Below are 135338 nucleotides of genomic sequence, written 5' to 3'. Positions count from 1 at the left end.
TAAACACATTACGCCAGCAATCAAGATATCTTACATAGTCAATTGCCTCATACTTTACAGATAAAACTCCTGCAGTTATCGAGAGTATGGCTCAAACTTTGCATTCAGCAGAAAAGCGACGGTGCTCGCCACTCTTCTCAAAGAAAGCTGTTCACAAAGTCTAAGGGTCTTGATGGTGTGCTTTAGACCTTTCCAGTTGTTAATTTTAGTCCAGCGTCAGCTCAAGATGATCTCTAGTATCCAACAACAATGAAGTCATCACACAGACTAAGCAGCCAGTCACATTGAGAAATTCTCAGAGGGGCAGACCAGGAGTTAAAAACCACTGGTGATCCTTTATAATCATTTTACAGAGTGTGAAATAAAGTTTTGGATATACACCTGGAATTAAGGTAAAAGGTAAAATATACAAATAGTTTTAAAAATTAAAAATTCACCGTAACGGAAATTTGATAAATATAAAATAGTTTTTTCAGGGCCAGAGAGATTGTTCAACAATGATTATGAACTTAGTATGGAATTAAAAACCTGTTACATTCTCATTCAACAAAGCATAACTTTTTCAAGGGTTCACATGAATTCAAGTGATCTCTCAGATTTCAGGGACTTCAATGGTGCACCCTGTGACAGAGCAGGGACTCACTAACAGCAATTTCTGCATTTCCACAGTTAACTGCACATAAGCAGACAATAGAACTTGCTATCAGTTTCATATGCGGCGAAAACCAGGGGATTGAGAAGCGTACAAAGACCAACAGAGGACAACTAAAAAAGAAATAAGGAGGGAGAAGATTAAATATGAGGGTAAACTAGCCAGTAATATAAAAGAAAATTGCAAGAGTTTTTTTAGATATATAAAGGGTAAGAGAGAGGCAAAAGTGGACATTGGGCCGCTGGAAAATGACGCTGGAGAAGTAGTCTTTGGGGAACGAAGAAATGGCAGAGGAACTGAATAGGTACTTTGTGTCAGTTTTCACGGTGGAAGACATGACTAACATCCCCAAAGTTCAAGAGAGTCGGGGGGCAGAGGTAAGTATGGTGGCCATTACCAAGGAGAAGGTGCTAGGAAAACTGAAAGGTCTGAAGGAGGATAAATCACCTGGAACAGATGGATTACACCCCAGAGTTCTGAAGGAGATAGCTGAAGAGATACTGGAGGTGTTAGTGGTGAACTTTCAGGAATCATTGGAGTCAGGGAGGGCCCCAGAGGACTGGGAAAACGCTAATGAAACCCCCCTGTTTAAGAAGGGACTGAGGCAAAAGACGGGAAATTACAGGCCAATTAGCCTGACCTCGGTCTTTGGTAAGATTTTAGAGTCCATTATTAAGGATGAGATTTCAGATTACTTGGAAGTGCATGGTAAAATCGGGCAAAGTCAGCATGGTTTCATCAAGGGGAGGTCACGTCTGACAAATCTGTTAGAATTCTTTGAGGAGGTAATGAGTAGGTTAGACAAAGGAGAGCCAATGGATGTTATCTAATTGGACTTCCAGAAGGCCTTTGACACAGTGCCGCACGGGAGGCTGCTCAGTAAGATAAGAGCCCATGGTGTTAGAGGCAAGGTACTAGCATGGATAGAAGATTGGCTGTCTGGCAGGAGGCAGAGAGTGGGGATAAGAGGGTCATTCTCAGGATGGCAGCTGGTGACTAGTGGAGTTCTGCAGGGGTCAGTGTTGGGACCACAATTTTTCACTTTATACATTAATGATCTAGATGAAGGAACTGAGGGCATCCTGGCTACGTTTGCAGATGATACAAAGATAGGTGGAGGGACAGGTAGTATTGAGGAGGTGGGGAGGCTGCAGAGGATTTGGACAGGTTAGGAGAATGGGCAAAGAAGTGGCAGATGGAATATAACGTGGGGCAGTGTGAGATCATGCACTTTGGTAAGAAGAATAGAGGCATAGACTATTTTCTAAATGGGGAGAGAATTCAGAAATCTGGAGTGCAAAGGGACTTGGGAGTCCTAGTCCAGGATTCTCTTAAAGTTAACTTGCAGGTTGAGTCAGTAGTTAGGAAGGCAAATGTAATGTTGGCATTTATTTCGAGAGGACTAGCATATAAAAGCAGGGATGCGCTGCTGAGGCTTTATAAGGCTCTGGTCAGACCACATTTAGAATATTGTGAGCAATTTTGGGCCCCGTATCTCAGGAAGGATGTGCTGGCCCTGGAGAGGGTCCAGAGGAGGTTCACTAGAATGATCCCAGGAATGAAAGACTTAACATATGAGGAATGTTTGAGGACTCTGGGTCTATACTCGATGGAGTTTAGAAGGATGAGGGGGGATCCGATCGAAACTGACAGAATACTGAAAGGCCTGGATAGAGTGGACATGGGGAAGATGTTTCCATTAGTAGGAGAGACTAGGTCCCGAGGGCACAGCCTCAGAGTAAAAGGAAGACCTTTTAGAACAGAGATGAGGAGAAACTTCTTTAGATTCTTAGGTGAATCTATGGAATTCATTGCCACAGAAGGCTGTGGAGGCCAGGTCACTGAGTGTATTTAAGACCGAGATAGATAGGTTCTCGATTGGTAAGGGGATCAAAGGTTATGGGGAGAAGGCGGGAAAATGGGGTTGAGAAACTTATCAGCCATGATTGAATGGTAGAGCAGACTCGATGGACCAAATAGCCTAATTTCTGTTCCTATGTCTTATGGTCTAAGAGATCAAACAGCATAAAGTTGGACATCCATGAAGTGCTTGGGCCATCAGCAGCAACAGAACTGAATACCACATAATCTGTAAACTCTCCTGGGATGGTATAACCCTCGCTCCTCCATCACCAACAAGTCGGATAACCAATCATGGTTTAATGAAGAGTGCAGAAGAGTATGCCAGGTACAGCAGCAACCATACCAGAAAAGAAGGTACCAACTTGGTGAAGCTGCAAGACAGAACTATGTGTATGCTAAACAGCAAAATCAACATGCCACAGACAGAGCTAAAAAATCTCACAACCAAGAATCAAGTCCACATGTGACTGCATGTCTATCAAGCAACCAACAAGAGGAGGCTGCTCCATTAATAACACCATCATCAACAATGGTATTGCCTAGCGCTTAAGGGTAAAACATAAAGCTTAAGAATTTGCAACCATCCTTCGCCAGAAGTGCAGTGTCCAATCTGTCTCTGTCACTGCCTAAGTCTGCATCATAAACACCAGTTTTCAGCCAATTTGATTAATTTTGCTAGCTCCAAACAAGGCCAAGTGAGGTGGACCAAAAGCAAATGACCCTGACACATCCTGGCTGTGCTGAAGATCTGCGCTCTAGGCCCTAACCAAGCTGTTCAAGTATAGCTGCAACACGAACACCTCCCCAACAAGGTGAAAAATCGCCTAGGCATGTCTTATCACACAATGCAGGATAAATTCAAACTTGCTAATTTATTGCCTAATAAATCTACTCCCAATTATAAGCAAAATTATGGAAGCAACCATTAATAATGCTATACAGCAACACTTACAATAGGCTGCCCATCACTCCTAAATTTGCATTTGCCATGGAGAATCAGCTCCAGAACTTATTACGGCCTTTGTCTAAACATGGACATAAGAGGGAAATTCCAGAAGTGAGGCAATAATCACCACTCTTGACATCAAGGCAGCATTTGAAGAACTGGGACACCCTGCTAAAACTGAAGTCAACTGGGATTGGGGAAAAATTCTCCAAGAATGGAGTCATACCTGGCACAAAAAAAGATGGTTGTGGTTGCTAGAGACCAATCATCTCAGCCCCAGGACATTGTTGCAGGAGTTTCACAGGGCATTGTCCCAAGCCCAACTTCCTTCAGCTGCTTCATTAATGGGATAGTCAATAATGAGGAGGACTGCAACAAATTACAGGAGGACATTAATAAACTTTCAGAATGGGCAAATAATTGGCAAAAGAAGTTCAACATAGATAAATGTGAGGTACTACATTTTGGAAGGAAGTCTAGGTTGGGTATAGGGATCTTGGAGTACAAATACACCAATCACTAAATGATGCGCCACAGGTTAAAAAGGCCATAAAAAAGCAAACCGAGCACTGAGTTTTATTTCTAGAAGGATAGAATTGAAAAGTAAAAAAGTTATGTGCAACATGTATTAAGCCTTGATTAAACCACAAAAGTAGGTCCATGGATTGGTGTGTTCATGGGAATGCTGTGGGGTTGGGGGGGAGCGGTGGAAAGGGGTGGTAGCCCACATTCTGTCCAGCTCCAGGAACACTCCTGGACCTGAAAAATAACTCTAACCTTTGACTTTTTATCCACTTACTCCTTCAACCAGGTTGAAGCAGAATTTCTACAGCACACACTGTGGAACTCAGTAAGCTAGTAAAATTGCATCTAGATTCCACATACAGAAGACCTCCAAACTGTATTGACTCAAGGGTCTAGCCTGATTTACGCTGGAGTCTGGGCCACCTAGCAGAAAGCTTCAAAACAAATAGAGCAAACCAAAAAAGTCATACTTATCAGGAAAGGTTGAACAAGCTCCTCAACCAGTTTTCTCTAAAACAGAGAAGACTAAAGGGTGACCTGATAAAAGGTCTTTAAGATTATGAAACAGTTTGATAGTCAGAGAAGATGTTTCCACTTTTGTGCGAGACCAGAGTTAGGGGCCATAAATATAAGATAGTTACCCCTAAATATGAGAAACTTCTTTAACCAGCAAGTGTTTAGAATATAGAACAATTTACCACAAGTAGTAGTTGAGGCAAACAGGACAGATGCATTTCAGAAGCTAGATAAGCACATGAGGGAGAAAAGAATAAGGATGTTTTAATGGTAATGGGGTTAAGAGGGGTGGGAAGAGGATCATGTGGAGCATAAGCACTGGCATGGGCCTATTGCCCAAATGGTCTGCTTCTGTGCCATTAATGCTTTGTAATACAAACAATGACAGAACAGGAATATGGCAGTATGTCAATCAATCATGTCGATTTTAGGTCTGATATATTCTGTTTACACTGGGGATAAGGGGGTAAATCCCAACCCAACATCTTCAACCAATTAATAAGGCTAGATTTGATCCAAGTCCCAAAATTGCGCACTAAACTACTGCAAGGTCAGTTCTTCCCTCTTTCCTTTTTGCTTTTACATCACTATTATAAATGTATGTAAAAATTTCAAGAACACATGCATGGCTTAAACAAAGAATGTACATAGGATCCTAGCAGATGGATCAAACAGGCATACTCAAACAAACAACAGAAGCACAAGATTAACAACATCAACTAAGCTCATTGGATAACTCTTGTAACAATTAAAACAATAGCATGCTTTACTGTTTTTTGATGTATGCCATCGTTTTCTGTATTTTAAAAAAAAATTAAATGACTTATTTGGTTTTGAAATACATAGAAATTACAACATGTACAAACAAGCCATTCAGCCCAACCAGTCCATGTTGGTTTACTCTCCATTTAATAGTCCTAATCACATTTACCCAATATGTTCCAATATCCTTTCAACCCAATTTCCTTCATCCATCCATCCATCCATCCAATCTTGAGTCTTAACATAATTTCTGCTTCATGCACTAACTGGAAGTGAATATCACAGCCTCAACTCTTTCTATAACAAGGATCTCCTGCTTTTCATTTTCAGTACTGCTGAGAAAAGAGACATGTCGAAGCTTTTCGTCTTGCACTCATCAGGATACTTTGTAAGAATATCAATATAAGGGGAAAACAACAATTTATACTGTGTGTGATGAGAGTGCTGATTGGTTGGCAAGTGGACTCTGGCAGAAGTGTTGCCATGGAGGATGCACCAGTGAAGGAGACTGACAGTCAACTGCCAAGCACTGTTTGAAATTTAAATCAGGCAGTTTAACCCTGACTGGTCATGTCATTAGGAATGGCATGCATTTTGTTGATATAGTCATGCTTGTTGAGGGTGATATTACCGTCCCTTTGTCAGGTTTACTGATGTGTATGTCCAGGTTGTTCTTGAGGCCTCGCACACTAATGTTGCATATGAAAAGTTAGACAATCGTTCGGAACCCACAATATTTCCAAACGAATCAATAATGCTAAAGTGAGACACAGTGCCATGATCAATGCGAGATGAGGCTGAATAGATTGGTAACTGAGTTACTAATTTACACTGTGCCCTACAATGCACTTGGTCTTAAGTGGAAGCGGAATTAATGATGCCACTGAACAAGTAACAAATCTCTCTGACCATATACTCTCAGAAAGCAGAGTCGTTCTTGCACATGATTTCAAGTTTGGTGTGCCTTCATCCCAAATTAAACAGGGAGAGGCATTTGCTGAGTTTGAACTCCTGTACTCCCAACTATTCCAGCACAAACTAGCATCCACTGAAGATAATGAATCCTTGAAAGCGCATCTAGCAGATCTAGTGCATGCATAATGTGGGATTCCGAACGACCTATCTGACTTTCACATTCAACACGAATGTCTTACAGCATTGTGAGGCCTTAAGACCAATCCAGACATACACACCAGTAAACCTGACAAAGGGACAGGAATAGTCAGCCTTAACAAACGTGACTCTATCAATAAAATGCGCACCATTCTTAGTGGCAGATCCAAATTCGTATCCATTGGACCTGCCGCTCAACATGACCAGTCTTGCACAAAGGTAAGCTAAAATAAAAACACTTGCTGGACTTGTGTAAGAGCAATGAGCTATGCATTGATATACGACAGGGTTCATCCTCACAGTTCACTATGTCTGCGTATGTACGGGCTGCCCAAGACACACCAAAGTGATGTTCCTTTAGGCACTATCTTATCTCTGACCAATTCTGCACAACATGAATTAGCCAAATGCTGGGCAAATTGTTACAACCAGTTTTGACCAAGTTTTCCACATACACGGCGAAGGACTCCTTCACATTTGCGAAGGTCGTACAGGACTTGCATTTGATAGCAATGCTGTGCTTTTTCTTATTCATTCATTCACAGGATGTGGGCTTCATTGGCTGGGCCAGCATTTATTGCCCATCCCTAGTTGCCCTTCAGAAGGTGATGGTGAGCTGCCTTCTTGAACTGCTGCAGTCTACGTGGCATAGGTAGACTCACAGTGCTGTTAGGAAGGAAATTCCAGGGTTTTTACCCAGCGACAGTGAAGGAATGGCGATATATTTCCAAGTCAGCATGGTGAGTGACTTGGTCCAGGTACTCATTTAACATTGCTGCCTATTCACCAATGTTCCACTTAAGGAAGCCATAGATATTAATGCTGCAGACTACATCATGGCAATCTAGACCCGCCACCACTGAATGAATCAGTATTCATTGAACTTATGAACTTGGCAACATGCGCAGTTTAGTTCAGTTTTCGTGATACCATATATGCCCAAACAGAAAGTTGCCATGGGATCCCTTCTAGGCCCTTGCAAACATCCTAGTTGGGTTCCATGAGAAACGTGTCTTCGATGGAATGACACTTAATCTGCTATCCCTCACATATTTCCAATATGTGGATAATACGTTTGCTACCTTCACTGGCCAATTACACATTGGGATTCTCTTAGTTATGCATTCTATAGGATTGTTTTTTATCAGAAACCTTGTGATTAGGGCCTGAGCCATTTGCTCACCATTTTATGTTTATTCGTTCATGGGATGTGGGTGTCTCTGGCCAGGCCAGCATTAATTACTCATCCCTAGTTGCCCTAGTTCAGAGGGCATTTAAGAGTCAACCATATTGCTGTGGGTCTGGAATCACACGCAAGCTTGATCCTGAAACACAGGACAATAAAGGCACTCTGCAGGGTATTGGCTACGCTGATCAGATCATTTCGCGCTGTATATCACGCAAACTCACAAACGGGCCAACGACCATCACTTTCGGCCCTGAAGTGTCCAATCCAGCTTAGATATGCTAGAAGAGCATGGTATCTCAAAAATTTGAGCAGCAGGTGAAGCTAGTTGTTTCACGCTGCTACTATGCAGTCGAAACACGAGTGGTATTCGCCGCTAACAGAATGTTGCCATCAAGCCAAAAAGACGTTCTGTCTATCACACAAATGAGTAATGTGGTGTATGAGTTTCAGTGCCAGTGTGCTAGGTATGTAGGCCATATGTCCCAAAGAATGGCGGATCATATCAAATAGCATGTCCCAGCTGCTGTTCGCAAAAGGCAAGGTACAGGGCAAGGTACTCAACCAGCCCCTGCCTATAAAACTCAAAACATTAGATGGGATTCCACAATTGGACAACATTTGCTAAATAATCCTCAGAGTGCTAAGAATTATGCTGACAACCAAATTAAGATTGTCAGTTGGGCTGGCAGTGTGCCGCATTTGCGTGTACTGAAAGCTATACATATTAATACACAGGTCCCTATTCTTTGCAGACAGAAAGAACACGTACACATATTGCGCCTAAACAAAATAATTGACAGCCATTCACTGACTCATTCCTCAAGGCAATGCCTTGACCAGAGTCAAGCCGCCTGGGTTAAATTTCAAATAATGCTTGGCAGTTAACTGTCAGTTACCATCACTGGTGTATTCTCCCTGGCAACGCCTCTACCAGAGTCCACTTGCCAACCAATCAGTACTCTCTTCACATACAGTATAAATTGTTGTTTTCCCCTTAGATTGGCATTCTTGCAAAGTGTGCTAATGAGTGCAAAGCCAAAAGCTTCAACATGTCTCTTTTTTCAGCAACACTCAAGTTCTGTACTTCCAAACGACTATTTTCATTTCCTTACACTCGTTCTTGTATTTATGGCTCCTAACTCTTAGCCTATCAACCACTGGAAACAATCTGCTTCTTCCTACCCTGAATCATCCATCTTTTTGTAATTTTAAACACTTCCGTCATATTATTGTATAATTTGTGTACTAATAAAAAAGGCCCAATTTTTCAAGCTTTTTTCCTAATTGTATTGTTTATCTTGTATTGTTTACAGTAAGTATACACAGTAGGTCCTGATAAATATTTTTGTTCATCCAGAAGTTTTACAGTTATGGACAAAGTTTTTTCTGTAATAGACTGGCTACAGTGACTCCTAGGAAGATTGTTAGTGCGTCTATTCAAATTTCTTTCTTGTTCTGGTTCATATAATAGACTAAAACACTGCTAGCAAAAATCAGTTCCAAATATGGTGCTTTCAGAAAATCTTGAATTCAAAAATAAATGAAAAAGTCCTTTGGCAAAAGCTTGAAGATGTGTGTAAGTTTATGGAGGCCAATAAAAGCAACCAAATTTCTAAAATAAACAAAGCCAGAATGAAAACAAAGGCTCAATTGTTTATGATACATTTTTATACTTGTCAAAAATACAACCCCATTTTAAAAATTCCTACAGGCATACAATTAGACTATATCCCAAATAGTTATAAAAAGACCTAATGCAATTTAACAATAACATTTCCAGAACATATGAAGGTCTGCTATTTTAAGTCACAAAATTAACAAAATAAGACTAAGGAAAGGAACTAAATTAACAATCCACTTGGCAGGGCAATTGACTGGAGGAGATTATGAATGGACTTGTATACAAGTAAGAATGAAGGCCACCGAACAAAACACTTGAGTATTGACCATAAAGCTGCTCCTAACATCCAACAAGCAGAAAGCTTTACAATTAAAAGTGAACAAGTTAGTTATAATACTTCAAATTCAACTTTCACATGTATCCTGATGATACCAGCTCTAGCTGATTACCACTTCCCTCACTCTGAAACAATCTTTGTGTTGTTAGGCTGCTGGTCCAACGTCAAGTATTGGTGAGTCAAAATTTCCTTCAACTGAACATTGGGAAAGTTGAAATCTGACTCCAATTTTGTCCCTGCTCACATTCTCAGGCTGAACACAAAGATGCAAAATCACAGTCAACCTTGAGCTGACCTTTAACCCCTCCATCATGCAGCTCGCTTGATTTGCACCCTTCCCCAAATATCCACTCCCTACACCACCAAACAGTGGCAGCAGTGTGTACCATCTACAAGATGCACTGCAGAAACTCACCAAGGCTCCTTAGGCAGCACCTTCCAAATCCACAACTGCTACCATCTAGAAGGACAAGGGCAGCAGGTACATGGGAACACCACCACCTGCAAGTTCTCCTCCAAGCCACTCACCATCCTGACTTGGAAATATATCGCTGTTCCTTCACTATCAGTGAGTCAAAATCCTGAAACTCCCTCCATAACAGCACTGTGGATGCACCTAAACCACATGGATTGCAGCAGTTCAAGAAGGCAGTTCACCACTATCTTCTCAAGCGCAATTAGGGATGGGCAATAATTGCTGGCCTCACCAGCGACACCCACAACTCGTAAATGAATAAATAAATACATGTCCATCACTGATACATCTTACTTCCATCATAATAATTTCCATCACAGCCCTTTCTGCATCCATATTACTGCTGAAACCCTAATGGCATGAATTTTGTGTTTCGTGAACGCACGTAAGATCGCGTGAAAAGACATCATCACACATGTGTGCAATATGGAGTTCGGCAGGCACGCACGGGAGTCAGGGCAGTGCCCACTGACAATTAAAGTGTCTACTGACTGCGATTTTACGTTGCCCATGTGATTTTTAGCTCTTCGCACGGGCAAAACGGGTGTGCAGATTTCACATTTTTATCATTTCCTCATCCATGGTGGGATAAAAGGCTGCAGCACTTTCTCGGTCATTGCCAGTCCTTTGCTGTGTGAGTACAGAGTTGCCCCAGAGTTTCTTGGCATCTCATTTGATAGTCAAGCGTGCCTTTCAGCATCTCAGGTCATCTTCCCTGGAAGGTTCCCCTGAGTATTGCAGCACAGTGAGCCTTCATTTTCAAGGCACTGCTCCTCTGCATCCCATCTAATGGGAATAGTGTATTCCACCAATGGAACCTCCTCTGAAGAGGAAGAGGGAGGCAGGAGGAAATGGAGGCCAGGTGGGTGTGGGCAGCATCCCAGAATCAGGCCTTTAAGAGGAGAGACAAGGGCTCAGTTGGCACAGGGCCAGCAGGGAGGTCAAGGCAGGAGGGCAAGCCGAAGGCGCCACTATGCAGTGTCTCGAGTATTCAGGCAGTGCTCCAACTATCTCCAGATGTCCGAGGTCTAATGTCACAAGGGACTTTCAAGGGACACAGTGAAAGCAATATGTCACATGATAGCTCTGGAAATCACCTCCAACTTCATGGGTGGACATATTATGCCGGTGGCTTTGAAGATCACAGTGACCCTCAACTTCTATGCCTCCGATTCTTTTCGGGGCTCAGTGGGGGGATCTGTGCGGCATTTCCCAATCAGTTGCACACAGTTGTATCAGGCTCATGACTGATGTTATCTCTGATGCTATCTTTAAACGTCCGCACGTTCATCCACTTCCAGGCAGATGAGGTGGGTCAGGCGGAGAGAGCACAAGACTTCACTATGATGGCTGGGTGTTATAGATTGCACTCACAAGGCCATCAAGGCACCAGCAGGTGAGCCTGGAGCTTTTGTCAACAGAAAGGGTCTCCACTCAATGAATGTTCAAATCGTCTGTGACCTCAAGACATAGATTCTCCAAGTTTGTGCCCATTACCACGGAAGCTTACACGATGCTTACATTTATGGCACTCACAGTTACCAAGGCTGTTCATGGCTCCTGCACAAGTGGACGGATGGCTCCTGGGTGAAAAGGGCAATCCCTTGAAGAAATGGCTGATGACCCCACTCCGTCACCCAAGAACTGAGGCCGAGGAGAGATACAACAGGATTCATGCCTCCACAAGGGCGGTGGTGAAGAGGACCATCGGGCTGCTGAAGATGCGCTTCAGATGCCTGAACCAGTCAGGGGGAGCATTACAGTATCCTCCAGGGCGTGTCTCCCTCATTGTCATCGCATGCTGCGCCATGCACAACCTGGCTCTGGCAAGGGGGGACCCACTGGCAGCTGAGGATAACGAGGCAGCTCCACAGGCCACGGAGGATGACTCAAGTGATGGCTCAGAGGAACAGCCTGAGGAGGCACAGGGTGAGGACAGGAACCCTCATGGAGGCAGGGACACCAGGGATGCTTTGATGCAGCGAACCTTCTGCTAGGCATCCAAGGCATTGAAGCCTCGTCAAGCCAATGGCGTTTTCTTTGCTAACAATCAATAAATGAGAACCCACCCCAGTATGCTAGCACCACACAACACCATGCTTTTACAAGCCTGTGCCGCATCTGGCACCTGTTCATATAGCTAACAGCCTATTTAAGTCAAATAAATGTTTATGGTATTTAACATAAACAACAAAGAATAAACAAAGTCTCCATCCCTAACACAAGAGTCAAAATAATTTACACAAAAAATGTCACCCTGTGACACGCCCCTGCTGCGCTCAAAGTGCCTTCAACTTGCATCTGCGGGTGCTGCGCCTTGGTGTCCCCGACTCTCCGACAGTGATATCAGAGGCAGCCTGCTGACTCTGGTATCCTGGTGGCCCTGATGACCTTGGCGGTTGTCCTCTGACGGCCGGAGCCTGAATAGGTTCCGCCTGAGAGAGTGCATCCAGCCCCATAGCTGGGCATCTTCAGTCATCACGGCATCATCAGATAGAGCGGCCACTGGCAGAGGGGTGGGGCTGGTGCCCTTGCCCAATGCAGCCTGAGAGAAGCCCATAGAGATGACAGGCAGCTCACTGCCAGCGTGAGGTACATTTGCACCTCCCTGCTCACCACTGATGGACAGAGACCTAGCAGGGAGACTAGGTGCCTCATCCACCTCTCACAATGGCAGTGACATCGAGGTCACTACCTGTGTGAGGGCTTGCAGGTCCGAGTGCAATACTAGGAACCCCTGAGTCTGCTCCTGAAACTGCCTTTCCATGGGAGTCTCTCAATGGAGGAGGCTGTGTGGCTGGTATTAAGGGCCAATGCAGAACTCATGCTCCGCATGGGCTCCTCCATGACGGAGACCATGGCACGCAGACCCTCATCCATCTCCTCCAGTTCTCCCTGCGCATCCCGCTGGACATCCAGCAAGCCACCTGATGGGCGACTCCAGAGGCTTATCATCTGCCTCGGACAGAGCATGGCCCTAGTCTCCAGCTGTGCTCCCACTGTCAGCTCCCTGGGACCTCTCCACCTCTGCTAGCTCCTCATGTGAGTATGATGTGCCCTCACCGCTGTGCATTACCCGTGGAGCCGAATACCTAATGCCCACCGATGTGAGTATCTGCACTGGTGCTTGGTTCAGAGAGAGTGTGTGACACTGGTGCAGGTGTGCTGTTTTCTTCAGAGCTCAATGGGGGGTCCTCAGAGTCATTGGTGGCTCCCGCTGATGCCACATCTACAGGAGGAAGGCAAAAGATCAGTACATTCAATCATCATAATCACTATGCGTGCTAGGCAGGCTGAGGAGACAGTGGAGACCTGCTGCGTGGTGCCATCTGCACTGGAGCTTCAATAGGCTCTCTGGCTACAACAGTTCAGTTTCTGATGAGAGGGGCCCTTTATGCTTCCAGTACCAACCGCACGCGCATCTGTTGCCTGCACTCTTACCTTCATCAGAGACCCTCGCCTCACTGTGACCGGAAGAGTGAGCTGGCCAGTGGCATTCAAGCTCAGCGCATCGCTCTCACACTTAGTGCAGAAGCACGGATTTGGCACTCCTCCACCGGTTCTGCGTTGCTCTGTGGCATTATGACAGGGAAAATAGCCTCATTATTGCTGCATCTCCCCAAAGGTCCTTTCCTGGTTCCCACTCGCCCTCCCACCTGGGCATTAGGCAGGCCATGGCACATCTCACTCTGCAATGCACTGAGGCCAGTTGTGCTGACATCCCAGCCTTGGCAGGGCAGGTTTAAGTGTCAGTTGGCATACACACCCTTAGACCCATGAACATTCCAAGAAACAGGCACCTGACTAAAGTTCTCCACACAGGTCCATGCCATTTCTGCACATACCCTTGCTGACCACAGCAGATTATTGAGTCTTTTGCAGAACTGAATCCACGTGTGGTGCACCATGTCATGCCCACTGACCTGGGCGGCAACCTCTGTCCAGGCCTTCTTGGTCAGGCATGGTGGCGTCCTCTTGCCATCCCTGGGCATTAAGATGCCTGGCACTGACCACTTCGAACAGCACTCCTAGTCACTCATCTGAGAAACAGGGGGCAGAGCGCCCGCCCAACTTGCCCTCCCGCCTTCCATGACCTCCAGGTGCTGAGGCCATGACTGCACTTCTTGAACAGCTTTCAGACAGCTCCCTCAGTCTCCCCCACAACTCCTGGCAGCCTTCAGGGAGCTTCCTCTTCCGTTTCTGAATACCCTGCCGGGTCCACATTGGACCCGGTACTGGATGCGTTTCCGCCGCCACGCACGGAAAATTCATCCGGCAGTCACGTTTTATGCTGGGCTGGACTTAATTGGCCACCCAGCACAAGATCGTGTTCACAGTGCAACCTTGGCCGGTAGCGGGTTTTACATCCGCTTCCAGCCATGCCAACTGCAGGTGCACCCTGAGGGTCAAATTCAGGCCGATGTGTATTCGTCACCTCTACATTCAATTTCACCAATAGTCTCCATGCTGACCTCCCATCTTTTATAAATTTCAACTTATCCAAAATTCAGCTGCTTTAAAATGGTTCATTTCAACTATTATGTACTTTTTAAAAAAATGGCGAATTTTATTTATTTCTGTATCAAGAAACATATTAGATTCTTTGTTCAATGATCTGGTTGCTCTGTTTGGCTTTCCTACCCACCCTTCCTTTCCAGACTGAGCTATGCTAGCTCCTTGACTCCCATTGCATTAAGGTTAAAATCCTCATCTGAAAAAGTTTCCAGCTCCTCACACCACCCTATTCTCTACCCTTTGGCCTCCTTTAAAATCTCGCAAAGTCCACCTTGTCAAACAAATTTTTGGTGGCCTCTACAAATTCTCGTACTATGATTTAGCATCCACTCTTTTACTCCTTCCGTCTACTTACTTTCTTCTTTTTCCCTCAATTAAAGCACTTTGCAATGTTCTTTTTTTAATTAAAATGGGTTTCTATTATTATTTGAACCCAAATGGCGGCCTTTTCTTGGAAAGCCAAATAGAGCAACCAGATCACTGAACTAAGAACTCTAAAATGTTTCTTGATACAGAAATAAATAAAATTCGCCATTAAGAAAAAGTACATAATAGTAGAGTTAGCAACCAAGTGACTGTGAAGACAAAAAAAAGGAAAAAAAATGACAAAAAGAGGTTAAATGAGACAAGTTCAAATATTTCATGGTTAAACTGCACTAAACAATACAGATAAACTGTTCTATAGTGATGCAAGGGAGAGACATATTTTCAGTGACTGCATATCATGAAGTTTGGGGAACTCAGGGTTTCCTGCATGGTGCTCTGAAGCATCTATAGTGTCCTGCTCACTCGCCCCTAATACTAATTAAGTTTAAACTTTTGGGAAAACTGAAGCCCTACCCACACCCACTCACTCCACAACAAACTCTATAACTTCATCCCAGTCTGCGTTTTACTCTCAAATCAGATAGTTTGAAGCCTCGGCATTCTATTCAAATCTGAGCTAAGCTTCCAACTCCACATTCTCTCCATCACGAAGACCCCGTATTGCTACCCTTGTAACACTGCCTGCCTCCATACCAAATTCAGTCTGCCCGTCTTAGAAGCCTTAAAATGGCTTTGTTACTTCCAGGATATAGTTGGAAAGTTTTTCTACCTTGTTGGATGTGAAATATCGCAGCTGTTCCAGGACAGCTCAGCTTAGGGCTTGGGAGAGGGGTTGTGGAGGTGATAATTCTGGTTAGGTCTTCAGCTCTACGACGAGAATGTTGTCACAGCCCAAAACTTTTTCTGTATCCAATATCTGCAGCTGCTTCTCAGTGTCAGGTGAAGTTAAATCGATTGATACAAAATAAAGTCAATGCAAATAACCCTGTACTGTAAAATATTAATCATGATTTTTTATTAACCACCAACTCTCATACAGATAGTGTTGATTTATTAAGCTGACAATCGGGCAAAGTTAGGGAACAAAGAATAGAAGTTAACTTACAAACAAGCATACAAATTAGGAGAAGTAGACCACTCGGCCCCTCAAGCCTGCTCTGCCATTCAATGAGATCATGGCTGATCTGATTGTGGCCTCAACTCCACATTCTGCCTACTCCCAATAACCTTTGACTCCCTTGCTGGTCAAGAATATATCTACCCCTGCCTTCAAAATGTTCAATGACCCCGCTTCCACCGGTCTCTGGAAAAGAGAGTTCTAAAGACTCGCAATCCTCAGAGAAAAATATTCTTCTCATGTCCATCTTAAATGGGAAATGCCTAATTTATAAATTGTGTCCCCTAGTTCTGATCTCTCCCACAAGGAGAAAACATCCTTTCAGCATCCTTAGGTCCCTTCAGGATCTTATATGCTTCAATAAGATCATCTCTCATTCTTCTAAACTCTAACGGATACAGGGCCAGCCTGTCTAACCTTTTCTCATAAGATAACCACTCCAACCCCCATCCCAGGTAACATCCAAGTGACCGTTGTCTGTACTGTTTCTAATGCATTTATATGTCCTATATCCTTTCTTAAATAAGGAGACCAAAATTGTACACTGTACTCCAAATGTGGTCTCACCAACACCCTGAACAACTGTAGCAAAACATCTCTACTTTTATATTCCATTCCCCTTGCAATAAACAACAAGATTCCATTAGCCTTCCTAATCACTTGCTGTACCTGCATAGTAACTTTTTGTGACTCATGTACCAGGGCACCCAGATCGCTCTATACCTCAGTGTTCTGCAATCTCTCTCCATTTAAATAATATGCTGTTTTTCTATTCTTCCTGCCAAAGTGGACAAGTTCACATTTTCTCACATTATCCTCCCATTTACCAATTTTTGCCCAATCACTTAAGTTATCTGTGTCCCTTTGCAGACTGTTTACGTCTCTTCACAACTTATTTTACTATTTAACTTATTTTACTATTTATCTTTGTCATCATCAAATTTAGCAACCATATGTTTGGTCCTTTCATTCAAATCGCTGATATAAATTGTATATAGTTGAGGCCCCAGCACTAATCCCTGTGGCATTCCACTCATCACATCCTGCCAACCCAAAAATGATGCATTGATGCCTACTCTCTGTTTCTTGTTAACTAACCAATCTCCATCCAAGCTAATATGTTACCCCCTTCACCATGAGCTCTTATTTTGAATAGTAAGCTTTGAAGAGGCATCTTGTCAAATGCCTTCTAGAAATCTAAGTACAGCACATCCACAGGTTCCTCTTTATCCATGTTGCTTGTTACTTTCTCAAAGAACTCCAATAAATTAGTCAAACATGATTTCCCTATGACAAAACCATGTTAATCCTACTTGACTACATTGAGATTTTCTAACTGCTCCACTATAATCTCCTTAATAATAGATTCCAGCAATTTCCCTCTAGTTTTCTTCTTTCAGTCTTCCCCCACTCCCATCCCCCGCCACTTTCTTGAACAGAGCAGTCACATTCGCTATTTTCCAATCTGATGGAACCTTTCCAGAATCTAGGGAATTTTGGAAAATTAAAACCATTGCATCCACTATCAAAGCAGTCACTCCTTTAAAGATGCTAGGATGAAGTCCAGCGGGGCCTGGGGACTTCTCATTCTATTATTTTTTTCAGTACCCTTTCCCTGGTGATTATAATTGTTTTAAGTTCCTTCCTTGATTTCACCTCCTAATTCCCAATTACTTCTGGGATGTTATTTTTATCCTCTGCAGTGAAGACACGCACAAATATCTGTTCAATTCATTCACCATTTCCTTATTTCCATTATTAGTTCCCCACTCTCACTGTCTAGAGGGCCAACGCTTATTTTACTTAATTGTTTCCTTTTCAAATACCTGTAGAAACTCTTACTATCTGTTTTGATATTTCTAGCTAGCTTTCTCTTGTACTCTAATTTCTCCCTCTTATTAATCTTACAGTCATTCTTTGCTGTTCTTCAGATTCTGTCCAATCTGCTACTCATCTTTGCAGAATTATAAGTTCTTCCTTTTAATTTGATACTATCTTTAACTTCATTAGTTATCTATGGATAGTGCTAAATAACATGCTAAATAATTTTATTATTAATGCAACTCACAAGTATACTCACAGATATTCTGCACTCGGATAAAATAACCAGTTGTCTTTCCATATAAATGAAACGTTGTTATCTCGAAAATCCCTAAAGTGAAAATAAATACAATAAAACATTACAGCCCAGACCAAACATCAGTACTGAATAAAAGCAGTTGAAGAGTTTACTAGCTTAATTTATTACATTTCTCAAATGCCCACAAATTTCAAAATTATCTTATCACAAAAGGTATTTTATTCCTTATAAAACATGCCTTACTGGGTTGCCCTGCACTCCACAGGCTTGAGCAATTCCACAGTATGTGCGTGACATCACTGCTAGGTTCTCCAGCGAGAAGCAGGTCTGACTGACAAGCTTGGCTTCCAGTCGGCTATGGAAGCCCTGAAGCACATCCCCACAAGCAGCCAAGCCTCAGGGGTCCAAGGTCTTAGTGCACAGGGTTGTGTTGTGGGGGTGGAGCCGGAATATTGGAGGGCTCTTGGGGAAGATTGGAAGAGTCAACAGCATTGCCCCTCCTAATTTTTTTCGTTGTGCGTGGCTTGTGTATTTCAAAGCACAATACCTTTAAATCCCACACATGCAGTATCTTGAAAGGTGACAATAAGCAAACAGCCTGTTGCTGCCAGGTTACTGCGCATCCATGCACATGCACAGCTTAGGCCGAATGTTGGTCAGTGGTGGGAGAGGGCTGTTTAGTCACAGGGAAGATTGGTCAGGCAGGCACGCTGGGTCAGCAGGTAAGGGGAAAGGCACTTACCTCCTGATCCAACAGTCGCTTGTTTCAGTTTAATAGACGGGTTTCCAGAGGCCCAGGAAATCTAGCTAGCCAGAATTAAAATTAAAATGGGGCACGCAGTCTCATTATAATGAGTAGAATTTCAAATTCAGTTTGAGGGCGAGCAATTCGGATCTCAAACCAGTGTCCTCAACTTAAATAAGGGCAATTACAGAGGTATGAAGAAAGAATTGTCTAAAGCAGGCTGGGAAAATAGACTAAGTGGAAAGTCAGTGGATGAGCAGTGACAGACATTTAAGCAGATGTTTCATAGCCCTCAGCAAAAATTTATTCCAGTCAAAAAGAAGGACTCGATGAGAAGGATGAACCACCCATGGTTAACAAAGGTGGTCAAGGAGAGTATCCAATCAAAAACTAAGGCATACAAAGCAGTGAAAATTGATGGTAGGCAAGAGGATTGGGAATTCTTTTTTTAGGAACCAGCAGTGGATGACTAAAAAGCTAATAAAGAGGGAGAAAATTGATTGTGAAAATAAATTGGCAAGAAATATAAAAGCAAAAAGCAAGAGCTTCTACGGGTATATAAAAAGAGAGTAGCCAAAGTGAGTGTGGGACCCTTGGAGGATGCGTCTGGAGAATTGATAATGGGGAACAAGGAAATGGCAGATAATTTAAACCAACATTTTGCATTGGTCTTCATGGTGGAGGACATTATAAACATTCCAAAGATATCAGATAAGCAAGGAGCTAATGGGAGGAAAGATCTTGTAACAGTCTCAATCACGAGGGACAAAGCATTTGACAAACTAATGGGACTAAAAGCAGACAAGTCACCAGGGCCTGATTGGCCTGCATCCAAGGTTTTCAAGGAAGTGGCTGCAGTGGAGGCATTGGTCGAAATATTCCAATACTCACTGGATTCAGGGCAGAAGATTGGAAAACTACTAATGTGACGTCCCTGTTCAAGAAGGGAGGGAGACAATAAAGGATAAACTATAGGCCAGTCAGCCTAACATCTGTCCTTGGGAATCTATCTATATTGCTTTGTCCAGCAGTTGTTGAACGTGAAATATTATTCAGGATTAATGTTTTCTAAACCATTTAATACCTTACATTGTTTGCTGGCAATAACAGTCTCTGTGCTTAAAAAATTGTTCATTGCGTGTAAAGGACTTTAGGATATCCTTATAAAATAAAGCACTTTATAAATACAAGTTCTTTCTTTTTCTCATTATATAGCTCTATGAGTAAATTGCCCAGAGCATGTTACACAGTAACTTAGTGCATATCCTCTAAGTATTCAGGGAACATTCATACTACTTTCATTTCAAGGCAAAGCGAATAAATATTTGAAACAGAGAAGGATACATGACTGTATTTTATGGTTCTATGGCTTGAAGGGACTGGCATAAAACAAAAGCAAAATACTGTGGATGCTGGAAATCTAAAATGAAAAGATAAAATGCTGAAAATAAACAGCAGGTCTAGCAGCATCTGTGAAGAGAGAAACAGAATTAACTTTTCAGCTCAATGACCCCTTGGGTTTCGCTTTGAAAGATCACCTATTATCAATATCCTGGGGGTTACCATTGACCAGAAACTCAATTTGAAGCAGCCATATAAAAACTGTGCCTACAACAGCAGGTCAGAGGCTAGGATACCTGCGGCAAGAAACTCACTTCTTGTCTCTCCAAAGCCTGTCCACAATTTACAAGGCACAAGTCAGGAGTTTGATGGAATACTCCCCACTTGTCTGGATGAGTGCAGTTCCAACAACACTCAAAAAGCTCAACATCATCTAGGACTAAGCAGACCTCTTGAATGGCACCCCATCCACCACCTTAAACATTCACTCCCTCCACCACAAAGGCACAGTAGCAGCAGTGTACCAACTACAAGATGCTCTGTAGGAGCTCACCAAGGCTCCTTCAACAGCACCTTCAAAACCTGTGACATCTACCACCTAAAAGGACAGGGGCAGCAGATGCATGAGAACACCACCACCTGCAACTTCCCCTCTGAGCCACACACGGTCCTGACTTGGAACTATATCGCCATTCCTTCACTGTCACTGGGTCAAAATCCTGGAACTCCCTTCATAACAGCACTGTGAATGTACCTACACAACATGTACTACAGCAGTTCAGAAAGAAGGTGGCTCACCTCTAACTTCTCAAAGGCAATTAGGGATGGGCAATTAATGCTGCCTAGCCAGCAAAGCCCACATCCCATGAAAGAATTTTTTAAAAATCCATGCTGGTACTTATGGTGCGCTTGAGCCTCCCTCCATCTTTTCTCATCTAAATCTATCATTGTAACCATCTATTTCCCTTCTCTCCCATATGCTGGTCTAGTTTCCTCTTAAATACAATTAAACTAGTCACTTCAACTACGCCCTGCACAGTCTGGCCAAGGCACGATACAACTGAAGTAGCTTTGGAGTAAACAACCACAACTTCCTACATGAACAGACTATTGCAAAGGCATTCAAGAACAGATACATCATGAGGTCTTATCTATGATGTGTACCTTTGAGGCAGACAAAATACGGTCCTGCAGTATTACAGCACCAATAAACACAGACTTGTTTCTTTACAGTTTTGCCTGCCAACCTTTGATTCCAATTTATCTGGACCAGATTCTTTCTCGCCCCATTGAAGTTGACTCTCCCCTAATTAATTATTTATAGTCTGGATTGGGTCTTATCCTTCTCCATAACCAATCTAAACTTTATAATCACTGCCCCCTTAATGTTCCCCTACTGGCACTTGATTAACTTGGCCCAACTCATTCCCGAGAACCAGGTCCAGCAACGCCATCTTTCTTATTGAACTGGAAACTTAATGCAGTGGAAAATTCTCCTGAACATACTCTGGGAACTCTTGTCTCTCTCTGCCCTTTACAGCCATTATTTGAATATAGACGGGGATGGTAGTAATGTCCACCATTATAACTAGTCTATAAGTCTTGCACTTCTCTGTAATTTCCTTGCAAATTAGTTCCTCTACATAGTCCCCACTAGTGAAAAACTGCAGATTAATCAGCATCTATGGAATAACATTCACCTGATCAAACATAAAAAGCAACACCCCAATTTTTGCCAGTTTTAATAAAAGGTCAAAGGCCTGAAACATTAACTCTCCTCACAGATGCTACCTGATCGGGGTATTTCCTACATTTTCTGTTTGTATGTAGAATAATTTACCTTGGTCACATTCTTAGAGGATGTCCTTTCTAATTCTGGTTAGAGCTGTTTATGACCTCTGGGAGGGACATAAATCTAACTGAAGAGACTCAAATGGAGTTGTGGGAAAGAAGGGCTCAGATGTGGGGGATAACAGCATGAGGGGGCGTGGTGGCATAATGGTAATGTACAGGACTAGTAACCCAGAGGCCCAGGCTTATACTATGGAGACATGGGTTCAAATTCCACTATGGTAGCTGGTGGAATTTAAATTTGGTTAATAAGTCTGGAACTATAAAGCTGGTCTCAGGAATTGTTGTTAAAAACCCCTCTGGGGTCGACATTAGGACCACTGTCTTGTCTTTGGAACTCTCCACCTAAAAAGGCAGTGGAAGCAGAGTCTTCCAATATTTTTAAGGCAGAGGTGAAAAGATTCTTGGTAAGGGTTGATAGGTTATTGGGGGTAGGCAGGATGCAGGTTTGAGGTTACTATCAGATCAGCCATGATCTTATTAAATGGCGAAGCAGGCTCGAGGGGCCGAATAGCATACTCCTGTTCCTTATTTATATGTCCATACAATTAAGGACTTAAGATGACAGTTTGGAGATGGGGCAGTGGTATGTAAAGACAAAGGTGAATGTCTGCAATTCCCCATATATTAATAAAAATAAAAACAAAAAAAGTGCGGATGCTGGAAATCCAAAACAAAAACAGAATTACCTGGAAAAACTCAGCAGGTCTGGCAGCATCGGCGGAGAAGAAAAGAGTTGACGTTACGAAGGGTCATGAGGACTCGAAACGTCAACTCTTTTCTTCCCCATATATTGTTGTGCCATCTTGGTTAAGGCATAAATTAACAACATTGCCCTCATGGGAGAGAGGAAAAGTTGGAAGTCAATGTTGTAGGGTGTTGGATACCGTTCAGTAGGTCTTAATGAAGCCTTTGCAGTCTTAAGTTGGTTAACTGTTTATATTTATTAACTACAAGAACTATGTACGTAAATATCGTAAAGAGTTCAAGCTAGGAGCTGTCTCCATGCTTGCTTGTGCACACAGCTCTGTCCAACACCAGACTGGTCCCTAGGTGTGGGTCATGTGTTCTTTTACACCACTGTGTGGGCAGTACTGTCCTCAGTCCCATGTTAACCCTATATGTGCCAGACCCAGATACTACACCTCTATCAAGTCTTTATTCAATGTATTTCAAGTTATTCTAGCTTACCCCATGTATTTACATCTCCCCCTTCAAGCCTCTGCGTTCATATGCTCAGGAGGTCTGGAGGACTTATAACCCTTCCATATCACATTCACATTCCTGTGGGAGGGGTGATAGGCTTTGTCATTACAGGTAAACTCTTTGATTTGGAGGATGTCCTGGCATCTGAGTATCTTCCTCGATGTCTCTCCACTATACTGTGTGAATGAACATTCTAGGGATGAGGAGAAGGCTCCTCCTGTACTCTCTCTCTCTCTCTCGAGGTCTGTAATCCAGATCTGGTCATCCTTTTAAGTACCTGGTGCGATACCTTTTGTTGTAGGCAGTAGCCTGCTTCTGCCTGTAGGACTGCTCTCTTGCTTGGATGCCCTGGTAATCCTTGGTTACCAACCCTGGTAGCCTTAGTTAAAAACCCTACCTATCAGGAGTTCAGATGGGGCCACGCTACATTGTAACGGGCCGGACCTGTAGGTTAGCAGTGCTGTGGAAAAGACCTCATTCTTCATTTTATAGTGCATACCTCTCTTTCAGCCTCCTCATTTGACTGTGGGTATCTCGGGCAGCGGGTACGGTGGTGGATGCTGAATGTGGTGGCAAAGTACTCATTTGAAAGTTATGGGCTATTATCAATTTTTTTTTTATTCATCTACGGGATGCGGGCTTTGCTGACTGGGCCAGCATTTATTGACCATCCCTAGTTGCCCTTGAGAAGGTGGTGGTGAGCTGCCTTCTTGAACAGCTGCAGTCCATGTGGTGTAGGTACACCCACAGTGCTGTTAGGAAGGAAGTTCCAGGATTTTGACCCAATGACATTGAAGGAATGGCGATACATTTCCAAGTCAGGATGGTGAGTGGCTTGAAGGGGAACTTCTGGGTGGTGGTGTTCCCATCTATCTGCTGCCCTTGTCCTTCTAGATGATGGTGGTCATGGGTTTGGAAAGTGCTATCAAAGGAGCCTTGGTGAATTCCTACAGTACTTCTTGTAGATGGTACACACTGCTGCTACTGCACGTCGGTGGTGGAGGGAGTGAAGGTTTGTGGATGTGGTGCCAATCAAGTGGGCTGCTTTGTCCTGAATGGTGTCAAGCCTCTTGAATGTTGTGGAAGCTGCACTCATCCAGGCAAGTGGGGAGTATTCCATCACACTCCTGACTTGTGCCTTGTAGATGGTGGACAGACTTTGGGTGGTCAGCAAGTGAGTTACTCGTCGCACGATTCCTAGCCTCTGACCTGGTAATCCCAGGTTCCTTTCGAGAAATGATCTCGTCCGGGATGCCATGGCTTGTGAACATCTCTTTCAGTGCCTTAATTACTGCCTCTGTGGTAGTCGAATATAGTTGCTTTGCATCTGGAAAAGTAATCCGCCACTATAAGGAATAATTTATTGTTGAAGACAAATTGGTCAATGCCCAGCCTCTCCCATGATCTGGTAGGGAACTGTGTGGGGATGAGGGGCTCTCTTTGGTCCTGCCTATGCAGTGCACACATTTAACAGCTTTCTATGATGTTCTCTATCGCCCTGGTAAAGCCTGGCCACCAGACAGCAGATTGGGCCCTTGCCTGCACTTGGTGATACCCAGGTTGCCCTGGTGGATTTTTTGAAGGGTCTCCAGCCGAAGGGAAACTGGATTACCAGCCGCTCATTGTAGACCAGGAGGTCATCTATGGCTGTGAAGTGTTCTTGTTGTTCAAGCCAAGCTATCATGGCACTACCACTTGGTATCTGTTGTGGCCACCCTTGTTGGCAGCAGTGACAGATGCAGGCACACTCCTCATCACGCATGTGTTCCTGGTGAATCTATTGGAGTTTACTTCTGGTTGCTGGCACATGTCTCCTTGTCAATTAGGAGTGCGATTCCAGCTCTTCGATGAAATTGACATCCTGTTTTCTTGGAAGGCCTATGTGGCCCTGGAAATTGTGTCTGCTGTTGCTTGGTTTTTAGCTTGGATGTGTACCATTTTGTAGGCAAATCTCATGAGATGCAGGTGGAATCTCTGGATTCTGGGAGGCATCTTTGCTTGCTCCTTTTCATCCAATAATGAGACTAGACATTCTGATCTGTTTTGATCGAGACCTTGAGGCCAATGATATGCTCTGAAAACTTCTCACATGCATGTGACGAAGCATCCACCGCTATGGTAGTTGGCAGGGATGGTCGTAGTGGACCAGAATGTCAGTGTCGAACAGCATCACCTTGATGCAAGTGAGTTCTTGCTCATGCTCTTGATGCGAATCCCAAAACTATGCCTGGTGTTTCCTAAGCAGATGTCTCAAAGGTTCTGTGACGTGCCAAATTTGGTAAAAGTTTTTCCAGCTGGTTCAACATACCCAAGAAATCGCTGGAGGTCCAAAATCAAGGATGGGTTGGGAACTCACTAATAGCTTTAGTAGTCTGTGGGTCCACCGTAATACCTTTACTGTTGACGATATGGCCCAGGAACCGAAATGATGGTTTGGAGATATCACATTTCTCAGCCAACATCAGCCCTGCTTCCTACAGGCACTCTAAGACTGCCGCAAGTCTCTTCTTATGTTCCTGCACCATTGTTCCGCGAACCAATGCATCACCCAAGTGGTAAATGATCCCTTTTGTGTCCTGCAAAATGGCCAAAACCGTATGTCGAAATATTTCTGGCATAGTGATTCCAAATGGCAGACGGTTAAAGCAGAATCTGCCACATTGGGTAACAAATGTGGTCAGCAGTCTGAACTCTTCATCAAGGAGAAGTTGCCAAAAACCTCTGTTAGCTTCCAGATTTGAAAATACCATGCTCTTCAAGAGTTTAGTCAGGCTTTCATCCACTGAGGATGAAATGGATGCATTTCTCTGGCTTTATTGGCCTGTGTCAGGTCGACACAAATACGGATAGACCAGTTCGGTTTTGGGACTGGAACCATCCTGGAACACCAGGCAGTTCAATGTGACTGGGAAAGCGACTCCCATGTTTGTCATCTCACCCAACTTGTTTCATGAGTGGGTGGGGAATCTTTCATGACGTGAACAGGCACACGGGTTTAGCATCCTCCTTAGTGTGATCTTGTATGCATTTTTCAATCACCCCAGCCCTGTAAAGAACTTCAGGAATTCTCTTTTATACTTGGAGTCAGGCCTTTGTTGGCTGACCTCGTCAATTTTTACGTAGATGGTTAAGTTCGACACAGGCTTTGTGGCTTGGTAGCAAACAATCCTGGTTGTGGACTGCGAATAGAGTTTCAGATTCTTTTGTCCTTGTACCTCAATGTCACCTGCAGGGTGCCTTTCACTGAAGCTTTGTGCCTCTGTGTCATGGGTGGCATCAGCCCTTGGGTCACCAGCCATGGTTCTCTGTCTAATAGGCCCGTAACACTGGCTCCCGTGTTCAATTTCAAGTTCGCGGGATAGCCATTAGCCGAACTTTTCAAACTCCAATATGAAAATCCAGAACTTTTGACCTCACTCAAGGAGCATGGTTTTGTGTCTTCTTGGTGTGCAGTCTCAACCTCTTGAATCATCTTTGGATCTTCCATGCATTTAGATGTTTTGGCATTGCAGTTTGCCAAAGTGTCCAATTCGTTTGCATTGAAAGCGCTGGACTGGAATTGCAGGACATTAATCTCGCCTGTTGGGGGCACTTTGCTCCACAGCACTGGCATGGTCACTTTACTAGTCGGTTAGGGTGTTGTTTCCCTTGGCCGAGAATGTCCCTGTTTCTATGCTATTTAACTAACTGGCCTGTGGTGTTTCCTTTGTACCACAGTTTACTTTCTGCTCTTACAATGGACCTGTGCTGCACATGGAGTACAGACTGCTTAACAACCTGGATAACTTTCTCGAGGGTTAGATTCCCCTTTGCTTGCAGCGTGTCTGAGAGTGTGTCTTCTGCTGCTCTTACAATTACTCCATCCCTGATAAGTTCAGATTTTAGGCCTCGTATTCACAGCCTTCAGCCATCCTGTACAGATCATTAATGAATGAGTCAACAGGTTCTCCTAGATGCTGGACAAGTTTATTAAATTTAGACCTTTCAAGGATTTTGTTACTTCTGGGTTAAACATTGAACGATTTTAGTACCTTCTCCAATTTAGCAGATGATTTGTTGATTCTTTGTCTAGCAATAATGTCATCTGCTATCAGATTTACTGAGTAAAGAGAGTGTGTTAACTTGCTTAGCTGCTGTCTTTTTATCGAGGCCTAAAACAACCATGTATCTAAGGAATCTTTTTCTCAAAATTCTCAATTATTTGATTGATCTGGGCCTTGGATAAATCCAAGCTGATTTGGTAAATTGGATTTTTAATCCATGGTTAATTCAGCCTTAAGAAGTTGCTGATATTCAAGGTGACACCGCTGTTCATTTGAAGCCAAAGGGTTCACCCAGACCTGCCAGCCCTGCTGGGATCCTGCTGCAATGGTGCTCATGCTCAGCTCTGAAAAAAAATTTAAACAGTAGCTGTTTGGATTGACTGGCTACAGGCTTTTCAGTTTCAGCGCTATGTTTTAGGGTTGCAAAACCATCAAATCTTGGCATTTGGTAGTCTTTAAAGCTGATTCTTTAGTCATGATTCTTCCGAATTAATTAATTAGTCAATCAATTAATGAATTTCCCCTTTCGGAGTGAGTTTGGGTGTCCAAGCACCAGCTTGAGAATTTGGGGTTTCTGATGGAGTTTATAAACAGCAATTTCTGACCATTGAACAATTTAAAGTTTCTCAGGGCTTGCTTTTTTGGAATTTGAAAGTTTTAGCTCACCCTTGCTAGGTCTGCTGACCCTGCACTCTGGGAACCGAAGTCGGAGCCCCTAGAAATCCCACAGAGTCTTCTGCTGCAGCGAAGAATTGCAAACTTCTGCCTTCAGCTTTCAAGCCTTTCTTTAGAGCTTTTCCCTGGCATTTTTCCTCTGCACATCTGCTTCTCGAGCTTTTCTTCAGGTCAGAATGCTTTCATCTTTCAGGATTTTAGTTTCTCTCTGCATTTTTTGAGAGGTTTTGGGTTTTCCCATTCACTGCCACTAGGTTGTAATTGTGTTGGATACCATTCAGTGGGTCTTAATGATGTCTTAAGTAGGTTAACTGTATGTATTTATTAACTACAAGAATTACGTACACATCTCCAGTAAAGGATTCAAACTAGAAGCTGTCTCCATGCTTGCTTGTGCACACGGTTCTGTCCAACACTAGATTGACTCCTAGGTGCAGGTCATGTGTTCATTTACATCACTATGCAGGCAGTACTGTACTCAGTCCCACATTAACCCTATATGTGCCAGACCCTAATACCACAGTCAAGTCAATCTATACCTCTGTAGTGGAGCAAGGAAAAGTAAATATTTATAAGCAAATTGTGCATATTTAAGTCCCACAAACCATAAATGAATTAAGTAATTCATCTATAGGTCAGGTGAGAAATAGAGTTAACGTTTCAGGTCAATGACTTTTTATCAGAACAGGGTGCTCTGATGAAAGATCATCAACCTCCGTTTCTCTCCACAGATGCTGCCTGATCTGCTTAGTATTTACAGCATTTTTAACTTTAATTCAAATTTCCAGCATCTGCAGATTTTTGCTTTTGTATAAGTAATTCATCTATTTTTGATACGGTTGTTTGAGGGAGGATTATTTACCAGAATACATGGTGGATTCCCTATTATTCTTCAATTTGTGCTTTGGGATCTAAATATCTACTGCATATAAAGCCCAGGAGTAGGTCATCTTTGCACTCTTATTGCAAGCAATATGCATTCTGAAAGGGATCTAAAGGCAAGGAAAGTAATGTTGAAAAATAAACTGTGAATTATCATGAGTGAGTTATTGTTTTTCTTCCCATATTGTGATGATCAATATCTCACCTACACTAATAAAGATTCACAAAGTACTGAATCATTAGATATAAAGCAAAGTTAAGACTCAGTATTATTCCAGGAAAATCCCCACATCAGGTGACAACTTTGCTGTGACTGAAAACAGTAAAATCGTCAGTAAGAATTTAAGATTGATGCTTCAGAGTTTTTATAATACATTTCCATGATACAAATGATGCAAAAGAAACAAACTTATCCTTATTATCCTTGATCAGAATTCACCTCCAAAAGGAAACCAGTATTTGACCAATGGGTGCGCATTTTGTGCAGCTACAAAATAATAGACATGATAAATAAAAGAGAATAAGACCATAAGAAGTAGGAGCAGAAGTAGGCAATTCGGCCCATCAAGACTGCTCCACCTTCAATGAGATTACAGCTGATTTGATAACCCTCAACTCCACTTTCTTGCCTTTTCCCCATAATCCTTGATTCCCTTACTGATTAAAAATCTGTCTATCTCAGCCTTGAATGTACTTAACGGCCCAGCCTCTACAGCCCTCTGTGGTAAAGAATTCCACAGATTGACTACCCTCTGAGAGAAGAAATCCCTCCTCATTTCTGTTTTAAATTGGCGCCCGCTTACTCTGAGATTATGCACTCTGGTAAGGAAAAGATGAGAGGAAGACTTTTCTTCAAAGTACTCCTCTTCATTTGAGAAAATTGGAAATCTCAAATACTTCTGAGATTGTAGTAAAGAAGAAAAAAATCAATTCAAACACGTATAAAGCCCTGGTTTGGCCTCAACTGAAGTATTGTGTCCAATTCTGAGCACCATACTTTAGGAAGAATGTGAAGGCATTACCGGGGTGCAGAAAAGGCACACAAGAATAGTTTCAGGGATGAGGAGTTTCAGCCACATGGACTAATTGGAGAAGTTGGGGCTGTTCTCCTTGGAAAAGAGAAAATTAAGGGGAGATTTGATAGGGCTTTTCAAAATTATGAGGGGTCTGGACAGACAATAGCAAGAAACTGTTCCTCTGGGCAGAACAATCAAGAGACAGCCAAAAGGCATTGATTTAAAGGCCCAGCATTGACACTGCGCACACTGACAATGTCCGCAAAGATTTCTGCCACCAAACCCTTTTGCGATTTTTCAGCTTGGGCTTCCAATCCCAGCTGAAGCATCAAAGGGTCAGCACAGACATCCACAGGGAAGACCATCAAGTGCAAGAAGAGACGAATGACGACAAGCCAAACCCCCTTTTCACAACAGTAGCAGCCATGTTCAGGTATGTACTTAAAGGGCTTTCAGTAAGTGGGTGGTCAAGTGCTAGCCGGGTCGGATTGGTGGGGGGTGGGGGGGCCAGTAGGTGTGGTGCTCAGTTCATTTTTGCTGGCTAATCACAGAGTTAAACCAGCTTTTAACCAGCGTAACATTTCCAGGTATGCAGGCAAGTCCCACACATCAGGCCCAACTCTCTGACACTGAACTCAGTGTTGGAGACTTTAGTGGAGGGTATCAGGCAACAGAAATCAGCCCATCTGATGGTTAAACTTCCCAGGCAATTTCCATGCATCGTCAGGATTTCTGTAGGGTCCTGACACCCATCTCTCAGCTTGCATCAAATCTCCAACAATCCAATACTGGAAGATTTGGGTCAAGGTGATTAGCAAAGGAAGCAACAGTGACATGAGAAGCTGAAAAATTCTCTACCAGTCATTAACACTACATTCAGAAAAAGGCTACTGTTATAACTCCTTTCTCTTGTAAAATGCTTGACAGTTTTACTTAAGCAGATGTGTTATGAAATTTATCTCATGTCCTTTACTCCCTGCCTTTCTGCCCATAAGAACATAAGAAATAGGACCAGGAGTAGATCACATGGTCCATAGAGCCTGATCCGCCCGCCATTCAATACGATCATGGTTGATTTTGGGTTTCAACTCTATTTTCCTGCTCGCTCCCCATATCCTGCAATTCCCTGAGACACCAAAAATCTGTCTGTCCCAGCCTTAAATATATTGAACTATGGAGCATCCACAAATCTTTGGGGTAGAGAATTCCAAAGATTCACAACTGCCCAGGTCTAACAATGAACAATGGCCATAGCCAAGTAATAAGCGTGTGACATAGATCTAAATTATAAGTTGGCAGATAGAATCAAAATGATTGTTCAGGATCATTGCTCTTTTAGTTTGCCCAGTTGTAACTTCTTTTAACTTATGAAAATACAATCTCACAATGTATACTTAAGCAATTTGGTCAAAACTGATGCTTGTAGCAGAATGATTGATTAATTGGCCTTAGATTTGTCTGGTGGATTCATCTCATCTAGAAGCAAGTGGTTTGAAACTGGCAACAAGGCATCCTTGCATCTTGATGCACAATGTATGTACAGGGAGAAAAATGTTTGAACAAGCTACGGAAATGAGTAAGGGGATTGTTTAAAATTAAGGGACTGAACAACAGTAAACTATATAAAATATGAACTAAACTCAATGTCGTCTTCACTATCAACTACAAGGCTGGTTTTAGTGTCATCTGCAAAGTTCCCGATCATGCCTCCCACATTTAACTCCAAATTATTAATATATACAACAGACAGTAAGAGCCACAACACTGAGCGCTGTGGAATGCCACTGGAAATTGTTTTCCATTCGCAAAAACATACATCAACCATTTACCCTTTGTTTCCTGTTGCTGAGCCCATTTTGGGTCCATCTCACTTTTCTGGCCAGCCTGCCACATGGGACTTTGTCAAATGCCTTACTAAAATCCATGTAGACAACATCCACTGCACTATCCTAATCAATCCTCCTTGTTACTAACTTAATCGAATTTTTTGAGGAAGTAAGACACAATATTCCCCTAACAAAACCATGTTTATGATCTCTGATCAATCCGTGCCTACGTGACAATTTGTCCTGTCTCTCAGAATTGTTTCCAATAATTTGCCCACCACCAAAGTCAGACTGACCAGCCTATAATTTTCTGGCCCATCCCTCGCACCCTTTATAAATAATGGCACAACATTCGCAGACCTCCAAACCTTTGGTACCTCACCTGTATCCAGTGAAGATTGGAAAATGATCTTCAGAGCATCCACTATTTCCTCCCTGGCTTCTTTTAACAGCCTGCAATACAATCCATCTGGCCCTGGTGATTTATCCATCTTCAAGGATGTCAGTCCCTCCAGTACTTCCTCTCTCATTATGCTTATTGTATCTAATATTTCACACTGCTCTTCTTTAACAAGAATGTCTGCATCATCATTTTCCTTAGTGAAAGCAGAGACAGAATACTCATTGAGAGCCCTGTCCACATTTTCAACATCGACACATAAGTTACCACATACTTCTCTGATAGGCCCTACCCTTTCCTTGGTTATTCTCTTGCTGTTAATATACTGGTAAAACATCTTTGGGTTTTCTTTGATTTTACATGCCAACATTTTTTTCGTATCTTCTCATTGCTTTCCTAATTTCCTTTTTTACTTCACCCCTTTATTCCTCCAGACTTTCTACAGTATTAGGCTTTTTGTGACTGTCATAAACTTTCTTTTTCTGCTTCATCTTACCCTGTATTCTTCTGGAAATCAGGGGGCTCTAGATTTGGCAGTACCATCCTTTTTCTTTGTGGGAATGTGTCTACACTGCGCCTGTAGAATCTCACTTTTGAATGTCTCTCACTAATTTGACACTATTTTCCCATCTAGTAGCTGTATCCAGCCCACTTTTGCCAAATGAGGCCTTATGGGTTGAGCTCAGAATTAAAAAAGGGGCAGCCACACTGCCAGTTCACCTCTCAGCTTTGTAAAATTTATCTTTCCCCAATTTAGAACTTTTACTCCTGTTCTATCTTTGTGCTTTGCCATTATGATGCTAAATCTAGCTCCAATATGGTCACTTTCTCCCACTGCCACTTCATCCACTTGTGCCCCTAATATTGGGCTAGTTTTGTACTTACTAAAAAAGTTCTCTCAAAAACAGCTCAAGAATTTTGTGTCCTCTGTGCCCTTCACACTGTTCATTTAGTATATGAATTCCTCCTCACAGCTGTAATTGATTCTTTCACCAATAATGCTACACCCCCATCTTTTTTTACCCCCCCCCCAACTATCCTGCCTGAAAACTCTATATCCAGGTGATAAGGCACCACAGTTCCATAAAAGTTAAGTTAATGGAAGTATTCATGCTGGATTCACACCTCAGGGCTTTAGAACACTCCATAATTTACAGAGTTAAATGGCTACTTTTGTAGACTACACAAAACTACTTCTAATCAACATAAATGATGTGATTTAAGGTTGTTTTCCAATCCACCATGTTTGGGCATAGAAATTATGCTACATCATCGGATGAAACAGAGTCAACGAGAATGAAGTAAACTGGATGGGTTGCATGACCTTTTCCTACAATGCACACAAAATGCGCATTATAGAAGTAGCTGTTAGAACACATCTAAACAGCCAGATTTTTTTAAAATCATGCTAAAAGAAACAACTTGTCAACCCTAATTTAGGAACATAGGGACAGGAGTAGGCCATTCAGCCCATCGAGCCTGCCACATCATTCAATTAGATCATGGTCATCTACCATGATCATCTACCTCAATACCACTTTCCCACGCTATCTCCATATCCCTTGATGTCATTAGTTACCAGAAATCTATCCATTTCTGTCTTGAACATGCTCAATGATTGAGCTTCCACAGCCCTCTGGGGTAGAGAATTCCAAAGATTCGCCAACCTCTGAGTGAAGAAATCCTTCTCAAATCTGTCTTAAATGGCCTACCCCTTATTCTGAACCTATGTCCCCCTGGTTCTCACCAGCCAGAGGAAGCGTCCTTCCTACTCTGTCATACACTGTAAGAATTTTGTAAGTTTCAGTGAGGTCACCTCTCATTCTTGGAAACTCTAGAGAATACCGGCCCAGTTCCCTCAATCTCTGAAGACAATCCCGCTATCCCAGGGATTAGTCCGGTGAACCTCGATTGCACTCACTCCATGGCAAGTATATCATTCCTTAGATAAAGGGGTGAAAACTGTGTACAATACTTGGTGCCATCTCACCAAGGGTTCGGTACAATTGCAGCAAGATATCTTTACTTCTGTACTCAAATCTCCTTGCGATACCATTTGCCTTTTTTATTGATGTTTCACCTGCATGCTAACTTTTAATGCCTCATGAGCAACATGTTTACGAAAAGTAAGTGGATATTAAAACCTACAATACAGTGAATGGTGTCAGGACATTGCCAGACATGGTGCCTCTGATCCCTTGGGGTACTTCAGTGAGGAGGTCCATGCTCTCCCCCGCCGTGGTGTTGAGGTCTTTGGAGTGCGGCGATTTGCTGCTGCTACTGCTGCTGCTGGCTTCGGTTGTGCCCGGCTCCACCAGGTCGGTGGCCGAGTCGTGGTTGTGCGAGCCCACCGGCATGGCCGGGTGGCAGGACAGGATGTTGATGTAGCAGCGGCACCGCTCCGGGCATAAGGCGTGCGGCCCCTCGACCGTCGGCTGCGTGTCGCTCGAGCCGTTGTGGTGCAGCACCACCATCGTCTTCCTGGCTGCCGAGCAGCGCCAAAGCAACAGGCACGAAGCCAGGGTCAAAACGCCAGAGCTGCTTGGTATCATCCTTCAGCCTCTTCTCATCGCTATGCTCCCGGTTGCCGGGCCCAGCCCCTATGTGAGGGGGGAGGGGCAAGCGGCTGCCTCTCTCTCTTATTATTAATAATAATATCCTTACGTTCCTCCTCCTCCCCCCCACCCACCACCGCCACCAGCAGACCGCAAAAGGGTAGATTTTATATTGAGATATATATTTATAGTGAAGGGATTCTGGCCTGGAAACCAGCCGTTGCCATGGTGAATAAGGGTCGCTCGCCCCTTCCCTCGTTCCCCCTCCTGCGCCTGCGCGCCTCCTTTGTTGGGGCGGCCCGTCGCTGGGATACAAGCGCTACGTCATCACAACAAAGAGAATGGCCCCGCCCACCTTCCAAACCAATGAGAATGGCGTCCCAGCCGCACGAGAAGCAAAGCTTCAAAACAAAAAAAACTGCGGATGCTGGACATCCAACACAAAAACAGAAATACCTGGAAAAACTCAGCAGGTCTGGCAGCATCGGCGGAGAAGAGCAAAGTTGACGTTTCGAGTCCTCATGACGTTCTGTTCCTTTGCTCTTCTCCGCCGATGCTGCCAGACCTGCTGAGTTTTTCCAGGCAGGCCACTCGACCCCTCCTTTCCCTGCCAGCTCACTCCAAAACAAACTCACCCATGCCCATTTTGCCTTTTCCCTCTCTCGCCCATACACCCCCCACCCTCCCGCCAGAGACCCTGCATTTTATTTTCCATTCAGCTAATTATTCAATTCCTTTTTCAAAGCCGCCGGTGAATTCGCCTCCACCACACAGTGCGTTCAAAAAGAAATATTTTCCTCATGTCGCCTTTAGCTCTCTTACTAATCACCTCAAATCTATATTCCAGATATGTCTCAATTCGGGACCGGGGGTGGTTGTCAGAATCAGAATGTATGGGTCAGGGTGGTTGGGCTGGAGTTTAACTGACACCTCTAACCAGGGGGAAATGGGTCGTGTAGCCATTCGTCAATGATTGGGTTGGAAAACTGGTCAATCGGCGCTCACTTAATCTCTGTCCATTTACCGATTTAATTTTAAATCTATATCGATAATTTGTCTTTCTCCTGATTGCATGCAACGCAATATCATTTAATTGATTTAAAATGCTCAACTTTATCCAACCATCCCCTTCCCACCCCGGTTAGAGGTGTCAGTTAAACTCCAGCCCAACCCCCTACCATAATTGCAGCCAGTCTCAGCTTGAAATGTGTACAAGCCAAGGCAGTCAGTGCCAGGGACCTATTCAACGCTTAGGGGTATCACAGATGCCATTGATCCCATCTCCCCACAGTAGATCCGCTTCCAGTAGGAGTCAATAGGATAGAGAATATTAGGGAATCTGGATGATTTTTATTCCAATCACTGACCTATGCATTCTAATTCTGACAGTGACCCACTGTTCTGATTTGGAATTATAGCTACCTCAGCAGAAGATAGAGAATGAACTTGGGACGTTGCCAGCCTATAGAATAGCTCCTTAAATATGAATACTCTTTTGTTTTAAATATACTTTATTCATAAAATATCTGGAAGAACGTTACAAAACATTTCAAAATCGTCATCACAAAAAGTGCAATCAGATTCAAATTTTACACATGGATCACAAGGTGCTTCAATACAATCAATGAATATTACAATCATTTCAATTTGGTCATTACAGACAATCAGACAGTGCAATGGTATTGGAGTTATCAACATACATCATGTTGCACTTTGAGGTGCTTTAATACAATTATAATACAATTAGTATTCAATGCATACATTCATTGTGAGCTGTACAGCCCGAGGGGTCTATAACTTTCCCAGCCCCTGGGTGCACTATGGCAGAAAGGTCTTAGACAATGACCTTTCCCCATTGTGCCTTTGCAGTAGCTGCCCCAAGCTTTACTGCATCCCTCAGCACGTAGTCCTGTACCTTGGAATGTGCCAGTCTGCAACACTTGGTCGGGAACAACTCTTTGCACTGGAAGACCAACAAGTTTCAGGCAGACCAAAGAGCATCTTTCACCAAGTTGATGATCCTCCAGCTGCAGCTGATGTTTATTTTGGTGTGTGTCCCTGGCCACAGCTCGTAGAGCACAGAGTCCTGTTTCACAGAACTGCTCAGGATGAACCTTGACAGAAACCACTGCACCTCTCTACCAACCTTCTTTGCAAAGGCATAATCTACAAGGAGGTGAACAATGGTCTCATCCCCACTACAGCCACCTCGAGGGCAACATGCAGAGGGAGTAAGATTCCTGGCGTGTTGGAAGGATCTGACGGGGAGGGCCTTTCTCACCACTAGCCAAGCTACATCTTGGTGCTTGTTGGAAAGTTCTGGTGATGAGGCATTCTGCCAAATGACTTTAACAGTCTGCTCAGGGAACCATCCCACAGGATCTACCCTCCCCTTTTCCCACAGGGCTTCTAAGACGTTACGTGCCGACCACTGTCTGATGGACTTGTGGTCAAAGATGTTGCTCTGCATAAATTTTTCCAGGAGGGTCAGGTGGTACGGCACAGTCCAACTGCTTGGAGCATTCCGTGGCAGCGTGGCCAGACCCATCTTTTGCAACACCGGGGACAGGTAGAACCTCAGCACATATTGACACTTGGGCCAAAATTTTTCCGTCAGCAAGTTGGGGGCGGGGCCCGCTCGCCAACATGAAAATGGCGCGGGATGATGTCGGGGGAATCCTGCGGACACAATCCATTCTCGACCTCCAGATAAAGCGAAAGATGGCTCGCGTGATATCAATACTCATTTTCCTCCCACACAACTGTTTCCTGTTTCATTTGCCAGGAGCCCCAGCGGGCTTCTGAAAAAACATGGAACCTCATCCACATGTATGTTTTAAAAAACTTTAATAAACTTTATGTGATATTTATTAACATGCCCCATCTCAAATGACATTGTCACATGAGGGGGACATGTTAATAATTTTTTTATTTTTCTATTTTTTAAGTTTATAACACTTTCAGTGCTCTCCCTGAGATAGCACTTAGTCTCAGGACGATGTGCACTCTTTTGCGCGCATGTGCGAAAGAGCGCACTTTGACAGTTGGGGAATCTGTCGTCCCCCCGCACAAGAAGTGCATAGCACTTGCCGTCGGGTGGTCCGCTGGGCAGGCCTTAATTGGTCCGCCTACTCAAAACGGTGGCAAGGCCCATTTCAGCGGCAGCAATCAGCTGACCGCCCACCGCTGAGCTGGTGGCAAAATTCTGCCCTTGGTGTTTGCATACTGAGGGTCTGCACACAGCTTGATGCAACCGCATACAAAAGTGGCCGTCAGGATGAGGGCGATGTTGGGCACGTTTTTCCACCCCTTATCTAGAAGCTTGTATATCGTGTCCCTGTGGACACGATCCATTCTCGACCTCCAGATAAAGCGAAAGATGGCTTGTGTGATATCAATACTCATTTTCCTCCCACACAACTGGTTCCTGTTTCATTTGCAATATTGCACCATAAGTGAAAGCTGTATGGGTAGGCACACATTACACCTAAGTAAACGGAACGATAGTTGGAATGGAACACAGTTACATATTCATTTTAATTCAGGAGCAAAATATTTAAAAATGAGAAACTCAATATTGTGCTTCTTCCTCGAACAGAGACCCGAACAATCCCCATCCACCACTACTCTCCTCCGTCTGGCTGAACTTGTTCTCACACTGAACAATTTCTCCTTCAACTCCTCTCACTTCCTCCAAATAAAAGGTGTGGCTATGGGTACCTGCATGGGCCCCAGCTATGCCTGTCTCTTTATGGGGTATGTGGAACATTCCTTGTTCCAGTCCTACTCCGGCCCCCTTTCACAACTCTTTCTCCGGTACATCAATGATTACTTCGGTGCTGCTTCATGCTCTCGTCAGAACTTGGAAAAATTTATTAATTTTGCTTCCAATCTCCATCCCTCCATCATCTTCACGTGGTCCATCTCTGACACTTCCCTTCCCTTCCTTGACCTCTCTGTCTCAATCTCTGGTGATAGACTGTCCACCAATATCCATTAGAAACCTACCGACTCCCGTAGGTACCTCGACTACAGCTCCTCACACCCCGCTTCCTGTAAGGACTCCATCCCATTCTCTCAGTTTCTTTGCCTCCGTCGCATCTGTTCAGATGATGCTACCTTCAAAAATAGTTCCTCTGACATGTCCTCCTTCTTCCTTAACCGAGGTTTTCCACCCACGGTCATTGACAGGGCCCTCAACCGTGTCTGGCCCATCTCCCGCACATCCACCCTCACGCCTTCTCCTCCCTTCCAGAAACATGATAGGATCCCCCCTGTCCTCACTTATCACCCCACCAGCCTCTGCATTCAAAGGATCATCCTCCGCCATTTCCGCCAACTCCAGCATGATGCCACCACCAAACACATCTTCCCTTCACCCCCCCCATCGGCATTCCGTAGGGATCGTTCACTCCGGGACACCCTGGTCCACTCCTCCATCACCCCCTACTCCTCAACCCCCTCCTATAGCACCACCCCATGCCCACGCAAAAGATGCAACACCTGCCCCTTCACTTCTTCTCTCCTCACCGTCCAAGGGCCCAAACACTCCTTTCAAGTGAAGCAGCATTTCACTTGCATTTCCCCCAACTTAGTCTACTGTATTCATTGCTCCCAATGTGGTCTCCTCTACATTGGAGAGACCAAACGTAAACTGGGCGACTGCTTTGCAGAACACCTGCGGTCTGTCCGCAAGAATGACCCAAACCTCCCTGTCGCTTGCCATTTTAACACTCCACCCTGCTCTCTTGCCCACATATCTGTCCTTGGCTTGCTGCATTGTTCCAGTGAAGCCCAATGCAAACTGGAGGAACAACACCTCATCTTCCGACTAGGCACTTTACAGCCTTCCGGACTGAATATTGAATTCAACAACTTTAGGTCTTGAGCTCCCTCCTCCATCCCCACCCCCTTTCTGTTTCCCCCTTCCTTTTGTTTTTTCCAACAAATTATATAGATTTTTCTTTTCCAACCTATTTCCATTATTTTTAAATATTTTTAAATCTTTTATGCTCCCCCCACCCCCACTAGAGCTATACCTTGAGCGCCCTACCATCCATTCTTAATTAGCACATTCGTTTAGATAATATCACCAACTTTAACACCTATGTGTTCTTTTGTTCTGTTGTTTGTGACATCTTTTGATGATCTGCTTATATTACTGCTTTTTTGTCCCTATAACCACACCAACCCCCTCCACTTCTCTCTCTATCCCCCCACCCAAACCACGCCACCCCCCCTCCCCCCCCCCCCCCCCCCCCCCCCGACACACCTTAAACCAGCTTATATTTCACCCCTTTCTCAGACTCACTCAAGTTCTGTCGAAGGGTCATGAGGACTCGAAACGTCAACTCTTTTCTTCTCCGCCGATGCTGCCAGACCAGCTGAGTTTTTCCAGGTAATTCTGTTTTTGTTTTGTAATGATTGAGCATTTCAAGAAACTTATTAAAACAGAAGGTTGAGGGTAACAAGTCGGCTTTAATTTTATTGAAGGATTCAGATGCACAAGTAGGTAAGTCTGACCTGAAAATGAAAGGAAATGCTCACAAATACATCTGGTACCTGACATTTTAAAGAATCAAAAATGAAGTTTTAGAATCTTAAAAAATGCTGTGCCACATGTCAGGATTGAACGCATCCATTCCTGTTTCTGTTCACATTGTTAGATATTTATGGTGCTCCAAATCGAATGCTATGCTCTCCTTGCATCATTTGTTTTTCAAGGGATGTGGATGTAGCTGGCTAGGCCAGCATATGTTACCCAATAATAATAATAATAATAATAATAGCCTGTGAGATGGTGGTGGTGAGACACCTCCCTGAACCTGCAGTCCATGTGGTGTAGGGACACCCAAGGTGCTACTAGGAATCGAGTTCCAGAATTTTGACCCAGGAACAGCGATATAGTTCCAAGTTAGCATTAATTATTAATCATTTATTTGGTAAACTGGCACCCTACATAGAGTAACTGAAATTCTGTGGTCTATAAAGAAGACAAGAGAAGGAAACACATCAAGGTGTATGAAATATTTAATGTTACGGGTCAGGTAAACTCAGGAATATTACTTCAAATTAAGTCAGGGGTGTTAGATCGGGCAATTATAATTAAAATTCATGGAAAATATATTTTAAGCAGATCAACTTCTTATGATATTGAAAATGGAAGTGCATTCATTGCCTGCTAAGTGGTCAGAACATTGATTTAACATTTTAATTACAAAATTGGCTAAGGGACACAAACAAGAGAACCGTGGCTGTTCAGACATGAGAAATCTGTACAGCAGTGTCCCCAGGAGTGGATATTAGAACCACAACTCTTTCTGATGCATATTGAATTTTGTGGTCAGAAATAGAGCAAAGGTGCTCACCACTGACCTCAAAGAGAGCAACCCACAAAGACCTAGCGACCCCTGTGGCTTGGACTTCCCTTTTCCTGATGAGGTTGTTTCTGGCACCAAGTGAAGGGAGTCACCGTGCATCCAGCAGCAGTAATTTCATCAAGCAGGGTAAGCAACCAATCACATTGATGTACTCTCCCAGGCGGCAAGTCAGGAAATTAAAAAACCCTGAATCTCTTCCAATTTAATCTTAAATTTTTACAGATAGCAAAATAAATTACTCCTTTCAGGGACAGTGAGGTTGTTAAGCAGTAATTATGAACTTAGTACGCAGTTAAAAACTCAGCTGCTCCTCATTCAACAAGGTGTAACTTTCTCAAGGATTTTTACAGCGATACTAAGAGTGTAAGAGTGTAAGTTCATCGATTTCCAATTGATTGCAGTCTTGGGGGAATCATCAACAGCACACTCTCTGCAGAAGTGTATAATCACTGCCAGCAACTTCTGGATTTCCATGTTTTAACTGCACATGTGTGGACTACAGCGTTGCTGTCAATTTCAGATGAGTAATGGCGGTGAATGTTGACAGCTTTACTACCACCACAAAATCTGGGTCACTAATGACCAGGACTTGGTTATAGGGGCAAAGAATGTAGTAAGCAATGAGGAGGATAGAAGCAAGCTTCAAAAGCAAATACAAAGACTGGTGAAATTGTCGGAAGCTTGACAGATGAAATTTAATGCAGAATAGAGGCAAGTGCTTCATTTTAGGAGGAAGAATGAGAAGAGACAACATAAACCAAAGTGTACAATTTTAAAGAAAATGAAAGAATAGAGAACTGGGATTGTATGTATACAAGCCGTTGAAGCTGGCAAGACAATCTTGGCTCAGTGGTAGTATTTTTATCTGAGTCAGAAAGTTGTGGATTCGAATCCCATTCTAGGGATTTGAGCATATAATCTAGGTTGACCCTTTAGTGCAGTACTGTGGGAGTGCCATTCTGTCAGAGGTGCTATTGGAAGAGATGTTAAATAAAAGCCCAGTTTGTTCTTTCAGATCAACATCAAAGATCCCACAGAAGGATTTGAAAGGAACCCAGGATGCTGGCCAATATTTATCCCTCAACCACTGTTACTAAATTCGGTTACCTAGCTAACATCTCATTGCTGTTTATGGTGTCTTGCTGTGTGAAAATTAGCTATTCTGTTTCCTAGGTTACAGCAGTAACTACAGTTCAATTAATTCATGCTTAATTGGCTGTGTTAGGGGGTAGAAAGTAAATGAGAATTTATGGTAAGGGAGAATTCATTATAAGGGAATGAATTACTTAAATTAGAATCTTTAGGCAGGCCAGCGCAAACCAGTAAATCAACAATTAAACAGTTAAACCAGATGAATCTTATACACTCTCAAACTTTGTACACCCTCAGGGTTTGCAATCACTAGCAAGGTCCTGGGAGTTAGAATGGAGACTTAGGTTGGAAAACAACCAAGATTGAGTGTGCTCTTCAACAGATAGGGAAAGATCAGATGGTCCCAGCTTAGATGGGAGGAAGGTCTCTGCCTGGGTGAAAATAGGGACATATGATGCATGTACCTGTTACCAGAGATGTCTGTTTAATGTAAACCTATATGTTGACGAGATCGGAATCTGGAAACTGTTCTTGTACGTGACCAATAATGTATAAGTATGTTGAACACTTGTAATTTAGCAGAGTACTGTCTCAAGCTGCATTGAGATGGTTCTCTCCTTGCAATTGCTCGAATAAATAATCATGACCTGTACCTGAGACTCCTGTGGTCTGTTTGTCAAAGTGACCACAGCAGTTGTAAAGTGTTTTGGGATCTCCTGAGGTTGTAAAATGTGCTATATGATTGCAAGTTATTTCTTTCTTAATTTCTGTTATACAACTCAAGTTCTTCTCCACATCATTTTTCTCCACTCACACAGTACCTTAGAATCATCCAATGTGATTGAAAGGCAAGCACTTGAAAATTTAACATTATTCAATAGCATTTACACCACTTATAACAGTTCTTCACATCATGATGCTGCCAAACGTGTTGTATGTTGTATGATCAGTAGGTCTCACAAAGAGGTTCTTAATCTTGTATGATCGAACATTAAGTGATAACACATAACTATGTACATACACATGAGCTAACCCCATACTTGCTTTTACACAGGTCTCTGTCCCATCCACAACACCCCTAGTCCCAGGTCATTTGTCTCTTTACATCACACTGTGGGCAGTACTGTTTCCCAGTTAAACGTTAACCCTTGATATGCCAGATACCCTTATACTACAAAGTGTACCTCATTTGCTATTCCCAATTATTAATAAGATAATTACTTTTCCATTTTATTATTACTTAATTTAGAGACTAGCTTTAATTATCAGTAACCAGTAAAGTCATAGCCTATATTAAAAATTACATGAATAATATTTACACATCTTGCCATCTATTAATTATTGGAAATATTCAGTGGTCTCAAGGCTCCAAAGGGTTTCTATCTGTAGGTAGTGATTCAAGACAAAGTTATGTGACTGATGAATTACAAAAGGATCACATCTTATGGTACAAGTCAGCTCCTAACTGAAAAGTTTCCAAACCCCCACCCACTGAACAAGTTTTCAAAGCCTGCCTGTCACGACTCCTTGGGGATAGTGTGCCACAGTGTCATGCCCCACTGCTTCTCAGAGCTGAGACAAATGTGAGAATTTTAATCGGACCACCAGATTGCCCCAATTCTACCTCACTGTTTAATTTAGGTTAAAAGAATACGAGCACCAGGTCTGTAAGACTAACAAGTAAATAATTGTTTATAAAACAAATTGTCTGTACCAGTGGCAAAAGAAATATGAACTGCTAACTTTTAACTCTATAACTCAAACCCTAACCCTTCTTAAACTCCTATACACAAACACACGGACACATATGACACACAAAACAAGGATTTTGAGGGTGAAATAAAACAGCTCAATAGCACCAATCCGGAGTTCAGGATTAGATGGGTTTTCTTTGATTGGTTTCTTCCAAATTCCGTACAGGTTGTTGTGGCTGACACGAGGTGGTTTCTCAGCACTTACAGTCTGTGGTTCTCTGGTTGAAATTTGCTTTTAATATCTCTACTGGTAATATTTTCCCTTTTCCTCCTGACAGGGGTTTCTCAAAGAAAATAGGATACAGTGATGTGAGAAATAGCCATTTAGTTACTATGGCCAGAATACTGGAGTCTTGCAAAAAACAGGAGAGAGAGAGGTTTCAGTTCTGAGAAGAGTGTCCTCTGCAGTCACCGTCGCTGTGAAGCAGTCTGGGAAGAGTGTCCTCTGCAGTCACCGTCGCCATGAAGCAGTCTGGGAAGAGTGTCCTCTGCAGTCACCGTCACTGTGAACCAGTCTGGGAAGAGGGTTGTAGATAGGACTTTAAACTAAATAGTTCAGGGGGAGGGTTCAGTTGCATGGAAATATAAAAAATCAAATTTTAAGGAGAGGATAAGAGTGCAGGTTAGTGACGCAGCTGATTGTTACGAAAAAGTGAAAGGAACGGACAGACTGTGTGAACGCCATGTTGCAGCAAAGAATCATATAAAAGGGAAAATTGACAACAGGCAAACTTAAAGGCTTTGTATCTGAATGTGTGTAGCATTTGGAATAAAACTAATGAGTTAACAGCTCAAATAGAGGTAAATAGGTATGATTTGGTGGCAATTACTGAGACGTGGTAACAGGGACAACAGGTTTGGGAGTTGAATATCCAAGGGTACTCGGTGTTTCGGAAGGATAGGCAGGAAGGAAAAGGAGGTGGTGTAGCTTTGTTAGTAAAGGAAGCGTGCTATAGTGAGGAATGATATAGGCACTGGAGAGCAAGACATAGAGTCAGTCTGGGTAGAAATAAGAAATAGCAAGGGAAAGAAGTCCCGGTTGGAGTAATCTATAGTTCCGCAGTAGGGCACAGTATAAACCAGGAAATACTGGGAGCATGTAAGAAAGGCACGGCAATAGTCATGGGTGATTTTACTACGCATATAGACCAGACTAATCAAATTGGCAAGGGTAGCCTTGAGGGAGAGTTCATAGAGTATATTAGAGATTGTTTCTTGGAGCAATATGCTGTGGAACCAACCAGGGAGCAGGTTATTCTGGATTTGGTTTTGTGTAACGAGATGGGATTAATTAATGATCTCAGAGTAAAAGATCCTCTAGGGAAGAGTGATCATAGCATGCTAGAATTTCAAGTTCAGTTTGAGAGTGAGAAACTTGAGTCCCACACTAGTGTTCTGGAGTTAAACAGAAGTAACTACATAGGCATGAGGGCAGATTTGGCCCTAGCAGACTGGGCAGGAAGACTACAAGGTAGGACAGTTGATGAACAATGGCAGACATTTAAGGAGAAATTAAATTCCTCCCAAGTAAAATATATCCCAAAGAGGAAGAAAGATGGTAAGAGGGGGAAAAAGCATCCATGGCTAAGCAAGGAAGTTAAAGATAACACACAGGCAAAAACTAAGGCATACCAAATTGCAAAGGTCAGAGGCAGGCTGGAAGATTGGGGAACTTTTAAAGATCAACAAAGGGTTACAAAACAAATAAAAAGAGCAAAGGTAAATTATGAGAGAAAACTAGTGCAAAATGTAAAAACTGATAGCAAAAGCTTCTACAAGTATATAAAAGGAAAGAGGGTAGCTGAAGTGAATGTTGGTCCCTTGGAGGATGAGACTGGGGAGTTAATAGTGGGGAACGCAGAAATGGCAGAGACGCTTAATCAATATTTTGCCTCAGTTTTCACTGTGGAAGACACTCATACCACCCCAATGGTAACAGGTAGTGCAGAGGGTATAGAGAAGGAGGAACTTCGAACAATCACCATCACTAGAGAAAAGTACTGTGCAAACTATTGGGATTAAAGGATGACAATTCCTCAAGACCTGATGGCCTACATCCCAGGGTCTTAAAGGAAGTGGCAGTGGAGATGTGGATGCATTGGCTATAATATTCCAAAATTCCCTGGATTCTGGAAAGGTTCCAGTGGATTGGAAAAATGCTAATATAATGCCCTTATTCAAAAAGTGGGGGAGGCAGAAAGGAGGAAACTGTAGACCACTTAGTTTAACATCTGTCATTGGGAAATTGTTGGAATCCATTATTAAGGAAGTAGTAATGGGGCATTTGGAAAGTCAAAATGCAATCCATCAGAGTCAGCATGGTTTTATGAAGAGTAAATCGTGTTTGACTAATTTGCTAGAGTTCTTTGAAGATGTGACAAGCAAAGTGGATAATAGGGATCCTGTAGATGTAGTATATCTGGACTTCCAGAAGGCCTTTGATAAGGTGGCGCACAAAAGATTAATACACAAGATCACAAGGAGTTAGGGGTAATATATTAGCTTGGATAGAGGATTGGCTAACCAACAGAAAACAGAGTCAGAAAAAATGTGTCTTTTTCTGGATGGCAAGCTGTAACTAGTGGGGTGCCATAGGGTTCGGTCCTTGGGCCCCAACTATCTATAATCTATGATAATGATTTGGATTCAGGGATAGAAGGTACTATAGCTAAATTTGCAGATGACACCAAAATAGGTGGGAAAGTAAGTTGCAATAAAGAAATAAGGAATTTATAAATGGATATGGACAGGTTAGGCGAATGGGCCAAAATTTGGCAGATGGAGTTTAATGTGGATAAGTGTGAGGTTATCCATTTTGGTCAGAAGAATAAAAAGGCGACTTAATATTTAAATGGAAAGAAACTTCAGAATGCTTCAGTGCAGAAGCATCTGGGTGTCCTCCTGCATGAATCGCTGAAAGCTAGTGTTCAAGCACAGCAGGTAATAAGGAAAGCAAACAGAATTTTGGCATTTATTGCTAAAGGAATAAAGTATAAAAATAGGGAAGTGTTGTTGCAACTGTACAAGGCATTGGTGAGACCGCACCTGGAGTACGGTGTACAGTTTTGGTCCCCTTACTTGAGGAAGGATGCAGTTGTATTGGAGGCAGTTCAGAGGAGATTCACTAGATTAATTCCAGAGATGTGGGTCTTGTCTTATGAGGAGAGTTTGAGCAGTTTAGGCCTATACTCGCTAGAGTTTAGATGGATGAGAGGAGATCTAGTTGAGGTATATAAGATGCTAAAGGGGATGGACAAAGTAGACATGGAGTGAATGCTTCCCCTTATGGGGCATTCTAGAATGAGAGGCTATACTTTTAGTCTAAGGAGTGGTAGATTTAAATCAGAGATGAGGAGGAATTACTTTTCTCAAAGGATCCTGAATCTGTGGAACTCACTGCCTCAGAGTGCAGTGGATGCCGAGACGCTGAATAAATTTAAGGAGGAGATAGACAGATTTTTAATTAGTAATGGGTTGAAATGGAAAGGGTGGGAAATTGGAGTTGAGGCCGAAATGAGATCAGCCATGATCAGCTCAAGGGGCTGAATTGCTTACTCCTGCTCTTAGTTCTTACGTTCTTATGTCTTTCCTCTTTTCAGGCTGGGAGCTGATCTATAGCACTATCCTCACACAAAACCTGGCCACTTGGTCCAGAGTCAATCAAAATGCCATCGCTAGGCAGTTCCCTCTTAAACCAGTCTCCTTTCCAGCACCATTCTGTCCAAACCTGGCACATACTGTTCCAGGAGATAGCAGCATTGTAGATTTTCTTCTTCCTGCTCCAGTGAACATCTCTTTTAAACTGCAGCCATGGTAGTTGTTAAAGCCATAGTCCAATCTTAAAGTCATAGTCCAAAGGAAAAAAATGTTCTTTACACTGCCCCACCCTGCCCTGCTCCGTCCACCATGCACCAATTTTATGGACAGCATTTTCTGACCCACCCATCACCACTAATAAATAAGATTTCAGTCCTCAATCGATTGCACTCCCCCCAAATCCTGCAAGACTGTCACCTCAACTCCTTCCAACCAACATTACAAGCTCAATCCCCCCAACACCCTGCCCAAACAAATATAAGCCCTCAAATTCCCAACTCTATATTCAAGTGTATAGGCTGCAATCACAATACCTTATGCACCACCTACCGTCTCACCACCCCATCCAGTCAACAATCAAGTTTTTGACTTTGAAACCATTCTCCATTTTGTGCTCAGTGTCCTCACCACCAATGAAGAAATGACTCCCAACTCCGCTCCCTCCCCTTCCTGAGCTGGTTTCTGGGTGTCAACCTTCCCATTGATAGGTTTCAACCTTATTGCCCCCCACCCACTGAGCAGCTTCTGCACCCACAAATCATTCACCCCAACACTTTGAACAAGATTTTGACCCACAATCCTACCCTCTGCCACTGAACAAGATTTGTGGCATCAGCCCTCTCAAAATCTTCCTCCCCCAATACAACACCTCCCTCACCCCCAGCCCTCCAGACCCAAAATATTCTGACCATCACAATTTTTTTGGCCCTCAGCTTCCTCCAACAGAGACGGATTTTGTCACAGACTGACTTCTAAACCACTAAACAAGTTTTCAGCCCCCAGCCTCTCATCCCCCCTGACCCTGACTGAGCAAACTATCAAGGTGGACATAAAAGATTCTAATGGCACTATTTGAAGAAGAGCAAGCCAAAATTATCCCCCAAGCAATATCACTAGTTCAAAGCATTGATCATTTATCTCATTTCTGGTTTGATGATTTTGCTCGCATGCACATTTTCTGTTGCATTTGTGTAATAAACAATAGTGAATACACTTTAGAAGTATTCAATTGGTTGTGAATTGTTTTAGAACTTACTGAGATGATGAAAGATGCTATATGAAAGCAAGTTGTTTCTTTCTTTGTGAGGGAGGTGGTCCAAGGAGAATGGGAGCCAACCTACCATTGATCGCTTTAAAAGATCCCTCCCATCCCTTCCTCCCCTCTCTCCCTATCAATTTTGATACCTATTAATGCACAAAACATCTGATGTCTGTGCTGTAAGTAGTTTGATTCCCGTACCTAAATATAAGTTTGTCAGTTTCTCTGTTCATTGAATCAATTAAGTCCAAATAAACATAATGGGCAGAATTTTTCGCTGAGCAGGAGGACGTGCGCCAGACCCACTTGAGTGTAAAATGACGTGCGATGATGTCAGGCGAGCGTCCCAACATCATCATGCACTCATGCGACATTTCACACAGCGGGCACATGCAGGAGTCAGAGCCTCGCCAGCCATTAACAGGCCAGTTAAAGCCCTTGACAACCCAATTAATGGCGATTTAACATTACCTGTGCGATTTTTCGCTCATCACACGGGCAAAACGGGTAGGCGGGCAGGCCACAATTTGCAAAACCTCACCCACGGGCAGGATAAGAAGGGTCAGCAGCATTGTCAATGTGAGCAGTGAGGAGTTTTGGAGGTGCTGCTGGTGGCTTATCAGTTTACTTATCAGCTTAATCTCTGATCAGGGCTTTATTCTTAGCGTTTCCAGGCTTCATTTCTGGACTCATTGGTTTCTTCCAGGCCCCCTGAGGATTCGGACTGTGTGGACACTTCCAGGTATCAGACAGCCTTCCCTCACCCTGGCGATGGGGATTGTGGTCTCCGCTGGAGGCACCTCCTGTGAGGAGGAACAAAGGGGCAAAAGGGAGAGGAGGCCACATGTCCCTATGCAGCTTGCAGGGGAGGGACCTGTGGGAGGACAGGTGCAGACACAAGGGGCGCAGGGCCAGCAGGAAGCCCAAGGCGGATGGGGCCACAGAAGACACCACTGATGCCAGAGTTTACAAATGGAAACGCAGCTACCTCAACATGTCTGAGGTGCTATCCCGAAGGAGGCTTCGCCTCTCAAGGGAAACCATGATCTCCCTTTGTCAGATGATCAGGCCTGAGATCATCTCCGAATGTGTGGGTGGACACCCCATGCCAGTGGCTCTGAAGGTCACAGTGGCCCTCAACTTCTATGCCTCAGGCTCTTTCCAGGGGTCAGTGGGGGATCTGTGTGGAGTCTCCCAATCAGCTGTTTGCAGTTGTGTCAAGCTGGTGATGGAAGCTCTGTTCAGGCGGGTATTGATTTTCATTCATTTCCATATAGACAAGGCCAGCCAGGCTGAGTGAGCCAGAGACTTTGCAGCGATTGCTGGGTTCCCCCGCATCCAGGGTGCCATCGCCTGCACACGTGACCATTAAGGCGCCAGCAGGTCAGCCGGATGCCTTCGTCAACAGGAAGGGCTTCCACTCCATGAACGTGCAGATAGTGTGTGACCACAGGATGCAAATTTTGCAAGTCTGTGCAAGGTACCCAGGCAGCTCCCATGATGTCTACATACTCAGATACTCCCAGGTGCTGAGGCTCTTCAGTGCTCCAGCCAACTGGAAGGATGGCTTCTGGGTGACAAGGGCTATCCCTTGACAAGGTGGCTCACGATGCCTCTCCGCCACCCAAGAACAGAGGTGGAGGAGTGTTGCAGCAGGAGCCATGGCACCACAAGGGCAGTGGTAGAGAGAACCATAGATCTTCTTGAGATGAGCTTCTGATGCCTGGACCGTTCAGGGGAAATATTAGCCAGAGCGGATGTCACTGATCGTGGTTGCATGCTGTGCTCTCCACAATCTGACACTGGCAAAGGGGGACCCACTGGAGGAAGAGGATCTTGACGCCCTGCACAGGCCACAGAGGATGAATCCAGTAGTGAGTCAGAAGAGGAGTATGGTGAGGAGAACGCTGAGGGCATGGAGCCAAACCTCAGTAACCTCCAGGGAGGCAGGGACACCTGGGGTGCCTTGATCCAACACTCCTTCTGCTAGGCTGCCAAATAAGATCTACCACCTCATGCCAGGACTGCTGCCTCCATTTTGGATCACAGAAATGACCCTTTTCTTGGCCCCAAGATACACTCAGTGCTTGTGCAATAAAGTTTCGAGCCATCAACGTCCAACATTACATATTGGCATACCCTAGCCTACAAAATAAATGAAGAATACTGAGGCCAATAACAAAAATGCAAATGTAATTTTATGTTGGAAGTCACATAGTCTTAAATGAAGAAACACCGGTGTTGGTCGTCACACCATTAAAAAAAGAGAAACAAAATGGGGGAACAAAAGATCACCCATGACCAGACTCTCTTGTGCTTAAGGTGCTTTAAAATTACATTTACAGGTGCTACATCTAGGTTCTCCTCCTTCGTTGGCACTGGCATTGGAGGCAGCCTGCTGACTCTGCTGTCTTGTTGGCCTTGACAGTTGTCCTCTAGTCAGTGGAGCCCGTGCTGGCCCCACCTGGGAGGGAGCAGCCAGTGCTACGGCTGGCATCTACCCAGTTGCCACAATCTCATCGGATGCCATAGTGACTGACAGTGCAGCACAGGAGCTGCTGCTGTCATCCAGAGTGCCCTGAGAGGAGCCCACAGAGATGATAGGCAACTCATGTGCCAACGTGAGGTCACTGTGGACCTCCCTGCTCACCATTGATGGACAAGCACCTAACAGGGGTAGTGGGTGCCCTATGTATCTCACACATGGGCACCAGTTGAGTTCATTGCCTGTTTGAGGGCTGGCAGGTCTGAGTGCAGCCCCAGGAACCCCTGGTTCTGTTCCTGGAGTAGCCTCTCCATGAGAGTTGCCACCCTCTCCATGGAGGAGGCATTGCGCTTGGCCATGAGGGTCAATGCAGTGCTCACACTCTGCAGCGACTCCTCCACAACGGAGACCATGACATCCATACCCTCTTGGATCCCTACCAGGTCCTCCCACACAGTCTAACTAGTACAATGTAACTAGCAGAATGTAACTTGTCACTAGTAGAACAGATAAGGGAGAATCAGTGGATGTGGTATATTTGGATTTCAAGAAGGCTTTTGATAACGTCCCACATAAGAGGCTAATGGGCAAAATTTAAAGCAAATGGGATCAGGGATAATTTACTGGCATGGATTGAGAATTGGTTGATAGATCGGACAGCCTGGGCACCCTCTGCCTCTGCCTGCACCTCAAGTGCCCTCACCAATGTGCACCGAGATACTAGCTGCCAAACTAATGCCTGCCAAGGCACTGGCATCTGTGCTGATGCCTGGTTTAGAGAGTGGGTGTGGCACAGGTGCTTGGGAGCATGGTGATTCCCCAGTGTCAGGGGTGGCCCTTCAACGTCCAGAGAGCGAGTGCATGCTGGCGAACCTAAAAGGGAGAAGAAGGGCATGTCATTAGTTAAAGTCATTACACTGACAGTGTGCATGCCAGGCACCCTGGTGAGACAACAGAGATCTGGATCCTGGTGCCATCATCTTCCAATGATCAATGGGGAATCCAGGTTCAAGGCTCCCATCAATGAAGAGACTGCACTAGAATGGTTGCACAAGCCGAAATTCTCACCTCAGTGCACTGCATTCTTAACTTCATCTGACACCCCAGCCTCACCGTGGCCGGTTGTCCGAGGTGCATGGCGCCTCTCGAGCTCCAAGGCTTCCTGCTCATACTGGGAGTGGAAGAAGAGGCGTGGGGGTCCTCCGCCTGCCAATGACCTCTCAATATTGTTGTGGGATGTCTTCTCCTGAAAAGACAGAGGAGCATTGATTAGTCCACTCTCTACCTGCAGCGCCATTGCAGCCTGGCCAACCCCAGCTGAGGAACACCTTGCAGGGCACATCCAGGTCGTGGACCTCGAGCCGCAAGGCACTCAGTCAGAGCAGCCAGGGCTCAGCCCCTTGGCCAGCGCCGGTGTCATTGACAGCTGGCACTCAGACTCCAACACCGCTGAGCTGCACGGGGGGATAGCCAGCCCAAAACAATTCAACACACTGGCCCATGCCAACAAGATACTCACCCTTCCTGAGCTTAGCAGGTCATTGAAGCGCTTCCAGCACTGCACCCAGGTGCGCTGCACCACGTCGTGGCTGCTCACCTGGGCTGCCACCTCCTCCCATGCCCTCTTGGTGAGGTGTGGTGGCCTCCTTCTCCCATCTCTGGGGACAAGGGTGCCCCTTCTGGCAGCCACCAAGGCACTCGTCAGACAAACGGGGGCGGGGCCAAGTGCTCACCCAACCTGCTCTCCCGCCTGGCGTTTGCACTCAACTCCACCCTTGCAACGGGAGACAGATGTCTTTCCCTGGCAGCCTTTCTGGGACTGCCTGGGTCTTTTTTAAACAGGCTGCAGGGTTGCCATTGGACCCAGCGGCCAACAGGCCCCTGCCCCGACTTGGCCTTTCCCAGCCAGTGATGAGCTGTATTTCATACTGGGCAGACCTTAATTGGCCCACCAGCATGAAATCGGGCCCCGACCACAGGCGGCAGTCAGATTCGACAGCTGCCCCCGCCGAGCCCACCCAAAGAGGGCAAAATTCTGCCCGATATATTTGTGCATTAGACATAGAAAGAAATGGATAGCATTGCCCCATTAATCTTCACCGTTTCTTTTCAAATCCATTCTCTCTTTAACCTTGTAAAGAATAGCTTGTTAATTTTATTAACTGTTTCTCATGAATATTGTCACTGATAGTTAATTATCGCATGGCAAGTGTTATTGTGAACAATAACACCCAAGACCCCAGAAAAAAAAATTCAGCCCCTGCTCAAAACTCCTTTCCCTAGCTACCAACTCCATCCCTCTCCCTGCAACACTCTGATATTAAACCAGTTTGTTCGCAGCCTTGGTATTATATTCGACCCCAAGATCAGCTACTGACCACATATTCGCACCATCACTAAGATTGCCTATTTCTACCTCTGCGATATTGCCCAACTTCATCCTTGTCTCAACTCATCTACTGCTGAAACTGCCATTTGTGCTTTTGTTACCTTTTGACTTGACTTTTCCAACACACTCCTGGCTGGTCTCCCACATACTACCATCCATAAACTTGAGGCCATACAAAATTATACCCAAGCTAAGGCTTGCACTAAATCCCGTTCCCTTATGCCTGACCTACATTGGATCCCAGTCATGCAACATCTTGATTTTAAAATTCTCATCCCCTTGTTTTCAAATTGTTCCATGGCTCCACCGCTCCCTATCTCTGTAATCTCCTCCAGCCCCACATTCCTTTAAGATATCTATGATCATCTAATTCAGATCTCTTGAGCATGACCAATTTTAATCAATCCATCATTGGTGGTCATACCTTCAGTTGCCTAAGCCCTAAGTTCTGGAATTTCCTCCCTGCAGCACTCTCCCATCTATCTCACTTTCCTCCTTTAAGGCACGCAATAAAACCTGTCTCTTTGACCAAGCTTTTGGTCATCTCACCTAACATCTCCATATGTGGCTCAGTATCACATTTTGTTTTATAATGCCCCCCCGAGGTACCATGCCCCTAATTATAAAGCCCAGGATCCCATATGCTTTGTTAACCACTCTCAACCACCCCTGCCGCCTTCAAAGATTTGTACACATATATCCGTTTGCTCGTCACCCATTTTAGAATTGCACATTTTATTTTATATTTCCTTTTCCAATTCTATCTACCAAAATGAATCACTTCACACTTATAACATGATTTTTTTTTTTGAGGAGGTAACAAGGAGGGGGCCAATGAGGGTAGTGCATTTGATGTAGTCTATTTGGAATGCAGACGACACCACATTCATAGCTGGAACAAAGGAAGAGCTTGAGAATTCAGCAGTCAAAAGACATCGTGAGTCTTTGGGACTGAACATAAATGAGGCAAAGGCGGCTATGGCTTTAAATAGCAATGGAAATGTCAAGATTAGAAGCACCGAGGTAGATACAAATTCAAGTACAAAAACAGAATTACCTGGAAAAACTCAGCAGGTCTGGCAGCATCGGCGGAGAAAAAAAGAGTTGACGTTTTGAGTCCTCATGACCCTTCAGCAGACCCTGGATGTGACAGTAAAGTCTGAAGAAAGGGTGCGAGGAGGATAGCAGCTTTTGAAATGTGGATTTGGTGGAGGATGCTCAGAAGCAGCTAGATGGACAGAAAGACAAATGAGTGGATTAGATCAAAAGTAGAAGTTCGGGAATCAAAAGTGTTACTAAGTACAGTTAGAGGAAGATCCTGAGGGGTCTTGAAAGGGTCGATGTGAAGAGAGTGTTGATTCTTGTGGAAGAATCTTGTGGAAGAAGGGCCCACTGTTAATAATAAAGTGTCGCCCATTTAAGACAGAGATGAGGAGAATTTTTTTTCTCTAAGACAGTTGAGTCTTTGGAACTCTTCTTCAAAAGGCAGTGGTAGCAGAGACTTTGAATATTTTTAAGGCAGAGATAGATAGATTCTTGATAAGCAAAGGGATGAAAAGTTATGAGAGTAGGCAGGAATGTGGAGTTGAGGTTACAGTCAGATCAGCCATGATCTAATTTAATGGTGGAGCAGACTCGAAGGGCTGAGTGGCCTATTCCTGCCCCTAATTCGTATGTTTGATAGCCAAATATGGACACTGGGGATGAAAACCCAATAGCCTTGCCCTGGCAACAATTGAAGGACAAATTGAGGGTGAAGTGGATGAAGAAAAATTAGATGAATTGAGATGTGGACTGAGGAAGGCTTGAAGGAAGCCAGAAAAGGAGCAAGACAATGCCAACGGCGCACTAAGGCTATGGTGATAATGACAACAATGATGTGGATTCTCTTCCTCTCTCTCCATGTAGCATCCTTGTTGACTGAGGGTTGCTAAATATGGCGCAAGCCATAATATCACTATGGGACAAGACGAGGAGGTTACTTGCCACTTGGAGGATGCTCAGAATCAGCTAGATGGACAAAAACCTGGATGTTATCCAGGTCTTGCTGCATTTGGGCATGGACTGCTTCATTATCTGAGGAGTTGCGAATGGTGCTGAACATTATACAATCATCAGTGAACATCCCCATTTCTGATCTTATAATGGAAGGAAGATCATTAAAGAAGCAGCTGAAGATAGTTGGGCTGAGGACACTAACCTGAGGAACACCTGCAGTGAACCTGAGATGACTGACCTCCAACAATTACAACCATCTTCCTTATTGCTAGGTATGACACCAACCAGTGGAGAGTTTTCCCCCTTATCCCCATTGACTCCAGTTTTGCTAGGGCTGATTGATGCCACAGTCAGTCAAATGCAGCTTTGATGTCAAGGGCAGTCACTCTCATCTCACCTCTGGAGTTCAGCTCATTGAACCAAGGCTGTAATGAGATCAGGAGCTGGGTGGACTGATGGGGCTGTAATGCTTTTGGTGTCCAGGGTATACCTGGGTAATTTTCCACATTGCTGGGTAGATGCCAGTGTTGTAGCTGTACTGGAACAGCTTGGCTAGGGATGCGGCAAGTTCAGGAGCGCAGCAAGTTCTGGAACACAAGTCTTCAGCACTATTGCCGGAATATTGTCGGGACCCACATCCTTTGCAGTATCTAGTGCCTTTAGCCGTTTCTTGATATCACATGGAGTGAATCGAATTGACTGAAGTTTGGCATCTGTGATGCAGGGGACCTCCGGAGGCCAAGATGGTTCATCCACTTGACCTTTCTGGCTGAAGATTGTAGCAAATGCTTCAGCCTTATCTCTTGCACTGATGTGCTGGGCTCTCCCATCATTGAGGATGGGGATATTTGAGGACCCTCCTTCTCCAGTGAGTTGTTTAATTGTCTACCACCATTCACGGCTGGATGTGGCAGGACTGCAGAGCTTAGATCTGATCCATTTGTTGTGGAATCGCTAAGCTCTGTCTGTCACTTGTGTGGTGTCTGGGACATGATCTGTAAGATGTGATTCCATGAGTCTGACTATGTCAGGCTGTTGCTTGACTAGCCTGTGAGACAGCTCTCCCAATTTTGGCACAAGCCCCCTGAGGGCTTTGCAGGTCTGGGTTTACCATTGTCATTTCCAGTGACTCGGTCGATGTCAGGTGGTCTGTCCAGTTGTGTTCCCTGTTATTGACTTTTTAGCGGATTGATGCAACTGAGTGGCTTGCTAGGCCAGAGGGCATTTGAGAGTCAACCACATTGCTGTGGATCTGGAGTCACATGGAAGCCAGACCAGGCGAGGACAGCAGATTTCTTTCCTAATGGACATTAGTGAACCAGATGGGTTTTTATGACAATCATTTCTTGGTCATCATTAGACTTTTAATTCCAGATTTTTATTGAATTCAAATTCCACCACCTGCCGTGGTGGGATTCAAACCTGGATCCCCAGAGTATTACCCTGGGTCTCTGGATTAGCAGTCCAGTGAAAATACCACTATGCCACCAGTAGGAAAAAGTTTGGATCTTTTGTTGACTATGAAACAGGGAATATTTGCATTTTGCAATTGCAATCTTACTAAGTATTATACCAGTAAACTACATGGCTGGCCATAGTCATGTGACTACCATGGAGCAAGCACTGTAGGCTACCATTTCTAACCAATTCAGTCAAGACTCTCACTGTGACACACTGATGAAGACTAAAGGCAAAATACTGCAGATGCTGGAAATCTGAAATAAAAACCGAAAATGCTTGTAAAACTCAAAAGGTCTGGCAACATCTGTGGAGAGAGAAAGAGTTCATGTTTCGAATCCATATGACTCTTCTTCAGAGCTAAAGAGGACAGTCAACACTTGAAGACTTCTGTCCTTATACATAAAAGTTATTTTGTTCGGAACTGAGAATGCTGAGGGGAGACATAATTGGTGTATAAAATTGAGGGGATAGGAAGGCCCTATTCCATTTGGTTGAGGGGCCCATAAGCCTGGTACATAGATTTAGAGTAAGACGTAGGAAGATTTAAAGGTCACGCCTATCGCCCTCTGGTGGCTGGGAGCCTCTGGGCCATTTTGTCTCATTGTATTGTACTATCGTTTTGGTGACTGCATTTGAGTTCGATGATTTTACCTCAACGATATTGGTATTCTGATCCTGCATATGTGCCAATCTGAAAGTAAACAGCCTACTGGGAGAGTAATTTTTCCTCTTTATAGTCGTTAATCGCTGGAGTTCTCTACTCTAGGGAGCAGTGAAGGCTGCAGCGTTGCATTCAAGGGTGGAGTGGCCAGATTATTGAACTGTAGGGATATGGGGAACAGGCGGAAAAAATGGAACTCAGACCAAGATCAGATCAGCCATGTTCTTATGGGGTGGCAGCACAGGCTCAAGGAGGTCATACAAGCCAATTCTGCTCGTTGTCCAGAAACTGTCTTTTCTATTTCCAAATGTTCCTGCTTTTTGCTTCTTAATTGTTGTTCGGAAACGTAACTATCTAAATGCATTGCCATTGGGCTGAACGTTAGCTATAGGAACACACCAAGCAAAGTGCTAAACGTCCGCACTCTTGGGCCGCTTCAAATAATTGCAAGCGGAAAATGGAACTGGTGGAAATGAGAGCAGGCGTAAAGATCACGTTTCCGCAGTGGGTGGGACACAGTAAAACGGGGAACGTCAGTACGTAGGCGAAGGGTGGCATAAAGGCATGCGATAAAGAGGAACAGGGTGTAAGAGCTGTTTGCGCTGCCCCACGGAAGGTAGTCGAAGGAAAGGATCGGCGAAGGATGTGGTTTCGGGCCGTGAGCTGAATTGGATAGAGGCTGAGAACACGCCCCTTATTGATTTGATACGAAGCTGTCTTCAGATTCGATTCGAACGCGGACATCCGCCGGGGAACATTCCAGCGCGCGTGCCAGTGCCTCAGTGCGCAAGTCCGCCAGCTGGTGGGGAGGGGAAAACCGACGCAAACCCGACGCAAACCCCCCCCGTCTCGCGCCTGTGCACCGCCCGGGAGACTCTCGAACCACCTCCCGCTGATTGGCCGGCCCATCGAAAGATTGCTGAAGGCGACAAGCCGGTTGGTTGAGGTCGGTTGGGACGATGCTGCGGGCGGCGCTGGCGCATGCGCGGCAAAGTGGGAGCCTGTGGTCCAGGCGATCAGCGGTGGTACCAGCTTGTGAGAGCGGCCATCTGTTATCGCACTTGTTTTCCGGGTAAGTGTCATGATATCTTTCCATGTTGACCACTTCGACAGTAACACATAATCATCAGACTCAAGTTTATTTTAAGCCTCTGATTTCCCCCTTGCTTCACTTCTAGTAAAGGAGTAAATTATGGGGTTTTACTTGTTTTTGTGGGCTGGATTGGCAAAACTTGCATGGACTGTAATTTGAATGAATGCCTGGTATGTAGTTTCATACAAAATATTTACAATACAGGTACAGACCAATCTGCCCAACTCGATCAGATAGGCATCTACTCATCCTTCGTCTAACCTCATCAGCAACCCCTTTCATTATTCCTCATTTTGCTTTCTCCTTATCTGTGTTATTTATCTCAAATGCATGAAATATTTAAATATTCTTGTGGTAGTGAGTGCTATCTTCTCCCCACTCTCTCTAAGGAAGATTCTCCTGGCTTCCCTATTGGATTTATTGGTGACTATCTTCTGCTTTAACTTCCTTGAATTCTAGAGTTATGACTTTCAACCCAGCTGCATTGGCCTCCACTTGCCATTATTTGCTGCTTGTGATTGTGCAGTTAGAATCTTTTGAAGTCTGATTAGATTGGAAATATGTTTCTTCCCAGTAGAAAAATGAGGTCTGTGATTTATACTGCCAGGAAAAGGGAGCTAGCTCATGAGCATCAGTCTCCTGGAATCTAATATAAATGTGTACCAGTGGGCTGCAGTTTCTGGCAGAGTATGCAGCTCTTTTAGGCCAGCCAGAAGTTGTTCCCTTACCAGGAGGATAACTGTGACTTTAAGTAGCCATTTAGCGTTTTATAAACTTTCTCTCTCTCTCTCTGAGTGGTTTGTGCAGTCTCTAGTGTTGTCATGAAGTGAATTTGCTACAGAAGAAACTAAACTTAACATTAGATGAATTGAGATAATCAAAAATTAATATATACAATGAAACTTCTTAATTTCTTCAGTAAAATTTTGAAACAATTGTTTTATATATGCATGTTGAAATTGTTAGAGTCATGTAACACTTGAAGTACACTTCTTCATAGCTTTATTTATTCCTGTATTTATTATCAGGTGTATTGGAAGTAGGAATATAGCAACAATGCCAGAAATCAACATGGACAATCTGGATGAAAAGCAGGTCCAGCTATTGGCTGAAATGTGCATCCTGATTGATGAAAATGATAAAAGAATTGGGGCAGACACTAAGAAAAATTGCCACCTTAACCAGAACATCAATAAAGGTAAATGAAGTATTTCCAGTTCCATTTTGCATTTCAGGTGTCAGGTTTCAGTTTTAACATAAATTTTAATAAGGTTACTAAGTGATGGTTAATCTCTCCATGTCTTGCCATTTCCTGGACCTCCAGGGAAGGGCAACGACTAGTGCAGCCTGGAAGCTATTTTGCTCATGAAATGCCTGCCCACCCAGGCCCTCTCTATCATGAAGATTGTGTTGTGTATCTTGCTCTTATAACCATAACTGTTAAGTCAATATTTTAATAGTAGGCTATTTTTCCGTAAGAGAAAATGGATCTCTTATTGAGTTCTCTGGAGAATGGGAGACTAGATGGAAACCGTGTGGAGGAAAAACACTGACATAGACTTGCTGGTCTTGATGGTCATTTTTTTATCATTCCATTCTGTATTTTGGTAACATTTTGGCTTTTTAAGTCTTTAGCACTCTTGCAAAATAACAAGTTGTTTGTTTATGAAATATATTCACAATGAGTGCTTATTCTTTCTAAGAGTGGATGTGGATGAAGAACAAAGTATTGTGTCCCACCCCAGGAAGGTGGTTGTGAGATGATGAGAATAAAGCCCTGGCATCTATCACCACTCCTTTAGTGAATTAAGACCATAAGATGTAGGAGCAGAAGTAGGCCATTCGGGCCCATCAAGTCTCCACCATTCAATGAGGTCATGGTTGATCTTATAATCCTTAACTCCACTTTCCTGCCTTTTCCCCATAATCTTTGATTCCCTTAATGATTAAAAATCTGTCTATCTCAGCCTTGAATATACGTAATGACCCAGCCTCTACAGCCTTCTGTGGTAAAGAATTACCCTCTGAGAGAAGAAATTCCTCCTCATCTGTCTTAAATGGGCGATCCCTTACTCTGTGATTATGCCCTCTGGTCCTAAACTCTCCCACAAGGGGAAACAACCTCTCAGCATCAACTCTGTCAAGCCCCCTAAGAATCTTATATGTTTCAATAAGGTCACCTCTCATTCTTCTAAACTCCAATGAGTACAGGCTCAATCTACTCAACCTATCATTATAAGAAAATCCCTCCATACCCAGAATCAACTTAATGAACCTTCTCTGGACTGCCTACAATGCCATTATGTCTTTCCTTTAGATAAGGGGACCAAAACTGTTCACAGTATTCTAGGTGTGGTCCAACTAGTGCCCTGTATAGTTTTAGCAAGACTTCCCTATTTTTATGCCCCATTCCCTTTGAAATAAAGGCCAACATTCCATTTGCCTTGCCTATTACCTGCTGAACTAGTATGCTAGTTTTTTTGTGATTCATGCATGAGGACCCCCAAATCCCTCTGCAGCATCTTCCTGCAGTCTTTCTCTATTTAAATAATATCCAGCTGCTCTATTCTTCCTGCCAAAGTGCATAATCTCATTTTCCCACATTATATTCCATCTGCCAAATTTTTGCCCAGTCAATTAACCTGTCTATATCGCTCTGTAGATTCTTTTTGTCACCCTCGCCACTTGTTTTCCCACCTATTTTTTATGTCATCGCAAGCTTGGTGATAGTACATTCATTTCCCTCATCCAAGTCATTAATATATAGAATTGTGTCCCCAGCACTGATCCCTGTGGCACTCCACTAGTAACAGATTGTCATCCTGAAAATGATCCCCTTATCCCAACTCCTTGTCTTCTATTAGTTAGCCAATTCTCTATCCATGCTAATATACTACTCCCAACACCATGGGCTCTTATCTTTTAAGTAGCCTTGTGTGGTACCTTAACGCCTTTTGGAAATCCAAATATATTACACCTACTGGTTCCCCTTTATTTATCCTACTAGTTACTTCTTCAAAAAATTCTAATAAATTTGTCAGGCATGATCTCTCCTTCATGAAGCCATGCTGACTCTGCTTGATTATATTATGCGTTTCTAAATGCTCTATTACATCCTTTTATAATAAGCTCTAACAGTTTCCCAATGACGGATGTTAAGCTAACTGGCCTATAGTTATCTGTTTTGTCTCCCTCTCATTTTGAATAAGGGTGTTACACTGGCCATTTTCTAATCCTCTGGGGCATTTCAGAATCTAAGGATTCTTGGAAGGTTACTACCAGTGCATCCACTATCTCTGTAGCTACTTCCTTTAATATCCCAGGATGCAACCCATCAGGTCCAGGGGACTTATCGGCCTTTAGTACTAGTTTCCCTAGTACTTTTCTGTCTAGTGATAGTTATTGTATTTAATTCCTCCTTCCCCCCCACCCCCCCCCCTCACTTTTGTCCCTTGATTATTTAGTACTTTTGAAATGCCATTAGTGTCTTCTACTGTGAAGACTGTGCAAAGCATTTATTCAACTATTCTACCATTTACTGGTTACCCCATTCTTATTTCCCCAGCCTCATTCTCTGAGGGGCCCATGTTCACATTGGCCTCTCTCTTCCTATTTATATATTTAAAGAAGCTCTTACTGTCTGTTTTTATATTACTTGCTAGCTTACCCTCAAAGTTTCTTTTCTTTTTTGTCATTTGCTTTAGAAAAAAACTTTCTCAATCCTCTGGCTTACCACTAACCTTTGCCACGTTGTATGTTTTTTCTTTCAATTTGATACAATCCTTAACTTCTTTGGTTAATCATGTTTGGTTTATCCCCTTCCTAGAATCCTCCTTCCTCACTGGGATATATCTTTGTTGTGAGTCATGAACTATTTTCTTAAATGTCTGCCATTATTCATCAACCGTCTTTTCTGCTAAACTCCTTTCCCAGTCCACTCCAGCCAACTCTGCCCTCATTCCGTTGTAATTACTCTTTTTTAAATTCAGCACAGTTGTTTCCGACCCAAGTTTCTCATTCGCAAACTGAATATTAAATTCAACCGTATGGTCACTGTTTCCTAGTGGATCTTTTACTCTGAAATCATTTATTAAGCCTGCCTCATTACACATTAACTGATCCAAATAGCCTGATCCCTGGTTGAATCCACAACATGTTGTTCTAGGAAACTCTTGAATACACTCTGAAATCTTGCTCATGGTTACCTCTGCCAATTTGATTTTTCCCAATCTACATGAAGATTAAAGTCACCCATGATTAATGTACTGCCTTTTTACATGTCCTCATAATTTCCTGCTTTATTCTGACATACAGCATAGCCACTGTTAAGGGGCCTATAGACTACTCCCACCAGTGTCGTCTTCCTCCTGTTAATTCTTGCCTCCACCCATAGGGATTCCACATCTTCTGATCTAAGATCATTTCTTGTTATCATACTTATTCCATCTCTTACTAACAAGGCTACCCCACCATCCATACCATCCTGCCTGCCCTCTTGAAAAGTCACATACGCCAGCCTTGATCTCCTTGTAACCATGTCTCCGTAATGGCTATAAGATCATACCCACTAATCTCTATTTGTGCCGTTAATTCATTAATTTTGTTCCAAATACTTTGTGCATTTAAGTAAAGAGGCATTTTGCCTTTTTATCATTCCCCACCACCACCACCCCCACCGGACCCTATTTGCTGCTGTTTTTTTTTGTTTGGACACGCTGTCCCTTCCTGTCACACTCTGGGTCTCATTGCCTAAATAGCTGCCCTGCAATGCTGCCAATCCTTTTGCTTTGTAAGCCTACGTATCCCCTCTCCAGAACCACCGCCGTGCCCCCCCCTCCCCCACACACCTATCTATTTAGTTTAAAGCCTTCTCTACAGCCCTAGATATTCGATTCGCCAGGACACTAGCCCCAGCACAATTCAGGTGAAGCCCGTCCCACCAGAGCAGCTCTCTTCTACCCTAGTACTGGTGCCAGTGCCCCATGAACTGAAACCCATTCCTCCCACACCAATCTTTTGAGTCACACATTTAACTCCTTGACTTTATTTACCTTTTGCCAATTTTCCCATGGCTCAGGTAGTAATCCCGAGATTGCTACCTTGGAGGTTCTGCTTTTTAATCTGGCTCCTAACTGTTCAAATTCTTTCAACAGAACCTCCCTTCTAGTCCTCCTCAATGTCATTGGTACCAATGTGGATGTTGACAACTGGATGCCTCCCCACTGACTCCCGAGTTCCCCTTCAGCCTGAGGAGATGTCCTTAACCCTGGTACCAGGCAACCAACACAGCCTTCAGGACTCATGCTCACGGCTGTAGAGAACAGTATCTACCCCCTCTAATTATACTGTACCCTACCACTACCATGTTCCTATTTCCTCCCCTCACTTGAATGGTAATGGTGTCGTGGTCAGTTCGCTCATCCTCCCTGCAGTCCCTGCTCTCGTCCACACAACCTGTTAACTCTGGACATTCTATTGGACAATTGCAGGAGCTGAGGCTCCTCGAACACTGCCCCCTGGGTCCACATACCTGCCTCACCTGCAGTCACACCCTCCTGTCCCTGATCACAAACCAAAGAATTACCTAATCTGAGGGGTGTGATCACCTTCTGGACCAAAGTGCCCAAGTAACTCTTTCTGCCTCCCTGATGCGACGCAATGCCTGCAGCTCGGACTCCAGCTCCTTAACTCGGATCCGAAGTTCCTCAAGGTGCAAACACTTACGACAGATGTGTTCACTCTGGATCACCTTGGTGTCCAGCAGATCCCATATGCTGCACCTTACTCAAGATCAGAAAAGGATTGGAACGTGCTTAAAAACAAAAAAACTGCGGATGCTGGAAATCCAAAACAAAAACAGAATTACCTGGAAAAACTCAGCAGGTCTGGCAGCATCGGCGGAGAAGTAAAGAGTTGACGTTTCGAGTCCTCATGACCCTTCGACAGAACTTGAGTTCGAGTCCAAGAAAGAGTTGAAATATAAGCTGGTTTAAGCTTGTTTGTCCCTACAACCACACCACCCCCTCCACTTCTCTCTCTCTCTCTCTCTTCCGCCCCCCCCACACCTTAAACCAGCTTATATTTCAACTCTTTCTTGGACTCGAACTCAAGTTCTGTCGAAGGGTCATGAGGACTCGAAACGTCAACTCTTTTCTTCTCCGCCGATGCTGCCAGACCTGCTGAGTTTTTCCAGGTAATTCTGTTTTTGGAACGTGCTTATGTCTGTAAGATAGGTTTCCAGCGGCCCCTCTCTCACCACACACACGGTTTTGGGATCCATCTCCATCTTTCCCCTCTAACTTTTGTTGATGACTGGGTGAAAAGAGCTTCATAACCCTTCTGAGCATCGGATCTTGATTCCTTAAAGTTAACAAGTGAACAAACGAGCTCATTCAGGAAGAAGTTGATTGGCTGGTGCCAAGAAGTCTGACGACCTGGCAACAATGAGGGGGAGGGGAGACAATCATGACTTCAATGGTGCGGGTGTTAGATGTGTGGGTGTTTGAAACTTGACAGGAACAAGAGAAGAAAATTTACAATTGCACAGACCATCGTAATTATAAAAAAGGATTATTGTGGGTCAAAATTATTTTGTCTTTAAGATCCCAGCTCATTAGCAGAAGAATAGTTTATAATAGGATATAAGTCTGCAAATTTAGCTCCAAGTATTAAATCTTGTACACCCACTTTTTCCCAAATATTTAAAGATAGACAGTTAACTGTTGGGATTAATTATTTACACTCCTATTTTCTTTAAAGCTACTCCCTTGTAATATTAAATGATTGTAACTGCAGTTGCTGGAAAAGTCAATACAAGTTTTGGTGATGCTTTCGGCTGTGCTGGAACTAGTTACTAAAGTGAAAAGGTTAAGGATAACACATCTTTGGTTTTCCAGGCTTACTGCACAGAGCTTTCAGTGTCTTCATCTTCAATAATGAGGGGAAACTTCTGCTGCAACAGAGATCTGATGCAAAGATCACGTTCCCAGGTATAAAGTATTTAATTTTGCTGTGTTTACCAAGACAAAATTATTGTCTTTAAGATCCCTGCTCATTGGCAAAGAAAATCCCTGACCCTTGTTTATTTTACTTTCGATCACAAGGATTTCTAGGGCTTTGGTTTATTTTAATCCAAATGTCAGCCATGACTCAGTTGGTCGCACTCTTGCTCTCCCCCGCATCACCCCTTCCCCACCCCCTCGATTCAGAAGGCTCTGGTTTCAAGTCCCACTCTAGGACATGAGCGAAAAAAAATGAAGACTGACATTCTGGTGCAGTACTGATGAAGTGCTGTACTGCCCAGAGATACCGTCTTTCGCTTGAGTTTTTAAACCAACATCCCATCTGCCCTCTCAGGTGGATGTAAAAGATCCTAAGGCAGAATTTTGAAGGAGAACTGGAGAGTTATCCCTAGTGTCCTGATCAATATTTATCCATCAATCAACATCACAAAATCAGATTATCTAGTCATTATGTTTGTTGTGGGAGCTTGCTGTGTGCAAATTAGCTGTCCCTTCCTGCATTAAACAGTGACTACACTTCAAAAGTTTTTATCTTGGCTTTAAAACACTTTGGCAAGTTGAGGTCACGAAAGGCACCATAATGATGTTAGTCTTTATGTTTAAGTGTACAGGAATAGGCCTTTCAGCCCTGCAAACCTGTTCTATGCTTGGATGTGATTGAATGAAGGAAGTGGGGAAATATGAAGCATGGGAAGTTAGGAATGGGAGTAAGCTATTCAACTAGATCATAGCCTATTTGTACCTCAACTTCCCATCGTCCCTGTGGATTCTGCAGTGGAGCAATGCTGCAGCCTTCACCCAGTATACTGGCAAATGGTGTGTTCTGTCAGCAAACAAAGACACTAAAAATACTGGGTGAGAGTGGAACACGAGGGGAACTTGCAAAGCATTTCAGGGGTAAAAGGTAATTGAAAAAAGAACAAGGATGAGATGAAATGACTTTTTACGCAGCAAATTGATCTGGAAAGCACCACCTGAAAAGGCAGTGGAAGCCAAATCAGTAATAACTTTCAAAAGTGAATTGGATAAATAATTAAAAGGGAAAATTTTGTAGACCTATGGTGAATGGGACTCAGCATAGGCATGATAGCCTCTTCCTGTGCTGCACCGTTCTGACTGTCCCCCTCTCTCTATTTTCTGGAGATTGTCCAAGTATCATGTCTGGATGATGAAATATAGAGAAATCAGCCTGGACTCTGACTGGCAATAGGGTTAAGGATGATTGATTCTCTCTTTCAATTCTGTGCAGTAAATCTGGAAGACAGAATAAATCATTCTCCACTTTCCATCCTTCCCTAACATGCCTGCTGGATCCGGATGTGTACCAGTGTGAACACTACCATCTTTTGTTGATGTAACTGTATCACAGTGCTGATAAACTAGCCCTCCCTCAGCAGTACACTATCTCTGCCTGGATTGAATGAGGCTTGATGAGGGGTGAATGCTACCACTGACCAAGGCTGATGTAAATTTTATTTATAACTTTTTTTTTGGTTTTGTGCAATCATTCATTTCTTTTTCCAGATATAAATACCAGTACAAAGGATTTAATGTAATGTTTTATGTGAAGATTGTTGAGTGTGTCCCTCCCTTTTTTTTTACCGGTAAATAGTGCACGATGCCACTACTGGAAGCGTCTGCGTTTCTCTGCAGACCATTAACCCATTCTGTTCCGCCACAGTGGGTGAAAGCTGCAAGTCTCTTCCCCCCTCCCTTCCACTTGACAGGCAAATGGGGTCAGTGGGATAGGGGATGTGGTTTGTACTAAATTGGAGTAATTGAAGGTTGAGGGGGTGGCTGTCAGCCAGTCAACATGGAAGTAGGAACTTGTGTTTATTTCAATCTTGGGATAACAATATATTCAAATGTATTATTATTTTAAAAGGATGTGTTTTTTAGGTTGTTTTACAAACACTTGCTGTAGTCACCCTCTCAACACTGCAACAGAAACAGAGGAGAAAGATGCTATTGGTGTCAGACAAGCTGCCCAGCGCAGGTTAAAAGAGGAGTTTGGAATACCTGTTCAACAGGTGAGAAATCTTCGATATTGAGTAAGCATCAGAACTAAAATAATAAGATAAAAACAAAAAAACTGCGGATGCTGGAAATCCAAAACAAAAACAGAAATACCTGGAAAAACTCAACAGGTCTGGCAGCATTGGCGGAGAAGAACAAAGTTGAAGGGTCATGAGGACTCGAAATGTCAACTTTGTTCTTCTCCGCCGATGCTGCCAGACCTGCTGAGTTTTTCCAGGTATTTTTGTTTCTGTTAAGCATCAGAACTAATTGGGTCAAGTCTCAAACGTTAAAGACTATGGTCATGGCCACGTAAAAGATACTTCCTCAAAGTGGTCCATGAGCTAAGAATTTGTATGTAGCTCCCTTTTTAATTTCCAAGTGATTCAATTTAAAATTAACCAGCAGTAAAGCTTTTGTCTTAGACAAAATAAAGGTTTGTTTATTACAAAATTACCATCATCTACTTAAGTAAAAACAATTTATTAATTGAATACATGCAAAGATTAAATGCAACGAAGGTTAAAAAATACTCTTAAAGATGAAATTCAGCACAGTCCTTTTAAGATATTGTTGCAGGCCTGTAGCTTGCAGTTGAAGTGTTGGTTGTCTGGAGTGAAGCGTTTTGTTCAGCAGCTGTGATGGCTTTTGTAGTGCATTAGTCAGTATTTGTCTCTTCAGGTGGACTCAGCAGGTTTTGGGGGAGAGAAGTTTCTTCCTCACCAGTTCTGTGGTTACAGCACAGGAAGATTGTTTAGATTCTTCTCAGCAGAGCCAGAGTTTATTTCTGGATACATTTCTCTTTGTTCTCCCTTGGACATGTACCCTCTCATATTGTCTCTTGAGTTTTTCCTGCGAGTTCTGCACAAAATGGCTTTCACAGTCAAAACAAAATGGCTGTGAAGTTAATTTGGATGAATCATTGTTCCTCCAGACAAAGATGTTAATTCATTGAAGTCCCTTTTTTGCCTCCTGTTTTCTCAGAAGCCAAGGGGTTTTCACACATTTTAGAAGATTCGGTGGCCATGCCTGAAGGAATCTTTGCATTTTAATTACTCAACCAGCTCTGTAGATAAAAGTATGATGAGGTTTGAACAAACACAAAGGTGCCAGGATGTCCGTCCATACTTCCATTTTGGAAAGGGCTTTAATTTCCATTTAAACCTTTTAAAAGTTGTTCTTAAAAATCTATAACTGCAATTAAACATTTGTGACACTGTAATAATGATGCTGCCAGACCTGCTGAGTTTTTCCAGGTAATTCTGTTTTTGTTTCTAATAAGCAAGACTGCTAACCCTATAGTCCCTATGCAGCTTGTAACTTTTTCTTGTATAAAATGGATTCTGCTATTGGAAACTAAATACAACTGATTTGTAAATGCTTACTGTTAAATATAGCAGTGTTTCTGAAACTAATTGGTGTTTCAGTGTAAGTTACCTGACTGATTTAATAGCTTTAAATACTTGACACACATAGCAGTTAGATCTGTACTGCTTGTCGTGTAAACTACACAGAATTGACTCCTGTCAGTTGATAGGACTGTCATCTCACCTGCCCCTTCACTCACTGAAATCAGTGGGTAACCGTGAAATGACCTGTCATCAAAGCATCTTGGGACGATTTTCTATATTAAAAGCACTGAGTGTAATTTTTTAATTTGATCTGGTTTTAGCATTATAACCTTGCTCTGTGTGACACCAACTGTTGGTAAAAGACGCACCACAATCACAAGCTAATCACAATCACATCACATAAGTCTACAGGAAACCGAATGTAATAAGCTCTATGTATGATGTATACATTCTGCAGTTAAGTTCACCAGTCATACTATGATAAGGATGCCTTCAAAAACTGCTTATTCTTTGAAATGGCGTTTGTGTCCGTGTGCCTTTATAAAAGGGAAGACTTTCTTCAGATCTTTTAAATTATCAATAGGCTATACAGGCTAGACATGGAGGTAATGTTTCCACTTATGGGAGAAGCCTAAACTAGGAGCCATAAAGAAGAATTGTTCAGATATCCAACAGGAAAATGGGGTGAAATTTCCTTACGCAGAAGTTAGAATGTGGTTCAGATGAAGTTTGGATGCTTTCAAAGGACAAGCACGTAAAAAGGGAATAAACAGATATACTGCCTTGAAGTATACCAGGGATTCTCAGCTGTGAGTCTGTGGCCCTCCCTAAAATGTCCGAAGTTTCAAGGGGTTTTCCAAATCGGCATTCTTGAAGCATGAAATTTTTCAATTTCATTATGCAATTAAAAACCCAGGTGTACAGTTCATTAAATTGTGCACTTTTACACTGCTGCTTATGTTGGAGAGGAGCCACCACAACCTCTCTCCACCCCTCGATCTTTAATGACAATTGGCAGCAGTTTCTTCTCATGGCATGCAATGGCTGCACTTCTGCCTGCTGGTAAGCTGTGCAATAGGTCGGTGGAGTCGTTCATTTCATGGGGTAACAAGCTGAAAATTAACCAGTGTCAGTGACTGTTAGTTTGACTGAGGGTTCATCTTGTGTTCTTTATACAGCTTAGTGCTACTTATCTGTAGCAGGTGTTTACAGAGCTGGGGAAGGCACCAGTGGCTGATCAAACTGCCTGACACCACTGTGGGCTTGTGGTGTGGACAGGCATGAAAATGAACCTTAAGTATATATTGGGCAATGGGAAGTGAGCCTGGAGCTTGCAGCATATATGGTGAGCCAAATAATTTTCTGTTTTGGGAAATTGCTGCTGATTATTACCTGACAGGATCCTTTCAGCAAGTTTCACACTTAAGCAGAATGTTTCATTCTGTAATTTTTATACAGTAAAAATTGCAAGGGATCTATGGAATTTTTATAACACTGGATTGGGTCCTCCAAAAGCAATATTGTTGAGACCTAAAGGTAGATGACGAGTGAAGAAACTCATGCAGGGTATAAATACCAGCATAGTTTCATTTGGCACAAGAGACAGGGATTTATGAATCAAAGATGAGGTGGGTAGAAACAACACTATATGAAATCATTACGAGACGGGAAAATTCAGCAGGTCTGACAACTGTTTCTCTCTCCACAGATGCTAGCGTTTCGAGCTCTGAAGTAGTCATATGGACTTGAAACATTAACTCTGTTTCTCTCTCCATAGATGCTGTCAGACCTGCTGAGTTTTTCCAGCATTTTGTGTTTTTATTTCAGATTTCCAGTATCGGCAGTGTTTTGCTTTATCATCACAGTATGGTCCAGATGTATACCACTCTATGATGGACAGTTTTTTTCCTTCACCGCCCTCATATGCTAACTATGTGTACTGACGTCAGAATTGTTTTTTTTTTTCCTTCATTTTCTTGCAGAGGAGGGCAATTGGGGATGGGCAATCAATACTGGCCTAGCCATCAATGTGCATACCCTGTGGAAAAAAATAAAGAATAGAATTTGCACTTTTTCATGCTTAGTTAAGGACTCCATATTCGGCAGTTCCTTTTTCTAATTGTAATCATTCACGTTACTAGGAGTAAAGTATATTGAATTGTCAGTCAAATTTATCCGCTTGATGCTCTTGTTTCTGTATATGGTAATGACTAGCTTTGAGGTGGTTTTGCAGACATTTTGCATAGTAACTCATTTGATGCGAGTTCATAAAGCTTTCCTGAATTTACCTAAATGAACAGGCTGTGCTGCTGTAGAGTGTAACTTCACTTTGCTTCAGGAGGAATATTGCACAAAATATACGTTTCCGGCTTTGAATTAACTTTGAAAGCACAAAGCCTGGGAATAAGGATCAATGAGTCCGCAGACTTAGTTTAGATATACCCTCTTAACATGGTTTAGGATTATGGAAGAATTTAATACCTTTTCCCATATTTAACTTTTTTTGATGCCAGGTTCCTCTGGAAGAGATGAACTACGTGACTCGCATTCACTACAAGGCTCAGTCTGATGGGATCTGGGGAGAACATGAAATTGATTACATAATTTTCATACAGAAGGATGTAACTTTGAAACCTGACCCCAATGAGATACAAAGTCACTGCTATGTGACTAAAGACGAACTCAAGAACCTGTTGGAAAAGGCAGAGAACAACGAAGTGAAAATCACACCATGGTTCAAACTTATTGCTGAGAAGTTTCTATTCACGTGGTGGGACAGTCTACATAACCTGAAGCAGTTCATAAATCATGAGAAAATTCACCGAATGTAGAATGCTTTTGATTGAGTGGAGCAACTGTCTTTAAAAGAACTAACCTTGCATAAGTTAAAACTTTTACTATAATCTATTTGCAAAGTAATGTCAAGAAAATGGATGTTCGAATTAAAAATTTCCAGTAAGCAGCCCAACTGAAGATGGGGAAATGCTTCTCAAAATGGGCTTGTTTTATTATTTGTACAATGTTACATGTGAAATAGTGATTACTGATTTTATTTTTCTCTCAAACTTCTGTTTAAAAACCATCTGAATGTAAATAACATTAAACTAGTGCCATTTAGGCAAACATTATTTTGAAGTTTACTAACACTGCTGTTCCTCCCCTCAATGACAACATTGTCCACTGGGTGATTTCATGGGCCATGGTTGGAGACTGGAGGCTGATATATTTAAGCCTTTGTAATTCTGTACAGTCAACTTAGAACTGACCTTTTTTTTCCTAACTACTTCCAGACCAATATTTATTTTTCAACCAGTAGAAATAGACAAATCTTATGCTAAGGTTGTATTTTGATGTCCAATTTTTTTCGCTAGGTATTATCCCTACATGAAGTTCACTGTTTAAATATATACATTTATCAATTAACTGTAATGGAACATCAAGAATCACCATTTGAATTATTTTCTCACTTGTCACTTGAGAAAAACACTTTCATACTGTTTAAAAAAAACTATGAAACTGTACTTAATAATAGAATGGAAACAGTTATCAAACCTGAGTGCAACGAAGTCCATGCACTAATGAATTACCGCCGTGCATATCAAAGCAACCACAGAAATGGGGCAAAAAATATTTTTTTGGTTCAAACACCTAATGCCAGAAGTAAACATTGCCAGGTGAGGCATGGTATAGTCAACTACCAAGTAAAGTTCAATACAACTTCCTTTACTTGCACCAGTAAATACTTCCACTTGCCACCATTATTGTGCTTGTTAAAGAATACAAAATTAAGGACAGCTTTTACTGCACATCCAGTTCACCCAGAGTGGGCTGAGACCAATGCATTTCATGCAGGACCCTTGCAGCCAGCTGAGTTGGTTTTCATCCTTTGCCTCTAATCCATATCATTTTTTGGAGGATATGGAGTTGTGCCAAGTTACTTCCTTTAATGAGCTAACTATAATATATTTAATTCCTGCAGAATTGAGCATATTTGTGCAAATCCATTGTATATTTTTGTTACACTGGCGTAACAAATTTGATTGAATTTTTTGGGGAGTTGACCAGGTGTGTAGATGAGGGTAGTGCAGTTGATGTAGTTTATATGGATTTCAGCAAAGTCTTTGACAAGGTCCCACATGGGAGACTTATAAAGAAGGCAAATGCACATGGGATACAGGGTTATTTGATAAGGTGGATTCGAAATTGGCTTAGTTGTAGGAGACAGAGGGTGTTGACAGAAGGCAGCTTTAGTGGCTGGAGTAGTGTGTGCAGTTCTCGTCGCCACATTATAGGAAGGATGTGATTGTGCTGGAGGGGGTGCAGAGATTCACCAGGATGTTGCCTGGGCTGAATCATTTAAGTTATGAAGAGAGGTTGGATAGACTTGGGTTGTTTTCATTAAAGCAGAGAAGACTGAGGGGCGACCTGATTGAGGTGTACAAGATTATGAGTGGCATGGACAGGGAGCAGCTGTTCCCCTTAGTTGAAGGGTCAATCACAAGGGGGCATAAGTTCAAGATGAGGGGCAGGAGGTTTAGAGAGATGTGAGGAAAAACTTTAACCAGAGGGTGATGACGGTCTGGAATGCACTGCCTGGAAGGGTGGTGGAGGCAGGTTGCCTCACATCCTTTAAAAAGTACCTGGATAAGTACTTGGCGCGTCATAATATTCAAGGCTATGGGCCAAGTGCTGGTAAATGGGATTAGGTAGGTAGGTCAGGTATTTTTCATGTGTCAGTGCAGACTGGATGGGCCAAAGGGCCTCTTCTGCAGTGTGATTGTGTACTTGTCTCGAAATGCAGATTTGTTGGCATGGTTGCTGGCTGAGAGTAATTTAGGTTTATGTTGAAGCGATTTGTTTTCAGTGTCAGTCATGTGTTTCTGTCATAAGACTGAAGTGCTGTTCACAAGTATTCCTGTTGATTGAAATTATTGACTGTGGATAGATTTGTATTGCTGGACTGCTTTAAAATCCTGGAAGCTAATTAGGGGGGGGGGGGGTGGAAAGGGTAGAGAAGGGAGGAAAAAATGCTAAACAAGAAACCTTAAGATGACTTCGTATTTCTCTATTTCTAGCTAAAGGCCACATTTCAGTTGTCATCACTGTGCTAAATCTCAAACACCATTTTGTTGAGGAGGCCTGCACTAGCCAGTCATTGGCCTAGATTACTACCCTGAAAGACAGAGCTGCCTTCTTGAACCGCTGCAGTCCTGTGGTGCAGGTACACCCACAGTGCTGTTAGGGAGGGATTCAACAGCTGAGGGAGGCTGTTACATAGTAATCAGCAGGTTTCCTTGCCCATGTTTGACCTGATGCCATGAGGTCCAGGAGTCGATGTTGATGATTCCCATGGCAACTCCCTCCTGCCTGGTTGGTGCTGCTGCTGCCTCTGCTGGGTCTGTCCCAGGGATGGTGATGTCTGGAACATGATCTGTAAGATATGACTGTGAGGATGCCTCTGTCTGGCTGTTGCTTGACTGATCTGTGAGGCAGCTCTCCCAATTTTGGCACTAGACCCCAGGGTCGACAGGGCTGAGATTGCTGTTGTCATTTCCTGTGCCTAGGTCGATGCTGGGTGGTCCATCCAGTTTCATTCCTTTTTTGTGACTTTGTAGTGGTTTGATACAGCTGAGTGGCTTGCTAGACCATTTCCATGGGCAATTAAGAATCAACAACAATGCCGTGGGTCTGGAGTCACATATGGCCAGACCAGGTAAGGACAACAGGTTTCCTTCCTAAAGGACATTAGATGATTTTACAATTGACAATGGTTTCAACTTTTGAATCCAGATTTTTATTGAATTCAAATTCCATCAGCTGCCGTGGCAGGATTCAAACCCTGGTCCCCAGAGTATAGTCCAGTGACAATACCACTACGCTGTCACCTCTCTCTGTCAGCATTGATTTTGTGCTTCTGCTGTGGGACACGAAAACACAACCTTCCAACTCAGGTGAGAGTCTCAGAATTTTAACAGCACAGAAGGAAGCCATTCGGCCCAACATGTCTGCACTAGCTCTCCAAATGAGGATTATGACCTAACTTCACTGCCCTGCTTTTTTCACGTACCCATGCACATTGTTTCTATTCAAATAATCATTTAATGTCCTCATGGCTAATATATAATGCTGTGGGCATTAAGACTTCTGTTGCAGATGTGAAACCAATTAAGCATTAAAACAGCCTCTATTTTCTGTTCCATTCGTCAGTTACACCGGTCAGTTTTTCTATAGGGTGAAGTATCAAGATATTATACAAAGGTCATTACATCTCACAGCAGAAATTCAAAATATATTTTAAGCATTAAAATGTGGGAGAAAAACTCAATATAACAGCAAATTTGAAACTTGAGCAATACTTCTTTTTGAGCATGACAGAATGGTGCATGAAAGATTGAAAAAGGGGAAGGGAAAGAAAAACCCACTATGGCCACACAATACCCAAACCATCATCTTCAGTTACAAGAGACGGAATGACTGCACTTGTTGAATATCACTACCAGAGTCAAAAGTGAGTTGGAAAGGTCAACTCAGTCAGAGCAATAATATTCTGGTTTCTTGTAACACTGCTGAAAGAATACATAAATGCAAGCTCTGAATGAATAACAGCAATACCATTCATGAGCATTTACAGGATTTAATAGTGTTCCTTCTGAAACAATACCTGAAATGTATTTTAAGGATTAAAACATCTTAATATATATTGGATGTATACTTATTACCCAGTTCGACCTTTGAAAATGCACCAAGTAAAAATCAAGTAATTTATTTTTCATCTCCTTTAAAAAGGAAAGGCTTCAGCAGCTTGGTGCAATCTCATTTCATCTTGCAGAGGTCACAAAAGGAAAAATACTTGAGGGAACAATCACTTAATGACACAATTACCAAAGAAAACAGTTTTCTTAAAATGTGGGAAAATCATCCTCCACCAAAATGTATAAGGCTAGATGTGCTTACAATTTAAAAAAAACTCAAAATACTGTACTGTGGAAGACAAAGATCTCTAAAAAAAATCCAAACAATACAAAAACTGACCTGAAATAAACAGGGCAGCAAAGTAAAGACATTTTAAACCGACGAACGCCCAAGAATACCTGGTCTTTCTGGACTCTTATATACTGATGGCAGTCTGGACTATGGTATCGTGCAATTATAAACCAAATAATAAACCCAAGTCAAGTCCATTCAATGAACACAAAAAGAAATCTTATAGTTACCAATGCAAGGACTGATGATTCTGTTTACAACTCATGTTGCTAGAATTCGATTCAGAATATCAAACTGCCATCAAATGAGAACACTTGATAGTATTTGAGACTTTTTAAAATAGTATTCTATTATACCTTCCTAAATTACATTGTAATTTTGCTTTGAAACACGTTTCTTATACATATTTTTTCACTGGAGGTCACAAAATACATGTTCATTAATAAGCAATCAAACTCTTGAATTTAACAACTGAATTCATTTTCTTTTCAAATCACAAAAGCCACAATTACATTCTTGACAAGCATCTTGTATGTTCAAGATCTCGTCTCAATGAGATACTATTCTGTCCTTTTATCACAGATTACTCAAGATGCATCAGCTCCTTTCTGATGGTTTACAATTGAACACAACAGTCCTGCAGCCTAAAGTCTAGTTTATCTACGGTCCGTTCTACCCATTTTTCGCTTGCCAGCAAAAAGATGCTTTGGTTTAAGGTCAAATACATGTCGATCAGCTTCTCCTTTCTTGCCCATGCGATTCATGTCCTGCTGGGAGTTTTTCATCATCTTCTTAACCTTCTTCAGCATCTAAGCAGAACAAAAATATTTAAGTCAAAAAAATACAAAAAAAAAGGAAGACACTGTTAGCAACTTATGTTTCTTTAGCATTTTCAACATAATAAAATATCCCAAGGCATTTCACAAGGAGAGTAAAGCAAAATTAAGACACGGAGCCAGAGAAATTAAGGCAAATGTCCAACAGCTTGGTCAAAGAGATTTTCAGAAGTGTCTCAAAGCAGGAAAGAGAGGATGAGAGTCAGAAATTTAGGGAGGAAATTCCAGAGCTGAGGGGCTAGGCTAAGGAGCTAAAGGCACAGCCATCAATGGTGGAGCAATTAAAATCAGTGAAGCTCAAAAGACCGAAATTGGATGATCACATATCTCGGTGGGTAGTGGGTCTGGTGGAGATTATAAAGAAAGGGAGGGGTGAGGCCATGGAGGAACTTGAAAACAAGAATGAATATTTTAAAATCAAGGTGTTGATTGATTGGGAGCCAATGTTGGTTAGCAAGCACAGGGGAAATGGATGAATAAGACTTGGTGCCAGTAAAGACAAAGACAGCAGAGTTTTAGATGACTTTAAATGTAGCGAAGGTAAAACATAGGGGCTAGCCAGGAGTGTGTTGGAATAGTCAAAAGTTCCTGGCACTAGTCATATAAATGGCCAAGTAATAGAGGTATAAGATATCAGGCTATAGTAAAAAATGACCAGGATTTTAATTCCTATAAGCATCTGTTACCTAGAATAATCAAATCTAAAGCCCCCAAAATCTCAGAATCATCTATATAGGTAATGTCGGCAGAGATAAGGGTAAGGGGAGATAGGCTCTTCACACTGAAGATGGGAACTCTATGGACTGGATTGGAGAGAGCTGGCTCAGGCAGTCAGTGCCATTTCTAGTGCACTATGAATGGCAATGCCAAAATTAGTCAATTACCTTTGTGAGTGTGGCCAAAATAAAGATGGCGTAATGCTGGAAGCATGACTCAACTCCACGTCCACTTATAAATGAAGTGATGCACAACACAAAGTAACATAGGAAAAGGAGTAGACTATTTGGCCATTCAAGCCTGCTTCACCATTTAATAAGATCATGACTGATTTGGTTGTGGTCTCAGCTCCATTTTCCTGTCTGTCCCCCATAACCCTCAACTCCCTTGCCTACCAAAAACGTGTCTAACTGAGCATCGAATAAATTTAAGACCCAGCCTCTACCACTTTCTGGAGAAGAAGATTCCACACACCAAAGACCCTTTGGGAGAAAAAGATTCTCATCTGTCTTAAAAGGGGGACCTTTTATTTTAAACTATGTCCCCTAGTTTTAGCCTCCCCCACAAGACGTGGGAGCAGAAACAGGCCATTTGGCCCTTTAAGTCTGCTCCACTGTTCAATGAGATCATGGCTGATCTGGTAATCCTCAACTCCACTTTACTGCTTTTTCCCCAGAATCCTTGGTTCCCTTACTGATTAACAATTTGTCTATCTCAGCCTTGAACATACTTAAAGACCCAGTCTCTGCGGTAAAGAATTCACAGATTCACTACTCTCAGAGAAAAATTTCCTCCTTATGTCTGTCTTAAACAGGCAACCCCTTACTCAGTTTATGCCCTCTGGTCCTAGACTCACCCATAAAGGGAACCAACCTCTCAGCATCTACCCTGTCAGGCCCCCTAGGACTCTTATATGTTTCAATAAAGTCGCCTCTCATTCTTCTAAACTCCAATGAGTACAGGCCCAACCTACTCAACCTCTCCTCTTAGTAAAATTCCTCCATACCCGGGATCAATCTGATGAACCTTCTCTGGACTGCCTCCAATGCCAGTGTATCTTTCCTTGGGTCAGGGGTCCAAAACTGTTCACAGTATTCTAGGTGTGGTCTAACTAGTGGCTTGTATAGTTTTAGCAAGACTTCCCTATTTTTATATTCCATTCCCTTTGAAATAAACATTCCATTTGCCTTCCCTACTACCTGCTGAACTTGTATGTTAGCTTTTTGGGATTCATACACGAGGACTCCCAAATCCCTCTGTGCTGCAGCTTTCTCCATTTAAATAATATTCAGCTCCTCTATTCTTCCTGCTAAAGAGCATAACCTCACATTTTCCCTCATTATATTCCATCTGCCAAGTTTTTGCCCACTCACTTAACCTGTACATATCCCTCTGCAGACTGTCAACCTCACCACGTGTCTTCCCATCTATTTTTGTGTCGCCCGCAAACTTGGCGATACTACATTCACTTCCCTCACCTAAGTCATTAATATATATTGTAAATAATTGTGGCCCCAGCACTGATTCCTGTGGCACTCCACTAATTACAGGTTGCCATCCTGAAAATGCTCCCCTTATCCCAACTTGCTGTCTTCTATTAGTTAGCCAATCCTCTACCCATGCTAATATACTACCCCCAACACCATGGGCTCTTATCTTATTAAGTAGCCTTATGTGCAGTAATTTATCAAACGCCTTTTGGAAATCCAAATATATTACATATACTGGCTCCCCTTTATTTATCCTGTTTGTTATACCTCCTCAAAGAATTCTCATAAGTTTGTCGGGCATGATTTCCCCTTCATGAAGCCATGCTGACTCTGCTTGATTATATTATGCATTTTTAAATGCTCTGCTATTACATAAGGCTAATGGAATGCCATCCTTTATTATGAGAGGGATTGAACATAAAAGTAAGGATGTTATGCTTCAGTTATACAGGGCATTGGTGAGACCACACCTCAAATACTGTGTGCACTTTTGGTCTCCTTATTTAAGGAAGGATGTAAATACATTGCAGGTGATTCAAAGGAGGTTTACTAGACTGATATCCGGAATGAGTGGGTTGTCTTATGAGGAAAGGTTAGAAAGGTTGGTTTATCGACTTCCTTGAATTCTTCTTCCTCACTGGGATATATTTTTGTTTTGAGTCTTGAACTATTTCCTTAAAAGTCTGCCATTGTTCATCAACTATCTTTTCTGCTAAACTCCTTTCCCAGTCCGCTCTAGCCAACTCTACCTTCATTCCTTTGTAATTACCCTTATTTAAGTTTAGTACAGTTATTTCTATCTGAAGTTTCTCACTCTCAAAATGAATGCTAAATTCAATCATGTTATGGTCACTGTTTCCTAGTGGATCTTTTGTTGGTAATAATGTGGACCATAGCTGCTGGCTGTTCACCCTCCCTTGGGGTGCTCTGCAGCCATTCAGTGACATCATTTACCCTGGCACCAGGGGTGCAACGCACCATCCTGGAATCACGTCTGCGGCCACAGAAACACCTGTCTGTTCCCCTATCGAATTCCCGTCACTATTGCTCTTCCAGTCTTCTATGTGCCCCCTTGTACAGCTGAGCCAACTGTACAACTGTGCCATGGACTTGACTCTGGCCAATAGAGATAGCTTTTTAAACCTTCCTTTTCCTTGCAAAGAAAATACAAGACATAAAAGTGCCAGTCTTCTGCAAACAATTAAATCACCTCAAGTTCTGTTAAGGAATATTAAAGAGACGAAGTCCCAATTCCAAAATGATCAAATTCCATCCAAGAAACTAATCACCAATGGCTCACAGTCTTCCAGTGCTTTGTAAGTATGATCAGTTTTCAGCAAACTTTTCTTGCAGAAACGTATACAAAATTACTGGTGACTGTCTCAAAGTGACTCAATGCTATTGTTCCTGCGGAATTGAGATGAACCATAGCATTTTGATTCTTTACAATTTATTAATTTATTACTCAAGACAGCAATTTAGTTGCAAATTGGAAACAAACCTTTTCATCACGTACACCAGAAAGATCACGCGGAGTGCGTGAAGTGCTGCGGCTGCGGACTTGAGATGTTGGTGGTTGAGATTCTTCACGTTTACGTTTTCTAATGACACTTCTAGATCGTCGAGCTTGCTGTGCATAGTGTGTCTAAACAGTGTGGGAGAAGAGTACAATTCACACTTAAGCAGCTTTTGAGCACCTAAACAGCCTATAAAATATTATAATTGAATGTATTTAAAAAACTAAAGTTACCACGTTCATTATATTTGCGATACCTAATTTAAATATGTAACTTTAAAGGACTTTCTACAGTGTTACCAGATCCAGCTTACCTTCTTGTTGAGTGAGGGTCGGGGTGTGGGGAGGGGGAGAGGGGGGTGGGGAGTGGTGCCTGGAACTATGAGTCCCGACAGGTCCCAAGGTTTCCCACGCATGTGCAGGACAAGAGCAGGCTGCACAGTAGTTCTTAGGGTTGAGGGTGGGCCCAGTGCGTCTGCATAAAAACAAAATGGTTCAAAGACCCCGATCATGTGACCCAGGAGCTGGGCACCACATCGGAGAAGAGTCCCAGATGGGTCAACGAGAAGTCCCAAAGGGAGTCCCAGACAGGAGACAGGGAATGGGGCCAGGAAGAGGTCCCAGAAAGAAAGAGAGGAGCAAAGAAAAAGGCTTCCAGTAGTAAAAGGGCTGCAGTTGGCAGAATCTAAGGGTTCAGCAGAAGCCGTGAAAATCAAAGGAGGCAGCAGAAGGTTGGTGATTCCATGCTGTGGGTCACTGGGGCAAAAGTACCCCTTTGGAGAAGTTGCTCAGCTCGGCCAAAGGGCTGAAGTTGTGCTTGTGAGTTAGTGTTGGAGCGCAAACTCTAGGGGAACGGGTTCTTGGGAGGTGAGACTGAAACCCTGTGGTGTGTGTATTCACTGAAGCAGTCCAAGTCAGATTGACTTTTGCAAAGAATTCCATGGTTAGATCTTCGAAGGTGAAGAATGGAATCCCTCACGAGAGAGACAAGAGGTTCAACAAGATTGGCTAACCCACAGAGCTTACTGATGTCTGGGTGGGTTGCTGAGAAATCCATGGAATCTGTCTTGGTTGCATTTGTGATTTAATGTGTAGCGTGGGTGTTAGACCACAGTTGTCTGTTAATTCACAATTACCTCAAATTAATCTTGAATGTTAGAGTATAAGACAGGTATTATAGATTGTTTTATCTCGGACCTTGTACAGTAAAGTTTATTTTGTTTGTTCAAAAACAGTGGCTTGTGGCTTTATTCTTTAAGCAAGTGTCTAGGACCTCAAACTTTATCTACTTTAAACAAAAAGTTATTAGTCCCTAACCGGATCGTATCAAGAACTTGGGGGTCTGGCCTAGGATCATAACGACATGGCACATTATTGTAATACAATCAAAGGAATCTCACGTTAAGACAACATCCAAACTGCCACTACTTTCAACAAAGGGCACAGTCTGTGACCGTCAAACTTCACTATTGCACTTCAAAATGGAATAAAAATGCCTCATCTTGACAATTTTCTTTCAATGCTTACAGTATATTTATCAATAAGTCCTGAGGCAAATTCTATTGTTCAGGGGATAATCTTTAGAATGACAGCCAAAATCACAAAATCTGCAATTCCTGCTGCCCCACACATAATTGCCAGTCATTATCAGATCTGCATTATTAATTACTCTGACACTATCTGCATCAAAATATCCCTGCTCCACTAGTAATGAGATAATGCAATTAGAAACTAATATGCCTATGAACAAGACATTAGTATACAGAACCATATTAACTATGTTTTGTCAATTTAAAGCAAACTGTCATATTGCACTGCTTTTCATATTTATGACATAATTTAGGTAAGTTTTAGTTGCAACTTTCAGACAAGTGCCACAAGCTATTCTCCAACCAAAAGTGATGCCTCCTTCATATCTGGGAGGAAGCAACTATGTGAATCATCAATCATTTGCCCAGCTGCTCAGAAGTCTTTGGAGATTAAGCTGGAGTGGGGAAGGAGGGGAAAGAAAAGGATCCTTCATATTTCTCCTGCCTTCTTGGAAGGAAGCACCACATTTGCCATAGGGCATCTCTACAAGAACCATAACACAATGAAAACACAGATATACACTGGTCTTGGTCTTCACTGTAGCGGTCATAGCTTTTCTCTTTTTGAAATGAACTATTCAATTATAAATAATATTTATTAAAAAAATAAGTTTACTTCATCTTTGTTGTCCATATCTAAACCAAGTGATCCCATCTCCTTTTCCAAAGTTTTTCGTTCAATCTGTAAAAATAGAAAAAGTTAGAGATTTGTTTTCAACTTTACATAAGGAAGCTCTTTCTTGTCACCCAACTTGTCCATCAGCATTTTCCTTCGTTTTAGAAAGTTAATGTTACAATGGTCAAAGAGCCATGTAGTGCAGCAGACCATGACACTGACCTTTGCAAACTAATTCATTACTCAATAACCATCCATAATAAAATAATTGGGCTGTCTTCTCTCTAACACATTTAAAGGCCATTCATTATATTGGTTATCTCAATTTGCTATCAAGAGGTATAAATTTACCTCAAAATCATGTAGAATTTATTACATATAGGCAAGTTGACTCAGAAAGACTGCAAATACAATAGTAGAGGTAAAACTCTTGGTCACATTTGGACATGGTACTGGATCCAAATCCAAGCTAGAAATTTGAAATGACAATTCCATTTGTCTTGTAAACTCAGATGATCACAGGAATTATTTCATGGTGGGGAAACTGAAAGTGATCACTGATATTCTGGCATACACAGGAACTTGAACAATTCAATTTAAGACGCATGTTATGCAAGAACTCATACTTAAAAAACAAGACACACACACACACACAATTACTTACCTTTTTAGCAGTTCTTGGCATTTTGGGACCTTTTTTGGTTTGTTTCTCTCTGGACATCAAGATTCGCATCTTTTTCTTCTCTCTTATCTGAACAGCCAATTGTCTGATGTCCCTCATTTCTTCATCCTCGCTCTCAGAGTCTGAATCGTATTCACCTGCTATTTGTTTTAGTTCTTCTTCTTTTTCCAGCTGTTTGAGTTTCTGAAAAGGGATATTTACATTTTAAAAAAGTTGGACACCCAAATCCTAAATAGATTAACACCGATAACCAACGTGCACTAAAAAATTACACCATAATGCACTTTTGATAATAAAGGTATAGCATTACAAATCACTAGGCAATTGTAACCCTGTGTATTTTGCTCCACAAAGATCTTAGGTTAATTTAACCAGCAATATAAGGACAATTCAATAAACAGTGACAGTCGGTTTGTTTCACCAGGCTTTTACGCACAAAGAGCCCTCTGCAGCATGAAGGTGCAACGAATGAAAATCAAGGCTTTTTTTTTTAAACACAGTAAGATATGATGATCTGAATTGCTCTACTTCTACAAATGGTAGACGTAAATTCAATAGATACTTTCAAAACAAAATTAGATGCTTTAGAGGGGAGACATTTGCAGGGCCACAGGGAAAGAGTAAAAAATAGGGCTGATTATAAAGCTCCTCCTGGCACCTCCTGAGCCAAATGACCTCCTTTTACATTGTAAGATCCTATAATAATATGTTTTTTTCCTATTCTGAGTGAGATGCCATAGGAGAGTTGAAAATTTGAAATGTATTGTCTATTTCCACAATCTTAATGCTGCGGAAACAAGTGTCAAGGTTGAGAACTAAATTGATTTTTAAGAAGTGTTTAAACTGCTCAAAATGCATGAGCTCATTTTACTTTTAACTGGCAAAAGATCACTAATGGTATCATTAGTAGTTACACATTCTCCTTTCATCATGCGGCAAAGCCCAGTTCTAGTTGTAACTACATTGCTGTAAAACATAAATATTGAGCTATGAACTTAATTCTTCTTCCGCAATCAGATGCTCAGGATATTCACCTAAAGGGGATCAATGCAACTGTGATTGAATCCCATTAATTAAAATTCAGAGTAATCCAAATTAAACACTGTGAATGTATTCAGAGTGTAAAATACAAACAAAATTTAAAGCATGTGCAGATCACTGGAGAAAGCTCTAACAAGCTACGATATATAGCAAAATAATACACTAAGACCTGACTTGAAAGTTGTCGATTGTTCCTGAAAATTGCAACTTTAAGTGAAACCTAGCTTCCCATAGGAATCAATGTTAAATCCAGAGCTAGGTTCCTTTGGACATTTCTTGCCCAGAAAAATGATGTATAAGTTGAAATACTGTACCATTAATGTGCAGCACTGTGCATTCCTAGCTGAACAAATTTGCAAAATAAAATACATTAAACATAAAAGAAACACAGTAAAAGATCCAAAAAAATACACATACCATACAGCTACCTGTGCAGTAATTTTAGATTGACCAGGCTCTGACTGATGGCAGAAGCTGGCTGGTGCAGTTATCATCTGAAGTCCCAGAACTATTTGCACTAACCAACTTCTGCCAGAGGTGAAGCCAGGAGTGGAGGCAGCAACAGAATGAGCAACCATGAGTGGAAGAACAGATTCGAGGACCGGGAGCAGGGGCAGGAGGCGAGGCCCAGGAGCAGGGGCTGGGGGTGGGAAAGGGGCACATGGAAGCACTGGGCGAAAGGTTTTGTGAGCAGGCAGGCCACAGAAGAGGAAGTCTGTGGCAAACGACGGTTAAGTAAAACTTGCAATGTTAAACAGATATGCTGACAGTGCTTTATTCACAATGTTAAAGTGAAACAATATTAAATGAGGCAATGATAAGCGAGGACTTACAGGACTGCAGTGTTGATGTTTTCAAATGGTCCATGAAATTACTCACTCAATAAAGTTCTAATTACTTGTCAAAACACCAAACCAATTAAAATAAAAATGTAGAACTCAATTCTAACTCACCTTCATAATTTCAGGATCAATGTAATCAGCTATGTTATGACCTTGCCATATTTCAGGGATCAGATCTTGCTTCTCAGATTTATTCATCAAATCCCAGTATTCTAAAGAGTGAACAGATATTATTTACTGAATGTAAAGATTTGATAACTCAGTAGCAATATGACCACAGCAGTACTATCAGCAAGGAGACAGGTCAGAATTCAAACTCCAGTCACCTGGGTACTCTAGTGTTCAGCTGCGAAGTAGTTTTACCAATAGATTGGAGTACAAACTCACTGGAACCCCATATTCTGAACTCCGGCTGCTGACTGGAAAGGCATCAGGAAGAAATGCAGTGTGCCAGTGGCCACAGCGTGGACCGAGTGCATATGCGCAGCTCTTCCTGATACCTTTCTGGTCAGCAGCAGGAGTTACAGTCTTCTTGTACTTGCAAGTCATAAGTGATTAATTATAGACCTGCATAGAACATACAAAAGTTGCCTTTCTCTATACTCTTCTTCGTGATTCCCCTATTTATAAATTACCATACACGTCTTCCTAAAATCAACATTGAAAGTTATCGTTTGCATATGCCCCTCATTAAAGCTTTGGTCACCTTATTTCCACCTATTGGAGGCCATCCTTTAATAGAGCACAATGCATAAATTTTAATGAGAATAAAGTTGCTTAAAGGCGCAAAACATCAATTTTAACAGCTGTTATCTTGTTTGTTGGAACATGCCAGTTAGGTAACAGAATATTTCAGAAAATTACTTACTCTGGAGGTCCAGGACATAATCATCACCCATCTCCAATTCCAAGTCCCGTTCCTGTCAAAGATAGGATCTTAGGTAACAAAGCAATGACAGAAATTTGGATCAATTGCTTATAGCCTAAATCTTCACTAACCGATTTACGTTTTGGCACATCAACCTCCATTTTTCTGCGTTTGGTAGCTCCTTCAGGTATCCAGGGCGGTCTCTCCTAAAAAAAAATGGACAAGACAAAACAGAACATAATATTCTTTGACACAGGTTTAACCAGAGATGTCTGAAAACACAAAGTTATGCACTATAATCTGGGAAAGTGTCACTGTGCATTAAAAAAGAATCAGGAACAATAATTTCAGTGCATCATTGTACTCAATTGTACAGTACAAGCCACCTAGCCCAAGATGGCTCCTGGGTCAATCCTCATTTGCAGCACTTCAGCCGGGGGAAACGATGGCACGGTGGTATTGTCCCCTCCCAAGGGGAGGCAATGGTGTGGAGTTATTGTTGCTAGACTAATAATCCAGAGACCTAGGGGACCCAGTTTCAAGCAAGAAAAAAAGAAAAATAATGAAAAAATAAGAAAAAGACAGATATCACCTACAGTTTGCTCTGCGGTGATCTCGCTTGGAAATACTTAAGTGTGAACACCAAATGGAGACAAAATAATGACTTTGTCACGAGGACAGCCCATTAAATATCTAGGCCCAGACAGGAAGATACACCATTTGGATGAATTACCTGAGAATCCTATGGTAAAACCATTCTCGAACATGTACATAGTGTCAAAAATCTCTCTCTCTCCAGGTACTATGCCCTAAGAGGGCATTGGCATCCATGGACTTCCATGTTAATCTTACTCTAGAGGCGTGGATCATCTTCATTAAGATCATGAGGCTCTTTAAAAAGGCTGTCCTTTGTCTACCCAATCTCTTTTACCATCAATCTTTCCCATCAGTACCATACTTTCTAAATCCTAAGTTCTTATTACGTGCTCAATAAATTCCAATTGTCTCTTCCATGTCTTGGATAGCAGAGTACTTTGGGTCTCAGATTTTACTAGCACCTCTTTATTGGCAGTGTGACTCATCCAAGATATCTTCATTATTCACTTCAAAAATCAAAACTCTGCAACCTCAATTCTTTCCTGCATTGCTTCGCTGATCCTCCAACACTTGCTTTCATGTGTCAAAATTGGTGTGATATAGCACTCCAGGATCCTCAGTTTTGTTTTCATGGCTAACTTTGTGTTGATCATAATCTTTATCATTTATTGAAAGTGCATTTTTAGCCATTCTAATCCTTCATCTTATTTCTTGCTTGCTCTGTCTGATATTAACATATTTCCTGGGTAACAAAATTTGTCTACCTGTTTGATCTTTTCGTTCTCCACTGTGATCTTGCATTCTCGTAAGGTTTTCTTTTTGACACAACTAGACATTTTCTTTCCTTACAAGTTATGCTCAACCCTTTCTTCCCACTTTCACTCACTACTCTATCCAAAACCTTTTGCAGTTTCTCCTCAGAGTCGGCAATAAGAACGGCATCATCAGCGTATCTTATATTATGAAAATCAGAAATCATATTTTTGGAAACTAAATGGAAAAGCTACGTTATCCAAAAGTAAAACATATCCACCTCAAATGCTGGTGGTGGGAAGAAAACAGGGGCAGTAATCATGACTGCAATTGCAGTTCACTTCTCCATAAAATTAAGCCACCCATTTAAAAATTGATATTGCCAGGCTGTTGCACAACTCATGATTAAGAAATCTTTACTGCATGTGATATAACAGAAAAGAGCAATACTTTAACTCACCTTCTGATCTCTCTTTGATGGAACAGCTAGATGGAGTCTGTTCAGTAAATCATTCACCTTCTTGCCTTTCATTTTGCTATCAACGCGATGAGTAAGTAGCCGATCACATGCCTAATAACATTACGTAAATTGTGGATCAGTTTTAACGAATTGAAGATTGCATTTCCTTAAACAACAAATCCTTGAACAATAAAAACAACTCCATCCTGCAGGGTGCAAGACTTTAGACTACTAATTTCAATTAACCTGGTAGATCAGATAGTTGGACACAGCTTACTCCAATTTTTCAGAAGTCAACTGGAAATAACAACAGCAACTCTTGAATTGCTCCTACAATTCTACCTGGAATCCTGCTGCCACTCAGTTTACAAGTTTAACAGCTCTATCTCCCTTCCCCTCTCAGGTCAGGTCGCTTCACCCTCCTCACAGCAAAGCTAGTGAGGTAGCAAGTCTCCAGCTCAAGCAATTTCTTTGGATTGTAATACCCATTATTAGGGGGAAATTAAAAATGCTAAAAGAAAATACAGTAAGAATTTACTGAAAAACCCTTAAAATCTCCAGGCAGACATGCCTGCTAAACATATTAAGAGTTGAAGATTACCAGATGAACATTGCACAGCCTTGAGAGTCAGGCCAGAGACACAAGCGGGACATAAATCAGATTAAATGCACTCCCCTCTCACATAGGGAAGGGGCAGATGGTTTTAGCTTAGTTATGGGAAGACATACAATAGACAAAGAGGGGGTTTTGATGAAACACAAACAGTCTTGAGCTGTGAGAACCAAGGTCTTTGCTTATGTATTTTAATTTTGATTGGATAATTATGTATAACTCCTTTAGAATAATTGGTTAGCAAAATCACATGTTTACGTACTCAATAGGATAGAGTTAACATGAGACCAGTGTGTTGATTACCGATTGGATGTATTCAAATATACTCAAATGTATTATGATAAGAAAAAGTACAAAAGTAATGAAATATAATCAATCTGGGAGCTGGGTCTTCATTCTTAGGAATGATTGTGGCTCCCTTGCATATGCTTGAATAAAACCGGTTAAAGGAAGCCTGAGTCTCTGTGGTCGCCGTGTGATCGGGGATTATAACTTCTCCTCTTCAACTGGCCTATGCAGTAGTTGCTGGATTGGAGGGGGTGCCTTTTTCACCATGGATAAGGCCAACCAGAACAAGTTACCTAAGAGTACTCAGTTAAAATTGAGTTGAAACATCCTCTGAGCTTCAATAAGCACATCAACATCACAGTACAGTTAAAAAGTTATAAAACAAAAAATGCTGGAAAAACTCAGGTCTGGCAGCATTTGAGGAGAGAGAAACAGAGTTAATGTTTTGAGTCCGCATGACTCTTCTTCAGAGCATTCTGCTTTCAATAAAAAGTTAGCTCTCCAAATAATACTATACCCAACTTTGTTATTGTATCATTCTTGTAGCAAAAAGAACCTCAACAATAAAGCTATTCTTTCTGCTATTGGGACCTTGCTAGTTACTGTGTAAATGTTATAACCCAAAATGAGAAATTCAGAGGGAAAAACATACCTCAGTTTTAACTTTAATGATCCCCTCTTCTGTCAAAGTACTTGTTTCTGTTACAGTGATTCCTTCCGCCATAAAATCTGCAAAGATTTTCTGCAAGAACAGAAAAAGCAAAATTGTAATTAAATAGCCATGGTAGTTCAATGAGATCATACACCGTGACTCATCAATATAGAGCCTTCAAGAGATGGTTAACTTTAAGCAGCATTTGATTAAAGATGAAATTGGATAGAAATGTGGATGGCAGCTTCATAAATGCAGAGATATCGTCTCAAAGACCACTACAAAAAAAGTCAGACAAGTAAAGCTCCCCAGACATTTTCAAGGGCTTTTTAGAAACTGTCTCAGAGGAGAAACTGGTTGCGGTCTGACATCACATACAGGCCAGATAGGGTAAGGATAAGTTTTCTTCCCTAAATAACATTAATGAACTAGTTTGTTTCTTATGACAATTCATTGTCAGTTATACTGATACTAGTTACTTATTTCCAACTTTAAAAAAACTGAATTTAAATTTTCAAACTGCTATGGTGTGACTTGAACTCATATTCCAGAGATTATGAACCCAGCACTTTGGATTACTAGCCCTATAACATAACCACTACACGACCATACCCAGACATGCAAGAATGCACAGAACACTACAATTATGAGGAACATATTTTCAATCAAGATGCCAAATAAAAAGTTTGTATGCTTTTGTTTTTAAATTAGACGGTGAAATAATACAAAAGCTCTTTTGTCCACTGTTCAAACATGGACGAAAGAGCTGAACTCCTGACATGAGGTAAGAGTGACTGCCCTTGACATCAAGGCCACATTTGACAGAGTGTAGCATCAAGGAGCCTTAGCAAAATTGGCGTCAATGGGAATCAGGGGGAAAACTCTCCGCTGGTTGGAGTCATACCTAGCACAAGGGTTGTGGTTGTTGGAGATCAGTCATCTCAGCACCAGGACATCACTGCAGGAGTTCCTCAGGGTAGTGTCCTCGGCCAAACCATCTTCAGCTGCTTCATTAATGACCTTCATTCCATCATGAGGTCAGAAGTGGGGATGTTCGCTGATGATTGCACAATGTTCAGCACTATTTGCAACTGAAACAGTCCATGTCCAAATGCAGCAGGACCTGGACATTTTCCAGGCTTGGGCTGACAAGTGGCAAGTGACATTTGTGCTACACAAGTGTCAGGCAATGACCATCTCCAACTAGAGAGAATCCAACCATCACCCCTTGATGTTCAATAGCATTACCATCATTGAATCTCTCACTATCAACATCCTGGGGATTACCATTGACCAGAAACTGAACTGGACTTGCCATATAAATACTGTGGCTACAAGAGCAGGTCAGAGGCTAGGAATCCTGCAACAAGTAACTCACCTCCTGACTCCCCAAAACCTGTCAACCATCTACAAGGCACAAGTCAGGAGTGTGATGGAATGCTCCCCACTTGCCTGATGAGTGCAGCTCCCACAACACTCAAGAAGCTTGACACCGTCCAGGACAAAGCAGCTCACTTGATTGGCACCACATCCACACACACCACCACCAACCCTTGGTAGCAGCAGTGTGTACCATCTATAAGATGCACAGCAGGAATTCAACAAGGCTCCTTCGATAGCAACTTCCAAACCCATGACCATTCTCATCTAGAAGGACAAGGGCAGCAGATAGATGGGAACACCACCATCTAGACGTCCCCTCCAAGTCAGACTCCAGCCTGACTTGGAAATATATCGCCATTCCTTCACTATTGCTGGGTCAAAATCCTGGAACTCCCCCCCTAACAGCATTGTGGGTGTACCTACACCACATGGACTGCAGCAATTCAAGAAGCCACCACCTTCTCAAGGGCAACTAGGGATGGGCAATAAATGCAGGCCCAGCCAGCAAAGCCCATATCCCATTAATTAATTCAAAAAGAATATGGGCCTACAGTAATATGCTAAGGATAGGATAAGGCCATTACCCTACAGGTATGCTTCATTAAAATGAACTTAGCTTAGGTGTATAAAAGTTACTATCCAGAGGGGGTGCAAATATGTAGTAAATGTTGGTTTTAACACCGCACCATCACCCAAAAACAGTACTGACCTTCTGTTCTTCAGTAAGTTCATCTATCTTCTTCACATCAGATTTATTTGCAACAATAATAAGGGGCTGAAACAATAAAGCAAATCAGTGAAATGAAGCAAGCCAACTTTCTTCCAAACAGATACATCGATTGAAAGGTCATATATAGAATTATTACAACCCAGAATGAGTTTTTTGTACTTTTTTTAATTCATCCACAGGATCTGGATGTCCCTGGCATTTATCACCCCTCCATAACGGCCCTTCAGCAGCTGGTGGTAAGCCACCTTCTTGAACCACTACAGGCGGTGTGGTACTTAGCATTCTTTGTCACAATGGCTTGGTAGAACTGAGGGGCTCACTAGGGCACTTCAAAGAGCAGTTAAGAGTCAACCATATTGCTGATGCTTGGGAGTCACACATAGCCCAGGCTGGGTAAGGACGGCAGGCTTCCTTCCTCTTAAAAGATATTAGTGAATTAGGTGGGTTTTTATGACAGTCCAGTATTTTCACAATCATCATTACTGTTATTACCTTTCTAAATCCAGATTTAAAATATTAACTGAATTTAAGTTACCCAGCTCCTTGGTGGAATTTGATCTTCTGGCTCTAGATCACTAATTCAGTAACATAATCGCTATGCAACTGCACCCCTAAAGCGATATAAGTGGTGAGGACCATAGTTATCCTTCTCAAGAGTGGTAGTCTTAACCCCACTTTCCTGCAAATATCTTTATTCCCTTTCCTTCAACCACTAAAGAATCAATTCTGAAGTTACACAATCACTAATTATGGTACTGCATTCCACAACCTCAACTCCACAGGGTAATTGTCCTAAATCCTTTTCATTTAATCATAATTACATGCCTTCAACCACTGAACTGTTTACCAGCAAAATTTTAAACTCTACCAAAGCATTTCTGCGCTAACAAAAATTGACCCAAATGTATCTGCATCACAGGTAATGAGATGAAGTGAAAAGTCAAATGAGAGCAACCTGATTAGTAAAAAAGGCAGGCTTGTATTATATAGCGCCTTCACCACTTCATGATGTCTTGATCACTTTACAGCCAATGAATGACTTTGTAAGTGTGGTCATTGTTGTAATGTATAGAAACATGGCAACCAATTTGCATACAGCAAACTCCCCCAAACAGCAATGAAATGCTCAATGAAATAATTTAAAGTTTAAACTAAGTATTAAATGTTCAAACAAGGACTTTACCTTATTGGCAAAAAGAGGCCGAATATTTTTGAAGAGCTCCAGCTGCGCCTCCACAGTGTGACCACACTGTTCTGACACGTCCATCACATATAGAACAGCAGCACGGAGGTGAGCCAGTGCAGTGATCGCCTGCATCTCAATGGTATTCCGCTCCTCCAATGGATGATCCAAAACACCAGGTGTATCAACTACCTAATCCAGGAGAATTATCATTTTTAGTACAAGCCTTTCCTCAGTGTTTTATTTTTCATTTGAAAATTGACTATAGCATTGAACATGTCAACACATTACCACTAAACAGCAATCATATCAGACACTAAATAAAAGCACATTGACAGTACTCTAGTTATAACCATTTCAATAAACACATATAAAAATTGTGCTTAGTAGAAAATGAGATTCTGGGATTTTATTAAAAAAAAAGGACACCATGAAAAATTCTCAACTTCACACCGATTTATACAGAGCACTCTGATTAATACAGAGCACTAATATGTCTCATTGTGAACCAGCACAAGCAGAATTTCTTAGAGCAACCAAACACAGGAAAAAATCCTGAGGGGAAAACAGATTGTCGCTAAGTAACTGCTATGTTAAAAATATTAATCAATTTGTAACATGGTCTCTGAAAGCAGAAATTATTTCCAGTTATGCAGAACAGTTCCCCAGTAACAACCCCTCATTACCGCATCAAAATCTCACTCCAAGCAAATGCAATAGGCGTCTAATCCCCACTGGATTGAACATTTTGATTAAAGAAAAGACAGTTTTAGAACGATTGCAAATACAAAATTAGGAATAGGAGTAGGCCATTCAGCTTACATGATTTTGAGAGGCCTGCATTGTCCTAATGAGCTCACTGCCATTTTGCCCGCCATGCAAGCTCTGACACCCCAATTCTCTGTTTCTTATTGCTCTTGCTTTCAATCTCCTTTTGAAAGCCTGATTTATTCGGCCTCTGCAATTTCTCAGCAGTACATTTCACTTTCTCACCATCCTCCATGTGAGACAAATGCATTTTCCTGCTCAGGATGAATGGGCTGTTCCACAGTTAATCAATCAATTCCTTTCATTATTTTAAATACTTCAATTTCCTTAGCTCCAAGTCTTATAATCTGTTTACTCAGTCTCTCAACATAGTTAAATCCTTTCATAGTATCACTCTTCATGAGGTGAACTGCCCAGAACTGAACATAATATCCGCAAGATCCCAGCAGACGAGGCAGGATATGCTGCCCATCTTAATTCATGCATTGAAAAGAACCCGACATTTCCCCACCTCGTCCCCAATGCTGCATATAATTATTGCTTAACTGATTCCAAACCTTTTTCTTCCACCATTCTGCCCAGGAACCTATTCCAAATGTTGCTCACTCTCTGAATATAAGACCCAAAGTTATCTTTTGCTATTCAAACCTGTGTCCCTTTAATCTAACAAAATCAGTTGATCAGTTGCATCACTTCTGCATCAATTCCACAGGGATCTGTTAACTTAGCACAAGCCGTGAACCATGTTGGGGTCTTCCTGGTTTGTATGGCTGAGAGGTAGATTTCACTACTAAGTCATTAGGGCAGCTTGGCATAAATAATGTTTAACACATACAGTCCTGCTGAAACTACAAGTAATTTTAAAACATACCTGCAATAGCTATCATTAGAATCTTTCAGCACAGAAATTTGGCCCACCATGCCCGAGAATAGGCTAGAAAATCAGTCCCACTCCCTTGCATTTTACTGACAGCCTTCAAAATTCCACCCCCCCACCAAGTCTTTATCCAACTCCCTTTTGAAAGTTATATTGAATCTGCTTCCAGCACTCTTTCAGATGTCTACTTCAGATCATAATTGCAATTTCAAATTTAAATTTAATCTGTAAATTGCGTACATTGTGAAAATGTTCTTACCTCGCATCTGGTTATTTTGCTCATTACCTTAAATCTGCATCCTATGGTTACGAATCCTTCTGCACTGGAAACAGTTTCCCCTTACTTAATATATCAAAGCCCTTCATGATTTTGAGCACCACTATTAAATCTTCCCTTAATATTTGCTGCTTTAAGGATGAGAATTCCACCTTCTATTGGTTTGCCATGTAATTGAAGTCCCTTGCTCCTGGTACTAATCTAGTAAATCTCCCCTGCACTCTTAGGCCATGACATCCATCCTAACATGTGGTGCCCAGAATTAGTCACAACACTCCAGCTGAGGCCTAATCAGTGTCATTTAAAGGTTAGTACAACTTTTTGCTTTTGTATTCTATCTAGATATAAAACCAAGGAACCTGTATGCTTTTTTTAATAGCCACCTCAATTTGTCCTGTCACCTTCAAACACTTGTGTACATACACCCATAGGCCTTCCTGTTCTTGCACCCTCTTTAAAATTGCACCATTTAGTTTACATTGCCCCCTCTCATTTTCCTACCAAAATCATAGAATCTTAGAAATAATTGGCACAAGAGGCCATTTGTCCATTATAGGCACACAGCCAAAAAGAGAGCTATCTAGCCTAATGCCACTTTCCTGCTCTTGGTCCACAGCCTTGTGGGTCACAGCACTATTTAAAGTGCATATCCAAGTATTTTTAAAATGCAATAAAGGCTTCTGTCTGGACCTTTCTTTCATGCAATGAGTTCCAGACCTCATCACACATTTCTCAACACCCCTCCAATTCTTTTACTAGTTGCTTTAAATCTATGTCCCTTGGTTATTGACTTCTTTGTTGAGGGAAATAAGTCCTTCTTATCCATTCTATATAGACTCAATTAAATCCCCCTGATCCCAAATCATCCCTACTCCATGGAACAAAACCCCAGCCTATTCAATCTTTCCTCATAGCTAAATTTCACCATCCCTACAGTAGTGAACAGAACTGTACACAGTGCTCTAGCTGTCACCTATTGTTTTATACAGTTCCTGCCCTCAGTCTATACCTCAGCCCATAAAGGAAAGCATCCCATTTGTCATATCTACCTGTCTTGTTACCTTACAGGATCTGTGGACATGCACTTCAAGGTCCCTCCACTGGCTTGTTTGCCCTCCCCAAATGCATTACTCACACTTCTCCAGACTGAAATCCATTGACCATTCTTCTGTCCACCTGACCAGACCTTGATAACTTTCTGCAGTCTCCAGTTTTTTTTCTGCAGCTTGCAGTTTTCTTCTTCAGTATCAGCCACATAGTGAATTTTTGTACTGTCTGCAAACATCTGAACTTTGCCCCTTACACTTTAGTCTAAATCATTGATATACAGAACGAAAAGCATGGCAATAACAACTAGAACTGAGCCTTGCGGAAATCCACTGGAGACAGCCTTCCAATCACAAAAATGCCATTGACCTTTACCCCTTGTTTCCTGCCACTGAGCCAATTTTGGAACCAACTTGCCACTTGTCTTTGGGCCTGATTGGCTTTTACTTTACTGACCGGTCTGTCAAAAGCTTTGCTAAAATTCTAGTAAACTACATCAAACATGCAATCATCAGCAACTCTGTTTATTATCTCCTCAAAAAATTCAAAAGTCAGACACAACCTTCCCTTACAATTGTGTTGACCGTCCTTAATTAATCTGTACCTTTCCAAATGTCAATTAACATTGTCCCTCCACATTTTTTCCAATAATTTGCCCACCAGAGGTTAGATTGACCAGCCTGTAATTACTTAAGTCTACCCCTTTCTCCCTTCATTAACAACAGTAAAAAGTTAGCAGTTCTCCAGTGCCACATCTGTAGCCAGAAGATTGGTAAATGATGGTCAGAGCCTCCAGTTATTTCCACTTGCTTTTCTTAACAGAATACTTCACCGTTGCCTGACAAATTACCTACTTTCAAAAATCCATTCCCCTGAATATTTCTTTTGCAACTATGTTTATCCCATCCCATATTTCACACACCTCCTCAACTACAATGTGTGCTTTGTCCCCCTCTTTTGTGAAGACAGATGCAAAGTATTCATAAGTTTTCCACCTCCACTCACAGGTTACTCTTTTGGCCTATAATCAGCCCTATTCTTTCCTTTGCTACCCTTTTGCTCCTCATAGACGTTTAAAACATCTTGGGGGTTTCCTGGATTTTACTTGCCATTATTTTTTCATGCCCTCTCTTGGCTTTCCTAAGTTCTTTTTGATTTCACCCCTATACTTTCTATATTCCTCTAAGCTTACGGTAGCGTTCAGCTCTCAGTATCTCACATGAACTTCCCTTTTTTGTTTTATCTTACCTTATATGTTCCTGGACATCCAGAGGGCTCATGGAATGCACCACTTCATATTTCTCTACATTTAATTTTATCTGCAATGTGTCTGCTTCATTCACTAGTCTATGTCCTCCTGAAGTCTATTACTATCCTCCTCAATGTCCAAGTTTTGTGACATCAGGAAACAGTGACATTATGCTATGTTTACCCAAATCCAGGATATTAATATATACCAAAAAAGCAGTGATCCCAATATCGATTCTGTATACAAGATCACAAGAATTAGGAAGAGGTGGCCACTTGGCCCCTCGAACCTGCTTTGTCATGATTGTGGGCTGAACTCCACTCCTCCTGTCTATCCCCCATAACTCTCAACTCCCCTGATCAAAAATCTATCCAACTCACCCTTAATATATTCAATGACCCACAGCTCTCTATGGAAGAGAATTCCACAGATTAACAACCCTCAGAAAAAATTTCTTCACTGTCTTAAGTAGGAGAACCCTTACGATTAAACTGTCCCCCCAAGTTCCGGACTGCCCAAAAAAGGGGAAACAACCTTTCAGCATCCACCCTGTCAAATCCCCTCAGGATCTTCTGTTTCAATAAGATCACCTCTCATTCTCCTAAATTCCAATGGGTACAGCCCCAACCTGCTGATCCTTTCCCTATAAGATAACCTCCTTCATCCAAGGAATCAGTCAACCTTCTCTGAACTGCCTCTAATGCAATTATATACTTTCTTAAATAAGGAGACCAAAATTGTACACGGTACTCTAGATGCCATCTCACTAAAGGCCCTGTACAGCTGTAGCAACACTTCTCTGCTTTTATATGCGACTCCCATTGCAATAATCATTTGCCTTCCTATTCACTCGCTATACCTGCATACTAACATGTTGCGATTCATGTACCAGAATACCCAGTTCACTCTATACTGCAATCTCTCTCCATTTAAGTAATAAACGGTTTTCCATTCTTCCTGCCAAAGTGGACAAGTTCACACTTTCCCAAATATACTCCACCTGCCAAGTTTTTCCCTACTTAGTTAACCTATCGATATTCATTTGTAAACTGTTTATGCCCTCTTGACAACTTACTTTCCTACCTATCTTTGTGTCATCAGCAAATTTAGCTACCATACATTTGATAGTTTCCCTGTCCCTTCCTGCCACTCTGGTTATCATTACCTCTATCACTATCCTGCTCTATTATCTTGTCTTTTCTCTTTAATTTATCACATCTCTGCTCACGTGATCTCTACCCGCTTCCTGTCAGCCTGGAAAACAACCTTTCTCCACGATTCTCTGCTTCTACACTACTTTCTGCTTAGTCGATTTCACACAATCTTATGATCATATCCACTGTCTTTTAACCATCCCATGGTCTTCAATTTTGCTAATAAATCTATTGTTCATTCTCCATGGCACCACCTCTACCACAGTCCACATGCTAACCAATCTAGCACTCTCTTCTCATAAGGTCATAAGACATAAGAGAAGTAGGCCAAGGCCAAGCCCTCCAAGAATCTTATATGTTTCAATAAGATTGCCCCCCATTCTTCTAAACTCTAATGAGTATAGGCCCAACCTGTCCTCATAAGAATATCCTCCCATACCTGAGATCAACCTAGTGAATCTTCTCTAGAATGCCTCCAATACTAGTATATCTTTCCTTAGATAAAGGGACCAAAACTGTTCACAGTATTCTAGGTGTGGTCTTGTATAGTTTTAGCAAGACTTCCCTATTTTTATACTCCATTCCCTTTGAAATAAAGGCCAACATTCTATTTGCCATCCCTATTATCTGCTGAACTTGTATGTTAGCTTTTTGGGATTCATGCACAAGGACTCCCAAACCCCTCTGTGCTGTAGCTTTCTGCAGTCTTTCTCCATGTAATATTCAGCTCCTCTATTCTCTGACAAAATGCATAACCTCACATTTTTCCAATGATATTTCACCTGTCAAATTTTTGCCCATTCACTTAACCTGTCTATATTACTCTGTAGATGCTCCGTGTCATCTTCACCACTTGCCTTCCCACCTATTTTTTGTGTCATGCGCAAACTTGGCGACAGTACAGTTACTTCCCTCATCTAAGTCATTAATATGTATTGTAAATAACTGCGGCCCCAGCACTGATCCCTGTGGCACGCCACTAGTTACAGGATGCCATCCTGAAAATGCCTCCATTATCCCAACTCTCTGTCTTCTATTAGTTAGCCAATCCTCTATCCATGCTAATTTACTACCCCCAAATCCATGGGCTCTTAACTTAAGTAGCTTTGTGTGGTGCCTTATCAAACACCCTTCGGAAATCCAAATACAACACATCTGCTGGTTCCCCTTTATCTATCCTGCTTGTTAGCTCCTCAAAGAATTCTAATAAATTTGAAGTATAAGTTCTTGTTCCCTTTACATTTGATATTCTTGCGAATGTGCAAGATGAAAAGCTTCAATAACATGTCTTCTTTCAGCAATATTCAAGTTCTGTACACCAAATGACAATAAGTCTATGAAGTAGCACTTTATCGAGTGCCTTTTGAAAGCCCACACAATCAACTGCACAAATCGATTCTCTCCGCTACTTCAAAAGAATTCAAGTTAAATAAATGTGATTTACCTTTAGCAAATCTGTGCTGGCTGTCACTTTTAACACATTTTTCCAAGTGATAATTAATCTTTGTGTCAGATTTTGTCCCTAATTTCCTCACCACCAACATTAGACTGACTGTCCTGTAGCTGCCCTCATGTCCATCTCCCCCCTTTTCTGAACAGGGATATGACATTTACAATCTTCTAGTCCTCTGGCACTGCTCCCATATTGAAGAGTATTGGAACATTATGGCTGAGCATTTGCCTACTTCACCCTTACTTCCCTCAGCAATCAAGGATGTGTTCCATACTGTATCCAGGTGACCTTTCTACTGAATGCGCTCTCAACCTTTAAAGTACCTCAACTATATCCAATTTTAGCCTGTTGAATTTCTCTTCCACCTCCACCTATATAGTGAGATTGGGGAGATAGTGGCAATGTCATTGGGCTAGTAATCCAGAGGCCCAGGTTAATGTTCTGGGGACAAGGGTTTATTTTCCACCACTGTAGCTGGTGGAATTTAAATTCAATTAATTAATTTAACAAAAATCTGTAATTGAGAGCTAGTCTCAGTAATGATGACCATGGAACTATTATCACAAAAGCCCATCCGTTCAGGGCCTTGGCTGTCCTTACCTAGTCTAGCCTATATGTGACTACAGACCCACAGCAATGTGGCTGACTCTTAACTACACTCATGGGCAATTAGGGATGCACAACAAATGTTGGCCTTACCAGCAACAGCCACATCCCATGAAAGATTTTTTTTAAAAAGCAGCATCCTCTTCATTAGCACTCAGCCATGCCTCCTGTCCCCACAAGATGATCTCTTTAGTCCCTAATCAGCCCATCTTCCCTTGGCTACATTTTTACTATTTATATATTTATTAAAAAAATATTTTTGGGTTTCCTTTTATGTTATCCAGTAATCTAGTCTCATACACACTCGGTCCCCCACTTATTTCCTTTTCCAATTCTCTTCTGTATTTTATGTATTTAGCATTGGCTCCCTACTGTATTGTGTTTCGCTTCTCATAAGCCTCCTATTTCTTTAGTGCTTTAGTGATCCGGAGAGTTGTAGTTTTGGATGTCAATCCTTTCCTCCTTTTGGGAATTTGTCTATACCTGAGATATCTCCCCCTTGCAGTCCCCACCATCGCATATTAACTGTTTTACCTGCCATTCTTTGATTCCAAACCACCTGGGCCACATACCCTTTCAATTCATGAAATTAGACCTCCTCCAGTTGAATATATTCAGATTTGATTGTTCTCCGTCCTTTGATGCAACTGTTCCAATACATTTATGAACCTGGGAAATGTTACAACCTTAAAATATTTATGGTGTTAGTAATTTTCTTGTATTATTGTGATGTTATTTTCCAAGTTTGGACCACTAACTTATGCTGAAATTAAAACAGAGGTCTGTCCCTTTAAGGTCCCTCTATTTGCTGTAAAGAGCGACAGCCTAAAGTCAATTAGAGGATCATTGTTTCTCTATAGATTGGCAGCTTTCTACATCCCTGACTCCTTCTTGAGGTCAGAAAAACAGCAAGAAACTGGTAACCTTAATGCTTTACATTTATAGGAAAAGTTAACAAATTCAACCACACATTTATGTATGAACTTTCACAGTACACTTTTAAAGTATAATATACATATTAGGATTTTATGCTAGATGTAATTGTTTATAGCGTAAAATATTTTACGTATTTTATAAGTTCACAAACACTAACCTGCCAGCGCAGATACTTGTAATCCATATGTCCCACAAACAATGACTTTGTGGTAAAAGCATAGGGTTGTACTTCAACATCTGCCCGCGTAATCTGTAAGCAAACATCAAATTAGTTAATATATCCATCATTTTAAATACAAGATTTTAATGCAAGAATCTGAAATATCAAAATGAAGGTGTAGGGTAATAAAAAAACTCATATTTGGCTTAGTGCCTTAGAGGCATCCTGAGATCTTGATAAGGATTAAATACTTTTGAAGTGCAATTAGTTTTTAGTTAGACAGCTATTGTCCCACAAACAGCAAATGAGGTGAATTTCCTGTTAGATTGTTTTTCTGGTGGTTTGTTCACTGGAGCAACTTGGTAGAACTCCCTGCTCTTCATCATGGGACCTTTTAAGTCCACGTAAAGAGGCGGTGGAAGTTTGGTTTAACAACCCATTCATAAAACAACACCCTTCATGATTTCATACTCCCTCAATGCTGCACTAAAAACTTGTCAACCTAAATTAATCTGCTCAAGTCCAGGAGTATGAACATGCAACCTTTTGACTTGGATTGAAATGCCACTAACTGAACCAAACTTATGACTGACAGACCAAAATTGGAAAAGCTTGCATGCTGGGTCATAGGCCTGGAGAGGAATGCAGAAGTAGGGCTGAATGAGACCAATGGGATTCAATAATAACACAGGAACAAGAAAGCTCCCACTCAATGATACTTAACATGTGGATGAGTTGCTTGGCACTCCATCCACAAACATTCACTCCCTCCACAATCGATGCACCTTGGCAGCAACCATCTACAAAATGCGCTGCAGGAGCTCACCAGCATCTTCCAAACCCACAACCACTACCATCTAGAAGGACAAGGGCAGCAGACAGGTGGGAACACCACCACCAGGAAGTTCCCCTCCAAGCCACTCATCATCCTGACTTGGAAATATATCGCTGTCCCTTCACGGTCACTGGGTCAAAATGTTGGAACTCCCTCCCGAGCAGCACTGCAGGTATACCTACACCACATGGACTGCAGCAGTTCAAGGGGGCAGCTCACCACCACCTTCTCCAGGGCAATTAGGGATGGCAACAAATAACAAATGCTGGCCTAGCCAGCGATGTCCACATCCCATAAATGAATTTAAAAAAAGCTTAAAGTAAATCTGCCTGGCAAGCAAATGTATGTTTGCACCATAGCCTGATGACACTATTTTACAGCTACCAGTTTTGGATCATAAATGTAGTATGGCTACAAACTTGATGTCAAGCTCCATGGACATTAAACCATCCCTAAGATAACACTGCTATTGCACTGAACAAACTTGTCAAAGAACCAGAGCAGCTTCTGAATGACTACTACAAGCTACTTATTTAAGACATTGGAAGTTAGTTAATCGCACCATTTTAGTTAAAAAAAAACTCACCTTGTTAATAAAGCTGGATTTTCCAACATTAGGGTACCCGCATAGCAACAAAGTCCTCGTGTTGGGATCAATAGATGGCAGACGAGAAAGATGTTGCCGCACTGAAAGAGAAGGAAGTGTTCAGATACATATTGTGGGTTTTGAAAGTCATCTCAAAAATCTCTAAACAAAATGCTCTTGACCCCTAATTAATGAGTACATGAAAGTCTGTCACTTACCTTGTTCCAAATACTCCAAACTTTGTTTCTGTCGTTTGAGAATAGTACACATGCGCCCTAGTGCCGCACGCTTCAGCTGTTTGCATCGGTACAGAGAATCGCCATACTTCATCAGACGCACATAGTCCTTAGCAACACTAGTTAAAAATTAGATTTTCAGTTAGCTTCAACCAAATATAGGAATATAATAATATTCTGAAAGGAATTCTTAAGAAAAATATCAGGAATAGATCAAAAACAATCTTTGACAGATCTAATCTAAGCTGTTCATCGCTAAATACAATTCATTTAGTCATGGAGCAACAAATTGACACATTTAAAAACATTTGCTTTACTCCAACACTTACAACAACTTGTATCATATAACACCTTTAATGTAAAAGGACTTCCTAAGGCACTTAATTTGTTAAATGTACAGAATCTCAAGCCTGGGCCAGGTAAATGAACATCCTACTGGATTTTTTTTTCAGATTTTGCAACAGGAACACGAAAACCTCGTACTGTGACATAAAGCTACTAATCCAAAGGTTGAGAAATTATCAACATAAGCTGCTAAAATAACTACTTAACAATTTTGTCAATTCTGCTTGCTGTGGCATCCCCCATATTTACAGTGCTATTTTTATGGTTTTTTTCTACGTAACCTAAGATAGCCCAACTTCAACATCTAGTACATATTCTTATTTCTTCTTCCTGCTGGTTCTTATAGTCCACTGTGGAGGTCGGTGCAAATTTCAAAAAGGCAGGTTCAGCTGGCTTACTTGGAAGGCTGTTGCAAGCCAAGTGATAGAGTAAAACAAAACAGGGCACAATCACATCACAGATACAACCAAATAAACTTTGGACATGTTTTCATACAAACATGGAATGGAATATCTGATCTAAAGTACTGGAAGTATTAAGGTTTTAAAATTACATTGATTTTGCTTCCTTATTACTTCTAACTCCCCTTTTAAAATAATAAATTGCGGATTATCTGAATTACAAACTGTCACAACCATCAGCAGGCAAACTGAAGCTGCGCTTCTTGCCTGAACAGTCATGTCAGGTGATTATTTTTCCTTTGTTGAGATGGAACACAATTGCAAAGTTTAACAAAGGAGTTTTCTGGAACAGAGATTTCAAGCATCACTTGACTCAAGGAATTAAACTTGCATGCTCAAGATTGAAGCCCAGCACCCTTCACATCCGGGTCTCTGGTAGTCATTACAGCAATGCAACCATTTTAGATAACAAGCATTAAACAAACAGAAATGAATATAAATCTTACTTGTCAATGAGGTTCTTTGCAATGTTAATCTGCCCTAATGCCAGCTTGTAGTGATCTTTGTCATACAGAACATTCATCAAATCAGCATAAAAAGGGTGGATGTCCTGCAAAGAAAAACAAGGTTTGACCATTCTTCAAAGTGCAATTCATTTTCAACACTTCAATGTTTTAAAACGGATCATTTTAAATCAAATTTCAATTAGTATTATCTGACAAGTTATGTTTTGAAACAATGGAGATTTTCAGTACAGAGTAAGGTTTGAGCCAATTTGCTGGAGATTTTTAAGTTGACGTTCTCCAATTTTATCATCACGACTAAGCAAAATGCATTACTACAGGATTGAATGCCATCCCATTCACTGACATCATCTGTCATATCACTCACTGGTTATAGGCTTAATAAGCATTATGAAAAAATTATCTTACACATTCATGATTTTTAATAAGAATCAAAAATCTTTCACGCTAAAAATCTTGTCAACAGATGCACAAGTATTGCACCCAAACACACAATGTGCATTTAACACGTGCATGACTGGACCCAATTTCGACACATATCCTTGAGGTCAGCTTTGCATGTGGACTGGATTGTCAGGCCAATATTGTCTGGACTGTGCAAACAGCGCCAAATTTCAGGTCAGCAACTGACAGGGCAACTTTATTTACTTTGTTTAAAACAAAATAATACACAGGAATCTGTGGTGTTCTGGTGGAAATCATCAAGCATGCTATATGTAAATACAGTGGACAAAATTTAAGCAGGAAATAGCTGTGTATTCAACGGAATTAAAATAAACTGTTTATTAGACTCTCGGAAAGCTATAGCACAGCAGAATGTCTTTTGCCATTCACACCTGTGCAGGCACTAGGTTAACCATGACCACAGTCACATCTGAAATACTTTCACCAAGTATTGTGGCTATAAGGAACAGAAGAATATTAAGTATTGGCAGAAATATTTCACACACAGGATTCCCAAAAATAAGCCATTTTACATCAAAAATCAACATGAACCCCCATCAGCGAGTTCTCAAATACTTAACATACAGAAGTTTAGCTTCCCTTCACTGAATGAAAAGCTATGAATGGCCAACACATCAATTCCATAAGTATTAGCTGGATATGTTGAAAGAAAAGTAACTTAAATTATTTATATCTAAAGTAAAATAAGGTGTCATTCAGCATTATTTTGAAGGTGCCACACAGCAACAACTTACATCAAGTTTTGGAAAATCAGTCAGAATCAAGCTGAGGCGATCATGATAGTTTTGTTGAGTAAACTTAATCTTTCGCATGTAGAAATGACGAATTCGATTGATTTGATAGTTTTTGTGAATCACAGTTGGTGTCTTCCGTTGGGTTTTTGACAACGTCAAGTCAATGAAATCCTGAATGAAAAAGGCAAAATATTTTGACCAGTCCAATGTGTAAGTTATTCCTTAAAATTATCACATTAACAGTATTTCAGTATTTTTTGGAGTTACTGACATAGTGCATCTTGAAATCTGCCAACATACAATTTCTAACTGCAATGCAAACTTCACTTCTTAAACAAGATGAAAGCAGCCCAAGAAGTGTGTTTTAAGCCGTTAAAATGAGGTTTTTGAAAATTCATTCATGAGATCTGGGAGTCGCTGGTTAGGCCAGCATTTGTTGCCCATCCCTAATTGTCTTTGAGAAGGTAGTGGTGAGCTGCCTTCTTGAACTGCTGCACTCCTGAGGTGCAGGCACACCCAATGTGCTCTGAGGAAGGGAATTCTAGGATTTTGACTAGGTGACAGTGAAGGAATGGCGATATATTTCCAAATCAGGAGAGTGAGTGGCTTGGATGGGAGCTTCCAGGTGATGGTGTTCTCATGCACCTGCTGCCCTTGCCTTTCTAGGTGATAGAGGTTGTGGCTTTGGAAGGTGCTGTTGAAGGAAGCTTGGTGAGTTCCTGCAATGCACCTTGCCAATCAAATAGGCTGCTTTATCCTGGATAGTGTTGAGCTTCTTAAGTGTTGTTGGAGCTACACTCAGCCAGGGAAGTGGAGAGTATTCAATCACACTCCTGACTTGTGCCTTGTAGATAGTGGACAAGCTTTGGGGAGCTGGGAGGTGAGTTATTTGCCGCAGGATTCCTAGCCTCCGACCTGATCTTGTAGTCACCATGTTTATATGGCTGGTCCAGTTCAGTTTCTGGTCAATGTTAACCCCTAGGATGTTGGCAGTGGGGGATTCAGCAATGATAATGGCATTGAAGTCAAGGGACGATGGTTAGATTCTCTCTTGTTGGAGATGGTCATTGTCTGGCACTTGTGTGGCGCAAATGTTACTCGCCACTTGTCAGCCCCAGCCTTGACATTGTCCAGGTCTTGCTGCATCTGCTTCAGTATCTGAGAAGTCATGAATAGTGCTGAACATTGTGCAATCATCAGTAAACATACTCACTTCTGACCTTATGGTGGAACGAAGGTCACTGATGAAGCAGCTGAAGGTTGGGCCAAGGACACTACCCTGAGGAACTCCTGCAGTGATGCCCTGGAGCAGAGATGACTGACCTCCAACAGCCACAACTACCTTCCTTTGTGCCAGGTAAGACTTCAACATGTGGAGAGTGTTCCCCAATTCCCACTGACTCCAGTTTTGCTCGGGCTCTCCTTAATGCCACACTCGGTCAAACGCTGCCTTGATGTCAAGGGTAGTCACTCTCACCTCACCTCGGGAGCTCAGCTCTTTTGTCCATGTTTGAATCAAGGCCGTAATGGGGTCAGGAGCTGAGTGATCCTTGCGGAACCCAGACGAAGTGTCAGTGAGCAGGTTATTGCTAAGCAAGTGCCGCTTGATAGCACTGTTGATGACTCCTTCCATCACTTTATTGATGGCCAAAAGTAGACTGATGGGACGGTAATTGGCCGGGTTGGATTTGTCCTGCTTTTTCTGCAAAGGACATACCTGGGCAATTTTCCATGTTGCCGGGTAGATGCCTGTGTGAGGTGCAGTAATGTGCCTTCAGCATTCTGCATCAGCCAATGCTGCATAGCTTGTATTGGGAATCTTTTCTTAGGGAGAGTTGAAAATCACCCGAAACAAGTTCAGCTGGAATTGGAAATACAGCATGGGAAAGGGCTGTGGTACGACAAATTAGAGGGATGCTCACACTTACCAACTTTTGCACAGCTGGGCTAGGCTGAGTGATCCCTTTCAGTACCGTAACTTGTGTTTGGTTCTATGGTTCTGGCTTTATATTGTTTTCAATGCATTTAATATAGCAAATCACCCCCAAGCCTTTCAGAAGTGAAATCAGAAAGAAAATGGACATCAAAAGAGGTAAAAATAGATGTTGGCAAACAATACCATAATTAAAGATATATATTAAGGGGGAGGGGCAACAGAATTTAGGGAATTCATTGCCATCAGTGGTAATTAGGGAGCTGAAACCGCAGCTATTTATGGTGGGACTTTGGAGGAGGCTTGGGGGAGTGCAAAAGCAAAAAAGAGGCCGAAGCCAGAGGAAGGAGCATTTGGGGATGGATTTTAAGAGCACCGTAACTCCTGTCACTGACTGTAAAGGTATAAGGAACAGGTGCACAAGTGAACTTAACCCACGCTGCGGCTGTTGACACATGCGCATATTCCCCCAGCAGGATTGCAAGTGCGTGCCATTTCATTCCCAGGCCAGTTTAATACGAGAACTTGAACCAATAAACATTTTTTTTTCCTTCTGATTTATTCGAACAAGTTGGAAAGGTTTTGTGCAGGGAATTCCTACACAGCACAGTTAGCTCACTTGATAGATAATGGGACTCTTAATCCCAGGGTTATGGTTTTGAGCTCCACATTGACTAATAATTTTCTCAAGTATTTTGTTCAAAATACTTTTTTTTTTAATTAAGTTTTTTCAAATTCATTCATGGGATGTGGGCGTCACTGGCTAGGCCAACATTTATTGCCCATCCCTAATTGCCCTTGTTCAGAGCGCATTTAAGACTCAACCATATGGCTGTGGGCCTGGAGTCACATGTAGGCCAAACCAGGTAAGGACGGCAGATTTCCTTCCCTAAAGGACATTAGTGAACCAGATGGGTTTTTTTTACAACAATCGGCAATGGTTTTGTGGTCATCATCAGACTTTTAATTCCAGATTTTTACTGAATTCAAATTTCACCATCTACCATGGTAGGGTTCAAACCTGGGTCTCTGGAATAAATGTCCAGTGACAATACCACTATACCACCGTCTCCCCCAAATGGTAATTTACCAATGGTAAAACTCCAAAGTTAAGAGAAGATAGTTTTAATTTCCAAGGCTGGTTCTCATCCAAACTAATTAGTTGCTGGGGAAAAAAAATATCATTTCTGCCATTATAAGAATCTGACTGTGAAAATAGTTGCCCTCTTAAGTAGTTACAATTTTTTTCTATTAACTGATATGGTTGCAAAGGTGACAGTTAAAAGACACCAGTTTGCAAAAATGTATAGTTCAGCGACAGAAAGCACTTAAAGCATCTCTCACTTTAAAAGGCCTGACGCTGACACTGCATCTGCACATGCACAGGAAGTCTGCTCCTAGTGTTGCAGCACAAATAAATACAGCTTTTTTGGAGGTTACAGAGATAGGTGGTTTTAATCATGAGGATGAGAATTTTAAAGTTAAGCTGCTATGACAGTGCCTTAATAGGTCAGCAAAAACTGGGGTTATGAGTGTACCATACAGGGCACAGTCATCAAAATTTTGGATGAGCTGAAGTTTACAGAGGGTATAGAATGAGAGTATTTCTCCAGTTTCTCATGATTCCCCTCATAGTCTATCTAAATGTGTCCTAAGACCTACACCTCCTGTTCCTTGACCCTATTCCTACCAGCTGCCAATGACCTAACTTCCCACATCTGTTGCTGAAACACTCCAGTCAGATTTGCATCCCTGAAACACAGCACTGATACAACCTTAACCTAAGTTACAAACTACATGCTGTGCCTGATCATGGAAGTTTTTACTGATTCAAAATTCTCATTTCATCAACATCATAACATAACTAATGCTGATCTGTTACACTAGAACTGTACAGACATCCATGACATAACTATAATCATTTTCCATTTAAATATAAAAAGACATCTGAAAATTAATTAGTCACAAGCTAGTTGTGGTTTCAATAATTTTCTTAGCCATATGATCACTAGATTCATTTTGCATGTTACAAAAGTGGAATAGTTAGACATCTCTTTGATGTCATCAAAATCATTACTCCTGGGGCTGTAAATGTTTTAAGTCCAAATACACAATATTTTTTCACCCAACTTCTACAACGAAGATGTAAGATCATAACAAATGGGAGCAGCAGGACTGCTGGTTTTCATTTGGGATATTTGTTTAAAGTGTATACGTTTTTCATATCCCGGTACTGATGGTAGTGGAGACATTTTTCATGCTCAGAATAACTGCACTCTTCCCCCTCCCCCCTTAATTTCCCTTCAGCGGCCTGTCGAGCTGCTCCGCCATTCAATACGATCATGGCTGATCTTCGGCTTCAACTCCACTTTCTCGCCTACATCCCGTATCGCTTAATTCTATGAGATAGCAAAAATCTATCTCAGCCTTCAGTATATTCAATGATGGGTCAATCCACAACCCTCTGGGGTAGAGCATTTCAATCCTTAGAGTGAAGTAATTTCGTATCCCAGTCCTAAAGGTTCATCCCCTTATCTTGAAACTGTGACCCTGTGCTCCAGCTTCCCCAGCTGATGCCAGGGTGGGGGGGTAAGAGACAACCTCTCGGTGTCAAGCCCCAATATATTCTTTTGAAAATGAAAAAAAAAGGCAGAACGAAAATAACCCTGCTTTCTGGAATATATCATTTTGGCAAATGACGGACTGGCAGCTACTTAAAAAAAAATTAATTCAGCTGGGCAGTGAGAACCAACATAAGGCAGCGAGCTGAAGATTGCCCCCAACAGCCTGAGGAGGAGGAGGAGCCTTGCTACAGCCCTCATAGCTTTTCCAACAACTGGAGGGCGTCCCTTTAAACGGAGGACGGAGCTGAAGGGAAATTAAGGGGGGGGGGGGGGGGTTTGGGGGAAGAGTGCAGTTATTCTGAGCATGAAAAATGTCTCCACTACCATCAGTACCGGGATATGAAAAACGTATACACTTTAAACAAATATCTCAAATGAAAACCCGCAGTCCGCCCAATGACAACCATCAACAGTTTATAAAGACTGTTCCCTGGGGGAAGGGAGTCTCAAAGTCGAACGCATTAATAATAACCATAACCTGTCCCCCCTCCCCACCCCAAATCCCCGAAGCCTGGGGCCGCACTCGGCTCGGGTATTGAGGGAGAGACACGTGTCCGCGGCCCTCAGCTCAGTTACTCCCCGCGGACCAGCCGCCAAGCCGACCCTTCAACGTGTCTAATGCACAGCCGAGTGTGTCAAACAACCGCCCAGCCCTGAGCCGCAAAGACCCACCTTGGCGGTCGGCACCACCGTGATCTTCTTGAAGTTGTAAAGCGCCATGGCCGCTCAGAGTTCCACACCATCGACCCTGGGAGAGGAGGAGGAGGAGAAGGAGCCAGCGGCGGCAAGGTGGCCCATCTCAATCGGTCCTCCCAAAGGGGAGGAGGAACAGCGCCGCACTCCTCCCAGCGGCGAGGAGGGACAGCGCCGCACACCTCCCAGCGGCGAGGAGGAACAGCGCCGCACACCTCCCAGCGGCGAGGAGTGACAGCGCCGCACTCCTCCCAGCGGCTTGGAGGAATAGCGCCGCACTCCTCCCAGCGGCGAGGAGGAACAGGGCCGAACGCTTACTCCTTCCCGAACGTACAAGTCACTTTTAAAGGGGAAAGCCTCTTGTGCATGTCTTCCGGATGCTTCCAACACATTAATTAAGGTTGGTGGATCGCACAGGGATGAATTCAGTCACCGCACCCTCTCTCAATCTCCAACCTCCCCAGGCGCAGAGGCCTGGGGTGGGGGTGGTTAGGATCTATCAATGGCCAGTGGAGTGTTTATCAGTGATGGTGACTGCAGCAGCCTGAGGAGGAAAACCACACACCCTCCCCAACCTGCTCCCACCCATCACATCGCTTTCTTTGTAAAATTATATTTATATTTAATTATTTACTATACACTAACTCTTAACAATCTTTGCAGGAGTAAATTGATGGCAAGGGAAAAGCTGACATCAGAGTGAGAATTCTTAAGCAAGCCCACTGTACTCATCATAACTGGTCCACGAAGGCTGTGCTCACCCATTGATGGACCAAATCTGAGCGCATAAGCTACGAGGAAAGATTAAAGAGGCTTATGCTTTACAGTCTGGAGAGAAAAGATTAAAGGGAATGCCTCCTTGAAGTATATAAAATATTCATTACTATAGATAAGGTGTGGACAGATTGTTATTGCGATGCATGCGAAGAAACAAGAATTAGAGGACATAAAATAAAAATTAACTAAAAGCAAATTGAAAGAAAACACAGATCACACATCTTTAAGAGTGGAGAGTCTACCAAACAGGTTAAGTCGAGGGGGGAGGGGGTTGAAATTAAGGTTTTTCAAAGTACAATTAGATGTTCTGATGGAAGATTTAACATACAAAGGGAATGGTAGCAAATATTAACTATTCTGTCTAGTTTCACTTTGGTAGTTATCCTTTAATCCAGTTATAATAATAGAGTTTTAAAAACTAGCTAATTGAAAACCAGGTCCTTGGCCTAGTACAAATGTTGTGGCATTGTTTCGGTTGCCTTCAAGGTTAAGGGCTCGAGGGAAATACCACGTCACATTAAAATAAAACCATAAAGGTAGCTGAGTGAATAGAAGGAGCTTGACCTGAACTAGATTTCAGCACTGAAATAACTTGATACTGCTTCCAGCTGTTTGGACCCTGAGGGCAGTACTGAGGGAGCGCTACACTCCCTCAGGGCAGTACTGAGGAAGCGCCACACTCCTTGAGGGCAGTAGTGACGGAGCGCCACATTTCCTGAAGGCAGTACTGAGGGAGTGTTACGTTGTTTGAAGGTCAGCATTGAGCGAGAGTTCTACACTCCCCGAGGGCAGTACTGAGAGAGCACTACACTTCCTGAGGGTAGTTCTGAGGGAGCACTGCACTCCCTGAGGTCAGTACTGAGGAAACGTACACTCACTGAGGGTAGTACTGAGGGAGCTCTACACTCCCTGAGGGCAGGAGTAAGGGAGCGCTATACTTCCTGAGGGCAGTACTGAGGGAGCATCACATTCCCTGAGGGAAGTACTGAGGGAGCGCTACACACCCTGAGGGCACTGCTGAGGGTGCGCTACACTCACTGAGGGCAGTACTGAGGGAGGGCAACACTCCCTGAGGACAGTACTGAGGGAGGGCTACACTCCCTGAGGGCAGTACTGAGGGAACGCTACACTCCCTGAGGGTGGTACTGAGGGAGCGCTATACTCCCGGAGGGCAATAGTGAGGGAGTGCCACATTCCCTGAGGGCAGTACTGAGGGAGTGCTACATTGTTTGAAGATCAGTAATGAGGGAGCACTACACTCCCTGAGGGCAGTACTAAGGGAGTGCTACACTCCCTGAGGGCAGTACTGAGGGGGCGTTACACTCCCTGAGGGCAGTACTGAGGGCAGTACTGAGGAAGCACTGCACTCCCTGAGGGCAGTACTGAGGGAGCTCGACACTCCCTGAGGGCAGTTATGAGGGATCACCATACTCCCTGAGGGCAGTATTGAGGGAGCACGACACTCCCTGAGGGCACTACTGAGGGAGCGCTACACTCCCTGAGGGCAGTACTGAGGTAACGAGTCGGTTAGACAAAGGAGAGCTAATGGATGTTATCTATTTGGACTTCCAGAAGGCCTTTGACAAGGTGCCACACAGAAGGCTGCTTAGTAAGAAAAGAGCCCATGGTGTTAGAGGCAAGGTACTAGCATGGATAGAAGATTGGCTGTCTGGCAGGAGGCAGAGAGTGGGGATAAGGGGGTCCTTCTCAGGATGGCGGCCAATGACTAGTGGAGTTCCGCAGGGGTCAGTGTTGGGACCACAACTTTTCACTTTATACAATAGCGATCTAGATGAAGGAACTGAGGGCATCCTGGCTAAGTTTTCAGATGATACAAAGATAGGTGGAGGGACAGGTAGTATTGAGGAGGTGGGGAGGCTGCAGAAGGATTTGGATGGGTTAGGAGAATGGGCAAAGAAGTGGCAGATGGAATACAACATGGGGAAGTGTGAAGTCATGCACTTTGGTCGGAAGAATAGAGGCATAGACTATTTTCTAAATGGGGAGACAATTCAGAAATCTGGAGTGCAAAAGGACTTGGGAGTCCTAGTCCAGGATTCTCTTAAGGTTAAAAACAAAAACAGAATTACCTGGAAAAACTCAGCAGGTCTGGCAGCATCGGCAGAGAAGAAAAGAGTTGACGTTTCGAGTCCTCATGACCCTTCGACAGAACTTGAGTTCGAGTCCAAGAAAGAGTTGAAATATAAGCTGGTTTAAGGTGTGTGTGTGGGGGGCGGAGAGATAGAGAGAGAGAGAGGTGGGGGGGGTGTGGTTGTAGGGACAAACAAGCAGTGCTAGAAGCAGATCATCAAAAGATGTCAACGACAATAGTACAATAGAACACATAGGTGTTAAAGTTAAAGTTGGTGATATTATCTAAACGAATGTGCTAATTAAGAATGGATGGTAGGGCACTCAAGGTATAGCTCTAGTGGGGTTTTTTTTTATAATGGAAATAGGTGGGAAAAGGAAAATCTTTATAATTTATTGGAAAAAAAAGGAAGGGGGAAACAGAAAGGGGGTGGGGATGGGGGAGGGAGCTCACGACCTAAAGTTGTTGAATTCAATATTCAGTCCGGAAGGCTGTAAAGTCCCTAGTCGGAAAATGAGGTGTTGTTCCTCCAGTTTGCGTTGGGCTTCACTGGAACAATGCAGCAAGCCAAGGACAGACATGTGGGCAAGAGAGCAAGGTGGAGTGTTAAAATGGCAAGCGACAGGGAGGTTTGGGTCATTCTTGCGGACAGACCGCAGGTGTTCTGCAAAGCGGTCGCCCAGTTTACGTTTGGTCTCTCCAATGTAGAGGAGACCACATTGGGAGCAACGAATGCAGTAGACTAAGTTGGGGGAAATGCAAGTGAAATGCTGCTTCACTTGAAAGGAGTGTTTGGGTCCTTGGACGGTGAGGAGAGAGGAAGTGAAGGGGCAGGTGTTGCATCTTTTGCGTGGGCATGGGGTGGTGCCATAGGAGGGGGTTGAGGAGTAGGGGGTGATGGAGGAGTGGACCAAGGTGTCCCGGAGGCAGCGATCCCTACGGAATGCCGATAAGGGGGGTGAAGGGAAGATGTGTTTGGTGGTGGCATCATGCTGGAGTTGGCGGAAATGGCGGAGGATGATCCTTTGAATGCGGAGGCTGGTGTGATAAGTGAGGACAAGGGGAACCCTATCATGTTTCTGGGAGGGAGGAGAAGGCGTGAGGGCGGATGCGCAGGACACGGGCCGGACACGGTTGAGGACCCTGTCAACGACCGTGGGTGGAAAACCTCGGTTAAGGAAGAAGGAGGACATGTCAGAGGAACTGTTTTTGAATGTAGCATCATCGGAACAGATGCGACGGAGGCGAAGGAACTGAGAGAATGGGATGGAGTCCTTACAGGAAGCGGGGTGTGAGGAGCTGTAGTCGAGATAGCTGTGGGAGTCGGTGGGTTTGTAATGGATATTGGTGGACAGTCTATCACCAGAGATTGAGACAGAGAGGTCAAGGAAGGGAAGGGAAGTGTCAGAGATGGACCACGTGAAAATGATGGAGGGGTGGAGATTGGAAGCAAAATTAATAAATTTTTCCAAGTCCCGACGAGGTCTCTTAAGGTTAACTTGCAGGTTGAGTCAGTAGTTAGGAAGGCAAATGCAATGTTGGCATTTATTTCGAGAGGACTAGAATATAAAAGCAGGGATGTGCTGCTGAGGCTTTATAAGGCTCTGGTCAGACCACATTTAGAATATTGTGAGCAATTTTGGGTCCCGTATCTCAGGAAGGATGCTCTGGCCCTGGGGAGGGTCCAGAGGAGATTCACGAGAACGATACCAGGAATGAACGGCTTAACATATGAGGAACGTTTGAGGACTCTGGGTCTATACTCGATGGAGTTTAGAAGGATGAGGGGGGATCTGATTGAAACTTACAGAATACTGAAAGGCCTGGATAGAGTGGACATGGGAAAGATGTTTCTATTAGTAGGAGAGACCAGGACCCAAGGGCATAGCCTCAGAGTAAAGGGAAGACCTTTTAGAACAGAGATGAGGAAAAACTTCTTTAGCCAGAGAGTGGTGAATCTATGGAATTCATTGCCACAGAGGGCTGTGGAAGCCAGATCATCGAGTGTATTTAAGAGCGAGATAGATATGTTCTTGATTGGCAAGGGGATCAAAGGCTACGGGGAGAAGGCGGGAGAATGGAGTTGAGAAACCTATCAGCCATGATTGAATGGCGGAGCAGACTTGATAGGCCGAATGGCCTAATTTCTGCTCCTATGTCTTATGGTCCAAATACCTTGAATCCATTTACTACAACAAGCCCATGGGAATCTGTGCTATGCTGACTTGCACAGCCAGGGAGGGAAGGGGACTCAGAGGCTGGGTGTTTCCTCGTCCTGGACCTGGGATCTGGTAGACACTTAGTATGCTGAATGCACGGAGGTAATTCAACCTCCCAGCTTTCCAAAGCATCTTAGCCTGGATCCCTCACTGCCATTCTTCAACCCAAACAAGAACGCAATCCACTTAAGGGCTGCCAATAAAAAAATACATTTATTGCTGGTAGCCCCATAAGTGGAAAGAGTTGCTGACTGCTCCTTTTGCCTCCCTTGATGTGATGAGCACCCAAGATAGACACTGAGTGCTGGGGGTGCTGGCAGCTGCCAGCAATATATACCTTTCTGTTGTAAAATCAGCAGAACAAGTCACTGGGATAGATGTCAACCCTTGTATGGCAGCATTAAAGCAAGTAATTTAAAAACGAAAGGATTCCAGATGGAATCCCTTTGGACTGAGTTGAGGGATAATTTTCCCGGTTTTCTTTTCAGCCTTTCCCCAACAACATACTGATAGACTCTAGTGGCTTTTCTATGGTCTTTGCCATCCCATAATCCCCACCCCTTCACTCACCGTCTCCTCTTGGCACTATAGCTTAAATCGTAATCCAATCACAAAACATAGCATTCCTTTCAACAATATTGACCGTACAATATTGACAGAATGTGCCTCAGTGTCTTTGCAGGAGTTCCTTGCTCTAGAGCAATGCCAGGCTCTGACTGGAGCATGCGCAGTGCAGCTGCTGGAGCCGGATGGAGTGGCGGAGAAATGGTTGAAAGTACTCACAGATGGGCAAATGCTTTGAACCAACCAGTTAACAAATGTCTCAGACTTGTACTGCCCAGCCAGAAACGACATTGTTTGTGCCTGTGCACAGCTAGGCGGCAGCATGTCGCAATGCTGCCTTGTTATCAAGCACATGAGTGTTGCCTTCATTGTGTCCCTTTGAAGAAGGGAGTCCAGGGTGGACCCCCTTAGAGCGCTGACCCTGTTTTTTGCACCATGTGCACCCTCCTCTCCCAGTCTTGGCTTATCCCGCAGTCATGAATTTATGGAGGACACATTAGCTATCTTTGATGCGGGGTTATGAATGCAAGTCTATTTGTTTTGATAGAGGATTAAGTACTTGAGGTGCTTTTAAAGTTTTGAATGGACTTTCATGAATGGAAGTGTTTCTTTATTATAGCGACATTTGTAATAGATATTTAGATTTTTATTTTATTTCATTTCAACATGGCTACTGAAGTCTGCCCATACTGGTCAATACTGGATGAGCAGACATGGAAGGTGTAAACGCAAAGGGTAGTGAGTTGGGGGACATGGGGTCAGCATGAGTTGGTGTTAAGTTGCCATGGGGGCTATAAAGGGCCATAGGAGTGGTTGTGGGGGCAAAGGTTGTCATGTATGGGGCATGGGGAATGGGTAGCGAGATGATGGGGTGTGAGGGTGATGGCTAGAGGGCCTAATATTTAACAAAACAGGGGGACGAAGTCCCAGAGACTCTAGGAGGGCCTTTTAAACAGTCCACATTGTTACTCAGTAGCCACTGTGGCCGTTTCTGATCTGCGTTCAGGGGCAGCGGGCCTAACTCCATCCCGCACGCATCCCCTTCTGGAGTTGAAAGGAGCCTTGGGAGTGAAAACCCAGCCCAAAGTCAGGGGAAGAATTATGCTATGCATTTTGACCTGGATTGTATCGCCCTCCAATTGATGGAAACCAATTCAACAGTAACTTTCAAAAGAGAATTGCATAAATACTTGAAGTGGAAAAATACAGAGCTATTGGAAAAGCATAAGGGACAAGGACTAATTGACTCGATCGTTCAAACAGCCAGCACAGATATCACAGAATCACAGTGCAGAAGAGGCCCTTCAGCCCATCGAGTCTGCACTGACACGTGAGAAACATCTGACCTACCTACCTAATCCCATTTACCAGCACTTGGCCCATAGCCTTGAATGTTATGATGTGCCAAGTGCTCATTCAGGTACTTTTTAAGGGATGTGAGGCAACCCGCCTTCACCACCCTCCCAGGCAGTGCATTCCAGACTGTCACCGCCCTCTGGGTAAAAATGTTTTTCCTCACGTCCCCCCCTAAACCTCCTGCCTCTCACCTTGAACTTATGCCCCTTTGTGATTGACCCTTCAACGAAGGGGAATAGCTGCTCCCTATCCACCCTGTCCATGCCCCTCATAATCTTGTACGCCTCGATCAGGTCGCCCCTCACTCTTCTCTGCTCCAACAAAAACAACCCAAGTCTATCCAACCTCTCTTCATAACTTAAATGTTTCATCCCAGGGAACATCCTGGTGAATCTCCTCTGCACCCCCTCCAGTGTAATCACATCCTTCCTATAATGTGGCAACCAGAACTGCACACAGTACCTCAGCTGTGGCTTCACCAAGGTTCTATACAACTCCAACATGACCTCCCTACTTTTGTAATCTATGCCTCGATTGATAAAGGCAAGTGTCCCATATGCCTTTTTCAGCAACCCACTAACGTGCTCCTCTGCCTTGAGAGTTCTATGGACACACACGCCAAGGTCCCTTTGTCACTCAGATCTTCCTAGGGCCATGCCGTTCATTGAATACTTCCTTGTCAAATTATTCCTTCCAAAGTGTATCACCTCATACTTTTCAGGGTTAAATTCCATCTGCCACTTATCTGCCCATTTGATCATCCCATCTATATATTCCTGTAGCCCAAGACACTCAACCTCACTGTTAACCACCCGACCAATCTTTGTGTCATCTGCAAACCTACTAATCCTACCCCCCACATAGTCATCTATGTTGTTTATATAAATGACAAATAAAAGGGGACCGAGCAACAGATCCCTGTGGTACGCCACTGGAAACTGGCTTCCAGTCCTAAAGCAGTCTTCTGTCATCACCCTCTGCCTCCTCCAACTAAGCGAATTTTGAATCCACCTTATCAAATTACCTTATATCCTATGTGCATTTGCCTTCTTTATAAGTCACCCATATGGGACCTTGTCAAAGCCTTTGCTGAAATCCATATAAACTACATCAACTACACTACCCTCATCTACACACATGGTCACCTCCTCAAAACATTCAATCAAATTTCTTAGGCAGGACCTCTCTCTGACAAAGCCGTGCTGACTATCCCTGATCAAACCTTGCCTCTCCAAGTGGAGATACATACTCTCCTTCAGAACTTTCTCCAATAGTTTCTCTATCACTGACATGAGACTGGCCTGTAGTTCCCTGGCTTATCTCCACAACCCTTCTTAAATAGTGGAACCACATTAGCTGTTCTCCAGTCCTCTGGCACCTCCCCATGGCCAGAGAGGAATTAAAAATTCGGGTCAGTGCCCCTGCAATCTTCTCTCTTGCCTCCCTCAGCAATCTGGGACACAAATCATCTGGACCTGGAGATTTGTCCACTTTTAAGCCTGCCAAAACCTCCAATACCTTGTCACTCCCTACATCAATTTGCTTAAGAACCTCACAGTCTCTCTCCCCGAGTTCGATACCTTCATCCTCATTCTCTTGGGAGAAGACGGACTTGAAGTATTCATTCAACACTCTACCGATGTCCTCTGGCTCCATCCATAGATTAACCCCTTGGTCCCTTATGCGCCCTACTCTTTCCCTGGTTATCCTCTTCCCATTGATATACTCATAGAATATCTTGGGCTTTTCCCTACTTTTATCAGCCAGAGCTTTCTCATATCCCCTCTTTGCTCTCCTAATTGCTTACTTAAGCTCCACCCTGCACTGTCTGTACTCCACTAATGCCTCCGCTGATTTGCTTCCCTTGGACCTGCTAAAAGCCTCTCTTTTCCTTCTCATCGTAACCTGAATATCTCTGGTCATCCATGGTTCTTTGGGCTTGTTACTCCTTCCTATCACCCTAGAGGGAACATGTTGAGCCTGTACCCTCCCCATTTCCTTTTTGAAAGCCCCCCACTGCTCCTCTGTAGATTTCCCAACAAGCAACTGTTCCCAGTCTACCTTGGCCAGATCCTGCCTTATTTTACTAAAATCCACTCTCCCCAATCCAAAACATTTTTTGCAACTTGTCGATTTCTTTGTCCATAACAAACTTAAACTGTACCATGTTGTGGTTGCTATCGCTAAAATGCTCGCCCACCATCACCTCAGCCACCTGTCTAGCTTCATTCTCCAGAATTAGGTCCAGCAATGCACCATCCCTTGTTAGACCCTCTACATATTGACCTAAAAAGTTCTCCTGTACACATCCAAGCCCTTAATACTATGTCTATCCCAATTAATGTTGGGAAAGTTGAAATCACCTAATATAATTACCCTATTGTTATTGTTTTTACATACCTCCACAAATTGTGCACATATTTGCTCCTCAATTTCCTGCTGACTATCTGGGGTTCTACAATAAACACCTAGTAATGTGGTTGCCCCTTTTTTATTCCTAACCTCTACTCACAAAGCTTCATTCGATGCCCCCTCGAAGATATCATCTCTCCTTACTGCAGTAACTGACTCCTTAACTAATAATGCAATGCCTTCTCCTCTTTTACCCCCTCCCCTGTCTCGCCTGAAGATTCTATATCCTGGAATGTTGAGCTGCCAATCCTGCCCTTCCCTCAACCAGGTCTCAGTGATGGCTACGATATCACAATTCCACATGTCAATCCTCACCCTTAACTCATCCATTTTACCTGTAATACTCCTGGCCATCCAGCCTTGCCTTATTCCCTTGAAGTTTATTGCAGCTGTACTCTCTTTGACTTAATTGTTTTACTGTATTATGATGATATAATGGGGCAAATAGCTTCCTTTTATGCAGTGTCAATTTGTGATTCTAAATGACTTTCCTACACCTCATTCTTAATCAGAACTAAGAGTAGCAAAGCTGGCAATTGTAAATCTAGGTCTTTCTGACACAACATGAACTTTTGTTCTTAAAACTTGTGCATGGGGAATATTGTTTGAATGATTCTGCATGAAGCAATCCCCAAAACACAGAAGAATAAAAGAATCTTCTTCTTCAAATTTATGTCAATGGAAGGCACAGTTCCTCAATAAATATACCTTGCTGGATAAGCTTTTTAACTTTTTAAGTGGATTCATAAAGCTAGTGAATGTTTGATAAGTTATTTCATTTATTATCCTTAAACAGATTTAAGGATATTCAAGTATATTGATATCAAGATATTTTCTTCCAATTTTCTCTGGCTCTGCAAGTTGGATGAAGGTACCCAGGAGAAGTTCAGATGTTACAATTGATTTTGCCTGAGATAAGAGTCTATTTTTGTTAAGTTCCTGAGTTAAAAATCCAAATACAAATTTTATGTTCCTTTTCTTAAGAAGTGTGCACCCATAGTTTCCATTCCTTCTCCTTATAACCCAACCCTGGAACCCTAAGGCTTAGGTTCTGTGACATTCCAACTCTTGGCCTATTTCAGGCCGTTGCTTGTGCCAACATGAGCTAGTTATTTGTGGTTCAGTTGTGGCACATTTACTCTCTGATTAGAAGGTTCTGGGTTCAAGTCCCACATCAGCCCTAGACTAGACTGACAAATTTAATACAATACTGAGAGAGTGTCTCATTATTGGAGGTATTGTCTTTTACATGAAATGTTCAATGAAGTCTCTGCAATGAAGTCCCCATCAGATGGATGTAAATGATCCCATGACACTACTACAAAAATGAGCAGAGGAATTCTTCCTGGTGTCATGGTCAATATTTTTCCCTCAACCACCATCATTAAAAAAATATTATTTAGTCACTTACCTTATTGCTGTTTGTGGGACAATGCTGTGCACATAATTGGCTGTTGGGTTTCTACATTACAACATTGAATACATTTCAAAAGTATTTAATTGGTCATAAAATGCTTTCAGTGCCCTGAGGTCATGCAAGGTGCTCTATAAGTGCAGGTATTTCTTTCTCCCTCATTAGGTTTCCCATCTGCAACCAATCCTTCTCTGGATATCAGCACAGGCAAGCAAAAAATTCCTGCTTCATTTGCTTGGCAGCCTAAAATGTCGCTGCCCATGTGCAAAATGTAAAGAAGGGAAATTGGACATCAGACATGATTCCTACTGTTTTCCCCAGTTGAATACTGGATGCAGTGACCACCTGTTATCTCCAACTTGCTGATGGTGGGAGGAGGCAATCCTTCGGGGTTTATTGGAAGGGGGCTGTGCAATCCCTCTCGGGGCATTAACAGACCCCACCAGAGATTCTCTCTTATATCGGCTGTTGCTGCAGACCCATGATATCATCTGGCCCCTCCAACACCCTCCCCACCCTACCCCCATGAAGTCTGACCAGCTCTCTTGTGAAGATCGGGTCATCCCCCTCTCACAAATTACCACAGGGACAAACACAGGGTCAATCGATATCTTTATGGCAGGCAAATAGGAAAAGTCAACCACGCTCCCTCCTCACCCCGACTGTTGTTTTTACCTATGGGTGACATCGGCTCAGCGATTTTAATCTGCATGCAGGAATAGATGACAAGTTAAGTAGCTGTGTCCCACAATTCATGCATGATGATTGCTGTATATGTCACAATTTTAAAAAGGGATTTCATAAATATTTGAAAAGAAAGACAATAAAAGGATAATATATTACAAATATGAGGTTTTGTAAGATTGTTATATTTTGGGACTGTCTTTTTAATTGAGGGTAAAATGGAGGAAAGAAGGGGGTCATGTGACATTTTCTGAATTCTGCTGACAACAAACCTGGGTGGTTTGGGATTAATGTGGGACTGGAGAAGCAGTACCGCCCATATTATGATGTAGAGAGTCACATGATGGTTGTCTGAGTGTAGAAAGTCTGAAAGAAGTCAGCATGAAGTTAGCACCTATTTAGGGCTTTATCTTGGAGATATGCATATAGTTGTGTGTTAACCATAAGTGGTTTATGTTCAACCACACAGGACCCCCGACCTCTTATGAGACAACCTGACAGCAAGCGAAGGACTCAGAAATCCCCAAGCTGGTGAAGGACCCTGAAATCCTAGAGAATGAAAAAATAAAGAAAGTGCAGTCTGAACTGAGTGAAGTGTGCCTAAATCAAAGACACAGTTGGAGATCACTTTAAAAAGCTCCACAGGCATGGAGGCTGAAAGGCAGAAGAAAAATCCACTCTGCAGCTTAGAAGGACTCCGCCAGATAACGTGGAGGTCCATTGCCAAACCTGATCGAATGCACAGTCAAAGGACCTAGCCAGATCAAAAAAGGGTGAGGAAAATTCAGAAAAAGGCTGAACTAACTTTTTAAAAATAACCCGGAAAAAAATCAGGCAGAGAAGACCGATTGTTTAACTGGTGCAGCTGAAAGAACTCTGCAGCTGGGACCGGAGTCAGTGCCATACCATGTGGCGGCTAACCTGAAAAGAAGAAAATCTTTAAAACAGAAGGCAGAACAAAAAAAAATCACCTTCAAGTCGATTTGCAAGCCCAGGGAAGCAAATCATGGGCCAAAATTGTTAGGTTTCCTGTAGAATCACAAAGTTTTAAAGATGGTTTCAAGACTGGAACGGGAGCCTGCTGAAACCAGATAAGCACAGGAAGGAGAGAGAAAAAAAGTTACTGCATCATCAGCTTAAAAAAAAAGTTAAAGCCCTACTCCCCTGTTATGAAAGACAACCTTGGATAGTAAATTATCAGACTAATTTGAGCTAATGCAAGGGCCAAACCAGATGCAAATTGATTATTCTGGAAAATATTTTTTATGACTCACAGGAATACAGGATTTTTAAATTTTGCAGCAGGTATGAGTTAATACATTATTGTACTTATTTGGTGAATTTTCCATCAAGGTAATCATAGGACAAGGTATAGATGAATCCTCAAACACATTTGGTGAGGTATTGAGAGCCCTTGACAAGCATTTTAAATTGTGGAGGGTGCAGAACTTAAAAGAAATTATAGAACACCCACAATAAAGCACTAAAAGGGCAATGAGACTCCAGGTTGAGGGAGACGATTCCCAAGCAAAACATAAAATGATCACAGACCGTGTCCACACAATGAAGTGCATAAGCTGAAGAGTTTAGTGCAGAGTAAAGAAGAGGCTGAGAAGCAGCTCAAAGGTGTAAACATAGAACTATGTGAAATTGCCAACACAGTACCAAACTGCAACAGCTGGTGGCAGCGCAGAGTGAGCAGTTGGCTGAGTATGAAGGAAAGTTATCTGATGTTACCCAAAAGCAACAAAATCTGTAAAATGAAAATGAAGCAATTCCACAAGCAAATGTTCATATAAAACCTGACTTGGAAGAACTCAACCAGAGGTACAGCCAGGCACAACAGCAGGCAGAAAAAGTACTCAAAGAAATCACTGCCCTGAAAGACTCTTTGAAGAATCAATACTTGGTCCTGGTAAAACATGAGGAGTTAAAAAAGATATTAAATACTATTTCATAAAAAGCTGCATTGGAACTATCAGTAGCAATAAAGCAATGCACTGAAAAACAGCACAAGTTAGCAAGAGGTCAAAAAGACAATAAACAATTGGGGGAGGTGGTGGCGTAGTGGTACTGTCACTGGGCTAATAACCCAGAAACCCAGGGGAATGCTCTGAGAATTGGATTTGAATCCCACCATGACAGATGATGGAATTTGAATTCAATAAAAATCTGGAATTAAAAGTCTAAGGATGGCCATGAAACCATTGTCAGTCTTAAAAACCTGATTCTAGTTCACTAATGTGATTATATGTGTCAGGTAGATCAAATCCACAGTCACAATTGTTTTGTAATTTGTATTTTATTTCACGATGCATGCCCTGAGTTCAGAAGTAATAAGATTACCATAACTTCAGGGGTTTTTTTGAAAACTAAATTAAACATTCATTAACAAAAGAAAATATTTCAAGCACCGTACATAGGTTTACAAATTACTACCAAAATAACTCCTAAAACCCCGAATTAATCTAGCTTCCAGTTACCTCCATTAAGGCAACAGTAAAAACAAATAGATTTAAACAGATCTAAGCAAAGTTACATGATACCCTGGACAGTAGAATTCACAGTGAGTTTTCTCAGCTTCGGTTCAGGTAGACAGCAACTTGATGCACAGAGGATGGAGGCTTTTCACACTTATGTCAGATCTTAGAGTGCCTTCCCCTCTTACGCATAGCCTCATCTCCTTTATATATGTTTCTCCCTTTTTAATGCAAATTACATTGTTCCTATATGTCTTTGGAACTTTACCATTCTCATAATATAAATCTTCTCATAGTGCTCATATTATCAGTGACCTTTGGGAAAAATAAACAATGTTTGACTTAGCTTCCTCTGACTAGGTGTAACATCTCTTTGAAATTCAAACTATCCTAATTTATCTAAAAATGCAATTTTTTTATTGCACTTTACATTCTAAAACTTCAACAATGTTTATGTATTTAGCATTTAGCATTTCAAACCTAGCTTCTTTTTAATGATTCAAAGTCTCCAGACCCAGCGGTCTCCAATTCAATTAAATTGCACACATACATACACACAGAGAAGCTATCCAAAAAAACTATTAACCCACTTTTACAATAAATCACAATAATATTATAAAAATTGTTATATTTTTATGACACCCTCCTCCTTACGGGAAAAGGAACCATCATAATTTAAAAAGACTGCTTCATTGTCTTAACCCATCTTACACTACCTCCTATACTTATCTATAAACTCACACTATTACATTACCAGATGCATGCATTAACATAATATATATATACAAGTCCTAAGTATTAGCAGAAATCTTTCCAGTCCAGTGTCCAGGTTTTTAAATGTCCAATCTTCTCTTTAAGCTTGAAACTCTTGACATTGCACCTGCAATTAGATTTTCTCATCCACCACATGTATAACTTTCAGATTAAATGGTTGCACTAATAAACTCCATCTGAACAGCCTTGCAATGTAAATGCAATGCTGTAGATTAAGGAACTAGAAGGAAAAGTTTTGGATGCCTCAAACTTACTGAGAATCATTGGGTTGCTTAAAAATGACATGGCTGAAATGAAAATCAAGAACCTAGAATGTCAAGAAAAAGTTGAACAATTGCAAGAGAAAGCAGAAGTTCTCACAAAGGAGCGTGAAGAGTCTCAGAACCAAATAACAGAAGTAAAATTTTAAAATGTGAGCTTGAAGAATAGCACAGAAAATTCAGCTCTGCTAAGGGAAATCTGTTCAGTGTAAAGAACCAACTTGCACATACGGAAGATGAGTTTGCAAATGGAAAATTAGAACTTGATGAACTTCAATTATCATAAAAAATGCCTGGAACAGGAAAAGGAATTGCTGATGAATCTAAACAGTTGGTTGAATACAGAATTAACAAACAAAACTGAGGGAATGTTGGAACTTCATCATGAAAAGAGCAATAAAATTCTTGAACCTTGGTCTAATCTGAAGAACATGAAAGATGAGATGTGCAGTATGGAGGAGCAAGTCAAGACTTTAAAAGCAGATAGGGAAAATTCTAAGAAACAGATTGAGGATCTAATGAGTGAATTGAAAGAGTCTATGGAAGAAAGACTCCGAAAGGAACTGAATGCCCAGGTGAAATGTTAAGTTTGTAGAAGGGTTCTACAGATAACTCTGAAGCAAAGACAACTAAACTCACCAGTGTAGTTACTGAGCTGAATGAAAAGATTAATCAGCTTGAAAAAGAACTGGGAAATAAGGGAGTAAACAAAAATTTGGGTGAAATTGTGAAACATGTAGGAATGAAGGTTCCATTTTTGAAACATCAACTTCCAGGAAGAAAATGGCAGACCCAATGGAAAAAGAAAGCCCGAGTCCACTCTATGAATGAACAGAGTGAACCTTCCCTTCAGAAGGAATGGGATAAGCTAATGGTATTCAGTCAAAAAGGACGGATTGCCAACAAAGAAAAACATAACATTAATGCGCGCATGAAATTAACCAGATGTTGAAATCTGAGTATTTGAAACACCAAGTAGCATAATTCTGAACCAACAAAGGGCAGAATTTTCCCAAATTTGCACTAAGTGTGTTGGCGGGCGGGTTGAACGGCATGCTGCCCGCCTACGGCGATGAAGGAGTTTCATGTCGTATCATCCTGAACCCGCCTCATTATTTATGCACTCCCGAGGAACACGGCGTTTCAATGACAGGCGGGCTCCTCACTTGCCCGCCTGCCATCACCTCGTCATTGCATCAGGCCGAGCACCATGTTTAAAGGCCAGCATTAAGCACAGTGCTCATTGCTTCCAGCTCACCAATGCTGCCTGAGAGACATGGCCCTCAAAGGCAAGAAGACTGTAGCGCCCCGTTTTAATGACGGGAATCGAGTGACTGTTGGATACCGTGGAGGTCCTATACCCCTGCTCTGGCTGCAGAATGGGCAGCAATGTGACCAATCCGGCGTGGGAGGCAGTGGCAGCGGTGGTCAGTACCAATGCCCTTCAGAGGAGGACAGCCACCCTGTACCGCAAGAGGATGAATGATCTCCTCCAGGTTAATTCACTTTTTTCATCACTCTCAACACACACACACTCACAAACCCAGTACTCAACCACAGGGCCCTCACTCACTGCCAAAAGGCATCACCATTCACTCTCTCACACTCACTATCATTGTCCTCATCCTGTCCATGTGACCACTCACCACCCACACAGGCCAGGCATATTTACCATCTGGCCCAGCAGGCATTCTGCTTACACTTTCTCCATCTCTATCCATGCAGAATAAGATGGCACACAAGAGAGAGAGGTCGCAGGCCGATGGCAGAATGCCCAAAATCAAGGACTTTGAAAACAGAGCCATCTAGCTGGCCGGCGAGGATCTGGACTGTTCCTATGCTGATGGTGAGGCCAGCGGTGCTCTGCCAAGTGAGGATCCAGCAGTGCAACATCCATCAGACAACAATGCCATGAGTGATGTGTCCTTATTCACAGGCCACTGCTTACACTAATTATCTCTCCTTGCTTTCGCAGGCACATCTACCAAAGAGCCAACAGAGTCCATGACCCAGGGTGTCCAATCAAGCCCCGAAGAAACCTCTGAAGGGGAAGCTGGAGGTACCCTCCCTGAAGTCCATCACAGTGCTCACCCACAACCTCCACCAGCGCAGAGGCACACACCTCGGTGGGACCTAGCTGTAGAGTAGCCCCAGGATCACAATCTGGTGAGCAGGGACTTCCCAGATTTCCAGCACTAGGAGGACTGCTGGAAACCAGAAATTTGCTGAGTCCGAGTCAGATGATGAGCCTCTGGACTTTGTCATGCCACAGTTGCTGGAGCTGCAAAGGCAAGCTCGGGAACATCAGGAAGGGATGTCCGCTGCACTCCTCAGATTGCAAAGTACGATGGAGGAGTCCGTCCGCCTTCAGGCTGAGGTGATAGCGCCGGCATTGCAACGCACCGAGGTCAACACTGATAGGATGGCAGCAGCCATGGAGACCTTGGTCCAGAACTTTGCTCCTGCACTGCTGCGTGGGCTGAACTCCATCGCTGATGCCATAGTTGGCCTCCAACAATATGTGTGTGAGAGGGATGCCAGGCAGCTCAATCTCACTCCAGCTACCCCTGCTCCTCAAGAAGTCAGCCTGGGGCCTTCGGCTGCCTATAGGGAGGAGGATCCACAGGTACACACTCTGGGCCCATCCATCCAGGAGACTCCGAGAGTGTCCAGCCAATCTGACTTCCTGTGACCTCCGCAGCTCCAGCTTCACTGGCCAAGGAGGGTGCCTCTGCCACACAGCATGACCCCAAAAGCAGGCTGGGGCCCTCCAAGTCTCAGCCCTCCAGAAGGTGCATGCCAAAGTCATCACAGACAGGGCATTGCAGTCAGCAGGCTGTCTCCACTTCCACTCTGCATGTCCAGGGCATAGTGGCAGGATTAGGACAGTTAAGGAGAACTAGTTGCACAGCCTGGACACAGGTTTTAATCACTTGTACATACTGTTCACTATTGTCAATAAACTCCTAAGAATATCTCCCTGCCTATGGCCCCTTGTTCCGATGAGCAGTGGTCTTGTCACTCAGATGTGAAACCTTTCTGCACAAGATAAAGGCAGGGGTCTCAGTACCGGGTCACTTCCCTGTGCTCTGTGTGGCCTTCAGACCACAGTGATGGTCCAGCCTCACACTCCTTGGAAACATTACTAATGCCTGCACCTCAACAGTGCTTGTCATTGCTGCCAGAATGTAGTGGGCAGAGGCCACAGAGTTCTCTCATTCTCTCTGTGTGCTCTCATACCTTTAAGGAGGGGCTGGCCCCCATCTTGTAAGCATCTGTGACCAGTGATGCTGTGCACCAGCTCCAGAAGGGCTGAGGTGCTGAAGTCGGACAAAGCACCAGATGCTTCTACAGTTTCATGGCTACGTCTCTATGATATGATCCTGACATGGAGTGCAAGCGAGCTGCCCTCGGCCAGACAGGAGTCAGACATTCTCAGAGGCTATGTGAAGTTCTATGGTTTGTCCTCAATGTATGCAGTCGAGTGACTATTAGGGCCTCCACTGCCTTGCCTTGACAAGATCATTCTCACAGAGGGTATTCGTGCTGCCACAAACCAGACTCGAGTCAAGTGTTCACAAATACAATGTGAGGATTTACAGGGACATCTCACTGCATGTCATCATCATCTTCCACAAATCTAGCAGCTATGAGGGCCTCCTGAGTGTGCCTGCCTCGTATAGCCAGTGCGAGGGTTTCATCCTCGTCATCATCGCCTCCAAGGACCTCCTCAGCCTCACCCCGTCGGCGTCCTCCTCCAACTCCTCCTCAGCCAGCTCATCTCCCCGTTGGTGTGCCTGATTGTAAAGTGCGCACCCTCTGTGGACTATATTGCAGGGTCCCATCTGACCAGTCCAGGCACCAGAACCTCATCTTCAGCATCCCGATGGTCTGCTCCACCAAGGTGCGAGCTGCAGCATAAGCCTCATTGTACCGTCATTCTGCTGTCTGAGGCCACCGCACTGGCATCATCAGCCATGGCCTTTGTGGGTAGCCAAGGAGCCATCCCTGCAACTTCTGTGGACCCTGGAAGACTCCAGGGATCTGTGACCGACTGAGAATGTAGGCGTCATGCACACTCCCTGGGAACCTTGCACATACCTGCAGGATGCGTTTCTGGTGGTCGTACACCAGCTGCACATTCAGCGAATGGAAGCCCTTGCGGTTGATGTAGTCCATCATGTGTTGCCACGGAGATCTGAGCGCCACATGAGTGCAGTCTATCGCACCCTGCACCTGTAGGAAACCCAAGATCTGGGCGAACCCAATCTCTCATAGATCCTGTCTGTCCTGGTCCCGGATAAAATGCACAAAGTTGTGTGCTCTCGCAAAGATGGCATCTGTGATCTCATGGATGCATTTGTGGGTGTAGGCTTGTGAGATCCCACAGAGATCACCTGTGGAGCCCTGAAAGTAGTCACTGGCGTAGAAATTGAGTGCCATGGTCACTTTCACGGCCACTGGCAGTGGATGCCCTTCATGTTCCCGTGGCACCAAATCCTGCAGTAACTGACAGACATGAGCGACCATATCCCTAGACATTCACAGTCTTCAGTGACACACTGGTTCTCAGTCATCTGCAGGAATGAAAGGCAGTGTTGCTAGGCGCCAGCCTGCAACAGCTCGCTGTGGCTGTCGACGGCTTGTGCAGAAGCCCCAGCCGCCACTTCTTCCTGAGGTTGCTGCTCTGCGCAGCCAGGAGCCTCAGTTGCTCTCGTCACTTGTCTTTTTTGCACTCTGTAGGCCATCAGGCATACACCAGGCTTCATGATCCTGATGTACTCCTGAAGGATGAAAGTGTGCCAGTCCCTTAACGCTCCCTGGAGACTGCTGGCCACCATTTGGATGGCCAGAGATTAGTGCATTGCATGGCTGCCCTGTTAGCTTGAACCATGGAGGGAGACTGGTCCAAATCGGGATGCTAGTATTGCAAGGGACTGTGAGTGCCTCCACCAGTGACTGCTACATGGTCAGCTTTAGTGAGGAGATTGTACTAGTGTGCAGTCTAACTGCTCTGCAGTCCACTAAAGTGCACATGAATTTGCAGTCTGTGCCTGGGAGGGGGGTGGCATGCGGAGGGGTGTGCATGGGATCTCCGGAGAGCTTGGTGGCACTTTGATGCCTCTGCGTTGCTTGAGTGGGCAGATAAACTAGGAGCCCGACCCCAATCATATCAATGTGGCTGCGCCTGAACTGTTTCAGTTGCAGAGGAATGGTCACTTTCTACAGGTTTCCCAAATGCGTGGCCACTTACCTCACCCGCCCACCCTACCTCCTCACACCCACTCACAAGTCACCTCAACGGCAGGATGGCACTTGCCCCCCGCTCCCCCTCACCCTCAAAAGTCGTCTTCAAGGCAAGAAGGCAGTTAACCCCAACCCCCCCCCCCCCCCCCCCCCCCCCCCCCCCCACAGCGTCCCTGAAGCCTGCAAAGCAACAGGTGACCCTGGCAAGCTCTGCAGAACATTGCTGTGCACTCACCTCCAGTTCACCCACAGTGTAGGCCGCCAATGGCACGTTGGGAAACACGTCGGCGTGCTTTCCTGCTGACATGGACAGATGATCCAACAGGTGTGCAAGTGTCTGGCGGGATGGCCTGACAACGATATGCTGATGTATTATAATGAGGTTCCCAACTGATGGCGGGAAACGGAGCCCGCCGTCGATGGGCTGAGCGGCCTGTCTTCCCGCAATTGTGAAACTGATCGCGCGATATTGCCCGCCCATTGCACCTATCGTGCCTATCCCCAACAGGCATGGAAATTCCGCCCAATGTCAGCCCGAAGCAACTGAGACTATCAGTTCTCCGAATGGGAGGAGAACGAGATCTGGAAAAATCATAAAGCCTCCAGACCATCTGAATTTCTAAAGTCACAGATTGGAAGGAGAAGGGGTAGCATGGAAATATTATACTGTAAATATATTTGGGTAAGGACTTGGGGGAGATGCAGATAAGGATATTCAGGTTAGTAAGGGTGAATGTAGGACTGGGCAAACAGTACCACACACATTACAATGAGGAGAGTCACATAATGGCAGACTGTGTGCAGAGAGAATCTGAGAGAAGTCAGCATGAAGATAGCTTTATGTTCAACCACACAAACCTCCAGGACTCTTAGTGAGACACCAAACAACCTTGCTTGTTAGAGGTTAAAAGGGGGCAAGATTTTCACACTTTTAAACAATGACCAGAGTGACTATTCTGACAGTGGATAGACTGTTAGTCACATAATTTTGGCTGGAGGAAGGAATTTCTGGGTTAACTCACACCGTAAAAGTCAGTTCAGGAATTAGAATTTATCTGGCTGGGAAAGGAAAATGAGCTAAGAATCACTTTGGGCTGGTTCCTGGAAAATGAGGTGTCAACTTAAGGGACAGAATAAAGAATAACCATAGGGGGAGATTTTCAGTCATTTTAAGTTAAATGGAGGGATTTTTTTTGTAGTGAAGTGTATGAGTTGCCTTCTGATATCGTGTTTAGTCAATTTTGCTTTTAGTTTGTGTGTGACAGTAAAGATTTTAAAGCTGAAATCTTGTCGTGTGATCCTTTCAGCCATTTACTGGAAGTTTGAATTTCTTTTTAAAAGTTATCAGTCTCTACGAGAATCATAACAAATATGAAACAGCAAAGAAACGTAATTCGAGTAAGAAAGTCCAGTTGAAGAGCTACCACTGACATTGGTGCAATGGACTGAATGGCCTCCTGTGTACTGTAATTTCTACAATTCTATGGTTATAACTGACCTTGATTCAGCATAGCAACACATGAGGCAATGGAGTAACCTTTGAAATACAATTATTTTTTTTCTTTAGCTGTCTGAATAAATGAAGCCCATAGTGCTGGTCACATTTTGTTATGCAGGAACAGCTGTGTCGTTCCTGATCTATCTCATGAATCACAATTTAATTCCGTTCCACTTTAACTCGTTAATGTATTTCCAGTGACAGTGATGAAGTCTGGCAAACTGGCAAGAGATTTAGCAGCAATAATCCGGGTATATAAATTTCTCAAGTTACCTTAATTGATGAAAATATCCTTCCATGCAAAAGTACTCTATTTTCAAACAAGATCATTAGCACTGTATTCTCATGCACAGTCGAGGGTTTGCCAATCAATGGGCACATTTAGATTAATATTGGTGATTCTGAACATTTTATGGAGTTCATACAACATTGGCAGATCAGTTGCTTTGACAATGTGCAAAATATTTCCCAGGAATGAAATCTGTCAGATTCCTTACTAATTGAAATATTATTAATTAACTGGAACAATCATTTCAGACTGACATTGTTATATGATATATAATAGGAGCTGGTTTTCCCTAACCATATTTAACGTTCCAATAAATACTTAGATTAAGAACAAGTTCACTTGATGGTTCGTAGGGAAAATGGCTCACACCAGTGAGACGGTTCTGCAATTAAATCTCACGGACATTTGACATTTTATTCTGCACATTGATCAAAATCCTAGAAGTAAATCATAGAATAAAAGGTAAGGGATAAAAAATTGGATTAGGACTGATATCAGATGTGGGAACATAGCATGATTATCCTAGGCCCACTCCCATTGAAGCACGTTGTGATGCCTGTTCATCAACATGATTGCACCAGGTAGCCCAGTCCAAAACGCACTGCTGACTGGCTGAGCATTCAGCAAGGGACCAAGGTACATGTGTGGCTAACATGACACACAGCTAACCAGCACCTCTTAAAGGCTGCCTTCCCCTTTTAAAGGGAAGCTGCACTCATGCTACAAGAACAAATGCAATAGAGCCTGGAAGACATTGTAAGAAGGATGGGAACAGCAACTAGAGTAAAATACCAGGGGGAGGGCTCTCAGGTTTCCAGATGCAGTCTCGGAGGCCTTGGTGATTAAGGTTGATAGGAAGAGAGAGGCCAAGTCTCCACAAGTGGCCAGGAGACCTTGAAAGTGCACCCTGTATAAGGAATAGGTGCATGTGGCAAGGGAGGTCAATTTCAAAATCTGGCTCTGAGGACCTGTCTGCATTGCCATACGAGTAATTAGGGTCAGTGAATACATCTTCAAAGGACCTCTCCTACCCATTGCACAATCAATTTCTCATGCTGCTCAATGTGCCACACACCCATCACTCACCTAGCAGCAGTCAGGACTCATGTCGAACATTCAAAGAACTCCATCTTACGCTCATATACTTATCAATGCTACTAGCTTCACACCCATCTCTCACTGCTTCCATATACCTCCAGCTAGTTATCTAAGGCAGGCACGTCACGCTAATACATTGTAACACACTGACATTCTTCCCTTCATCTAGCAGGACAAAAGAGCACACATAAACATAAGAACATAAGAAATAGGAGCGGGAGAAGACCATATAGCCCATCAAGGCTGCTCCACCATTTAATATGATCATGGCTGATCTTGGGCGTTAACTTCACTTTCCTGCCCACTCCCCGTATCCCTTGATTCCCTGACAGGCCAAAAATATATCTATCTGAGCCTTAAATATACTCAATGATGCCACATCCACAATCCTCTAGGGTGGAGAATACACAACACTTTGAGTGAAAAGATATTTCCTCATCTCAGTCCTAAATGATTAACCCCTTATCCTGAAAATGTGCCCCCTTGTTCTAGATTCTTCGGCCAGGGGAAACAATGTTTCAAATGTCAAACCCCTTCAGAACCTGAATGTTTCAGGGAGATCACCTAATTCTTCTAAACTCCAGAGAATATAGACCACATTTCATCCTCTCATCATAGGAACAACGTTCTCATCGCAGAGAACAATCTAGTGGACCTTCGCTGTACTGCCCCCAATGCGAGTATATCCTTCTTTAAATATGGAGCCCAAAATTGCATACAGTATTCCAGGTGTGGTCTCACTAGAGACCTGTACAATTGTAGAAAGACTGCTTTATTCTTGTACACCAATCCCCTTGCAATAAAGGCCAGTACACCTTTTAGGGAAGATGGTGGAGTAGTGGAAACGTTGCTAAGCTAGTAATTCATTTAACCCAGGCTAATGCTCTGGGGACATGGGTTCAAATCCCATCATGGTAGCTAGTGGAATTTAGATTCAATTAATTAATAAATCTGGAATTGAAAACTAGTATCAGTTACAGTGACCATAAAGTTAATTGTCAAAAAAACTCATCAGGAGTGTTTTCCTGCCCTCTAGGAAAGGAAATCTGTTGTCCTTATCTTGTCTGGCTGACATGTGACTCCAGACCCACAGCAATATGATTGACTCTTAACTGCCCTCTAAAATGGTCTAGTAAGCCACTCAGCTCAAGAGCAATATGGAAGGGCTACAAATGCTGACTTTGCCAGCAACACCCATATCCCATAAAAATATTTTAAAAACAGCCAAATCTCTCTGAACGTCAACATCACTCCGTGTAAAAAATATTCTGCTTTACTGCTCTTACAACCACAGG

At 42.8% G+C, this 135338-nt stretch overlaps 2 protein-coding genes and 1 long non-coding RNA gene across 4 annotated transcripts; 1 reads left to right on the top strand and 2 right to left on the bottom strand.

The window, feature by feature from the left end:
* The first annotated feature begins 58201 nt into the window (after nt 1–58201).
* Nucleotides 58202–72264, top strand: idi1 (isopentenyl-diphosphate delta isomerase 1). Its single transcript, XM_041183313.1, has 5 exons — nt 58202–58725; nt 59775–59944; nt 65643–65735; nt 67668–67798; nt 71650–72264. Exons 1-5 carry the CDS (start codon nt 58613–58615, stop codon nt 71965–71967), a joined length of 825 nt encoding a protein of 274 aa, XP_041039247.1. The 5' UTR covers nt 58202–58612; the 3' UTR covers nt 71968–72264.
* Nucleotides 68252–71711, bottom strand: LOC121275723. Its single transcript, XR_005942556.1, has 2 exons — nt 71618–71711; nt 68252–68850 (listed from the first exon to the last, which is right to left on the bottom strand). It is a non-coding gene; the product is annotated as an uncharacterized LOC121275723 (long non-coding RNA).
* Nucleotides 72265–75756: 3492 nt separating the features above from the next.
* gtpbp4 (GTP binding protein 4) lies at nt 75757–111014 on the bottom strand. Of its 2 annotated transcripts, none has more exons than XM_041183311.1 (17): nt 110859–111014; nt 105630–105800; nt 104413–104516; nt 103143–103279; nt 102925–103025; nt 101501–101593; nt 92977–93168; nt 91773–91838; nt 89681–89770; nt 88128–88238; nt 86449–86523; nt 86318–86369; nt 85561–85661; nt 83549–83749; nt 82885–82950; nt 80665–80808; nt 75757–76929 (listed from the first exon to the last, which is right to left on the bottom strand). In XM_041183311.1, exons 1-17 carry the CDS (start codon nt 110904–110906, stop codon nt 76777–76779), a joined length of 1905 nt encoding a protein of 634 aa, XP_041039245.1. In that variant the 5' UTR covers nt 110907–111014; the 3' UTR covers nt 75757–76776. The 2 variants fall into 2 exon arrangements, with proteins under 2 accessions (XP_041039245.1, XP_041039246.1); XM_041183312.1 differs by lacking the exon at nt 110859–111014 and adding an exon at nt 107558–107682.
* Nucleotides 111015–135338: the final 24324 nt, after the last annotated feature.

Source organism: Carcharodon carcharias, chromosome 3 (assembly GCF_017639515.1).
Source record: "Carcharodon carcharias isolate sCarCar2 chromosome 3, sCarCar2.pri, whole genome shotgun sequence".
NCBI classification, from domain to species: Eukaryota; Metazoa; Chordata; class Chondrichthyes; order Lamniformes; family Lamnidae; genus Carcharodon; species Carcharodon carcharias.
This window is presented reverse-complemented; position numbering and strand designations above follow the sequence as displayed.

What these genes read in the sequence shown, in the direction of transcription:
- gtpbp4 (XM_041183311.1), bottom strand. Translation starts at nt 110,906, where the DNA reads ATGGCGCTTTACAACTTCAAGAAGATCACGGTGGTGCCGACCGCCAAG. An exon ending in CGGTGGTGCCGACCGCCAAG is followed by an intron (nt 105,801 to 110,858) that starts GTGGGTCTTTGC and finishes TTTTTCATTCAG; the next exon opens with GATTTCATTGACTTGACGTT. An exon ending in CATCAAAGAGAGATCAGAAG is followed by an intron (nt 86,524 to 88,127) that starts GTGAGTTAAAGT and finishes ATTTTTTTTTAG; the next exon opens with GAGAGACCGCCCTGGATACC.
- idi1 (XM_041183313.1), top strand. Translation starts at nt 58,613, where the DNA reads ATGCTGCGGGCGGCGCTGGCGCATGCGCGGCAAAGTGGGAGCCTGTGG. An exon ending in TTATCGCACTTGTTTTCCGG is followed by an intron (nt 58,726 to 59,774) that starts GTAAGTGTCATG and finishes ATTTATTATCAG; the next exon opens with GTGTATTGGAAGTAGGAATA. An exon ending in TAACCAGAACATCAATAAAG is followed by an intron (nt 59,945 to 65,642) that starts GTAAATGAAGTA and finishes TTGGTTTTCCAG; the next exon opens with GCTTACTGCACAGAGCTTTC.